The sequence below is a fragment of the Sipha flava genome, unplaced genomic scaffold (assembly GCF_003268045.1).
Source record: "Sipha flava isolate LNK unplaced genomic scaffold, YSA_version1 64_pilon_pilon, whole genome shotgun sequence".
Classification (NCBI taxonomy): Eukaryota; Metazoa; Arthropoda; class Insecta; order Hemiptera; family Aphididae; genus Sipha; species Sipha flava.
In genome coordinates this window covers 522763-631863 of record NW_020273604.1, presented here as the reverse complement: position 1 = coordinate 631863, position 109101 = coordinate 522763, and the positions used below count along the sequence as shown (strand labels likewise).

The following is a 109101-nucleotide window of genomic DNA, read 5'->3' as shown; positions in this document are numbered from 1 at the left end:
TAGTATGATTTTCTTATCATACTCGAAACAGTTTAATACAGTGGTTTTCAAACTATTTTGTTTGCGGATCTCTTACGTTTTCAAAAAAATTTACAGAGCCCCGAAAATCAGGAATTTATATTCTATACAATAATTATTAATATTTCATATTAAGTAAAACACACAGTTCAAAATTTCATTTTTTTTAAAGTTTGGGTTTTGTCATTTACTGTGAAAACTTTGGTCATGTTACGTTGTATTGATAAATTTACTTCATTTAATTTTGTGAAAATGTCAGCTAAGTTATGAAGTCAAAATAACCAAATTTTATCAGAAGTCTTACTTGTAAATAAAATTGATGTTACTTAAACGTATAACTCGTTGCGCAATTCAGGTAATCATACCAGTGTTTTTCCTCAATAACTAAGAAATATAATAATATTTAAATTTAGATAGTTAATATATGCCCACGGAGCCTCTAAACTTCTTACGCGGAACCCTAGGGCTCTGCAGAGCACAGTTTGAGAACCGCTGCCTTAATAGATATACTTAATGCTAGATTTAAGGGGATGGTTAATGGATATGCTTGCCCTAAGTGCTGTTGGTATAAGGGCATTCTTAAGCTTGTGAAAAATAAAAAAAGTCATGAAAATACTCCTTACTTCCATATCTAAAGGTGTTATATTTTAATTAGCTCCAAGTGTCAAATTTTCTGTGATTTGTATAATTAGTCTGACAATGATTATACTAACCACATTCCCACGTCTAATGTACTTGTCAAGTATACCAATAGTTTTACATTTAATCAGGAAATAATTATTTTGAATATACAACTTGACAATCTTGACTTGGCAATCTTGACAAGTGCACCAATATTCGAGTTTATGTACTAGTAGCCAAGTACACCGTTTCTACAGTTGTTTATCATTAAAGACCGGAAATAATTGCATTAAAAATATCTTAAAATTGCACTAAAAAAAAATGCCAAAATTGCAATGAAATACGTTAATATTACATAGTAAAATCATATCAAATATATAATCATTAATTACTTACTTAAATAATATTATGAACATGAATATAATATTTAAAAAATATATAATTTTTCTGAATTAAAATTTATAATTATATACATCTCTAAATTATGTTCTTGAAAATTATACATTTGTTTCTTAAAATATGTTTATGTAATAAAAAAGTACGTTCAACGTCGACACTTGTTATAGATGCACTTTTAAAATAGTTTAAAAAATTGGGTTTTATATCTAAATAAACATTTTGATTTTCTGTTATAGTCTCAGAGTAAGTTTTAATAGTTTTATATCCTTCATTTTTTTCTAAGATATATTTTAATTTATCTTTTACTATTTTCCCATTGGGACCGGGAATATTAATAGAAATATTTATACTTAATATTTTTATTTAGTTAGTATTTATTTATTTAGTATTTATACTAAATATGTATAAACTATTAAGTAATTGAATATCTGATTATTCTAAACTTATGAGTTATGTGGATAACTCAAATATAATTTTAAAAATTCTAAACTACATATAACTACATGTAAAAATGTACATTGTAGTTATATTTTTTTTGTAGAATCACTTTGGAAATAATAATTTGGATATTTTATCACGTGAAGTATACAAAAATTGCAATAATTGCAAAAAAATTGTATTATTAAATTAAATAGGAATTAATCTAATTCGTGTACATATTTGATCAAATTTGATTTACTGGGTATTAATAAAAAGTTGCAATATCAATTATATCCACTCTTTAGTTATCATAGTCAATATTGTTCATGGGGTATAATCTTAAATAATAACTTTATATGTTCCCATTTTTGTTTGTGTGAAACTTAAAATAAGAACTAATGTAGTCCTTACATTACTATTTATTATTATTATTACTTTTATTATATTATTACCTCATAGAATGTATATAGTGAATTGTCCTTTTAAAAGTAATAGTATATATATATATATATTTTAGAAATATGGATGATTATAGTTTGAACAGTAATACTTATAAGGATAACTCAAGGTTGCATAGTACAAAAAAGAAAAAAAAAAAATTGTTCTAGTTTTAAAGATACTTCTAAACTAAAAGGAAATAATTCTGATATCGCCAGCACATCAAAAGGTATGAATGTTATAATAAAGTAAATATTTAGGTTAGGAAAATAATATTCAAACTCAAAATTACCATAACTTATTTATTTCACTGCAAACTTAGGGAATGTTATATATTTATTAACTAAGTCATTTGGAAGGGGTAATTGAGTTGATATTTAATAGGAAATATGTATAGAGGAGTAAGATGAAGAAGAGAATTGAAAATGTATGAAAGTTGTATAAAATCTTCAGAGATAAAATCATTCTAAATAATATTTTGATAGTTATTATTTAATTGCTTACTAACTTACTATAATTTACTTAATTTTAGTTTTTTTTTTTTTCACACCAGATATTACAATAAATTGTTTTGATTTATTAAAATAATTATCCGTGTGTAAGCAACTAATATTTTTGATCTAATTACATTAAGAAAAAATTAATGTTTTAAAAATACTTCTTATTCTTATGTTATAAGATATATATTATACGAAAAAATTAAAATGTAATAACATTTAATTAAATATAATGTTTTCTGTAACAGATATGTTAAGATCAACCAAAAAATTAAAGAAAAAATTTAATCGGTCTAAAAGCCAATGTTCAACGCCATTACAGAGTTCTACATTCAATACACATCAAAATAAACTAAATAATAGAAAAAAAAGTAAAATTCAAAAAAAATTGGTAAATGTCTTTGATGCTCAATTATCTTCAAACAACTATAAAAAATCAAATTTACAATTAAATAGTTCTTCATCAATTGGAATAAACGATAGATGGAACCAATTTGAACAATCCATTCAAATAGCTGGTTCTCGTGGTTTACCATCATCAAACAAACAAAAAAGTAAAAAATACACTTATGCATTAAATTCAATTGTTAATAATGGTAAAAAAAATCGCAAAGTTGTTTTAAATAAATCAAAGAGACATTGTATAAAAAAAAAAAAGTCCAGTTCAAAAGAGAAACATTCAGATTGGTACCAGAAAGTAATGGATATTATTGGTATTAAAAAGAACTATTCTTTCAACAATTTACATAATAAAGATCATAAGAATGAAGAAATTAAAACTGATAAAAGTTTAGAAAATCACTGTTCTAAATCAGCTACACCTTTGAAAAGTATGAATAATAAGCCATTGGAACAACAAATATTATCAACATCATCATCTCCCAAACTAAATAATAAATCATTTCAACTTCTAAAACACATTGAAGATATTGAAGATATAAATGAAGTTATTAATAAGTCACAACAATCCTATGAGTTACATGATGATGATGATACATCTGATTCATACTGCAATTCTTTATATGACACATACTATGAAGTTAATGAAAATAAAATAATTGAAAGCATTAGATCTTCAAGTGATGTTTGTACAAGTGATAGTATTGTTAGTGATGAACCATTTTATGGTAAAATAAAAACTATAGATAATAAATCACCTCAACAAAATACATCTCCATTAAACAGCATAAATATTTCATGTAATTTAAACTTAAATTGTTCTATTGATTCTTGTGCAGATTCCCTTGATATTAAATTGGTAAACATCTTAGAACGATGTGAAGTTCCAAATGTTGATCATAAATTTAATAATCAACAATCTGTTTGTAGTGAATCTAATTCAAAATCTTTCATTTTACAAGATGTTATGAACAGATTTTCTGACATTTCAATAAAAAATGAAATCACAAACCATGATCATTCATTAGATAAATCTATACCCAATATTTTAAGTAATAGCTCTGCTTTACAAAGTTCATATTTTTCGGAACAAGATACTGTTATTTATAAACAAAATTGTACAAATGATCTTTCAATAGAAAATCCAAGTAACTCAAATTGGTTTTTTGATGAAAGTGTGCCCCTCATAACCCCCAGTAAACATTCTTCGAAAGAAAATAGTTTGAAAAATGATATTATGTATGATAGTATAAGTTTATCTAAAAGTAAAGATATCACTTCAGATTTCATATTAAACGATCATATCCAAAAAACTCAAATTCAAGAGAATTCTCTTATAGATATATCTCCTATTAAATATGAACAAAACACTACCATTGAAGATTGGACGAATACTTCTTGTAATTCATTTAATGACTTGAAAGAAATTAACACGATGAATGCATTTCGGCGAAAAAGATATGGCACCCGATTTCAGAATAATTTTAATGTAATTGAAGAGTCATTTGATGAAAATGAAATTGAGATTAAAAACTCCACTCAAAAATACATTGACTTATCACAATCCACACAATACCAGCAAAATATACAAGGTTTTCGATTAGAACCTGGTAAAAAGTGGCGTCGTTCTATAATAATTGTACGTAATTTTATTGATGGTAATTTGGATCAGACTGTGAACTTTTCTCAAAACATTACCAGAGGTCGAAAATGGATTTCTACAGTTGATGAAGTATTACGTCAACAAGCTATTGGTAATTTTAGACAAGCTTGATTGATGCCAATTTGATTGTAATTTATTTTATATTTTCATGTTTGCAGATACTACTATTCATCAAAGGTTAAATCAAAACAATAATTTCAGAAATTCAATAAATAATACCAGCCAACAATTTGCTAAGAGGAATTCTACTGGTAATTTAAATATATATTAATTTTTGATTTCTATAAATTATTTTTGATAGTGAATTATTTTTATTCAATTTATTCTAATAATATTTCTTGAAAAATGTAGAGTCTAGTGGGGGTGTTATGGCCGTATAAATAAGGCGGCTGTGTTTAAATCCATGATTTGCAGTTTGAACCTGACCATTGGCAGTTTCACTTTATGAGTGGGATGACTATTTCTATTGATGAAATCTCCCCCAAACAAAAAGGAGTTCACACATTCCATAGCCCGACTGTAAAAAACCTATCATATCAAAAATAAACTAATAACCATTGCAATTGATGCTTTAAACAATAATAAAAGCAAATAAATTTTAAAAAATTATTTTTTAATTAATATTTTGCAGTAATATTCAACAAACTCTAATTAAAAACTTACTTTGAAACATTCAGCTAACTATTATTTTCATAATTGCTTGGTCATATGTAAATTGTATTTAAAATGGTAACAATATTGTTTTAATTATTATAGATTTACAAAATGAAATAGCTAGAGAGTATATTTTCAACATATGTAATCAACAATATCCTATTTCATTTGAATCTTGGTTAAAACCAAAGTATGTATTACAATGCTTTATTATTTTTTTATTTATTTATTTTTGTTAATGTATTTTATTTATATTTTAAGGAAAAGAAAAAAATGGGGTAAAGTTGGAGAAGGTGTATTTGGAGAGGTATTTAGCTATTCAGATAAAAAAAGTAATACAGTAGTTAAAATTATCCCCATTGAAGGGAAAGATTATATTAACAGTGAAAAACAAAAAATGTTTTATGAAGTTTATACTGAAATTTTAATTGCATCCGAGTTAAATAAATTGTTTAACAAAAATGGCTGGAATCAATCTGATTCATTTTGTAGACTCAAAAATATTTCATGTGTTCAAGGAAAGTATCCAACACATTTGATTGACCTCTGGGAACAGTATAATAATGAAAAAGGTAAGTGTAATTAAAAATTATAGTTTGTTAATCTTAAATTTTAATGGCCCATGCATGTTTTACATTAATTAATCATTGTACATTTATAAATTAAGCAACTATACACACAATTTTTGTATACAAATAGGTTCAGATAATGATAATCCTCACATACTCCCTGATAACCAAGTATATATAGTATTAGAAATGGTAAACGGTGGCATTGATGTTGAAAGTTATATATTCAATTCAGCCTACCAATCGTTATTTGCATTTTTACAAGTAAGTTGCAAATAAATAATTTAGGAAGTTTATTTAATTTTTTTATTGGAGATTTTTATGTTTATTGATCTTAATCAAAATTATAGATATGTTAACATTTATAAATTAAAATATTTCAGATTGTGTTTGGATTAGCTGTAGCAGAGCAGCAATATAATTTTGAGCATAGAGATTTGCACATAGGTAATATTCTTGTTAAAAGAATTGCTGTTAGTCAACGAATTTCATTCAAATTGGATGGTGATATATTCACCATACCTTCTCATGGTGTTAAGGTATTTGTTAAATAAACAATAACGTATCTAAATTTTAAAATTCACAATTGTCTATTTTATTATTTTTAGTACTTAATATTAAATATTTTATAATCAATGATAATATTATATTTGTACTATAAATATATATGAAGTTAGTTTCATTCTAACATCTAACTATATTTTAATTTTATAAGTTTCTTATGTTTTTTTTATAATATCTTTAAACTATGAATTTTAACTTTTTTATTATCATCAGGATTTTATAGTCTTAATGAACTATTACCTACAAAGTAATTAGTATTTTGATTTACTCAAAGATATTTTATAACTATAATATTGAAATTATTGGTACTACTATTTTTAAAAATTTATAAATGTATTTGTTTATTATTCAAACACATGAATTATTGTAATTCATTTAAAATTATATCACTAGATTTTAGTATCATTTCCACATAAAAAAACTAAATGTCTTGATAATGTTCTTTTTTTTAAAGGTTACAATAATTGATTTTACTTTAAGTAGAATAACTCATTACAATAAATCTGTTTACAATGATCTCGCTGAAGATACTGAATTGTTTACTTCTGATGGTGACTATCAATTTGAAATATATCGTTTGATGCAAAAAGAAACTAAGTAAGTAACTATGAGCAGCAGCTGATTGGTTAAAAATTACTGTATGACCAGCCCACCATCCAATAATAATAATACTCCATAAAAGTCTCCTTTATTCATTGATTAAATGCTCATAACTGTTTACATCACATTTACACTAGATTTTTATCACAATCTTACAATTAAATACAATATACTTAAATACATTATTTATAAAAAATAATTTTTAATCCAAGTACATCGGCCCAGTGTTATAATACAACTACCGGCCCACCGGGAATTTTTCTGGTATCCCAGTGGGCCAATCTGCTGCTGGCTATAAGTATATGTTTAATAAGAGCAACCTATCGAATTTGTTATTAGTTTTTAATGTTAATTAAATTACTTTTGTTTAGTGATCAATGGGCATTATATAAACCAAAAACGAATATCTATTGGTTACATTACGTGTTGGATAAAATGCTAGAAACCGTGCATTATAAAAGAACAACAACAGCTGTACATAACTCTGGATTAAAACATTTGCAAAAATTGAAAAATTCAATATTATTGTATGATAGTGCAAAAACTTTTGCTAAAAGTGATTTGGTATCAGATTTAATTGCATAATAAATTTTTATTGTTACATCTTTTAAATATTTATTTAAACCAAGTTTTATGTTATAAATATGTTGGTAGATATGCCATAAATTTAAATAGATTAGTGTAAGAAATTTTTGTGCTTTTAATTTTATATTTTTTGCTTAAATTTGAATTGATATATTTTATTATATTTACTTACATACCTTTTTGAAGACTGAAAATTATAAATAATTATTTTATTAATATATTCAATTATTTTCTTGTAATTTTTTTGTCTTTGTGTACTTGTTTTTTTTTATTTCTTATTATTTATAGTGTGTAACAGGCGCAAATGTGGAGGTGGGGATTTAGGGGTGACTGATTACTAATGATCTGGAGTTTACAGACGTGTTTAAACATTGTATACTGATTTTGATCTAAAATGAAATCGTCCAGCAGTTCAGTTCAAACATGAAATACTGAACTATATGTCTTGGTGTCAATGCCTCAATGTTGCAAATCTGCAAAATTTTCAGAGGGGCTCAGAACATTTGGGTAAAATGCACATTGTTATCAATATATCTGATCAAGGAAGGTTTTATTTCCGTCATGGGCAGCTAAAATCAAGCCCTTCATCCTATTTTAACAAGGCGTCATTGCGCAACAGTGTTGAGCTATCTTGTCACCGTCGTGTGAGTATACGAATTTTAATAGTAACAACCAGGGCGTGATGATTGATTTCAATATAAAATGCATTTTCTTTTCTAAATCCTTACGCAATGCTCAGTTTGGCAAAAATATGTTTCAAGTGGTGTAGATTCATACAATTCAATTTTTATTTTGCATTTTTTTTTTTTTTTTACTTTATAGCGTTTAGAAACGATATAAAATAAAATTCGCATCGCCTTACCGACCTAGTGGACGTTAAACTTTAGGTTAGTCTAACGTGGCAGAGCTGCTGCGAATTTGACGATCACCTACAGCAGCGGTTCCAAGAACCTTCTTCGTGCGTTGACGAGACGTTATCCAAATTTTTCATGCGACTTTTTCGAAAACAACGTTCGGCGCGGGGGAACGAGCCACCGACTCGATTTTAGTCCACACGATGATAGAAAAACGCGATAGTTGCTATCGTGAAAGCTGCTATCATGTGAGTGTCATCTTGTAAACTGGTCGATAGTGACTATCGGACTATGGAGAAAGCTACTCTCGCACTATCATGCATGCATGATAGTTGAGAGTTACTATCATCGTGTGGACCCAGTTTAAGTTGTGTTGATTACATTTAATTTAATAATCAACCGTTTCTTTTTACCGTAACATCGTAGGCGCAACTAGGGTAAAAAATTTGGGGGGGGATGGTACAGCCCTCCTACCAAAACTTAAAATAACCTGTTGATTACTCCTACTCTTATATACCATGCTAATATATTTTAAATTCTGAGCCAAGTTGGATTTACTGCAATGTGTCTTTTTTTTTTTTTTTTGTAAGTGACACTATTGTATGCTGTATGCAGTTCGCCATGTATAACATGGAATAACTAGGGGGGGGGGGGGAGGCTGAATCTTGGTCCGGCGGAGGGGCCATAGTTGCGCCTATGCGTAACATCAATACAACCGTATTGAGCTGCAAAGTCGTGCGCAGTATTGACGGGGAAAATCCGCAAGTAGGTAATCCGCGTCGACTTTCTAAAACCTGTACCACGCGCGATAACCCCGACGTCAATCGAACGGCCTGCACGGTCGCAAAACATAGCAGCGCAGGTGATAATCTATCGGAGTACTAGATCGGTCTTTTCACTAGTCGTGTACAAGTTGATTCCGTTTGTCCGACTGCGGTGAATTATGATGCGTGAAATTACTTATATTATCACATTACCAGTGTGCTTTTTTATTATTATTATTTTTTTTTTTATATATGAATATTTTAATTTGATTAGGTATTGAAAACGTTTTGAACATTAACGTGCGATGATGTTTACAGACAAACTTTTATTCATGATCACTGGTACCTACACGGTTTGATCGTATAGTCGCGTTGACATAGGCGTAGGATGGTCAAATATATTGGGGGGGGGGACTGCAAAAACAACAATAATAATAATAATAAAAAAAAAAAAAAAACACTAAACTAAATGAAAATAAGGCTACTCGACGAAATGAGCAAAAATAATGTAAATAATTCTACGCCTATGCGCGTTGATAAATCCCATTTAGCCGTTGTTTTATCGGTTGCCGAAAGGCTGCATCCAATTTTACGAGATCAAAAAACGCGCGAATCCTTTACTATTTGAAATATTTTGTTCAGTAAATTATTAATATAAACTCTATTATATTTGATTTCAACCATATATAATATATAATTAAGGACGCCCATATGGTGGGGCATGGGAGGGACGTTGCCCCCCTTGGAAAATGTCAAAAATTTTGTAAAATTGTTAACTATGATAAGAATATATTTATTTAAATAGAATTTAAAAATTTAATTTAATATATGAAAATCTATAATTTGTTTATGAAAAATCTATTTATTTAGTTTGGAAAATCAGGTTATCAGCTATAAATAACAATACCCTTTTTCGTTTCTATTCTATGGATAATTATCAATTCTTAAAATATTGTGTATTTTCAGAAATACGATATGTATATATGCGTGCGTGCGTGTGTGTGTGTGTGTACACCACCTTAATATTTATATAATATTTGTAAATTAATATTTTAATAAATGTTTCAAGTGTCCAATTTACATTACTAATTAAATGAAAATGTCAATAAATCACTTTTATGGTAAATTGGTTTAATAATTATTATTTTATAGTCTTCCAGTTTGATATATATAATGTAATCGTATAATGTAAAATTGTAAGCCCCTTCCTATATCATAAGTCATTCTTATTTATGAATAGATTGATAAATTAAAATGTTGTTTCCCCTTGAGAATTTTCCTATGGGCGCCCTTGTATATAATATATTATATTATTGAATGAATATATATATATATATATGTAAGCCACAAAACAGTGCAGTTCATTATTCTTTCGTCGTGTGTTTACCCTGACACTTAAGTGTTGGTATGAACTATAAATACTTGATTATAATAACTCGATATTTTTGAGTCCCTACCACTGTACTCTATGGAAATGGTAACTTTAAAGACAGGATTGGTTTTGTAATTTTAAGACTCATTTTTCGGCGTAAAACATATTTATAAAAATATTATATAATGTGTAAAATTAAAAGAAATATACAACTCTGTAACCAGACTTGCATTCGAGGACGCTGCTCTAGTTCCTATCAAAAAATATTACAATTGTGCTTGTGTAATTTCACATGTTATTCGTATTCTTTATTATTTAGTTGAATTATATTCTATTTATTAATTATACTATTATTTTTTTTTAATTGTTAAAATAAGAATGCATGCAAATACCTGGACATGCACAATAGTCAAATGTGATGAAATGCAATGCAGGAAAAGCAACAAAATAACTGAGAAAGGATTCCATCAAGTGATGTAAACCTCTCATATAATTATTTTCCTGCATTTGATTATTCGATTATCAATAAAATTAATATGACGAACTACAGGAACAAAAATTATGATTAGAGATGTTATATTGCTGTGTAGAACAGAGATAATAAAATAAAAATTGCCCTGTACCTACGGATTAAAATAAGAGAATATTCTTATGACAATATGCATCAGGTCACGCAACCACGAGTGAAAATTCAAAATACCAGTCTAAAATTGGATCGAAATCAAAAAGGTTGATAAGGATGTGCGTCGCCGGCCGTCATCATTCGTAATTCGTATCGCAGTTACTACTTACTATTGTACCTACTTGGTACTTATGCGTTATGATCGTATTATTCGTCAATCGTATCTCGTTTTAGCTTCGTACTTGCTTTGTCGAAAATTAATCAATAAGAAACGCATAGTTTTTGATTTATAATTTGTTAATTACAAACATTGTGCGTATCATATTATTACACATTTACGTAGTGAAAATTATTGATCTATTAAAAAAAAAACATCTTTAGATCTCAAAAGTTCTTTAGAATGAATAAAGAAAACAGCCAAGGTGAGTTTATGATTTTTGATTTTCTAACGGTAATCCATAATTTGTTTATGTTGTTCGTTTTACTGCTAATTTTTCAACGAATTTTATTTACCATAATAATTATTTTTTTTAACACTTATTGTGTTAAATATTAACTCCGTAGTCCGAACACTAATAACTGAAATACTTGTGTTTTTTTTTTGAAATAATTTTTATTGTTTTATAGTAAAAATGTTAACGTATCCAATTTTTGATTATGTATCTAAATTTATTTGAATACTCAACCCCACATTAGTGTATAATATAATAATAATGCATAATAATATGTTCCATTGTTCAGAAAATAATGAGTTATGGTCGCGTAGGAAATTTCATATTTATGTTTCTTTTCGTGAAGAACTTATGGTATATTTCTGTTCGTGTATTTAGGTCATAAAAACGTACAATTTAGCAAATCTGCGTTCAGTAAAATCGATGTTGTGACATTAACTTTAATATCAGATTAAACCGACCAATCATCACATTTTAAGGAAATAATGGTATCTGTGCGATGATTTGGATTTCTTACGATATTTTACGCCGTGTCTTAAGGTGCGTTTACATTACGGCCGCGAACGCGAATGAACGCCAACGAATGCGAATGAACATGAACGAACGCGAATTCGGTAAAGATTCGGCCCCGCCGTGCAGACTATTCGTGAACGCGATTTTGCGAGCTTGCGCATTATTTCACGTGATCGGGGGGCATATTAGCATTCTGGGGTCGGTCTCGGTACCGGTTATCATTTTAGCTTTCTGATTGGTCGTTTGATTTTGCCACGCTTTTTAAAAACTGTTATCTGGTATTATGTGTTATTTAATATTATCACATTGCAATGCATATTTACTATTTTTTTTTTTTTTATAATGTGTGAATAAAATTAATCTTTAGTTTTTTAAGTAAAATATAATGAGTCGAAAAGTTTCTTAAAATGTTTAAATTAGTGGAATTTGATGATGATTCATTTCATTCTAAAATTTTTTCACACACCAGCTTGTAATAGTATTTTTACCATGAATACTAATCCAGTTACAAATATCTTGTTCGGAAAACATATTAGAATAAAATGAATTATTATCAAATTCCATTAATTTAAACATTTTAAAATACTTTTTGACTTTTAATATTTTATTTAAAAAGCTATCTAAAACAATTCAAAAGTAAAAACCCTTTTGAAGATTATTTATATTCATACTTTATAATAGTATCATAAATAATAAATAGGCATTGCAATTTGATAATATTAAATAACACATAATCCTAGATAACGAGGTTATAGGTAACAGTTTTTAAAAAGCGCGGCCAAACCAAACGACCAATCAGAAAGCTAAAATGATAACCGGTGCCGAGACCGACCCCAGAATGCTAATATGCGATCGGGAGGTGTCATGGTTGCTTGCGATAGGCAAACGTATTTCATCCTTTGAGGGCACCGTTTCCCACGCTTTACCTAATAAAAGTCGATTTCGATGATTTGAATGTTTCATGTTGTACATGGTGCAGCAGAAAAACCTCCCAGAACTGTGAAACTTATAAATACGAAACCAAGGTCAATTATAAAAAGTGTTGAAAACGATGTTAATACATCTGGCTTTTGAGGTAGCCTCAGAGGAATGAATCGCATGGGCTCAATTCTGGTGAACTCAATGTCACCACGTTAAAGAGACAATGCTGGTACGTCAATGTATTACAAATAAGGACTACCGCTTAAGTAACGTAATTTTTAAAAATAGTTAAAATAAAATGGTGTATGTGGAGTTCATAAACAAAACATTTCTTTTTATATTTGATTTGGTTTGGTATTTATAAGTTTCACAAATCGGGGAAGTTTTTCGGGGGCATTATGTACAACATGAAAGATTCAAATTATCGAAATTGACTTCTATTAGATAAAGTGTGAGAATCACCTTGGACACGGCATTAATTTCTAAGTGAATAATGAGCATTATTAAGTTGTAATATTATACATCATCGTAACTCGCTTAAAAATAAAAATATCGTAAAAGCTATGTCATCGCACTGATGATGTTTTCCCCATTAAGTTTACTCTAATAAAAAAGCTAACTATACAAAATTGGTACTACTGAATACAAATTTGCCATATTGTACATTTGCTACGGGGAAAACACATGCGGATGTCATCCGCTAATGATAAATCCATTGATATGATACATATGCAGTTAAAAAATGATTTAAAATAAAATAATAGTTAATACAATAGTAGACGCATAGGTATTATAGATTAGAATCATGTACCGTAGCCCTTACTAATCGGCGTTTGTGGATGAAAATGTTTCACGCGATCGGATGAAATGAATTGATAAAAAAGATGTGTACAAATGCGACATAGAGCTAATACCTTAGATCGGATAGATCTGTTGAAGTATTTAATACGTCGCATGCTGAAAGGGATTGTTTCTTTGACATATTCTATGAATGACATAAACGAATTAAACGTACTAAACCGATTAGCGAAGAATAGCGGCGGGACGAGTAAATATCTCATTTTTACACGGTTTCGGACTTTATGTGTCTGTTGACCTTCCGTTGGTCCTACCTAGCAAAAAGTCCTGTTGCGTCCTCCGCTTTATATTTCGTCCTTGTTGAATGCTTTCGTACAGCTTGCGCAGCGGGTCATCCTTTCCGTACATCTTTTCTGCCCCGCTTTTTTCAATCTGACTGTTGTGAACCCGCTGAAACAAACGGTCTCATTACTACTAGATACGGTGCGTGCCAGTGACGTAACTTGTAATAAATATTGTTGGGACGGTGGAGGAGGAGACATTGATTTTTATAAACCAAACATGTAAATTTACAGTACTCGAGATCCTGTGCTAAATAAGGTCTAAAACTGCCTGAATCATCTTTATTTTGCGAAACTGATAAATTTTCTTCTTTGTCTATTACAAATGCGACACGTGCGACTTACACTTGAAGAAAGATACTAAAAATATATGACCAGAAATTAAATGGTGAGGAGGAGCAGGAGACAAGGGAAATATGGCATGATTTATTGTTAGCAGTAATGTCTTAAATATTGAAACTGAGAAGAAAAATAAATTAATGAGTAATATGACTATAGTATAACACGTATTTTGGCAACACATTATTATTTTACCATTAGATCAGTGTTCAACATTTTAAATTATCGCTGATGTGATTTTTAAAAATATTTTAAAATTAAAAATTAAAATCAAAACTTATAACAGAGGGTTAATCTCCTATGAACATATTAAGAAAATAAAAAAAACGGGACAGTTGTTACTTTCCCAAAAAAAAAAACCCTCATCTATTTATATTCACACATATGGACACAAATCTCGAGAGTTAAAGTCCAAATTTCTATCATATAATAACTATTTGTTTTTGTTGTACCCTATTTAGTAAAATAATTTAAATAATAAAATACTTTCTTTTAATTATTCATCAAACAACACAACGTAGCATTTCAAAACTATTATAGTTTTTAAATAATACGGAAATAACGGGATTAAAACAGGATAAAAATCGTCTAATCCGAAGTTTGTCGGGACAACGGGACGTGATGATCAAAAATTTTAAATGGGACGTTTGATCACCCTGACAACCCCACATAGTTAACCTCGGATTATGAATACGGTGTACGAAGTAATAATATTATTAAAATCGCAATTTTCTCATACTTTGTTCGTGCATGTCGAGTGCACTGCATTCAGTGTCTCGATCTTATATTTTTGATTCTTCAATTGACACGAACTATATTTCGTTGTACTTTTCTTTAAAATCGGAGTTTTCGATTTTACTTCAATATCGGAGTAGATGACTGATTTCGATGTTTTCGTGAACTCCTTTGGTTTGTCGGTCTTTATCTGTTTCGCTTTGAGCTCTTGAATATAATTCGTCAATTCGTCCACCTTTTTACTTTGAATATCAATTTTTTCGCTGTAAAAAAACAATCCACTCGATATTACACCCGTGGGAAATAACCAAACGCATTTACAGTATTATCTAATCGTTAAAACTCACACTAGAATTTTTATTTGATCTTTATACTTCATCTGTTCGTCGCACGTGTTATGTTTTTGTAATTCCAACAACGCTTTTTGGTCGTCTAATTGTTTTTTAATTTCTATGCAATTGTTACGTTCGGAATTGATTATGTCGTTCTTCTGTCGTATCACGCTTTTAAACTCTTCCGACAAGTCCACGAACTGACGATCTACAACACGGTGCATACAAATTACGTTACAAGAATACTTTTACAATTTATCGGACGGATATTATTTCGACGCGCGTAAAACAATAATACAACACCTTTCATCTTGATGTTTAACTTGTATTCGTTCACTTTGTTTTTCTCGTGCGTTTTATTCTTGGCCATCTTCTTTTCCAGCGCCGCTATTATCTGTTGATAATCTTGTTCTTTGTCCCTGTAGCGCTCCTTCGTCTCATCCAATTCGCTTTGCAGTTCTTGTATTTTCTCTCTCTTCGAGTAGTTCAATATGCAGTCGTGATCCGTCGATCCCACCGAGCAAGAGCACACGGATACGTCGTCGGACGGACCCGCGTCAGCCTGACCTAAATGGAATTGCGTCGAAGTCAAGTCCGTCTGCAGTGCCACGTCGACCGATTCCGCTTTGCTCAATTTTTCCAAGCGCAAGTTCAACTCGGCGTTTTCGCTTTTCAAGCTTTTGAGTTTTTTCGCCACGTTGAACACGCAATTCGTAGTGTCCTGTTGCTGTTTTTCCACGCGTTGCTGCAGCTTTTTCCGTTCCGTCGACGACTGGTCCAGCTCGTGTTCGAGCCGGGCGACCGTGTACTTCAAATCTTCCATGACGATCTTGTCCTCGATGGACTTTTCCATGGATAGCTGATAGTCGCGTCGCAACAGCTCCAGCTGCCTGTTGGTGGCGTCCAAGTCGCACGTCAGACGGTCCCCGGCCTCGCTCCGAGCGTCCAGAAGTTCTCGCGACCGAACCAGCTCCGCCCTGGCGTGTTCCAGTTCGGCCGTCAAAGCGTTCGTCTGGTCGCTGGTCCGGCTCACCTTATCCTCCAGCTCACGTTTGTCTGCCGTGATCCGGCACAGCTGTCTCAGCGCGACCGTCAGGTCGTTCGTCCGCTTGCGGAGCTCCGCCGTGACGGCGTTCACTTTCGACTTCAGACCAACGATGCACCTCCGTTGGTTGTGCACCTCGTCCGTCTGGTAGGCTAGTTCGCTTTTCAGCGCAGACACCTGTGACGTGTGGTTCAGATACTTCTCCTTGTCGTCTTCGATTCGCGCACGGTACTCGTCCACTATCTGCCGACGACGGATCGCCGACGCGGTCCCGACCGAAAGCCTATCCTTCGGGCCGTCGTATTCGTCGTCGTACCCGTTCATGTCGGTTTCGTACCCGTGAAAATGTGTGCTGCTCGACACCGCTGCCGAGTCCATGCTCTCGGAATCGCTGCAGAACACATGTCCCCTTGCGCCGATCGGTCCGTCCTCCTGCATAACAAACACACGGTACACATCACAACATTACCGGTTTGAACGATATTTCGACGGAACGCGAACGGTTCACTCCTCATTTTTAAACGAATCACGTGTGCTCGGTGCAGTCAAATACGATGCTTTTGAAAATTGATTTGAACGTGAAATAGAAACGACATTCAACCTCCCCCCCGTTTTTTCCCTGAGCATGATCCTACGGTATTCGTTTGTGCGTTATTTAATTTTATTACAGACATTTTCGTAGTAAACACAATGATAAACCTCTTTATATATTATCTATAAGAACCTGAAATGTGCCGTCGTCGTACTCTTCGTTCCTTTTAGGCTCTTTGTCCATTTTAGATTCCTCGTCTAGTCCATTGTTGCAAACGTTTTCCGTCATTCTGTTCCCATTAGCGAACAATACATTTTTGATCAAATCCATTTTACTAATAGAAAAACAAGCGCATTAATTTATTATATTAATTTATTATGGTTCGTCATGTAAATTACCCGAATGTTATTGCTTTTGAAATTTTAATATTTAAAACTAGTTAATTTTTTTTAACGATATTTCGTTTCTAAATGAATTGAAAGATATTGTAAATGGTGGTATTGAAAACATAAATCGTTGCTATGTTATAACAATATTTGTTCACTTTATTTTATCAGTATTTTATTTAAGCCAGCATATGAACAAGGGATACAAGTCTATATTATAATTGGTAGATAATTTGGGTGTTTGAATACTATTTGCGCTGTACAATTTTACCATAAACTGTTGGATACGTAATAATACGTATTTTAGTGGAAATATTTCGATAATAATACGTATACGTAAAGCATATTCTTTCATAGGTGAATAAATAGTCAATTTATATTTATATAATTTATTAAATCGAGTAAGTCGTGATGGAGCAGAATAAAACGTACTGTTTGAATCCGATCACCTACTGTTTAGCTTACCGGACGGATGTCCGTCTCGAGAGAAGAAATCCCCTTTCCTCAACCAATCGTAAACATTTTCACATGCCTCACTACTCAACCGTTCCGAAAATAAGCTATGATTCATTGTAGTTGACGATAAAAAAAAAAATAATAAAAATATTTGTATAATTTCGATGTCGTTGTGGATGAACGGGAAAGGTGGCTGTGTTTCGCCGATTTTATTTTTCTAATGGAACGAAATTCTTTCAACTATTATACATAACATCCAAGAGTATAATATAAATTAATTGGTTTCAGTAATAAACCTTGTTCAGGTGATGCAAAAAAAAAAAAAAGAAATGTAAATAAAAAAACGCACTTGAAACAAATTTAAATATATAAAAACATGATATATATATATATATATATATATATATATATATATATATATATATAATTTTACCGCGTAAAACTGGGTCTCTTCTGATAATGATACTGGAATAATATATTACACGAAAATTATATGATGATCGTTATATATTTTTTACCATAGAATATCGATACCTGTATAATAGATATCGTGGGTCTAGAGCATTGGTTCCCAAACTGTGAGGCGTAAGGCAAATATTTATATCGTATATTACACTATCCTATATTTATTTTTAGATCGATAGTAATTTGCTTTTATTAAAATAATAAAAAAATTTGGTTTTATTTATTCATGAGATGCGCGATTACATTTTTGTATTTGATCCAAAAAAGTTTGGGAGCTGCTGGTCTAGAGGATTTACAATCGTTTATTCATTTCCAGGGATGCTGTGCCATGTTTTGTTTTCGATCGTCGTATGTTTTTGTTCGGCTGGAGAGCCAGTGGAGACAACTTATGAATACACCTTGCAGCGCGTGTACTGCCCAACGGTCGGTGTAGGTTGGTACCTCAGGTAGAAGGATGACGATGTCCTTTTCAGTACGGATCGCTCGGGAAGAAAAAGGCCAATGTTCAGACATCTCGAACACATGTGCTTGAAGACTAACCTAACCTTATCCGCTTGTGTCTTTTAGCTATTACTGTCCCGCTTACACGTAAAACGAATGACCGCTGTATTCCGTAATCTAACCACTAATATTCGTATTCAACTGTTATAGGGAAATGGAAGAAAAAACAGAAATTGAGAAAGAGTTCGCTCATTACGTTTCTGAATGTTTGAATCCGTTTGAAGAAATCGACGCGAAAAAAATTCTTAAAGAAAGATGCATGCAAAACCTGGAAAGCTCTGAACCACTTGATGGAGATGAAGATGTTGCTATTAAGACTGTTACTATGGACATAGCTAAACCAATTCCTTTGCTAGAGGATATAAATTATACCAAACCGGATTCTACGCGCAATACGGAGATGCTATGTGTTAAAGAATATTACAGAATTAGGAGAAACGAATATATTAGACTGCAATCGTTGTATTCATACGAATTCAGGTAAAAATTTATAAATTACAAATATTTAATCTCAAACCAAAAATAACGATAAAATAATTATTGTTTTTAGATATTTATTATGTTCGTATAAATTTCGTAAACGGGAATATTTATTAAATAAAAAGTCTGATCATGATTCGTATGGACCAATAAAAAATTCAAAATGGAAAAGTAAAGAAGAATATGAAAAATATCGTGAGCTCAAGCTATTAAACTACTATAATAAAGTTACTACAGGACAAGAGGCGGTGTTATTTAAAAACGCTATGGAAAAAAGACAAAAAGCAACTTTATTATTGAACAAAAAAAAAAAGTCGCGTTTTTCATCGCGTTGTAAATTTTCAGAAATGGGTGTAAGGTGCACAGAAAAACTTTTATCTCCTAGTAGATTCTGCTTCAAACATATACTCAGCGATACCGAACAATGTTTGTTCAGAGCTTGCAGTGTTGTTCAAAGCAATAATATTTGTCATGAGCCAATTGTTAATTTGGGTTCCAATTGTACATGTGTTTTACATGAAAAAATTCCGATGCTCCGAGACTAATAATACATTTATTTAAAATCATTAAGAAATAAGTTCTATTTCAGGTAATTTTACAATTTACATTTTTATTACATTTACATAATTTCTCTATTTAATATTATATTTTTAAAATGCTGATTTTCATTGTTCCAACTAAAATTTATAATTTTTATTCATATTTAAATAACAAATTGTTTAAAGGTTATGATACTTATATTAATTGACAGAGTTAATGTTTATTTATACTATATATTAAATTAGTTTATAATATTAATTATTTACTTATTATTTTTATTTACATTTTTAATAATTTAGAAATTTCGATTGTTCGATATGATACTAGTATCCATTGCATATTAAATAAATATTATTATAGTTTTATTCTCAAATAGATATTTCTGATTTGCTATAAAATAAAAATTTTAAAACAAATTTAACAAATATTAATAAACATACATTACTTAGTTTAGAATATAATATAATATAATAATTTTATTTAAAAAGAAAATCTGTTTTGCTTTAAATTATTATCAATATTTTAGTAATTAAAATTATAAAATTGATAACCATTTAATATCACTTAATAACAAATTGTTATTTATTTTAGATATCGGTAATATAAATTTTTTTAACTTAAATTTTAAACTTCAATCAAGTTTAAACTAGAATCCTACAGAAAATATTAAAATATGTATTCATATAAATCTTGAGCGGATATTAAATAGATGTAATTCATTGTATTTGAAATAGCATTAAGTATGATGCCTGTTCTGAGGGTTAGTTAAAAATTGTAATTAATGTTATATTATCTGTTCTATTTGTATGCAATGACTTATAATTAGATTTAAAGGAACATTTTTAGTGAACATTTGTTTATTTTATATATTATTACTTGTTGCATAATGTCAGAATATTAGTTCTAATTATCTTAAAATAAAATTCGACAAAGATAAAATAATAGTGACATAATTAAGATTAAAAAAAAAAAATTATTCATTGTAGATATTGGTTAAAATAATTAATGTTTCTACTTCTAAACTTCAATTATCTTTAACGTTAAATTTTGCAATTTTGTAAATCAATGAAAATGGAAACAATTTTATTTCAATTAACGTTGAGCTCAAATAATTTAATTTTAATTTTGTAGTTTTATTAAAAAAAAAGAATAATTGAAAACAATGGATACTTAAAGTATTTATATTAATAAATATTTTTATTTAATAATATTATATAAATTTACTATCAATATTATTATCAAATAAACCATATGACTACTCTTGTATTTTCGTGCTACCAATGTTATGACGCAGAACACAGAAGAGGATTGGCAATATTTTTCATACAGATTATATATTTAAGGAAAGGATTCTGTACTACAGTTTGTATCTACATTTCATGCAAGTATAAAATAATAAATTACATTTGTATTTGAAATATTGTAAAATATTGCGAATCATTAATAACAACATATTTAATGCAAATTAGTTTTTGTTTTTATTATGAAGCTAATACTTGTCTTAATATATATCTACCTACTATATAGTATAAATACCAAAAAATATATAATGCTAAAGGATTTTACCATTAATTACAATCTTGTATTATACAATTTTAAAAAATTAATAAGTCCCAATGAAAGTTATATAATAATTTATTTTCATTATTTATCTAATTAAACATTTTTGCAATTATTAAAAAAAAAAAGTCTAAATATTTGTATTAAATTGTTTTTATAAACATTAAGTTTATTTATTTTCCACACTAAACAAACAAAGTACATACAATTGAATCGCTTATTACAGAAACCCCTTAAGTCCAGAAATTTAAACTTTTGAGAAATTAATAAAAACTTCTCATTTCCATAAAAGCTGATAAATGTATATAAATTTGTCATTCCTGAAAGTAGAGGAAGGTTTTATATATAACCCTGAATTGTAATATACTCACCAAGGTTGAAGGTTAGAGTTAATATAATATATGGGATAATTTAAACCGTTAACTTCTGCAGTTATGGTGTTTCTGCAATAAAATATATTTACAACACTAGTTTTCTAGTTTTAGTTTCTGATTTTTTTCTATACAATCAATTATGATGATATATTTAGTTAATTTGTGTAAGGGTTTTCTGATATTTATGAAATTGTATTTTTTTTGCATTAATAATGTTAAAGCTAACCGAAATACAAATTTGATTCATGTCATATTATTAATTGATAACGGAATCCCTATTGTTTTTCGTTTGTAAAATTAAGCAGATTTCATCTTTAGACTTATATAAGTAATTGTGAAGTAAAAATAATAACAATTTACAAATTATTGCAAAAGAAACATTATTCTTCTGAAGATCCCTTATGATATAAAATGTATAATATATGACCATAAACAAATAATTTTAATTTCAAATGATTTTCAATGGCAATGGTTTATTTTAATAGTTTTAACTATAATAACTTATAGAGTTGTTTAATTAATTGTTACCTGTTCTTTTAAAATCGACCAAACGATAAATATTAGTTATAGGTGTCATAAATGTATTAAATGTTTTTTGTTTTTTTATCTGATTATTGCAATAATCATTATACAGTAAAACGCATGCAGATTAGAGGTTAATGCGTTCATGTATACACACGATCATACATATTTATGTAAGCTAGAATAGTGCCGGATTAATTCCTTCCCGGGCTTTAAGCATATAAGTGAGACAGGCCTAATTGGCCATAATGAGTTTTACTCTTTAAAAAGTATACGCCTTTCCTAACCGTGCTTCTGAACTCCAAATTGAATAATAATTTTTATTTTTCGTAATTTTATATTTGAATATAAATAATATTAAATACATAACCGTATCAAAAACATTTTTAAATCATGGGTTATTTGTATTTCAGCTAATACTCTTATTGTAAACACGAGGTACAGATTGTGTATACAAGGCCGTAACTGGAAAAAAATTTCGAGGGGGGGGGCGTCTAACATTATTATTTAATACAGTTTATAGTTAATAAACTATATTCACCCCTAAAATGTTTCTACTTTTGAAAATTTCGGGGGGTCCGGACCCCTGGACCCTCCCTCCAATTACGGTCTTGTGTGTATTAATAATAAAGGAAAAAAAATCATGGGTTAATACTAAAATATGTGTATACTCGTTATAAAATGAATCACTATCATAAAATCTGGATGTCGTCTGATCATTTTTGTCGGCCGAGTTTTGTTGCGATACACGGTCGAATCGGGTCTAGTCGGACCGTCGACTTGGTACGCCAATTAGCAAATTTTAAATTTTCTCAATAAAAAAAAAAAAAAAACATTTCTATGGACCGAATTTCGTTAATATTGGCTTATAGGACAACCGGCACTGCCGACGGGCTATAACACGCCGATTCGCATACAAGTAAAAACTTCACGATCGCATTCTAATCGGAAAAAACATTGAAAATAATACTGCTGATGATGGTTTTTCCGGTACTTATTTTATCCGAAACCGTTTGGCGGTTCAACGGGTACAGACGTTTACATAACGCTAATCATTAGTAACACTAACCACTTACCACTATACGTTAACGACCAGGTTAGTTGGTAGCCGGTCCGACGATTGCGAACACGGCGTTACGGGCAGGCAATTTAACCGTCGCACGCGGCCACGGGTTGTGCCAATGAGACTTGGATAAGTCGACGAACGATCGGTGTTCCGGCTTTTCTTTGGTTTTGAATTGGCCGCCCTCTACGACTGGGTGCGAAACTGATTAACCGACCGCCTGCACAGGTGAGGTTGGTCACACTAGCTGCTGCGTCGACGTCGCCTGCACACGCGATGTTGGTCACACTAGCTACAGCGTCGACGTCCGTTACCGGCAGCGGCACGCGGGCACCGTTCGCTCCCTTGCTCATCGTCTTCCCGACCGTACGTCCGTCGCGTCACGCACGTTCTTTGTGCTGTTATCCGCCATTGTTCGGCGTACGAAATCGCCGGATCCGACCAACGTCGTACACGTTGATTGTACGCGCCGATCCGCCGTACCCGTTCGACCAAACGAGGTGTACTCGGCCAACGCTCCGACCGATCCGTCGAACCACCAGGTCTGATCAGAACATATTTCAATTAATTTTTACTTGGTGGCACTGAAATAAAATTGTGCTACCCACCGTAGTTCGTAGACGTGGTGTCCTTCGGCAGAGGAACCGTACAGGGAAAATCAACTCGTGTCACTACGGTCGTTATGAGAATGTGTTGGTTAGATCACTCACCACTGGGTAGCTTTCGATTATAACTGTGGGGGGGGGGCGGCACTATTGCCACGTACTTATTACGTTAAAATACGCTTTGGGTCCGATCCAACCTCGACCGCGGCGAGCTACGATCGGTCACATTATTATTATAGTTTTGTATTTGAAACATACGTATTGTTCCGTAATGTTAAAGAGTTGTTGTTTTGTTTAGTATAAGCCCTGACCGGTAGCCGGAGTGCAGCGAGTCGAACGGCATTGACAAGAGCGTTGTTCGCCAACAATCGGTAACCGGTGTGTTTTTGTGAAATCCTATCGTTTGAATTTTTTTCGCTTTTTTATATTTTGTATTTGACGGTTTTCAATTGATTTAATTTCACGTTGCGCAGTGCCGATTAAAAGTTGCAAACGTTTCACCGGGTGGCACTTCACCAAAACTGTCTATCGGAGGAACGTATAGGGAAAAATCAACCGCTCGGTCGTCGCGAGAATGTGTTGGTTAAGCCTCGATTACACTGAGCGAGTTTACACGCTAGGCACCGGCGAATTAACTCGATGCGACCAAAGTCGCTTAATATAATCAGCTTAGTCGCTACTAAGCCGCTTACTAAGCAGCTTACTCGCCGCGTGTTGAATACTCGCTACTCGCTCGCGATTAATGTTAACGGCCGGGCTACTTTAGTCGCTAGTCACTGACGTTTTTACACTCCAACGAGTGAAATCGCTAGTGTGCCAGCGATTAGTGACTGGTTAAAATGTCGGAAGCTGTAGTTAGCGCGGGGTTTATTGTGATTTCTCATTTATTGCGACAGGAGTTGGAGAAGAAAAGGTTATGGATCAGAAGTTGGATTTCAAGGCGAGAGAAATATGGTGCATCCAATACATTATTAAAACAACTAAAACACGAAGACTGCAGCCTATCAAAATATTCTAAGGATGAACGGGGCCCAGTTAAATAAATAATACGATTTAAAATATAAACGAAAACGAATGAGTTATCTATATCAATGACAACTTTCTTTTACGTGTATATCACATGAATGCGTGTACGCGACTAGCGAACGAGCGAGTTTAATCGCTCAATATAATCGAGGCTTTAGTGGCACGATCACCCGCCACTGATTAACATTCGATTTTACACTGGGCGAGGGGGGGGGGTGCATTAGCGCCACTCACTTTGTACGTTAAAATACGTTCCCACGTGTTCCTACGCGGACGGTACGGGGCCAGATACGGTCCTGGCGCCGGGGGTCGTTGTCTCGGAACGTTAACGCGCGGAACGGAATTCCGCCGTTGCTGTTGTCATTTTTTATTGTTGTTGTAATCCGACCGGGTGCACAAAAGACGCGACACGCAGCGCACGTAAGTCGCGGTCGCGTTGCGCAAACGATTTATTACCGTGAAACGCGTCGCGGGTATAATATACGTGTACGTATATTTTATGTACAAGCGTCCGCGCGTGATGTATAATAATATCAGGTTGTGGCGGAGAAAGAAAAAATAAATAAATTATTATTAATAATCCCGGAGAGAAATTTCGTAAACCACTTTCACCGGAGTGGCGCGTGTTTTACGCGTACACGTGGTGCGCTTGTTGCGGCGCGACGGGTTAGGAAAGCGTGGGGACGTTTTACGGACGTTTTACGATTCCTCCGGTCGTATCAGGTTCAGTGCGCCTCTTCCGCCCACACCGAGAACCATGCAGATCGCAGACTTATCGGTGAGTACCACATTATTTCGGCTGTTCCGCGGATGTATGGTAATAAATGCTTTGCGCGGTAATAGTGGCCAGCGATGGGCGACAGAGTCGATCTATCTTCTTTGTCACGCGCGATGAGTCCATCTCCACGAACAGATGTTTTGAAAGATCGATTCGAACCATTTGTTCTTATCCAATAATTTTTCGTTTTCCCGTTTAAATCGATTCACTAGCAGGTAACAGAGCAATAGCTGTGTAACGGTCACGTATCGTTGTGTTTTTCTCAAACAGTAGCGCACGTTTATTAATCGATTTCTATCCCATCGCGATTCAGACGTTTAGAACATTAAAGAGATTTTCGTTTTATTTTCATCCGGCAGCTCAACAATCATTGCGCGTAGCTATACTTGCGTCTGCCCGGTATCATGTGAGTTTGTGTGTCAGGCATGGTGTTGATCTTTAACTTTGTTGCGCTTAGCGAAATAACCGCTCTACGGTTTGTATATCGCTTAGAATAGTTGCATTGAACCACATATTTCGCGACGAATGTTATTCGTAGTACGTTTTCTAGACGAAACAATCGCGAAAACGATTTACTTTAGCTATTTTGTCTAAACGTCGATAGATGAAAACAACAATTACGGGTGTTTTCAAATTATATATTTATAAACAGAGTATGATTATACGTAATCGAGGAAACGAAAAAAAAAGAAAAAAACGACGTAACGTAATAAGTAAAACATTACAGAAATCTATTAATGATAATTAAAATTTCATGGTATACTCGAGGGGGGGGGGATCTGTGAATTATGATCTTGATCGGAAACGAAAACTGCAAGAGTATGATATTATAGCAATGTAATATATATTAATGATTAGAATTGTTTCCAGACAATCAAGTGTTTAAAGCGACGCGACACTGAATTACTCAAATATACGCGTAATATATTTTAATTGCTTCGATAGAAATCTGATTTGAATGAAATCGGTTTATGTTTAACACGTATCCGCGATAACCGATCCATGCCCCAGAGAGAGAGAGAGAGCAGCTGTGCCGGACCGGACGTGATGTTGTAATAATACAAGAAAGACTAGCAGTACCTACCTAAAGCAATAGTTGTCGTGTATATAAACGACATGTATACGTAATGATAATACTCGTTTGAAAATCATTTTTGGTGTAACGGACTTGATCGTCAAAACGTAATACATAATAATATTATTCATTAAAGTATAAATGACTTCCGTATTTTCGGCAAGGATCGTAGTGCGTGTTGAGAGATGGAAGGATTGCGTATAACTCCGAAAATCCGCTTTTTCTAGTCATGACTCGTAAGAAAATGTATAAGCCTTGGAGTGTACGCCAGGATGTATCCGAGTGCACTGTCTGACTGCGACGGCAACTGATTTAAGGAATCACGTTCCCGAGAATTAGCGAAGTACTTATATACCAGACTTATAGTAATGTAACTAATGAAAATTATTCATTCGTCGAAATCGTTTTATTCTGAGGAGTCGGCTCCAGCCGTTTACTACTCCGTCGCGCGGTATATTTATTTATGTTCTTTTTTTTTTTCGAATTTGTTCGTTTTGTTTTTTTATGCCCGGGGAAAATGTAACAATTACGCCCTATCGTAGACCAATAATCTCTTTCAAATACAATACTCTTCTCGCGAATTTTTTTCTAATAATTAATATATAATCATACTTATTGAGTTTTAATCTAATAACAGTATTTAACAAAGTTAAAAATACCAAATTAGTTGCTAATAATTATAATGACTACACCCTCTAAAATTTTCCGCCCTGGGATGAATATCGGTCTTCCACTAGTTCCGCCCCTGGACAGGAATGACTAATTGTTAACGACTTAGTCGGTAGTATCGCGTGACGAATAATTATTTATTATATAATTAGTTACTCTGTTTCGAAATTATTGTTTGACTAATATTTACTATCAACTAACTCTATTCGAGATGGGTAGAAATGACTAATTATTACTGCACTGCAGATGCTGTCGGCCGTGGTGCTGGTCGTTCTCGCAGGACTGTCGCAGCCGCGGATCGGCACGGATGCGGCGCCGTCCGAAGGGCTGACCCCTTTCGGTTTCCTCATGGCCAGGGCGTACGGCGAACCGGCCGAGCACCAGGTTATGCGGTTCATCGCGTTCAAGCCCAGCGATGGAGCCAAGTTCCGGGAAACGTTCGAGAAGAAACACGGGCCCCGCGGACGCGATCTGATCGACAGCTTGGGACGGGGCTTGTACAGGACGCCGACGGACCAGGATCCGGGAGCCCCAGTGGTGAGTCGTTTACCGTTCGTTTTTGATAACGTTTCTTCACGGTTGACGGGCCAATATTGTTTGTATTCGAGTCGCATTCGGTCCGTTCGTGACGCGCGCAGACCGCCCTAGGGCTGGACAATTTTTTTACCATCGCCATGATCAATCACGATCATCTCGGGAAAATCGATTTTTATCCAAATGATTAAATGGATTAATCGTTTAATGATTAGATCAACTACAGATTTATATTTAATAACCTGTTAAATTAATGAGTAGACTCTTTAAGGAGTAAAAATTAATTTATTAATCGTATTATTTTGATTAACGATTTCAAGTTCCAACGATTATTATTTTTTGAATTAGAGCAAAATATGGAAGAAATAGGGCCCGGATTTAAACGCGCTTAAAATCATACAAATATGCTCTAAAAAATATCCAAAAATGTCCTTATAAAATGCATTATATTACAAAAATGACCTTAAAAATGAAAAATTACATAATTTTTTTTTATTTTGGGTATTATTTAACACACTATTTAATACATTAAAATCACATTCATACGTAATCCGAGCAATGTCTACGAAATAATAAGAACTAGCTGATTATTTGTTATTTTACCGAATACTGGTGACGTTCCATAGTAAATAATAAAGATAAGATAAAAACTGAATCGAAAAATAAAGATTGACAATGTCTATGGGAAAACCCGATAAACCTACTTAAATATCAAGAAAATAATTTGTCTTTTGATATTATTTTGAATAGGTTAAATTTGTTTAGTATATCGAACAAATATGCATTAAAAACCAACTAAATGATCCAATAATACTAAAAATGCTCTAAAAAATGAAAAAAATGTAAAATATAATTTGTAGTTTTGAAACCCTCGTTACATGAAACGAATTATGTTCTTAGAGAGCATTGTGTATGATCAACTAACTTTGCATTGAATTCCGGGCCCTAGTAATAACTAACAACGTTTTATTGAATAATCATTTTAATAAACCGATTAATCGATTTTTATAAAAAAAGTAAAAATGTTATGATGGTTTTACATAGAAGTATTACGCCGTTCAACATTTCAAATACGCCAGGAATGCTATTTATCCATATGTATTAAATATAATCCAACAGTCGAACATGCGATTTTCTAATAAAATTGATTACGATCACAAGGTACGACAATGCGGAAATCTATGTGTGGTGCGTTAGGGGTTTCGCCACACTTGTTCTCAAACACATCTTGAGTAAACAAGTGACGAAAAACGATACCTACTTGTGGAGTGTATCAACCACAGCCTGTTATATTTGTATGGAAAATGTTGAATGTGTATTATTAATTTTAATGATATTGGTAATATTTTCGTGCACTGTCAAATTATAATCGAACCACTCTCACGTTTTCAATTGGTCGGTAATTGTGATAACGAAAAACGAAATCGACTGCCTAGGACATCGATCACTGATGTTGTACTCGTAACTGTGAATTGTAGAAACATATTTATACATCCTCGTACATATGCATAATTATTATATATCGCACATGATCAGTATGAACTCGTATAAGTTTTACCGAGTATCAAAACTTTTATGCATTACAGTTTTCCACATAGAATGGTTTGGAACACTTCACCGGACAAACAATGAACATATCGGATCAACATATTGTCAGAACCGACGGTTTCGATACCTATTGATCGAAACCATTATACGAGTCGGGCTAGCCTAGCCTTCGTGCGACGACAGTACAATACAATACCGTTAACGTTTATAATGATTGAATATTTACCGAGCTCAAATGGTAGTTGTATATTTTATGTACATAACATCGCCGTCGGAACCTGTGCATAGTACGGTGCAGAATAGCCAAGTCAGCGATTACTGTGTAATATGCAACCAAATATTCAAATGCATAATTCTAGAGCACATAATTCATTAAAGAGGCGCTTAGCGCAATAGTTCTCTCCTTCCCCATCGACATTCGAATAATGAACTCGCCATACGTTGCTGTTGCAAAAATAATGCACGTATCAGTGGCGTAGACGTACACTCGAGATCGTGAAAAATAATTAATATTGCATTAACTAATACTATTTTTTATCGAATTAAATTATTTTATTACTTTATATTACGGCCTACGCTAGGCGTTTTCAATTCCAAAAATATTAATAACCATACTATTACTTTCACGATTTCCGATAGTCGCAATAGTGATGGGTTTTGAGTAATAGTTGTAGAAATGATTTTCAAGTCTTTTTACATATAATTTTATACATAAAATAAAAAATTAAAATTTTTTTTTTTGTAGATATGTCACATAAAAATAGGCAGAGGGGCTAAGTTAAAATAAGTGCTCAATATTTTTTTTAGAGGTGGCAAAGTTTGATTTTGCCTAGTGCACTATTTTTGCTTGAGTCGGCCCTGCTTAAATTCTATTTTCTTTCCATTTCTATTTCCTTCGTTCCGAGTCGTAGATGCCATCGTCGTCAGTGGGTCACCGCGCAGCTCGTTTGAGTATAGATTGCCTATCTCGTACAGAAACGAGGCGTTTTAAATGGTGGCCTATTCAGACAGATTTTGGGCGCAATTGTTAGTCTTATTATTTTCAGTCTAAATATCGTGTCACTCTTGTTCCTTTCTTTGTCCTCGTCGTACCCCCGTCAATAAAATTATTTGAAAAACTCTAAAGGTATTAAGTTTCGTTAAAATAATGTCTGGTAATTTAAACACACCATCTCTCTTAAATATTTAAGTCTTAAATCTTAAATTGTGCACTTGTGCGATCGATCGTTCAATATGGCTCACTCGAATGGGATCCTCAAACAGCTGATGCCTGTATACAACTCGGACGGGTCAGCGCAAATTCCTATGATTTATAAGACACGTCTTGAATTTAAACTGCGCTTCTCATAACTATACTCCCCTATACAATAAATAACAACATATTGTGTGTAATATGATTTCCGGCTGGATTCCGGAGGTACTTCCGTTTAGTTATCAGCGGCGGTTTGCAAAGCGTTTTTTATTTTCATATCCGGATCTCTCATTAAAGTATGCGATAAATAATTAATGTTTAGAAAACGCGAGTTAGTGACCACATATCTTTTCCCTTAAAATAAACTAAACTCTCTGGCCTTGTAGCCGACAGCTCAAATGTATCTGTTGAAACGGACGCGTTAAAAGCGTTTACTTATTTTGCAATATAGATCTCCTCGCGCAGTGCATTTGATATTGTCACAATTTTGTCATTATTTTTATTCGATATTTTTATAATAATAAATATAATATAATAACGCGTGTTTGTCTTTGGTACATACGCGTATTACTTCTACCGTGATGATCACTGTATCTTTTCTATGTAATCATGAAATATCTAACAACTCTTGTCTAACACTATCACTTTATGATCACTATAGTTTTAAAACCATTTTATGTCGTGCCGTTATATTATTATTATTATAAATTATATTCTTATAAATATTATAAAAACCTGAAATAAGTTTGTTAACCTAGTGGTGAGGGAGGAGTGAAGGATGAAACTTAAATCCTCTCATATCTAACCCGTACTAAAAATTGCTTAGCCCCTTCTATTTAACAATTTTGGCTACTCCAAGTTCGAACTCTTAAAAAGGATTGGATTTTTTTTTTCTTTTCATTTGAATCCATGAAACATTATTCTTATACAGCTTTGTATTCGTTTTATTATTCAAATGCAACTCAATTTCGGTTTTTTTTGAACTTCAAAGTGTATTAAAAAATTTCTTCTCATTTTACTATAAAAGTTTAAGTATTTGATGATGTAACAATTTTTTTTTCTTTCCGTTGACAAGTGCGGTAACATGAAAATATGATATTGATCGGTCGCAAAATGTATTTATGTACTCATGAACAACCAACTTGTGTGTGTGGGGTTTTTAAACGTAGGCATTGTCATTTTCCGCACAGTAGTTATCGACAAGAACTAACAAAATCATGATGTGATGGATTAATGATTTCTCAACGGACGATATCCTTAAACTTTTACAGAAGCTTTTTAGAACGGTTTTCATTTTCAACCGAGACGCGCACGTTTGTTCTCGGTGCCCAGACTTAAACTTATGACATTTAATTAATTTAATGTTCATGTACAGTTATGGTTACTACGAGTTGGGCGGCCGAAGAGCGCTCGACGACGGTTCACTTCGCGGCACATAACGTTTCGAGCGAAACATTACGACGATGAACGATGTTTAAAAACCGAAATAACGAAGAAAAATAATAATAATAAAAACGGGTGAACAGGTGGGATGCGTACGTGAATGGTGTGCGCAACAGGTGCGAAGGGTAGGTGCAGTAACAGCTCGTCACGAATATACCGTTATTATTACGATAAAACTTTGTTGGGATATTTCTTGTCGGCACGGTCGACGGGTACACGGTTTTGTACCAGCCAAAAATGCAGCGAAGTGCGCGCACGCGGTTCGCCATGCCACGCACGTTTCGGTGAAAATCGTTGCGCGCGAATTAGGCGTGGCTCCAAGGAGGGAGGCACTGAGGCCATGATCCTTCAGGTTTTTCAAAAATTTTAAATGTTTAATACATTTTTGTCCTTGTGAACTGTAAAATTCTGATTATTTCATTAGATACCTGCCCTATAATTTTATTTTGCCTATAAAAAGCCATATTATGACATTAATATGAGGTGTGTATCATAATATAGGAACGTAGTCGGACTCTGCGTCTCAGTACTAATTTGGGGGAAACAACTATTATCAGTTAGTACTCGAAACGCTCCCCTCCCCTTGGTAAGTATCCGAAGCCGCGCCTGATTGCGATACTGTACGAAAATAATAATAATAATAACAATAACAGTGCAACGGGACAGAATGCTTTTTTCGGGTGCGCGCGAAAAATGCGGTTTATAATGGGAGAGCCGTAGCAAACGCTTGACAGAAATCCAGTGACCGGTCCGCATTATTTCGAAAGCTCGGCATGGTCAAAAAACGATATCACTTGTAATAATGAAAATGTTTTGTCCGTTACAGATTGCTGATGGGGCATCAGGCAAAGCGTCGGTCAAGAATCCCGTTTCAGGTGCCGAACGAGCGAAGCAACAATAATTTTTTTTGTTGATTTTTCTCCGTTCGGCCAGCCGGATCGGTGTTACTGTCGACGTCCGCAAAAGCGTTCAACGTTGTTCACAAACGCAACGTGCGTACATCCAAATTTTCTACGTATAATACAACGACGCTGCCACTCGGGTCTCGTCGAAACATTAATTTTGCCAAAATCGTCAACGATGACCGGTGACTGTATGTAAATATTAGATTAAACTCACGCGATTGTATCGATATAAATATTATATACTTGTAAATAATTGTATTCGTGTTATATTGATTTAGAAAAACGTAAATACACGATTCGAAGGTATTATGTATTATAATTTACTTATACGTATTGTTGTGTAACACCGCAATGAAAAAAAAAAAAAAAAAAAAACATTCAATCGAAAAATAAAGTATAAACTGATGTATTTTATGTACAATACACCTATACGTCGTAAATGTCGTAACGTTTGAATGATTGCGCTGTATAATTGGAAACAACATTTTTTGACGAATTTCTATGAATTCCTTGTGATTCATTCGAAGAATATGTTCACGCTAATATAATCAGTATGTTTTGGAACTTTTACACGAGACGCATTTTGTAAAAATCTCATTTTAAGCTATAATTCTATACATTTAACTTAATATAGAAATAAAAAAATAAACGCTAGCCTAGAATGTTATTGTATTTGTAAAATACGACCGGTTTCGAATTGATAATGCAGGTACATACAAAGTTAATAAAATTACGATTGAATATGAAATAATAAAATCATAACTTAATCAACCAGGGGCGTTATTTCAACTTTTGAAAGGGCGGGGGAACTGATTAAATTTACCGACTTCATAATATTTAAAAAATTATGGTTACCTATATATTTAAATATTTAATACTTATTGGACGATAGACTATCAATAAAATATTTTTTCGGAATAAAACAGGTAAGAATTAGTAATGAATAATGATGTCATGATGATAAACGAAAAACATGAAACGTTTTAATTTACCCAATTAAATAATAACATTAAAGATAGTAATTTATTTATTTACTTATCCTATAGGCTATAAGTTACTTATCAATAGGTTTAATGGAATAATAATATAAATCTAACTAAATAAATACTAATAATTTTATTATTTGTACATTTGATACTTTACAGAACTTATTTATAAAAACATAAAATTGTATCTCAAATATAATGTACCGTAGTTTGGGGTGAAAAGGAAAGATTTTAACGGTTTTTTTATAGATTATGAGCTCAGGTGAATACTGGGTTCATTTTCGCCACCGGGAACTGGATATAATTAGGACCCACTTAATACAAATACCAATAAAAATGAGTCTATAACAATAGCCAGGTTAAATCTGATGCAACTCATTCAATTAATGCAAGTATGTGGTATAAATTTTAGTTTTATTTTATGATTTTATCACAAAGTAATTTAAAAACGGTTATAAATCCATGAATACTCATTTTCTTATTGCTAGTTGTAGTTTTTAATTACCTACTAGGTAGTAAAATATAGGTACAAAATTATCATTTATCCGTGAATTTCAAACCTTCTTAACGTCACTTTACATATAGTAATCATGATCATACATGGGGACTAGATATCCAGATATTTAATGTAATAATTATTTATGGAAAATAGAGTAGGTACCTACTACCTATATGCTAGGTATATATAGTAAGTATTTATTATTTACATTAATTATTTATCAACTCTTATTGTTTTTGAAACTTAACATAATGAAATTTCATAGTGTTAAATCTTACTGTATTTAAATCTTAACATGTAACTTTTTTGACAAACAAAATTTAAATAATAATAAACTTTAAAAATTAAAAATAAAACAAAATAAAATTAATTTAATGACGAATGGGTCTCATTAATTTGTTCTACATAAAAAAGGAGAAATATACATAAAAATTAAACATACATAAAAGAAAAACTATTTTATTTTTTAACACTGAAATATTTCATGCATTTTAAATATTTCATGAAATGTTCAAACACTAATTATATTACGTTTCAAATCAAAATCAATTAAAATCCTATGTGTTAAATGTTGACGACCATTGAAATGTAAATTTTTTCATATGCAAAAGCACTAATAATAAACTTAAAAGTCTTACTTTTAATAATAATTATGATACTCAAAATAATTTAGATGTATCAAAAACGATGACACAAGTTCAATTTATTTGTTTTCGTGATGGTGTGTTATTATGGTGATGGTACATAATTGTTATTTTAAGAAAGAACGGAAATGTTTGACGAGATCGGAAGAATCTTCCAAGATTATTATTTCAACTTATATATATGTATAATTTCCTTACAACTTTATTTTTGGGTGTTATTGTAGGCGTTGAAAACGTCTGCAGAGCATTCAATCTTCCACGAAATTCTTGAAAAATTCCAAAACCTTCTCCCTTCTTATAGGATCGTCCGCTGTTGAATTACTTTCATTCCAAAAGATGATTTCATCAGCCATTCAAAATTCTCGTTACACTTGTAAGTGTTATACAACAAAAAAAATCGAAATGATAAATACAAAGATAAACGGTAATCAAAATTAAAACATTGCTCTCTAGGTATAACAGTTTTGTCACACTTGTACCGAAAGTTTGGTTTGAGACCACGGTCAAAGCGTGGGAATGAACATTTATCCGTCCTGCGGGCGGTAAGATGGGAATTCCACAGGGACGGGCGGTGAAGTGGAAATCCCTGTAACACCGTGTAGTAAAGTGGAAATTTCCAAGAGCGCTGGCCACATATTATCAGCACAACCAGAAACTTAAATGTATACCACGGTCCGTACAAAACATAAACTATCGGTTAATTCTTGTACACATATCACAACCTCTTTGCACGACGCATAAACATTTATACGTATTTTGTTTTCACTGTTCCCACACAAGTGCGTTGGACGTTACGGATAGATTTGTTTTGCGCGATTTACATAATAATTCGAATTAGAAAATGAGATCGTTCGCGCAAGTGTCACGTCGCCGTTCAATTTATCGCATTTCGTGTTAACCGGAACACCCGATACCGGTGTCGGCGTGTGATGTTTGAGGATTTTCGATCGGCGTGTTATCGCGGTACGATTTTCACCGGTCCGTGGACGCCATTACTGCCGGGACTTTTTTTCGCCGACATTTTTTCTGCGAACGTCCTACTCGTCGTTTTTCCCGTGCCACCGGCCGTGTGCTTTTGTGGTTGCAGCATAGCGTAGTGGAGTCGCCATCTCCGGGGACAACTTTTATAAAAGTATTAAACGTGTAGTTTATGTATATATATATATTAATTTAGAGTAAACTATAAGCAATTTCCACCGGGTTATTTTCATGAAAACTAATTTAAACCAATGGCTACCTGGTATATTTTAACTGAAAAAATTAAATAGTTGAATGTTGCAGTGTATTCTATTCTTATGTACACATATACGATTCTAAATTGTGTAGGAACTAATTGCTCAGCTGTGAAACCTTCATTATTTAATCAAGTCACATTATATTCATGCGAGCATAATTTATACTTAATATGGATGACGTATATGGTAAATAATAAAAAATCAAAACTGGGAATTAGGTCACCGCAGTATATTTACGTAAAGATACGTAATGAATATATTATTTATGTCGTAGTCATGAACATAGTTAAGCTATTGACTAATCGACTATAGTACAATAATAATTGCCTTATACGGTTGGACTCATAATAAGAGTAACAATTAATTTTAGGCAAATGCTAAATTTATTGGGTTAGATAACAAGAGTTTTTTTTATTTTTTTTTTATCGTTCTTAAATACATCAGTATTATTTTTATATAACTTTGAATTATATTTGTATAAAAGTGTTATCGTTACACGCAGTAATCGAGTTATCATGTCGAGAGAGGTTATTTCACGATACCCCGGTGAATATAATAAAAACAATAATAAAAAAGAAGAATGATCGTTCATAAACAATTTTATAATATATGTGACATAGGGCGTAAAATCGAGCGGACTCCGAAAGGTTGCAAAGGACCCGAGTGTTTGCTCTAAAAACGGCATGGTGACTGCAGGTAGGATAGGTTTCCGTTTACATTACACTTGATTTTAATTAAAAACGTGAAATTAATATGTTTGAAAATTTAATATCGCTTAATACTCGACGAGAATAATTCGTACGAACATAAAGAATAAAAGTATAATATCTTTGTTAAATAGGTTTGGTGTTACATGATACTTTTTCCAAACGAACAGCGATGTGTTAAAGTCGAAATTTTAGTTACTCTATAATCGTACGAGCAGCTGCGTTTGCTTCAACAATCGATCGAACATTTTACTACTAAAACACATTCGACCCGAAAACTGTTCCAAAATATTTCTAGACCGATATGTTATGAATGTACTGTTATTGAGATTTTATACGTATCGTACAAAAATATATTTTAAAACAAAGATTTTCGAGAAAATAAACAATCATCATTTTTAAAAAATGTGCATACATTTAAAAAATCAGATGACTTTTGTATATATACGTACATCATAAAAAATAGTATCTCCTTATGATTGCACTCAAAATACTGTCAATCGATATGAAATAATAACACAAGTTCAAAAAAAAAAAGGCATTCGTGTAGCAGGTGATCTATCGAATTATACAAGGTGTAGTTGGTAATCTACAATTATTATTACCTATTATTATATTATACTATTATTATACGCACATTATCGTAGACGGCAGTGGGACAGTATTGCGATAACGATTATTGACATTTACAATACAACTACGAGTCATTAGCAATGTTGGTGGATAGGTTAGATTCATATAGTCTATGGTCGGAGTTTGTCTATAATGCGTGCGTCTGAATTTTATAAAATGTTTACTGTAATTGAAATTATAATTATATTTGTCTAATAATTTTTTATTTTTATATTTGACGAATATTTGTATGATACTCGTAGTAAAAAATATAATGTGTTTTTATACTATTAAAACGTAGATCTCTCGTCCTGAATTCGCAGATCACCCACCCCCCGGAATATCCCCTACAAGATGAATTCCAAAAAAAAAATAATATCTTATATCAATACATTTTAGATAATAATAAATAACAAAAACCAATTTATATTTCTTAACAAATCCATGACTAATAAGAATTCATTTTAAATAAGTAGGAATGTTTGTGGGCTTTTACAACTTCCGCCACCACCACGAAATCATCGTTGATCTAGGAGTCTTCAAATTTAAGTTTGCTTAAGTGTGATCAAACATTTGAGCCGGGCTCCTGTTAGTTTCTGTTCGTAGTTCGTACTTCTTTCACTTTTTGTACTCTTGTTCTGAAATCTGAAACAATCATCGTCGTTCAGCTTTATAGACTTGTGAATTTCACCGTGAACAAGTGTTAACATTCGAGTTCGTGTGCGGGATCAATTTTATACCTTTTTGTTGTATTCATTCTTAAGTAATTACGGCGTTCAATGTTTCGATTAAATATCGTAAAAAAAATGTCTAGATTAATTACGGTAAATAACTAAAGATTTCTGTGATAGCCTTAGGATTTTTATTTAAATAAAATAATAGATACTTATCTATTTTTAATTTTTATTATTTGTATCTGGTTAAATCTAAGCACTTTTAATAATAGTAAAAATTGTTAAACACCTGTGCGTCTGAGCTGTCTCGTTCGGGCGCCGTATAACATAGGTGACGTGTCGAATTAATAAGTTGGTGAAGTGTGTACAATGTACACTGTACATATTAAAATAACGCATGCATTAATTGAGGCCCCAGTAGTAAAGAATATGAAACTTCGAAAGGTTAGATAAGGAGTCATTTTTTTTTTTATTTTGGTTAAGGAGTCATCTTTTTTCTGTTTCACACAAGTATTCTTCAAAATAGTCTGTGATCGATTGAAATTCGAGAGAAGATTCGGTTCGATTCTCGGTCAGGTTTTTGTGATTTTTCTTATTTTTTTTTTTTTTTTTTGTCACACCCATTTATATTTATTTTTATTATAAATTATTATATACAATTTGGTATTATTATATACAATTATTTGGTCTCAGCGTAACGTTCAACCGCAACATTATCACCGTCCCGCGTTGTTTGACGTCCGATAAGGTTTGCAGTGAAACACAACGCGTTAACCATCCGATAATCTTTTGGAATAAAACAAATGCATATTTTATCTTCTTATTTTTACTAAGCCCATTTCGTTCTAATCGCAGCCAACTGATTTAAAACGTTGCTTTTGTACCCGACAGTGTATCTAGGATTTAATTACTGTGGGTCAGATTGTTTCAAAATGGCCATGTCGCGTAACGTTAACCACCTATATCTATGCATTACAAATTTACTCGCTTTGCTAGCAAGTAACGATTTACTTTATCTGTTTAATATATTCATACCTAAAATCATTTTTCGCAATAACATAAATGACTATTAACTATCTCATTACTAATTGTTGAATTTATTTATTGCATTTCGATTGCTCTTCGATTAACAATAATTTAGGTAGGTTTGTAAACGTTTGGACAAACTAATTGTATTATTTTTTTTTTTGTTTCAACAATTAAGATCGTTTAAATTGTGAACAGAGCATACATGATTACTATTAAAATTATAAATATTTTGATGAGTTTTAATATTTTCCACAAATGTGTTTGGTTTGTTTTTCGAACGAACACTTTCGTGTCCATAATAGATAATATAGGTATATATCAAATATTCTAATTCAAAAATAAACATTTATACAATTAATAATTTTACACCTTATATTTTTATTACTTCTTACATTATGAAATAATTATTATATATTTTATACAGATGGAAAAAATTATAAAATACAGTAATAAATAAATACCTATAGTTACAATAAGAGGTATTTCAATAATTTTCTTGAATTTTTCATTAGGGGAAAACGGACGGTTACAACCCTGTATAGGGCGTCAGTCGTTTTCGCCAAAAAAACTTGATTTTAGTTTCCGCCAAGTATCGTTTCTGCCAAAACGTAAATGTTCGATTTTCATTTCCGCCAAATCTATTTCTACACAACTGTCTAAAATATAGTTTGAGAACCGTTTAGAGTTACCCAGGGGCCACCACGGAAAGGCGGTTCTTATTGACCCTCCAAAAAATTGTTTGACTTAATTTTCAGATTCATATTTTTGAACTTCAATTGAATTTTATAATTAAATTTGTATATATATATATACATTTAAAGTCAAATATTTCTAATAATTCTATAATTCTATTAATTATTTATTATTTCAAATAATTGTTGCATACTTTTTTTTAAAAACGTCATTCTTAAAATTTTTTTATTCTTATATTCTTCTACTTCGTTTATTGTATTTATTAATTTTTTTTTTTTACATCTTACAGAATAATTTATAAAATATATACACATATATATATATATATATATATAAAAATTCTAATATACTCAATAAATACGTATATTATTCAGTGAAGTAACATTTACAAATAACTCGATTGATAATTATTAAAATCAGCTAATCATACGAAATAAAATATTTTCTAGGCAAACGAAAAGTTGATGAAATGTACACGTCGTGACCGGAGCTTAACGATTTTACGATTCTCAAAAGTTACGGTTTTCGAAAAATGTCCTCTTAGCGTACTGATACACAGTAGGTAATAAGTTACATTCCTTAAAAATGTCAAACGAAACGGTAACGATAGTTTTGGCTGTACGCCGATCAGTAAGTGATTGAGAGTGGTATTTGAATTTCAAATACATAGATTATTGTGTCAGCGACATGTTCTTAACGAAGTGGAAGGAAACGATATGGGTTTTTGTGCACGTATTATCGACATGTTTGGTTTTTGTCTTTTTTTTTTTTTCTTCAACAGTTTTCTTTAAACTAAAAGTATACGTTGAGACTAATAAACGCATTGAATTCCGAAAATGTTCTTAGATAGACAAAAAAAAAAAAAAGAAAAGAATCCACAATTTTGTCGTTTTCTACGCGAACCTTTTTGGGTGAATATACCTCTAACGATTTGAGATCAAATGATATTGACTTTGTTTTGGTTTTTACGACCGTTGTACTAATACGTGTTTTAAACAAAATGCGATATTAAGATTACCTACATATATACGTTACGGGCAATGTGGAATTGCATAACAATAATGTGTACGCATAGACACGGTATCCTGGGAAATGTAATGCTGACCGGACTTTACATATATTTTTCCTCACGAACGGTTAAACAAAAAAATAAAAATAAAAAAAAACACGTCAAGTTCCTATCTGTCTTTTTATGGTAAGGAATAAATATCATAAAAGTCACCTTTTTTTTCTTCTCATTATGCGTCATCATCGCGTTGTATATCTTTAAACGTATCACGACGTGTGCGTAGAAAAGTAATCGGTTATCTCGTAAGATTAGAAATGTTTACGCGGTTTATCGTTGGGCGCGTGCACGAAACGCAGGAACGTGTAAAAAAACTATATGCGGCGCTCAGCAGCTCGTAAACGATCGTTAGCGTAATATACATTTCAATTGATAAATTTTTATCGGACGCGTTGTTGACGCCCACTGTTTGTCTACGCGTGCCCGAGTCATACGTAAAACGGTGAAGGGTCGGCAGTGTTGGTTTCTGAGGAGGCGCGGAAGAAATGTCATCCATCGGTACTCGCGGTGGGAAGGGGAATGGTTAATGCTTTTGTTAATCATATTTGAAAAACGCAATTTAAACGTCGCAATTATTAGTGATGAACAACGATATCGATAATTCGATACGATATCGATATCGTGACACATTTTCGACACCGATATCGTTCTATAGTTGTACGATATATGGCAATATGAAATTTAATAATTTTTCTAAAAATACATTTTATTTTTAGATTCTAAGCTTAAGTAAATTTTATTGTGTGTGCTGTGTAATAAATTATTAACCAATAATTAATAAGTAATAATATTTATCTAATGATATAACTGATAAAGTTTGTACACGTGTCCTCGGGGAAATGTGAATTATTATATTATTTATATTTAATTTTACATTTCTACATTATTGTTACATTTGATATTACTCATACTGTTATCCATATCGATAAGCATTATGTACTAGATAAAAGTTAACGATTTTGGTGTACCAATAATAAATATCATATACTAAATTTTAGTATATTATTTTACTAAATTTATAAAAATATAATTCGATACGATATCAATATCGATCAAATTCCGATATCGCGATACAATATCGAGAAAATTAGAACGATATCGATACACAATAATATATCGTTGCCCAACACTAGCAATTATGTATAATTAAATGTCGGACGCAAATGTTTGTACGCTCAAAAAAAAAAAAAAAAAATACAAAAATACAAAAAATAAAAAAGTTTGTTCAATCGTTGTGTTGAAATCATGACGCTACAAGGGACCAATACACCTTTGTCCCTAGAATTTATCATTTTAGAATACAGGATATACGACCACAAAGCGGTAAATCACATTTATATCATATATTAATTTTGAACCACTGAAACATTAATGTAGGCTTAAATAATATTCGCGGTTCAAAAAGGAAAAGTGAACGTAAAATATTGTATAATTTTCTTATATCGGCCATTTGTTAAATAGTTAAATAAATGTCAGCTTGTTGAAACCACGAAAACGTATGTTTACTCTGATTGCCTATTGAATCTCGTTCGAAGATTTCTATGTTAATTGCACACGTGTTCACGGTTTAAAACGGTCGTCCTGAAATCGTTTGCTATTTTTGTTCATGATATACTCGAGACAACTATATTTTACTCCTACGATGGATATAAACAAGAAAATGGTCAAATGTATACCACATTATATTATATACGAAACACGATTCTTTAAACTAGATTTTGATTTTGGATATTTATAAGTAAAGCGAAAGCTATAATGCACCATAAAACAGGAGTTGTCAAACTTAAAGATTATTTTGCGTACTGAGATCGTTGACTAAATGATTAGATTTTATCTCAGTCTCAAGCACAACATACTGAAACTCATCATTTTTAATCTGGGAGGGCTACGAACATTTTTAGAGGGGCCAAGTTCCCTTTTAGTTTCGGCAGTGTAAATACGCCGAGTTCGTTATGTCACTGCTAGCGTAATGACACGTGATCGGTGTTCTATCATCGCGTCATCGTAACGGCGGACTGCGAAATATACAAAACGGTTGTGTGCTGTTCGCGAGAAGAAAATCGTTCACCCAAGTCGTACAGTCGAGTGAAATGCACAACGAGATTTTAATATTAACTAGTATTTACATTGCACTAGTTGAATTACCCTTCCTAACTTTGGCCGGCAGATATTTAACTACTATGAACAGTAACACAAATAATAAATACAAATTAATATAAATGTAAATATATACTCAAATATGTAAAAGAATATTTACGTTACGTTGAAGAGCACAATCATCATTTATATTCTAATAATTATTTTCTTATCATTATATTCATATGTATGCATATAAATTTGTTTTAATTTATTTACACTACAATAACATTTACATATAACTCGATTGTTTTTTTTTTCTTATACTAGAAACTAGTATAAAAACTATGATAGCTCAACAATTATTGTACATAATGTACGAGATATGATCATACAATTCGTGAATTAAAATATGTAGACAGATAAGACAGTTATAATCAGCGAAGGTCATAAAAACAATAATTACGAATATGTTATGATCCCGTGGCAATAATAATTATTAGTTTTAATTATTAAAACTTTATAATATCAATCGGTAATTATTAAAATCAACGAAATAAAATATTTCCTAGGCAATCAAAAAGTGAAAAAAACGTTCATTCAGCCGGGAGCTCGAAACGCGTTCGATCCTTGAAAATATGATTTTCCAAAAATAGGTACTTTATTAGTGCATCTATACGTAGTAACAAGTACATTTCTTCGAAATTTGAAATTATCGGTATTTGAATATAGATTTATATATACACATGAGTTTATAATTACTAATATATAATGATCAAAATCACGTAAGGCGTTATTGTCTTAAATGTACCCAAGTACATTCGTAATGATATTTGGCAGTGATTTAGAAAACATTTTTAAACAATTGAATAAACATTTAATTTAACAAACAATGCGGTCGGTTGCAACAGGCGCCAGTGTTATTTGAGTAAATTATATTTGTACGAGGGGATTTCAGCGCACTCGACACGTCACTTGATCTTGATAAATGTGCCGACATGAAAACATGGAAACATCGATATCGTTGTACGCGCAAGCGAATAACCGGCGAACGCGAAGATGTCCCATTTTACACGCGGAAAATTGTTTGCAAAGAGACATTCCGCCGGTTATACGTATAATTGGAATTACCGATAACGAAAGGATTTATCCATCCGTCCGCTATTTGCTCTTCGAATAAATATTTGAGTTTTTTGAAAATTATTTCTGTGCGCTCGTTAATTAAACTTGGCCTACGGAACAGTGCAAAGACGTTGTAAATTCGGGCAAGGCTTTTTGTTATAGTTACAAAACCGATACCTATCATATTTTTTTTTCTTTAAATATTTCTTAAATTTGAAATGTAATTCGTACAATGAGCTGGACACGTAATTTCCGTTTATTCACATTGTGCAATGTTACATTTTTTTTTTTTTTTTAATCAATTTTCATCAAGATTCCAACACATTTTCGAAATAAAATAAAAATCATGAGATTTTATTGTCATCATTTACCTACTCATAACTAGGGCACGGATTTATATGTAATAAAAATACAGAAATATGTACATATGTATGTAAGTATAATTTATAAAATATGTGCTAAAAAACATCCAAATATGTGGGGAAAAAAAATTTAAAAAAAAAGTGATTATTATTATTATTAAATTATCAAAAAGATTTGTTGCATTGAATTATTGCAATATCTTGTAAATTATCAAATGATAAATGTCGCCTATTAGGTATCAAAATATTTTTAAAGGGGCTAAATTATCGTTTCACATCAACCGATGTATTAAAAGCATATTTGAAGTGTATACTATCAGAAGGCGATAATTCCAATTTTTTAAAAGGTTGTCTGCCATTCATTATGTCATTGATTGTTTTAAAATCAATATTGCCTGGAATTTTTTTCTGTAACAGCATGAATTTTCTTTTTTACGACATCTATTGGTCCGCTTACGAGTTTTAATCGCTGATTTAACAATTTGCATACTATCATTTGAGGACATATTTTTTATTAATAATTTTGTTAAATTATTTTGAATTAAAATTAAATAATTTTCAATGTTTCATTTTGCATAATATTTTGAACTTTTCCAATAGCGATAAAAGTTTCTGGATCTAATTTTGAAATAATTTCTAGTATTTTCGTATAAAGAAGACGTATGAATGATGAAATGATAAAAATATGTTTAAAAATATTTAAAAATTAGTGAAATATGTAAAAATATGTAAAATAAAAGTATCATAATTTTAATAGGAATGATTTAAATCATAAACATTTCTTATCGAATCTTAAATATCTCGTTTTAATAAAAATATGCATTTACATACAAATCCGTTCCCTACTCATAACCAATCAATAATATATTTACGCGAACCGCAGCTCTGTCGGGAAAGACTCTATTACCTTTATTACTAGAGCTTCCTATTTCACGTGTACACGTTTTTACATATTCACGTCAAGTTAACATTCGAAAATATAAAAACGTGTACACATGTAATTATTCAAGTAGTCGTGTATTTACGTATTTTAGTGTTGATATTTTTTTTTAAATCCGTGATATTGTTAAACCGATAAGTAACGTTCGTTACAGGGATCGCGCATAGACGTGCACAGGGATGGGGTGCCGGATATGTCTGGGTACCCTTCGTAATATTATGAACGAAGCCCAACAATTCGAGTCTAAGAATAAGGAGCCCGTACTTTAAACTGATGTTGCTCAAATCGAGTGTAATTTAGGGTGACCATACGTCCTGTTTTTTACAGGATTGTCCTTTATTTCAGTATTGTGTCCTATTGTCCTGACAAACTTCTTTCAGGACACTTTTTGTCCTGTTTTTTTGATCAAACGAAATTAATTTGAAAACGAAACTTACGAAAGTAATGAATAATGATTATAATTATAATCTTGTGATTGTTTGAATTTATCAGTACGAGAAGAATGTTTACGAGTTATCGGAACTTATCTGAGTTATCGAAATGACCATTTTGGAAAAATGGGGATATCAATTTGAACCACTAAAAGTTTTTCGTTGGATTCAAGTACTAGATTTTCCAATTTGGATTGACATTTAAGAGAGTTTGAAATATATTATTAAGAATAATCCAACATTGAAATTCGATGAAGATAAACTTTTTGACGAATTTAATCATGTGATAAATGTAATGAAGGTTAATTTTAAAAACTAGTAATGGTTTAAAAGCCGAAGATAGGTGTTGTGAAATATTTAAAATTCTAGAAAAAAATTACATTCCAATTAAATATTTTACGGTTATTTTAGAGCATTCAATGGCTATTCCCGGAACTAACGCGTCGGTAGAAAGAGTATTTTAAATTACAAATGTTTTATGGACAGATGAGAAAAGTCGATTTCTCGTGGACACAATTAGATCGATAATGATCGTAAAACAACATTTTAAAAAATGTTTCTTGTACAGAATTTCATATATTTCTTTAAGAAAATCCACAATTATTAAAGCTAATTACTTCTTCAGAAAAATATGAAAGATCAAATAGTGAAAACATGTCTGAACAATCGTCATCAAAATGAATTAAGAAGTTTTATAAAAAAGTAAAGTACATGAATTTAATGTTATACAGTGTTATTAAAAATTGTGTTTTTTCACAATTAAAAATTAATAAATATATATATATATATATATATATATATATGTCCTGTATTTTTTTTTTTTACATATGGTCACCCTAGTGTAATTTATTCTAAAATATTTGGTAAAGAATAAACGATGTTTCGTAATAGGAAAAATAAAAACTAAATTCTGTATATGTGCGCGCAAAAACCCATCACGATAATATAATAGCAGCAGACGACCGCAAAAGTACAAATCATATATATTATCGTGTATAATAATTGAAGCTGTCCGAGAAAAACGTACGAGATTCAAGGAAAACATATTCATCGTGATTAACATACTACGATGTTAAATAAAAAATGTAAATTATGTTTATTTTTAATCATTAATACATTATGATTCTACGACGAAACACGTTTTGTCGAGATAAATCCAAAATCGCATAAAACGGAATCGTTACGTACGAACGGTTACTAGTTTTCTACCGCATGTCATTACCATAAAATTCGCGGCGTGCGCGCGCAACAGTGCTCCGCGCTTGTACTGCACGAGCGTTTCGGCCGTAATTGTTATGTAATATCTTTTGAAAAGCATACGCTCGAGTCGCTTTCGTCGAACAATAGGTGAAACAACGCGGAAAATATATTTACAACGAACGACGGGCGGGCGGTAACGTAACAGTGCCGATGATAACAATAAACGATGTACATCAGCAGTTCTTAACCTGTGGTCCGCGACCCTTTAGGAGGGGTCCACGATACTCATTTCGGTGGTCTGCGACAACCCTAACATATAAAATACGTCAATACGTGACATGAGTGCATTATTATAATATTGTTGAATTATTGTTATTATTAACTTTTTTTTCGTATACTTTTTATTATACAATAGACAGATCTTATTATCTTCATACGATTTTCAAAAACTTGTATCTTAAGTATAACATCAAACATCACATTAATTTAATAAAAATTAAATTTTAAGAATACTAAAAAAAAAAAAAAAAAAAAAAAATAAAATGAAAATAATTAAATTTGAATTAACTGAAAAATTAAGTGTAATAAAAATAATTATAAATATATATGTTCTGTTATGTCTAATAATATCATTTGTTATAATTTTGGTTTTAATAACATGAGATGTTTTGTAAAAAAAAAAAAAATGCATTCGAAAAAGAAATTGGTAAGGAGGTCTGCAATTTCTAAAAATCTTCCATCAGGGGTCCGTGATCAACAAAATATAAAGAACCGCTGATGTTCACAGTTCGTATACGACGACATAACGCAGAAACCACGGTGACGTAGCTAAGGGGTTCGGAGGAAAGGACCCCACAACTGTCGTCCCCGGTTGACCGTACGTTTCTCTTCACTCTGCTGCAAATGACGTTTGTAAACGCGTGGATGTTTAAAAACGTAACGTTACTTCTGAACGGTAAAACTTTGATGCGCCGCCTGTGTTGTGCGAAGACGACTTATATATCATAATAAAAACGATATGGTTATAGGTTTATATCTATACTGCGGTCGGCGTGAGTACTTGGAATTTGAATAGAAACAATTTAATAAACGAACATTAATAAAGATAAATATGCGATTTTGATGGTAACGTGTTCGTTATTTATCGCTTTACTCCTTCGTACCTTTTAGAAATCCTGTAGGCACGTAATTGCGTAGGCAGGTTTTCGTCAAATCCGTGAAGCAATTGGGTTAGGTTAGTGAAACATTGGATTTTATGATTTCGGTTTAAACCAGAATAGTAGGTACATCATATTTTTAACCGTAAGGTTTTACATATACCTATTCATTAGTCTTATCTGTTTTTCAAACACAAGAAAAAACACCATCGAGTTTGACAATTACTTTATTTCCATTGCTGTTAGGTATACATGCATATATTTATATATATAATATGTATTACATATCGCATACACACGTAGCAATCAATTTAAATAAACAATCCTCTTTTTCTTTTATAAATTGCAACACTTTTTATTATATATATTATTATTATAATAATAATATGTATATATTAATATATTATAGATTATTTTTACATAAAATAATTCTGTGATAGTTTCAATAACACCAAATGCAATATTGTAGTATATTCGTAGAATAAGTTGATAATAATAATTTATGTTTATAACAAAAAATATTTTATTCCGTTTGATCACGAGAAAACAGAAAAAATTGAACAAAAAAAAAAACAATTTTTCAATTTTATACATAATATTTAACAATTGACATTTTACCACGTACATACAGATAATATTATAGTTATTTATGTTATATCATTGTAGTTATATATTTATAGGATAATATGTATATTATATTTGTGTGTGTGAGGCGGTTTTTTTTATTTCAAAGCCGTTAAGACGTCTCTTAGTGTATACTAATACGATTTTTTATTGCTATATACCTAAATAATATAGGTATTGAATACCACTTAAACTAATTCATCGACATTATAATTTTTAAAATACTTATAGACGCGTAATATAATATAATATAATCGTGTTTAATTTATAAAACGTTTTAAACAAACAAAACAAAAAAAAATTTACAATTAAGTTTAAAAATTATACGTATTACATAGAGAGTTCATAGAAAACGACAATAAACGATCATTTATAGACCGAGTCGTCGTTTTTTCTATCAATTTTGCTTAAAATTTAACATACGATTCTACTTATTAAGATATAACCGGACAGCAGACCGTTATTTTTTCATTAGGCTATTCCTTTACGAATTTGGAAATCGATGTCGGCGGTTTTTTTTTTAGGCCCATCGTATTTCAGTTTGTACAATTTTTTTACAACTCGTAAAGGAATGCAAACGCGTCCGCTGCCAGTTTTTGGTAACATTCGAACCACCAACGACCCTCAACGGAGGATTTCTCTTAGTTATTATAATATTCTAATTTTATATAAACCATTATCATTATATTATATTTAGAAGGGGGGTTTTTTTTTTTCAAACAAATTTTCAAGAAAACTCGCACTATAGTATTTATACATAGTCTAGGTATACATATATTTTAAAACAGTGTAATAATAGTTATGTTAAAACCGTCGAAAACACTACTGGGATACGTCTGAACGGCGGGAGAAACGAAAAGACCGCCATCACGGAGCCAAGGCGGTTCGGTGACGGTTACGGAGTTTTGGTGTGGCGGTTGTTGTCGTAATCAATGGATGCCCTCCAAGGGTGAGTACGACTTGTACTGGTACAAGTCCGGACCACCGTAGCCGTACAAAAGTCGACCGCGCCCTTGTTCATCGTAATACGGGTACCTGTACTTGGGCCTGAAAAAATAAACAGATGTTAACATCACGTACGGCCACAAGCAGGTGGCTCGTGTTCAACACCACTCGCTGTGTGCTGGATCGACGACAACGTTTTGACGGACAACGAAGAATATATGTACCTATGTAATACAAATATGTTTAATAAAGTCGTACCTTTCAAAGTATTGGAAGTTCGGCGCTCTGGGCGTCAACGTCGCGCTGACCATGAATACGACCAACGTTAACGTTATGAACGCCAAGAAAATCTGCAAGAGAAATAAAACATATAAATATCGAATGCGCGTGTACGTTGTTTCGCGATGTTATTATTATTGCGATTAGTCCGCGTGTAAGAGTTTTGCAACGAGAACGGTTTAGGACGTACGGCACGGAAGAAACATTCGGTTTTGGATGGTTAAATAATATTATTCGAAATGAAATATTATTCGGGTACCCGTGCAGAACGCCGGATCTCAACGGTGGAAAAATAATGTTGCGCACCGACATAGAAGTGCACGACGAATTACGTTACTGTCGCGGCGAGAATCGGGATTTTCGTTGAACAATTACAGCAATACGCCATCGAGTCCACGCGCGACTTTTATTATTGTTATGCATTATGTACGCACACGTTGAATTATTCACGCGGAAACGTTATAACGTCGATTAACCATGCACAAGCGTTGACGACCAATATTGAATTTAATCGATAATATTATTAACATTTCGTGCGCATAAGGTCATGTAATATTTGTAACATCGATCGGTGGAAACGGCAAATCGCGGTGTGTTCCTTTCCGTGAACAGGTGACGTTTTCGAGCAGTGATATTTGCATACGTTATTATCGTGAAATGAGCGCGAAAATCTTTACGTTCCTTCCAGGGACGTATTTTAGGCGGGGGGGGGCCAAGAAGACGAACGCCCTCCCTGAATCCGTATTTTAGGAATCGATTATACTAGTATGTGTGATACACATGACAATTTTTTTTAATGTGGATCATTTTATAACGAAATCGAATTATGCATGGCTGTGAATACTGAATTAGGCTTTTTGTCGGGTCCATACTTAGTGAAAAATCAATTAAAACACAAGCGTAACATTCAAAACACAGACAGGTGTTAAAAAAGAACTACATAAAAGTCGATTCTAAGTGGATCTGAAATTAAATTAAAAAAAAAAACTACAAATATTCAGGATTCGCCCGATTTAAATATTACTAAAATTTGATTTATACGATTTGAGCCTGAATTAAAGAAAACATTTGAGTGATCCCCCTCCTAGAAGTAAGTCTAAATACGCCCCTGGTTCCTTCACACCAAAACCGGCGTAAGCACGGCAGTTGAACAACGGAAAAGCTATTCTCTCGTGTAGAATATTACGAGCTTGATTTCGTTTTCTGGGAATCACTTGACGACAGCCGCGTCGTATTATTATCAAAACGGCGCATCAGCGGCCATCTAGATGAAATAATAAAACACCAAGTGCACGTAAATCGCGACCGGGCTGCGATGTTTTTTCGTCGACATTTGCTTGTGTCTCTCGTAGCCCGAAAACCGTTTCGCCGCATAAATAAATAAATTATAAACTATAAATGTTGACGAACTCTCGGCACACGGGCTAACTACGGTTTCCACAAACCACCAGTGTTTAAACAGTGCTGCCGAATGTTTCACTGAATCCCTATAGAAAAATTCGTCTTAATCGTGTAACACGGTATAAATACGAATAAAAATTAGATGAAATAAAATATAACGTTTTGGCTGGTACAAAAAATATCGTTGGTATGTACGCGCGTATTGTGTTACATTATTTCTACAAAGACCGCCTATGGATATTTACGTATAGTTTCACTTTGTTTTCCAATAAACCGAAACACACTTCGTTCTCCGGGAATTACGCTATTCTATTCTCGAACTTTGATTATTATTATGAATCTTTAATCCGAAATGGTTCAATGTCAGCGACATAAGGAGGGGAAGTGAGGATCATTACTGCAAGTAGGAAAAATAAATTCTAAAAATGTATTATGAAAAACAGAACAAGATTATACTCTCTTCTAATTTATACTGCAAAAAAGTTTTTATTAGTATATTCTCGCATACGCGCACTTACTCGTCTCTTGCGCGAAAAGATAAAATGCTGTGCAACGTTGACGTTTTTTATCGATACCAAAGAATATTACATAACGTGATCAATATCCGTTATTCAATATTGTGCTATTGACCATTGTGAACATAATGTAATATAATATAGAAAAACTGTAAAAGAGAAACAGCTAGTGCGATTTCCTCGTCGATTATCATCACTGTGAAACGATAATATTATCATTATGCGGATCTCCGTGAACAGAATGTAAATGTCGACGTCGACTTTCGACTGGTTCTCGGGTTTGAGAGCGCAACACCTCTACTACTAGCATGTATTATAAAGCGTAACGTCGGCCTAGAGAAAGTGAAGTAAACAAAGAAAATAGAAACAATAATACGAGAGTCATTACATTGTATTCATTAAATATAAGACTTAAAGGGCTACTAGGGGCGCACATTCAGTGTACGTCCTTTATGCCCAGGACGACAATAGGGTATGAGACGTGGTATAAATGTTTTTAACATAAGCATGTTCAATATGTTATAGAAAATGTCACGTTGTGATAGAAGAGAAAACGGTACACCGTTCGATTAGGAAAAATAATATTTTCTACCGTCATTTCTAAAAGTGTTTTATTTTAGAGTATTTAGTATGTAAAATCCGTCACGTCTCGGTGAATATGATTGATTTTGGCTATGAACTAGGACGAATATTTGTTTAATAAATCGATCACATCGTAAAGTGTAAAAATAATTACACTATTTCTATAAAGTTTTATGTTTTGACTTATATTCTTTGTGTAATTGCATTTTTGTTATAAGTGTATTTTTTGGAATCAGATGTATCCTAAACTACTCTAATATGTCTGTCTTTCGATTTGATCTTGTACTCCTGATGCGCACATAATGTTTACGCATAACTACATAATCAGTTTATTATACAGCGATACCCGCGACAGCGGAAATTGTTTTTTTTTTTTTAGTACACACCAAATGATTTTAATATTATTTTCATCTACTGATATTTGGCACATATATTTTATTACACTTGTGAGCTAATATTTGTAGTTTTGTGTTCCACACAACCTGCGCATCTGCTGCAGTATATAGGTTCGCATATAAAATGTACATTGTAATAATTTAATAATCTTTGTCGTTAAAAACGTATATATTACAGTTCACGCACTCGTACAGTCCAAGAATTGTTTTACATATACTATATTTATGCTAATAGTCATAGATCACTCATGACGGTAATTACGCGAGGAAATAATGTTGTGTACCCGCAGTTATACATGTAGATTATAATTACGGATTGTCATTGAGTATAATCCGCAGCGGAATAGCGGAGAAGAAAGATTAAAAAACATTTGAGGTATATCTTATCAAATACGCTTATATAACCACTGAGTGTAATGGGATTTCTAATAAAATCACATCCATCGGGATATCGTTGTCCGTACGTGTGCATTACTATAGAATCTAATGTATAAAATATACGTTTTATGCACGGTACATTTTGTACATAAAATATATTTACATCAATATATCATTACAATAATAGTATGGGTTTTCGTGATAACCGCGATGAGGATTTGAAAAAGAACGTTTAGCCGTAACTACAATAGGAAAATATAGGTATTTGAACGTACCGTGATAACCCTCAAACTCTTGGAAATTTATCGAATTATAATTAAAAATTACGTAGTTTTTTTTTTAGACATGAAAAAAATCTTAACTATAATGACAGCGGGTGAGTAACGAGTCCTATGCGAAGGAATCATCGTACATAATATCGCTGTAACGTCCGAAATATGTATAACAAAAATACACGAAATGGTTTTTTTTTTTAAATGTTCAGTGAAAAGTTTAGGTGATAATAATTTATTATTAATTGTATTATTGAACTACGTATACTAAATGTAATATGTGATACTTTGCGTATTATTTTTAAGCAACACGAATAATAATTATTCGTATTATTAATAAAATTATATTTGCGTAAACGCGATACAAACTGTATAGGTAGTTGCTTGTACAACGAATAAAGAATGATATCAGTTTGACTATATAGGCAATCTGGGAATGGGTTTTCCGTATACGACACATCTAGTGCAATAACTCACGTATTGAGATATTCCAACGACATGACATAATATACCACGAGTGTAGAGTACATAGAAATATGAATAGATTTGTTTGGAAAAACGTAGCAAACGTATAAATTAGTTTTTATACATCTGCAGAGAAAGAATGAATTTGAAATATTGAATTTGGTTTGTAAACAATTTTCCAGATTTTCGATGCAGTCAAAATAAATAAACTCACAGAGGTGTTGAAAATAATAATAACAATACAATAATATTCTATACGCGAGATATAATACATTGTACTTCGTATACTTCGCACGTATAAACTTAACGACTTGAATTTGAAAAATATATATATTTCGTAATGCTTTTGAGAGCACGTAATTTCAGCTTTAATATTCTTTGGCATTTTACATTTATAAAATAATTTATTTTCAACTTACGTACATAGGACAATATAAAATGGCAGCGAACGAATAAACGTTTAACTAGTACGATTCGTACTGTAATATATGCGAATAATAATAATTATTATACTGTGGCAGTTTTATCGATAATCGTAAAATACTATCAACATGGACATAATATGAATAATTTTTTTTAATGGCACTTCAACAAATGCTTAAAATCCAACAAACACTATTCTATAGGTATGCGACAAAAGTATTAAATGTTTTTCTAGTTATTGTGACCCCATATGTCATTGTATATTATTATCTCTTTTATAATATTTTTATACAAGACAAAAAATACAAAAGACGTGATTTTGAAAGTTTCAACAATACATATCAGAATAATTCCAAATGATTCATTTACAAAGTGATTAATTAAAAATATTAGTTTGGTATATTTTTCAACTTGTATGGTCTGAAATGAAACGCAGAAGTAAAAGAATGTAAAAATATACCAACAATTTGCGTTTCTGAAGACTGTATGTATAATAAATTAGAGGAGATCTCATAAGTATCTATACCATACAAGTATTAAAATGCATAACATAGTAAAATTTAAATTTTTTCTAAAATCGTAAATGTCAAAGGTTATTTTTATCATAATTCAAAATCATTTTTCCACTAGATTTAATTTTAACTATCTTATATACTAAATATATTTTTAGGCAATAAAGTTTGAAACAAAATAATATGAAAATCATCCAGTGAGTCTTTCTCAGCTTGATGGCGTAGTGTTTAATATCTAAGGGATACTACCTCGAACATTAAAATTAGTGCAACATATTTTTATAGAACATATTACGGTTAAGAATCGATACTCCAATAGAAAATATTCGGTATTAATATATTTTGTAGGTTAAAGGTCAGATTGAGTTTCCGAAAATCGATTTATAATTGCAAGGCGATTTCATTAGTATAGTAATTGAATAGTTCGACGGTATAATCTATGGACGAGAAAAAAATGTAATGATCGGCTGCTGAATGAATGTGCTCTGTAAATACTTGGAATGCTTGATAACAACGAAATACGCGCGGTCGGTCGGCAAACCGGTAGAGAGAGGGATAGAGGGACAGAGAGAGATAGAAAGAGTGAGAGAGAGAGTGCGAGAGAGAGAGAGAGAGAGAGAGAGAGAGAGAAAGAAAAAAAGATAGAGAGAAATAGAAAAAACACGTATACAAATGCATAATGTTAATTATGGTCAATTATGTAGCAATGGTTTCCGGCTTCCGAAAATCATTATTAGGACAAATGGACAATACGATAAAATAACACCACTCTCCGCAACTATAGGTAAGTAAAATCATACGTTATATAGAAGGTGAGACACTCGTCTAATCGGGGACAAAGAAATCGAAGTGAAAAAAAAAAAATGGGAAAAACGCCCTGCGCGCGATTCTGACCTACTTAAGCGACGTGCGCGTGTGCCTTGGTTATCGTAATGTATAATTGCGTGAGTGCGCGCGTGCGTATGTCCTTTTCCGCGACCGTTTACGAAGGGACCCGATGACCTTGACGGACGACTTGCTCCTCCGCATCGATGACCTAAATATAACATGTTAACGAGTAGTGGGTAGTGAGGGGGGGGGAGTTATTTTTCGCGTACGGAAACAGAGGGTGAGAAAATCCCTCCAAAAAGTTTTTTCAAGCGGACCATGGACGGACGGAAACGACCCGAAAGACTCGAACGGCATTAAACGATAAAATTCGAACAACAGTAATAATTCACAGCAAGACTTACTTCGGAACGATGTGCAGCAACGGCGACAAGAAGAGACGTCTCACGCGGGCATTTTATTTTTATTGTTTATTAATCGGTTAAAATTTTTTTATTTGTTAGTTATTTTTTTTAAAATTTTTTTTAATCGAAAACCGTTACGCGCGGCCCCGGCCGTAAACGGACCGACACCGACGACCGACCAACCGACGGAGCGCGGCCGGCGGGCGACTTGACAGGCCGACGTCAAGTCGCTCACTCGGCGACGAGCTCGTCGTACGCAACAAAAGTAGGTCATCAGCCGGTCGCGCAGAATACGCACGAGCACGCGTGCGCGCGCGTGACGCCCGCACGAACGCACACAACAGGCAGCGCTTTGACGGCGACGGCGGCCGAACACTTTCACTGAGCCCCGCGGCCGTGCGACGAACGCGTGCGGCGGCTCGGGTACGCGCGAAAAGTCGGCCGGGATACCCGGAGGAGCGGGGGGGGGGGAAAACGGGGAAACCAGTGGGACGGGAAGACGAAAGCGCGAGCTCACGGTGTATACGCATCGGATTTCCCGCGCTCGGTGTATGCACACGTGTCCGCGGCGGCGGCGGTGGCGTCGAAACGGGCGAAGAAACGATACGCGTCCCACCCCCTTCGCGGTTATTATCGTTTGAGCTGTTTTGCGCAACAGGTATCGCGCAATGGTCGGTGGTCGTGTGACGCAAACGATGATCGGATTCTCGTCGAACGCACACGGGAGAGGTTGCACGGTACGTCGACGCCGACGTGTTTGCCGCGTTTGGCGCGCTTACCGAGAGAAAAATTAAATAACCCCTCAAGATCAACGCGGCGGGTCGTGATCGGAAACGAAACGTATTGCTGCAATCGATTTCGAAACGCGTACACGATTCCGTCGGCCGCCCACCGCGCGTGCTCCGGGGGTGCTTCGGAAGTGTACGAAAAACGTGGAACTCGGTCCCGTTGCGTTTCGCCAATATTCAAAACGTGCATTCGCGGTACGATTACCAAACCGCGGTTTTTCGTCGTTACCCGCGCATGGTTCCGATCGTCCGCGGTTTTTCCGCCGTACAACAAATACTAACGGAACGCAATTATTTATTTCATGAACGGTACTCACCAGTCGGTTCGGTGACGGCATCTCGTGGACCGGAGCTGTCAGTGTTGGCGCGACCGTTGTCCGACGGCTACTGAGCGCCGTCGCCGTCCGGGGGCCGGTTCGCGCGGGGGAACCCGAAGAAGACGTGTGAAAGTGACTTTCACTCGGTCTCCGCTCGGTCCGGTTCGAGGGCATCCGAAATCGTTTCCGCGGCCGCGTGCGCGCACGCGCACATCGACACGTCGTCGTCGGAACGCCGCGGGCCGCCCGATCGCGCGTTCGGTGCACTCATCGACCCGCGTGCATCATCCCTCCGCCCTGCCCCACGAAGTCGTGTACGATTCGACCCGATCGCGCGCCCGTAGACTTCGATGCGAATACGATAACGCGAAACCGTTTCGACGGATTCGTGCGATCACCGATTACCCGGGAACGTGAACACGTGACATCGACAACATTCAGCAGCCGATTTCGTCGATTTCCGAACTTGCAAAGTCGACAACGACGACTTCGTGAAGTCGGCAGTGTCACGGATTCTTCGGCGTAACTACGGTTTTTTGACTTGCGGTGTAGGTACACACTTTGTGGGAGGACGAGCAAACGTTTCGGATCACGGCATAATATCGATTACCAATCATTATCGTCGATAAAATCGATGTTCTTGTACTCTATGGTATCTAGACTTCGAGTCATTACCTCGTTTTAAGGCGAGTTATTGATGCTGTGTTTGCAAAACATATTCTTAAACATCGGATATTCGGTGAGGGTAGTAATGTTAAAATTTTGCTTGTAAGTAAATCTGACGCACTGCTCGTGAATGCCTTGCGCTCCCGGTGAGACGTACACGCAGTGGAGGAGAAAGTGCTTTTGCGATATCGAAAGTAAAAGTAGAAAAATAACTAATATAACGGTAAACGCGCTGTTATGTTATGTATGAAGACGGCGGTGATTTGAGTTTTCTATTTCGGCTGGAGAGGAGAAACGGGGGTGGCAGCGGCGGCGGCAATAACTGGTCTTTTTCACTTCACTTCAAACTCTTGCGATAAAAAACGGTATTCCAAGGGAAATCGTTGTCTCGTGATAATTACAGAACATGCATTATGATAATGTGTAATGGTAGTATAACATGTTATTGTACAACAAACTCTTGTAATGCCGGTATCCACGATTAGGATATTTTTTATGCTGTTCTTAATTTTTCTTATTAGAGCATGGTTAATAGTAAGATAAATAAAACTGTCTAGTATCCCATATATTTACACATTTGCAATGGTTATGGTAATTTGTGTCTATAACGCTACCCCGCTTAATAACAATTTATAAAAAATGTATAAAGGTTTTTTCTCTCCTAAACACCACTTTTAGGACCGTTCAAACATAAATAAAATGTAAATTATTCGTGCGTTTTCTAAAGAGTATAATCAATTTTAGACGACGCGGAATATATACTGCGCATATATTTACCGAGAATAAACGTTCGTGGTCAACTATTTACATGACCATTTCTAAAGATATTCATAAATAACGTAGCAATCATATATATTTTAATATAAAGTATAAACGTTGTATTTTCATTTATTTTCTCTAAGTTATTTGGAATATTTCACGCTTTTGCTTTTAGTAAAAATAACCGAATGCATGTGTTTATTATAATTCCTAATTGTTATAACAATTTTTTATTTTCTACCGTCAAGTCTTCGTAATATAGTTATTGTATTGAATACATTATACTAAAACTTCTTTGTGACTGCAAAGACTAAAAATATACATTTATAGTAAGACAATACCTGAATATATATTAATTTAAATTTGAAAGAAAAACTACGTACATTATGATTATATATACTCTTTTCATTTTTTATTTAAATAATTAACACGTATATGCGGTTAATATTTTACTAATACAGTATAGGTATTATATTAAGTATAAAAATCGTGCTCGAAACGTGGTTTTTTATCATAAAATAATATAATAATAGAAATTAGAACGCATAGAAGTAGTTAGAGGCGTAACCGGAAAAATATTTGTGAGTAGGGGTTTAAATTTTCAATTCTCTCCTACATAAGTACCAAATTTTTAATTTTAATAAGTCGATTAAACATAAAGTAACGTATAAAATGTGATATTATTTAGTTTATTGAAAAGTTGAAAATTGTTTATTGATAACGTGATATAACATTATACTTATGTCATACAATTATTTTATATTTTACAAATTTAGAGAGACATTTCTGGGAATGGGTTATTAACATCCCCTGGCTACGCCACTAGTAATAGTTTTTAAACATTTTCAGCTTTTTACACTATATTATTTGTAAAATTATAAATCAATGATATTTAGGATTAATTTCATTTTTAAACGACAAGTAAACTTTAAGATAGTAAATAGAATAATGTGAAAAATGTTGATATCATTATTGCTGATAAAACAAATATTAAAATGTCGTAATACGTCCTCTTACAGGTAGAAAAACTAACACTATTTAACATAAATTCGACTTTGAGACTGTGATTCACTACATGGATGAATGAAGTAACATATTCAAGTCTTATTTAGAATTAAAAATGTTTTAAATAATACATTTTACACATAGAAGCGATATAAATATTAAGCATTATTCATTTTTATTTTTGATCTGAAATTGCGAAGTTTAAAAATCGGACAGTATAGAAAAAGAGGTTCAAAAACTTTTTTGTTCAAGTAAATAATATGTGCATGATTTTTCAAGCTTATTAGATACAATATCTCATTATCTCATCGTTTTCACTAAAAATGTTTTCGTTCTTCATTTTATCTTCATAATATTCATATTATATTGTACGTAGAATAATTTATTATTTAATAAGTTAACTTCAGTTTTCAGTACAATATTATTCACACTTAAATTGATTATAACAAGGTACACATGTACAGTATATGGGTAATAATACAAAAGTGTTCATTCGGTTATTAAAATTACTTTCTTGATTTTTATATAATTCCATTTTATAATATTTGATTGTAACATTTAAAAATTTAAGTAAATTTGATATCATGTGATACTTTTTGATCGCTATCTAATTATTAGAATTTTTCATGATTTTGTAACCACGATCACTGATTAGCAATAAAAATAATTTTTTTTTTAATATTTACTGTATTTATTTATAAACACTAATTTTCTAGTTAATAAAAAAATAACCTTAATCAGCTTTAATTAAATTGTTTGAAATATTTCTGTCAGCCGTAATCGAATAAATTGGTAAAATAGTCTAATTTAGATAATATTAAAAGTATTTATTAATTTTATTTTTATTATCTACATAAAAGCAATTTTCCTTGGGTAATAAAATATAAATTCAGTATACCTGTGATATTATTTTTGACGAGGCTTAAAGTTTTCTAATGTAATTTTAAATAAAGATAAAGTAATATGAAAATAATTTGAACGATCTATAGAAGTATTCAAGGATCAACTCCTCATTCTCTCAATTTTCGTCCATAAAATAGCTTTCATTTTAAAAACAATTATATATGTCTTCGTTGAATTTTTGTAGTTCATAAAGCATGCACGCGAAAGATAACTGAATAAAATAATAATTCGTTATGTGAATATTGGTAAATATTTTTAATTATAAATATAATATCACACTTAAGACTGATCGTATAGTTAAGAATATCAAATGTACAATAAGTATTATAATATTTAGAATTTTAGTCGATTCGTGGAAATTTTTTCTTAAATTAATGTGTGTTGAAGCTATGTTAATAAGCATTTTAGAATATATATCTACACATACAATTGTATATTAGCATTTAATTTGATAGCGATAATTATTCAGAACAACAGTTCGGTTTTCATAATCCTACATGTTCACACGTAAGCATACAAACTTCATTATTTTTGATATATATTATATAATCTGATGACTGCCGATTTAGCAACGATCACGGTAATAAATCGTTCGGTAGCCATTGCAGCGATTTATCATTTTCAAGCCATTATGATACAAATATAGGTGTTTTTAATTACGTGTGCAAATACGACTTAATTACCTTAACAATTATTGCATTCTCGCGATAGCAGTCGCCCGCTTCGCACGCGTTCCATGCGCTCTCGTAAATTTATTAGCTCGTTAATTAATTTTAATTATAACTATATTGTTTTTCTATCACCTCACCAGTATAGTTATGTGAGAACGTACGTAACTTTCAACTCTTTTTCTTTACGAAAAAAATAAATAAATTAAATCTGTTTATTTCGTTCAAGTCAACTAAATGTAAGTGAATACTCAACAAACGAAATTTATATTTCGGTTGTTTCGGTCAAACTTGCACGTTACTGCATACGTTTTTTCCTATCTGCGGCCGCCGCGGCCGTTGAGATAAGCGTAATTACCTGCAAACGCTATCGCCAGCCCATGAGTATAATACTCTCACTTGTCCTTAATTTAATTTCTAATATCAATATCAATAATTGACCATGAATTCCAATAATAATCAAAATAACAAAAACAACAAAAACAACACAATCTCTCCGATTACAATTGCGAGAAATAAAAACGATGTCACACCTGATCAAGGTTGGTCCGTCAAAAACTCCACCAACAACAAAAGAAACCACTCCAGCTCTTCTGCCTCCGATCCGCCATCCCCATCAACGAACAAGCAGACAGATCAAAAAGGTATTAAAAAAAAAATTTTTGTAACTCCAAATCGCTATCTAGTTCTGAGTCAAAATGAAAATCACGATGTAACTCCGCCCTCAAACCCAACCACCCCAATTACCGAACAAATTGTCATTGATGATATCGCACCAAACAAACCACCGCCTCCAGTTTTTGTGAAAGGCGTCGCGGATTTTCCTGAACTTTGCAAAAAGCTTATTGAAATTATCGGAGTAGATAACTTTGTCTGTAAAGCATCTGCCGACAAATTAAAAATCCAAACTCCAAACCCTGATTCATATAGAACTCTAGTTCGTTATCTTAAAGAGGAGAAAGCGCAATTTCATACTTATCAACTCAAAGAGGATAAACCTTTGAGGATAGTCATACGGAACTTACATCCTTCCACACCAACTGAAACTATAAAAGAAGAGTTAGAACTCCTTACTTTCGAAGTCAGACAAGTAATTAACGTCCTCCATAAGGTTAACAAAAACCCTCTCCCGCTATTTTTTGTTGACTTAGAACCCACGTCCAATTCTTCCGAAATTTTTCATCTGTCTTCTCTTCTACACACTAAAATCAAAATTGAAGAACCTTTCAAACCAAAATCAATAAGTCAATGTCATAATTGTCAACAATACGGCCATACAAAAGCATATTGTGGCTATCAACCACGCTGTGTCCGCTGCGGCTTGGATCACCTCTCATCCCTGTGCCCAAACTCACGTGAATCGCCTACAAATTGTGCCCTCTGCTCTCAAAACCACCCTGCTAACTATAAAGGGTGTACTATCTATAAAGACCTTCAACGTCGGAAAAAACCATCTTCAAGTAATTTTATGTATGAAAACTCTAAAACTAAATTTACTAATGTACAAGCTAGCCACCCAATTAACCACTCAATTCCTAGTCAACCCATTTCTCAAACACAGACTTACGCACACGTTACGTCCAACGCTCCGCCCGATAACACAATTCCTCCCCCTCCTGATATTAATAAGATAATGTCAAGTTTCATAGACGACTTTAAGTCTCTCATCAATCCTTTAATTTCCCTTCTCACTAAAGTAATTTCCTGCCTACTTGATAAAAATGCTAAATAACAATTATAACAACAACTCTGTCACTGACAACTCCCTACTTATATTACTATTCAACGCAAATGGCCTAAGAAATCATGCTCATGAACTCGAAACAGTATTAAACAACAAACGAATTGACATTGCTCTCATCTCTGAGACACACTTCACTAATAATTCTAAAATATATATCCCAGGTTATAAATTGATTAATACAAATCATCCTGATAATACGGCACACGGAGGCGTGGCTATATATATTAAGTCATCTATTACTTACCATCCTTTGCCTGGTTTTTCCCAAGACTTCTGTCAATCTTGCTCAATTCAAATTAAATTAAACTTTACTTACTTTACTATTGCGGCAATTTACTCCCCTCCCAAACATAATATAACAACCGCTAGGTTTACAGAATTTTTTAACACAATTAAAAATAATTTCATAGTCGGAGGTGATTTTAATGCTAAACACCAATCGTGGGGCTGTCGCACAGGCAATCCTCGAGGCACTACGCTTCACAATTTTATAAACTTAAAAAAATACAAAGTACTTGCACCTCCTGCTCCTACGTACTGGCCATCTTCTCTCAAAAAAAAACCGGACATACTTGATATTTTCGTTACTAAATTACCCAATTCACTTTATAAAAACACAACAAATATTCTTGATTTAAATTCTGATCACTCCTCTGTACTATTAACTTTAAATACCTCTCCCCCAATGCTACAAACATCGCCTAACCTATTCAATCGTTTCACTGATCGTCTCAAATTTCATGATAATGTAAATGAAAATATTAAATTAAATATCAAACTCAAAACACCTGACGATATTGACTTAGCAGTTAAGGATCTCACTAACATTATACAGAATGCGGCGTGGTCTGCTACAAACGCAAATCCCGCCACTCCTCATATTTCCAACCCACTTCCAGAAGTGATAAGAACGTTGATAACTGAAAAGCGTAAGGCTAGAGCTTGTTATCAACGCACTCGTTTACCCTCACATAAAAAAATTTACAACCAACTGGCAAACTCTTTGAAGAAAACTCTCGCTAAACACAAAAATATAATGCTAGTTAACAATCTTACTAATCTCTCCCCAAAAGACGGCAGTCTGTGGAAAGCCACAAAAAAAATTCTCCGATATAAAACCCCCAACCACCCTTTAATAAAACATAACGGCAGTCTTACGTCATCGGACTCTGAAAAAGCTGAATTATTTAAAATATATCTTTCTGAGATATTCCTGCCTCATCCAGATATATTTGATCCTGATACAATAACACTGGTCAATAGGTCTCTCAATGTCCCTCCTCAATTTTCTCTCCCAATTAAACCCTTCTCTCCTAACGATTTAAAATATCAAATCCTAAAATACCCACAAAAAAAATCTCCAGGCTACGATCTAATCACGGCCGAAGTAGTAAAATGTCTCCCCAAAAGAGCCATTGTTCATATTACTCATATTTTCAACTCAATAATCAGATTATCTTATTTTCCTCTACTATGGAAGTTCTCGACAATTATCATGATCCATAAGCCAAATAAGCCAGCTGATACAACTTCTTCCTACAGACCAATAAGTCTTCTTCCCTTCCTTGCGAAAATTTTAGAAAAACTTATACTTAAACGTATCCTACCAATAATTTCTGACAAAAAAGTTCTACCGGACTACCAGTTTGGTTTTCGTTCTTCGCATTCGACGACCCATCAACTGCATAGGGTAGTAGATGCAATATCTTTCTCTCTGGAAAAAAAATTATTTTGTACAGCAGCTTTCTTAGACATTTCACAAGCTTTTGATAGAGTCTGGCACGATGGTCTCCTGCATAAAATAAAAACATTTCTTCCTTCACCCTTCTATCATCTAATCAAATCATATCTAACTGAACGTACCTTCCAAATACGTTACGGGTCTGACACGTCAAGTATTGGCAGTATAAGTGCTGGGGTTCCACAGGGCGGCATTTTATCCCCCATTCTCTACAATATATTCGCAGCAGATCAACCAATCACACCAAATACATCAGTAGCAGATTATGCCGATGATAAAGTAATTATATCTATGAATGACAACCCATGCATAGCCTCCGCAAACCTTCAAACTCACCTAGACCTTATGGAGAATTGGTATACCAAATGGAGATTTAAATTAAACCATAGCAAGTCTATACACACCACCTTTACGCTTAGACCAGCTCTTACCCCTGAGGTAACTCTGTACGGTGCTCCAATTCCATCCTCTCCTTCAGTTAAATACCTTGGTCTTACATTAGATAAAAGATTAACTTGGGCCCACCATATTAGAGCAAAAAGACTTTCACTGAACAACCGCTTTCGTATCCTCAAACCTCTAGTCTCTAATAAACACACCTCCCTTCATGTCAAACTCCTTATCTACAAAACACTACTGAAACCAATATGGACGTACGGGATACAGCTATGGGGAAGTGCAAAAAAGACAAATTTAAATAAAATTCAATGTTTTCAAAACATTGCGCTAAGAAAATTAATAAATGCTCCCCCATACATATCTAACCATACTCTCCATACAGACCTAAAATTAAAAACTATCCACGAGGAAGCTAAACACTTTTACAAAAGATTCCACAACCGTCTTTCCTCCCACTCAAATCCTTTAATTAAAAACCTTTCCTCCCTCTCAATCCCCGGCAGTCCTCCTAGACGATTAAAACGTGAATGGTGTAGAGACCTGTTACAAATTGTAATATAGAAAAAAAAAAAAAAAAATACTAACTTATTAAATATATTTAATTCATTTACATTTTTCATATAAACTATCAACATTTAAGTGTCATCATTGGGTGGCTTCTTTATTCACTTTTTGTATTTTGTATACTCATGTTATCTGTACCCCTTATCATATATGCTTATTGTGTCGTTTGATATAGATTGTATATTACGTATTAAAATAAAAAAAAAAAAACAATTATTGCGTTTTAATGGTTTTTTTTTCTAATAAACACATATGGAGAAACTTGCAGAAAAGAGTAATATTGCATTTCAAAACTATTGTCTCAGATACTCACTAGTAATTTCTGTGTCGGCAAATGCTCGAACCTGCACGGAAATAATGCCATATTTGATAAACATATAATTGTTATACCCTTGGTACGCACATAGATCGTTGTAAATACGCGATTGGTATAGATGATGTGTAAACTTTTAGGTTAAATCTATAAATATTGATGTATACGACATATACGATACGGTATTAATATACGTAGTTTGATCTTAGACATGATGCAAGATACGTCGTCAGCAGATCGGTTGCAATTTTACCACAAAGACGTGCATATCGTGTGTAATAACAACAACAGTGTAATGTCATGCACTTAAAACCGATGGGTATAAATTATGCGAAACGTTGACGGCCGTCGACTCATCTGCCGACGGTTTCACAACACTGGCGAACACGTCATTACTCAACGCTGGCGAAAATATAACTTGAACATAATTATATTATAACGCGTAATATTATTATGCATAGATAAATAACTCACAATAAAAGTTCTTTTTCGATTTAACATTGCGATGTAGAGCCGAGAACGTCCCATCAGTGTACTGGTGTTGTGTGTGAGGAACATGTTATTTTTTAGTACTTTTTTCATGCAACGCAATTTCACGGGCAGATATTATCACAGCGTTCGGCCTTGCCGAAACAAATCGCCCAAACCCACACTCGACTACCACGGTCCAATATCACGCACGGCCCCAAGTATAAGTATTTGGGATCTCTCTCGATATTTTCGCGTATTTTGCGTATTTGGCACTTTTATTTTCATATCTTTATATCTATATGATAATCCACTTAAGAACATCGGTAATTCTAGTGGCATGATAAAGTCTAAATCTTGATCCAACATCCACTGATTCGCTATTCGTTTTGTACATACAACGACCTACTCTATGTGTTGTATTTCCAGCGGCGGATTTAACTTTTTTCACGGCAATTCAAATTTGCCCTCCCCATTCTTAAATATAACAGTAGGTAACTCAATCCGTTTGAACTGATACACAATTTTTTTTTGCTTTTAGTTATTTGACCTGCTTTGGAAAAATTTCAATGGATGTTCACCAGATTTTAACGAAAACGTACAGCGATAATTTTTATGGCCCACCATAATTAAAACCATTGTTTGGACGGTTATGGAAACATTACATCGTTTTTCGTAAATGTAAAACAGGGAACTTTCTAGTATTTGGTTTTATGCGAATAATGTATTTCAATAAAGCACTAAAAAGTTTACCGTCCCTTAAACGTTTCCACAGCCGGCAGTTCTGCCTGTAGGAAATCCGTTTCTGTTCATGATACCCTCCCCCCACTACCACCACCACCACCGTCACCACTGCCACTATCGACTATAATTATAAACTTTAACGCGTGAAGCGAATAGACCGTAAAAGAGATGGATTTGAATGTGTTGAAAGCGATAAATACGTTTATGTGAAGTTGAATGAAGGCACAGCCGAAATTTTAATCATAATTTAATATTGATCTTTTAATGTGATCACACGGTCATGTTATAACGACGTCGTAACACAGGATAAGACGTCCGAACCGCGTATTTCTTTTAAGTGTAACCGCACGGATACGGCGGAACAGTACCAATTAGTATCCAATAGCTTGCGGAAAAAATAGAAACGAAAAATGTACGAGCGAATAGTCGTTCAGATTTTGTTACGGTTGAGCGTCGCTCTGTTTGTCGAACGAGAGCACAAGCGTTATTCAAAACGACACAGTCACCGAATGGGAGGAGGAGAGGGGACGGAGGAGATGATAAGACAACGATTTATGACGCAACGAGTGTAATAATAATGCACACAATACGTCCTGCGCCGGCGTGAACAGTATACTGTTGTATTGTATGTACAATAATCGCGAGACGCGGAAAGGGATGAAAACGGGGCCACGAGAACGAACGTAAGACTCGAACGCGCGCTGAGAATAAACGATAAGAGCTACGCGCCATATCGTATATTCGTCTCGTGTGGTTACAGCAAAAAACAAATATTTTTACACCGTCGCGTGTACGCCGCCACTGTTCTGCGGTCGTACGTGTACGTACAGCGCGGGTAAAGGCGTTATCCCGCTAACACCGTGTAAACCGTGTAGATTGTGTAGAATTTTACTACGTTACCACAAAGTATGATAATTCGATATTCGATGTTTGATGAGAAAAAAAATGACGTTTGTTTTGTTGATTGTATTTAAGTATTTCGATTTCTTCGATTTCTTTCTATTTTTTATACAGCGAAAATTCAAACTTACCACTTAACCGACCAAACTAAGTAAAAAGTGTTTACGCATATTGGTTTAAATTATTTTTAGTTTAAAAAAAATAAATAACGCAGTTGGACGTGTGTGTTAATTTTTGGATTGAAGCTATCCTGAGTAGGGGCAGATTTCTGGATTTCTGGGTAGGGGGCGATCGCCCCAACCTTTGGGCTTTTTTTTTTATCAAATTTAGATAACGGATGAGACTTGAGATGAGTACAATAAATTGTGGAATAATCATTGGTTTGTGGTAACGTGTTTGAGAGTGTCATAAGGTATGATAGGGAGTAACCCGAGTATGATAAGTTTTCAATGAGGTAGAAACGTTAGTTTTGTATGTGTCATCAGAATTACCTTTGCTGTTTTTTTTTTTCTGAGTCAAGCACCGATAATATTACGAGCCACGCGATATCGCGCGCGCTTTTGTGCAATACTCGCGTACCTATACTATGTTATGTGCTTTCTATAGTTTCTGCAACATTCGGTTAGTACAATCGTTGCATTTATAATAGTTTAAAATTAATGGCACAGCGGAGGCGTCACGTGAATATGCTAACGTAATGAGTTGAAGTGTTGCATTAAACGTCGGTGCGTTTTTTTAAGCTAGTTAACTAGACACGAACGTCGTTCTGTGAAAATATGTTATTGCTTAAGTTCAGTGGTTTCCAAACTGAGAGACGCGCCTCTCTAGGGAGGTGCAAGCACTTATTGTGGGAGGCGCAAGGCGAATATTTATAATGTATTTTACACTATCATATATATTTATTTTTAGATCGACATTAATTTGCTTTTACTAAAATAATAAAAAAAAAAAAAAATGGATTTTATTTATTAATGCATGGGAGGTACGATTAAATTTTTTTTGTTTTAGGGATGCTCGAACCGACTAATTTTGGGAACCGCTGGATGATAGGACATTGAAAGACTGGATGAAACACAGTTAATTGTTAAAAATGTAAAAAAAAAAAAAATAATGCCGACGTTAAGATTTGTTTTCAATAGCATGCGGAGCGAACGTGAAACACTGCCAATCATATAGTTTTATACGTTGACTATTTGGAGAGAAAAAAACGGTTGGTCGCCCGGCGAAAATTAAAAAAAAAAAAAAAGGCGCTGTTAAACGTTAAATACGTTTTGATTCAGTACAGATGTGACCGTGGTTTGCACGCGGTAGTGTGTATCAGGTTCGCGCGTAACAGTGCGCGCAGTATGGAATCGCATACGTGTATCAAAGTTCTAATTGTTTTCGCTAAACGAAACGGTTGTACGCACGCCGCACGTGTCAGTACGCCGATTGGAAACGGAGACGCGGACGCGTTTGTTTGCGTTTATCTTCAGCTTCGTGCCAACGTGATTACAACGCGTGTTATACGCAAAACCAATCGGATCCGTTGCAGTCGGAACCGCAGCACATCAGTGCTGCGCAATAGCGATAATTATAGGAACCAAAAGAAAAAAAAAAAATAACTCCACTTGTTTGGACACCACGCTATATCGCCGTAGACAGTTTGAAGGAACCTAAACTTGTGGAATTCGAGTTATCATTACTGTCCGGCACGAGAACCAATGAACAAAAGTCCGTTTGAAGCCTATATATGAATAATATTTTATATTGTATAATAAGTAGTTATATAAATTTTATTCGCGTATACACTGTATTGCGAAGTATGTATTATTTGTTTTCCGTAAGTAAAATGAAGTCCTTTTAGGCTATAATGAAACAAGTCCGACTGCCGACTGGTGTTTTTGTTGTTGGGGGGGGGGGGGGTGAGACACCCGCCCAAGACCCCTCTTCGGGACGGCCCTGGATAAATTACGTATTGTTAACGTGTAATGTTTGTCGCATGTGTGCTAAACCCCGATGACGCACGAAAAGTAACAAAATATTGCACATTTTAAAATAGATTAACATATGTTAAACAATACATCGCAATCGTTCGTGATGGTAAATCATCATCAGCCATGTTACCATATCAGAATCCGTAGCAAAGATGTTTACACATCGGTAACAATTAAAATAATTAATGACCACTGCAATGAATTTCCAAGACATTTACCGTTGTACTTTTTGCAGTCACAGTCCATGCACTGTTCACATCGTTACACTTTCGGGGTTAGTCCTAATGATGTTTTATTGATTGATTGGCTATACTGATGTGTCTTATAACTGTAGCAACTTATCGAATATGTTTTAACGCGGTAAAAATTCCTCGAAGCTTACGATTCGACGAAGCGAACCACAACCACTGTAGCAGTATATCGATAACGCAATGTGCAACAAAAGAGAATTTTTAATGGTCGACCCGAAAAATCGCTCAGTATTCAAGCAAAAATAATTCAAGTGTAAACATTTTACCGATAACGATTCGATCATTGGATTTGATGAGTTTTCAACAGCGCACGGCCGACCACACGTATTGTAAAGTGTATTCCTTAAGAAAGCCAACTTATGCGATAATAAACGAATCCTATTTGTTTTTCCTAGGCGCATACCGACCACCCGAAACGGACACGTGTCTGATGTGCGACACCGTGTACGTACGATATGGAAAGCACGAGAGCTCCGAAACGTCGGTGAGGATTACGTTTCTGTAGATAATTATAACGCGCGGCGATAAAATATAAGGATAGCTCGAACGACGCTAATAATATGCTCGACTACGGTTTGTATCAACTTAATCGGCAAACGAATTCAATTTGTATTTACCCGTCGCGTGTTATGTTCCGCGTGTAAGTTCCGCGTAAACGAATTTATAATTTCTCATGTTTCTATAGGTGCCGTGCTCGGATCAGACAAGAGCACAAAAATACCATACGGACGTCGATCATAGTTTATGGTGGTGCAAAAGGTTTCTAATTAGTTCAGGTTTGGTTTGATTTAATAAAATAAATAATACCCCGTAGACTCGCCATGAAGCCACTGGATTTAACACGCTTCTCATTTATCAAATTGTTACCGACCAGTATTTATTTCGCTTGAATATTTAGTCGATGGATGCTTTCGTTTCGTCAAATTTGTGTGAAACAATTTTAACCGTGTATTTTAATAAACGGTTGATTTGTTTTCAATATTAATGCGTTTATGAATTATAAACATGTATACACCATACGTATTATATACTTTCGTTTAACCAATTATTATTGCGTGCGATTCATAAATATTGTGCAAGAATAACTAACTTCCTCTTCGTTGTCCAAAGTATATTAAGCGACCGCAATTCATATTATTTCAAAATTATTTTTAAGAGCACTAATTAAGCCGGCTGATTTAAGGGAAAATATTTGAACGTTTAATAAACCAATCAATAATAGATGATTGAGCACCAGATAATCGAGGGAATGTAAAAAAATATATAAATTATATTTAGATTAGTTAATTCGGATCCAGTCTATTTTTATATTTATTTTATTTTATTATTTATAGGAATTTCTCAAAATATTTATCATATTGATAAAAATTTATTTAATTTTATTATATATTAATATTTGGTATTATAATCGATTATTCTAATATTTTTTTTTATTTATAATTGTATTCCATTACCGTGCCCAAATCGCTCACGTTTAATTTTATTTGTGATAAATTGTCTATTTTCTATTGTCCCGATCATAGTTGTTGTAAATCTATTATTTTACTAGGAAAGGGTGTGTAATAATTCGTATAAATTCATTTGATTTAAATCAAATTCGTTAGTTAAAATACTATTGACAAGGTTTTAATTTTCAAATCCATATATTTTTAACTTGAAAATGATCACAATATCGATTTCCTTTTTTAAGATTTCACGGAAATCTTACACTTTCTATTAATCTATAGTAGCATTTCTCCAAAAAAATAACAATCGAATAGATGTATATACGTAGAGCACTAAACTTGAATAAAAATCTATTATATAATTATTATTATATAATTAACCAATAAAAATGTTGTTAGAATAATATAACTATGCCCTTCACATCGGGTAAAAATATGAACCATTGTATGACCTCACCAAGTTCTAGGAAGAAATTATAAAACAAATGTATGTTAAAAACTATAAAGTGATGTGTTACCATTCGAAAATGGAAAGTTAATTCTATTTTAACGAATATTTTTATAATAATTTTAACGATGAAAACTATGCTGTGGTGATCTGTAGACATAAGTCATCGCAATAGTACTTTCTAAAAAAAAAAAAAATAAAACTTAAATCATCAAAATATACATCAGTACACTATTAAACATATGCAATATGATCTTAACCGTTTTCTGTACGCTGATCGATAATATCAAAACTTACGACCAGTTATTAACCTTACGCAGTCATTGAAAATATAGGACACTCGTCGTATACGACCCATAAAACTTATTGATCATTAATTAAAGATTTTATTTATCTCGCGGTTAGAGCATTTGTACATTGTTAAACGAACGTCGACGTGTTTGTCGCTCCCGCGACGTTCTGCAATGTAAACTCGGTTCGTCCGTTAATACGCGGCAAGTCATCCCACCGCGTGCGCACGTACGAGATCGTATGTACGCAGCGACCCGTTGCAATGTAACAATACGAATTATGTAACACGACGCGTCGAGCGTTCCATTAATAACGTACAACAATATTGCCTACTGTACACACCGTAAACGTACCGACGATGGTCAATTCGTTGTGCGGTGAAATTATGCGGAGTCACAACCGCTACAGCTGTCAATCTTCGATTTCACGGACAATTAATACGTCATACAATACGCGTACACTTTACTTGCTAGATGTGTACGCGTACCGCACGTTTTGTGGTGTTCGATATTGTAATATGTACGTGTTTAAAAGTTTTTCGTTTCGACGGTCCCGCGGTCCCCTACGTCCCTGTTGAAAACTTGAACCCGCAACACATCAACGCGTCGGTAATCACTGTCGACCCGTGGCCGTTGCAGCAATCGTTCCGATCGAATGCGGTATTGTAATGTCGTAATCGCGTACGTTGACGATCTGTTTACGGCGGTTTTTACGTTTGCGCTGTACCGGCGCATCGTAATAATTTTACTGTCGTCTGTCGTCGAGTTAGGAACAACAGTCTTAGAACTCGTCAGCCTTTCTTTATCTTGTCCGTCGCGTTAACGCGGCAAATATTTCCAGTGAACTTATGACGCGTACGGACTAATTTGACTAATGGACGGTAATCGGAACCGCGCACGTAGGTACACCGCGGGTGACGATGGGTAACCCAAGAACCATTGGCCGAATAACTACTCCGATCTTGCGCGTTCGGCTTTTGCGTGACCCCTAGTGTAAAGTGTCGACGAAACACGCGTTGTTTTATCATTTCTTTTTTGACGTCGAAATATTTTTCTGGTTTATTCCGTCAACGGGTACTGTGGTCCCTCAACTATCCGACTGTCGTCCCGCCGCTTACGACTCGTACGCATATGGGCTTTTCGTCAAAGACCAAAAGTCCGTAAGACTTTTGCGACTATCGGACGTGCTTGCTTGCGATGTACGCGAAAATATGCAAACGATTCACGTCACAATGTACTGCGTCGGTAAAACAATTATCGATTATATCGGGATTAGCTTATGCGGTCATAACTTTATGTTTGTTCCGTCGGACCATGCGTGTAAAACACGACCAATTGCAATGATACAGCAATGTATACCTTTCTTTAACACCATAAAAACCGAAAACACTCTAATGCACATTAATCGAAATGTACCTAAGCGTCATATTCATATCAACACACGATGGTGTATACAATCAAACGTTCCAACGAGATTAAAAAAATATTCATGTAATCTAAATATTGTATGCGTATAGTACGAATATTAGTGCGACGCAACGATTCTCTGCATTTGTGATTCGTTAGTATCGGTATCGGCGCGCCGTTAACTGTTGTTCGAGTTAAACGATTTGGCCACAAACCTAAGGGTAATATACGAGTAATTTGTATGGTAACGTTTCGCACATTGGATAAATGCATGATGAATACATTACCATATTCGTCTGATGTCCGACGCGTTTTGGTTTTATCGAGGCACAACCGTTCAAGCAGAACGAAATCTTACCGAAGAAGAACTCCGCGAAAGAAAGTGAACGAGACGGACTGTTAATTTTCCATCGAAAAAGAAAAAAAAAGAAGAAAATGAAAATAAAAAGCGAACGAAGCAAAAACGAAATCTATCGAAACTGTAGTTTTTTTTTTAATCTTAAAATCGTGCGACCTATATAAATTTATATATTAGTACATATCGTAAAATATTCAGTGCAGGTTTTTAGTACGACATATGATTTATAAATTTATCTTGCGGACGAAAAACAGAAGCAACACAATATACACGGCGGTGCCAGTGCAGACAAACTATATTTTCTATGCATAACCAAGCTAAGTATACATTAGCGTATTTCTATTTGAACATTATGGTATTTCGACTTTGGTCTGTAAATATAGTTCTGCGATTACTTAGTAGTTTTACATAAAAAAAAAAAAAAAATAAAAAAAATATGTGAATTGTTATTGTTTTATTAGTTAATCATATATATATATATATATATATATATATATATATATATAATTCGAATACCATTGGCTGCGATGATCACAGCGTACAGCCAAAACTACCGATTCATTTGAAATGTTGATGAATTGTAATTATTACCACGTACGACCTGCATACGAACCTAAATCACCTCTCCCTATAACTGGTAACAAATATTATGGTTATACATTTGGCCAACAGTCGCGATACTTTGCTGTTGGGTAAAACTGTGGGCAGTGCTGACGAAACATGAGATGCGATATCCATACGCTCGTCAATCAACGGGACTACTGTTCTCTATTATAAACGCTTCCACACCAAACTGGCAGATAATCCCAACCAACTGATCAACGAATTACCAACTTAATACTAAATACTTAATTATCTTAAGAGACATCGCGAGTGCGTGATTCCTCCTCGTGGTGCGCGTATAAACTCATTCAACTGTCCGTAAATTATAACTATTGTTTACTGCACAAACTGTATGGATTGTAATATATCGAAATAAAATCATTTTTCTGAAGAAATAAAACCCAGCGTTCGTAACGAGTACGCATGAAAACGAGAAAAATATTTAACGATTTTACCAAAGAATATAGCTGTATTATCGACGAGGACGAGCGATTTATTCACATTGATTATTTATTGTCACTCTGATTTAAATGTAAACACTTGTATGATGATACATTCTTAATACAATGATATCGAATAAAACACTCGAACACATGTTTGACCGTTGAAAAGTAAGCTTTGGCATTCGAGACCTTTGTTTAACACCCCGGACGAACGACAATCATATTAATGCAAGACGATAGTAAATAATTAATATAAAAAAATATACTCTAAAACACAGATATTATAAAAGTACTCGATTTTTTTATTTTAATTATTTGCCCGACTCCGTAATGTGTGCGTTCCGTTATGCGCACAGGCTGATGGTAAGATTGCGCCAAAATGTAATTCGTTGAATACTCAACAAAATGTCCCGTTTCGGATATGATACGCCTACGAAGGATATTTCACGTCGTCGTTGTTTATTTACGTACATTGACGCCACCGTTATGGCCCGTTGAATTCCGAGTCGCGACGTTTCGGATTTGTTTTTTTTTTTTTTGCTCGTCCATGCACGTAGCGCGCCAATGATTTCTAGTTTCTGTGCAATGACTCACGAGTACGTGATTTTTTTCAATGTGAGCACACACTTTACTGCATGAACACATCGATCAAAATCGTTTTAGTAGGTCATCGAATGAACGAAGCGAACAGGACGATGCTGAATTTCATCATCAGTATGTGTATCAGACGTGAGCCCGTCGAAATTTTTTCACCGCAAACGTTATTTTACTACTATTCCTGTTTTATATCAGGTCGTGGACACTTATTGGTATCATCATTATCGATTCCGCTGTTTTAAAAAAGGAAAAATCTTATCAATTGACATTTGTTGTTAATTAATTTGTTTTCTTATATTGTACATGGTGATAGTGTAACATAATTTTTTTCGTTTTTTTTTTTAAATAATTACTAAATATTTTATTAAAAATGTATCATATTCTATTATTTTTTATTACACACTAAAGTGATTCAACTATCCGAAACATGATTTTAACTTGTATTTTTCTTATTTTCAAATTAACTGGACAAGTGTAATATATCACTGATTATTTTATTAGTATAGTTATTAAGTTAATTAGAAGACAACTGACTATTTAAGTTAAAAAATGTAGAAAAAGACCTCACTTCTTAATTAGTTAATGCTCAACTTTGAAATTATAGTGTGTCTTTCAGATTTTGTATTCATAATTTAGTGATATATGATAATTGCAAAAAAAATTATTTATATTATCTGAGTACATAAGTATATTAACATTTAATTTTAAGTTGAATTTTCCAAAAAATAAAACTAGTTAACAACTAAAAAATAAATCAATTGAAAATTCACACATAATTTATTATTTAATAAAAAGGTCACACTAATATTTTCTTCTTTTAAATGGCGACTGATTTAAAGGTTGCCCTATTCTGGTCATGTTAATTTTTATCAGTGTCAATTCTAAATATAATATTTCTGTATTATATTTTTACGACTGATGCGACAAGTGCGTTCCATACGAGCATTTGTTTTAAGTTCGACGTCGATATTACCTTTATATTACATACCTGTTTATCGGATTAAACAATTAAATCTCGTCCATTCAACTTTTAATCCTTATTATTAGTACCAAAATGTATTGATTATATTATTTCTTAAATTTTTAATACAAAACATTTATAAAATAAAATAAAAAATAAAATTATGATTATTTAAAATTTCTATTGTTTTCTATTTATAATTAAACAAAATGGTTAAAGGGTAGTTGAAGTATAATGGCAAGTGATAATAACAATGACCACCTGCTTTTATTCTACTTGAAAACAAACTCCTTCATTTAACACAATCCTGTTAAAAAGATACTTAATTAAAAAAAATGACATTTTTCTCGATTCATTGTTATAAAATAACTAGTTAAAAATAAATTTGGGGTAAAGTGTCGTGGTCGGGTGTTATTGTATACTATATATACTGTATATATTCAAATTCGTGAAAAAGTTCTCTTGACAATGAAAACATTTTTGATCGTACACCGTTAAATATTTATTAATACCAATATTATTTACTGTACATTTTTTCTGATTTTTCGCTTTAATAAATATTGCAAAGAAAAATAGCCAGGACAAAAAGCAAACCATCAAAACCACGTACGATTAAGAAAACTAAAACTAAAATTACAATTCGTAGAAAAACTTAATGTTCTGAAATATATGTACACAATATTAAATCGGACGAGAAATATCTCGTGTCGAGATGGCATTCGGACAATCTTTAAACCTCAACAGAATAACACCGTTGACGGACTTGCAAACACACGTCGTACAATACACGTACATCACTGGGCAGGATAACTGCGGAACGTTAATATCGGTACGAGGGCGTAGCGCATACGAACACGACGGACCGAAACGATACGTCGACTTTGCGACGAAATTCGCGAACTCGGGTGTGAGCGACAGTTACGAGGTGGTTTGAGAGGGTGCGATGTTCTGTTACATTCGAACGTTTCCCGGGTACGGTGCGGCAGGACGGACGGTTCCGAAATCCTGGGGAAAAACGTATAAGATTCTCGGTCATCGTCCCGCGAAACCGGACGGGAGTTCAAACGCCTGCGACTGCTGCAATTGGTAGACACCGGCTACGTTTTTCTGCTGCTGCTGCTGCTGGTCGTACAAATAATCCCTGGTCAGCTGCTGCTGCCGGCGCTCCTGTTGCCGTCCGTCCAAGCCCAGCCCGATGCGTTCGATCAGCTTGTCGGATTTGTCGCCGTGCAGCGCTATGAACTCGGGGGCACGACGTGCGCTCACCGCCGGGTCGAACGGCCACGACTGTTGCCTGTGGAACACGGCCGAGCCCAGCACGTTGTTCTGTATGAGCGAGATGATTCCGCCCCGGGCCTGCGTTGCGATCACCTGGTAACGGGACGATAATATTATATACGTGTGGTTGTAAAAAACAATCCAATAATAATAATAAAAGTAACGGGTTGTTTTGTAACAGCCATAACCTATAAAATGTTTCCATCGATAAACGCGATTTGGTGCGAATAAAAATTAAGAATAAAAACCTAACTTAACCGTAAGTTTATGAAATATGTCTTGGGACGAAGGCTAAATATAGATGAAAGTCATCGCGAACTCTACAACTAGAACGTCATCATCGCTTTACAACCGTTGTAACTACTCCAACGCGCAGCAATAATTTGAGAACAATTGACGATAAATCAAATTTTACGATCTAGCGGCGGTAGACGGTTCGTTTTAGTTTTACATTTTGAGAACCGCTTATGTGGAATATTTTTCGAAAGTTCTGAGTGTGGGAGAGGGGGTGGCTACAAAAATTCACACCAGAGTGTATTAATCCCTCTAAATACATCTCGGAACATTCGTTAAACATAATACTGAATATACCAAATAGCTGTGCACTACGTGTTAACCACACGAGAGTGGCCCCTGAACACGACGTGTGCAAACATTATTACACGTGTAAAGTTCTTGGCGGAGACTCGTGAACACGCGGAAAACCAACTTTGGCCAGAGGTAGAACAAATAACTCGATCGGCACGATTATTCGCACCGAACTTTTCAACATATCGCTTCGCATTGAATACATTTCAATACAATAGCGTACACTAAATGTGGACGTCTCGAACTCGTGTTCGTACCACTCGTATTTCCGTCCTATAGTCCTGCGTGTACACACCACGTTCTCTTGTTTTACCTTGGAATCATCGCCTTTCAACACTCGTTCTCTTATTTGCTATTGCGTTTCGATTACGTGACGTCGTGAATTGGTTAGCAATCAAAAACGTATTTTCCCGTGGTTTCATCGTAATCGGAATCGCGTGCGGTTGCTTGGCCGTCGGAACATAAGGGTTTCGCCACGCGCTCAAAATCGCGATTCTATTCACCCCGGTACGAGTTTCGAAGGATTGGTCCCACCCCTCTCCTCACGATAATCAAACGGCAATTCATGTGTTTGTATACGTCAATTAATCAACCGCTGCAGAAAACTAGGCCGTACGTACTGCGTTTTTCCATTCAACCTTAACTTTCCGTGTTTCACCACATCGCCGATCGTCTAACGGTCGTGGCGAGTACTTTTACGTCTACGACCTACGTACGTTACAACATTGTGTCTTACGTTGTTTCGACTAATATTGCACCGAACTGAATCGCGTGCTCGCCGTAAGAACGCGTAATATGAGTATTATCATTCCGTGTCGCGTATGAATACATCTTGTATTATTTAATTTCTCAAACTTCTGGATTTTAACTTTTGTTCAACATTCAAATATATTATCGTTGTTTGCGATGTCAAAGTATCGAAGTAAATTATAAAATCGTCAAGGGAAAAATTGAAATAATTTTTATATATTTTGCGTGGTTAGACTACGTAAAAATAATGTATTTCACCGCCCATAATAATATTTTAGAAATAATCACGTCTTGTTATAAATGTATGGATTACTGTGTTTCTCATAATTTATGACTCATAAATTACAATTAATAATAAGAACAACCGGTTTTTGTATAATTATATAAAACGTAAAATATATGACGAAACTTTATTTTAAAAAATTGGGATCAATTGAAATGTAAATACCTGAATACATATTTGTAACTTTAAATATTTACGATAAACAAAACAGTTTTTAATCAATTCACATTAAAAGTTTATATTTTGTTCTTCATAAGTTGATTTTTCATTATTTTACTTAAGGTTACTTTACATGATTATGATTTTTAAAATTAAAACGTTATAATAATATATTCAAGATTAATATGATAATTTTCGGTACAGAAAAAATCAATTCCACTGAAAGTAAATAATATTTATGGGTAAAATAAAGCTGTTCAATTTAAATTGATTTTGTTTTTGGTAGCTTTAGTTCTATTATTTAAAATATACGTGTTAACAATAATAAATAAAAAAGCTTCCCGCTTTGAATTTCTTCACTTATTTCAATCAAATGAGAAAAGTAAAAAAAATCATTATATTTTTAGGAAGACTTTTAATAAATATTAATTGAGCTTTCATGATATAAGCATACTTAATTCATTATTGATATTAATTTATTTGTATTGACAACTTGTCTAATTCTTTTCGTCGATAACAAATTTGTGACTCGTAAAATTTGTACTTTTTAGTATATGCAGCTTCTCTGTTTGCTTACTGCACAATATTTAATACATTTTTTAAAATCATTTTTCTCCTTTAGAATTCAGGTATATTTTTTTTCAACACACTAATTGATCCCCGAATCGGCTTACTTTTGAGTCAGTGATCAAAGACTACATTATAGTAGAGTATGATATTATCTTAATGTATGCTGTCATTGGATTTCCCATTTCACGCAAGAAATATTGATCACCAAATTCATATTATACACGTGCTTGAACTTATTTCAAGTCTGAGCAGAAACGCAAATGAGCAAACGTTGTTGACCTAAGGCTTTTTGAAAATACCACTAAAAGACGGTAAAAATTATATTGGTTTTAGTGTTTTGAACCTGTTATGGCGTAATAGCATCAATGTATGGCAGAGAATTAAAACCGGTTTTTTCACGTTTTAATTGAACAATGTTCGAGCTCACGGGAATCTCCAAAACCCAAACCTAAAATCAAATGCTATTATACCAGGAACATTTTTTTTTTTTCAGTCGAGAATTACAAAATGTAGTTGTTACCGACAATATAGCAGTCGAAGGTCTGCAGTAGTTGAAATTTGTAATTGTGTGTGTGTTTTTTTTTTTTTAATTTATCACACCGCCAACAAGATCTTTTTCATAAGCGTAACTACGCCGTGGTCGTAATACGTTTTTCGCACGCCATCATAACCGTGATTATATTGCGTATAACTACTAATATTATAATAATTGCTCCGTTCTAATGGAGAATTATTTCTATTCATATGTTCCTGTTACTCATGGCACTAACCTCATCGACAGTATACGTCTAATACACGAGAAAATATATTAACCATTGGTGTATGTACTAACGCTCACAAACTACGAATGTAAATTATAAATATATATTGCGAGATAATGTTTATACGTAAATATAACCATTTAAAAAACCTCTAGGATATTGTTACATTTCGATAAATATTTTATCATCTGCATTACAGTTTATTCAAACAGTTCTGAACACACGTATAATATACATTATATGATATTTTTGAGATTTAAGACGAAAAAAAAAAATCTTAAAAATACATTCCATGCTGGGACGTATTGATTTAACGTATGCATTTTAATCGATGTCAATCCTTGTTGAACAATAACTATTATTATTTACCAATAACGTCGATTTCTCTTTACATATCGTAACAATTAAGATTATTCTCGAATAAAAACGAATAATAATTAACGCATCTAGTATTAAAAGGTCAAATGTAATATGTACTTGCGTATTCATATGACATACTGACGTCATAATAATAATTTCATAATAAATATTAGCACCGTCGTAATGTAAAAGTAACGCGTGTGGTGATTATTAATAACAATGAATTGATAGTTTCAGGTTATTTAGTTGGTAAAGTATGAATTTAATGGTATTTTAAACGAAATTAAATATAGTCATTAATCATTATTATTCACTGTACTTACGATAAAATATAAAAATTTTTATTATCAATTACAGAGAATTCGAACGATGTGAAAGGAATTAAATTGAACAAAAAAAAAAAAACATTAAAATGTTACCTTAGAGAATTCGTCTTTCTGTTTCAAAATGTTGTATCCGAGTAAAAGAAAACGGCAATTAAAAACATCGATGAAATATTTATGTGAGTATCCATTACCCTTATTTTTAGAATTCGAAAGGATTCTAACCCACCCACCTCCATTGAACATAACTGTACAGATTCTCAACCCTTCTCGAATAACGTGATTCGTTTAACGTGAATCATAACTTCATATAAATGTGAAAAAAAAATGAGCATTCTATGATTTTGATAAATCCCGTGTTCCCTTCCAATTCACACGTCCGGATTTCGTGTAAATATCGTCACTAGACTAATATGGTACATCATTTTTGCATGGAAATTGGACTATTTACTTTTTAATTAATATTCGTAAGTGGGAAATGATGAAGGAGATGAAAATTTTTTTAGTGTAAATAATAATATAAATTGTTGATGTCAATTTCCAATAGGCATGAATGGACCACGCGTACTTGTGTTCACAATACGCAGCATATAAACAACGACGAAAACCCGCTCAGTTGTTAAAATTGCAAATTTTAAACGAAACTGTATCAACCGAAGGGTGACATTGGCCCGAAGGCGAAGAAAAGTGTATTTCGGCCAAAAAGAGGACCGACCGTGTCCATACTCGCACAGTTGCACGTCGAGGTACGAACGATATTGAATCTATTACGTCTTTCACGTTTGATAAGACAAAAAAAAAACATTTGTCGAACACGCAAAAACCAAATGTTGGAGTAGCGCATGTATCCATGACAAGGGGATCCATGCAGCGGTAAACTTTGCTGCTATCAGGAGACAATAGACCGATCGAATGTACGGGCCGCGAGACGCAACGATAATGAAAACGTGGTGGATGAAATAACGTAGGCGGGGAAAGGTTCTTTGAATGCGACCCCTGGTACAACAGTGCCGGAACTCGAAACGTTGATGTTTTCGGTTACGAACACGGGTCGACAGCTATGGTTGTGCTCTGCGAAACATTATGCCGACAGGAATAGGAGTAGGTACGATCAACGCGTCCGTAATGCGTTTGTGCCGACATTGAATTCATCGAACTTTGCGGTAAAGGAAAAATAACACGTTCCCGACGTGCGTTCGAACATTTACGAGTCGCGGCACCGTTGCATCGATGGTGTATCGAGGTCTGGGGACTATATAAAACGGTCTAGAACAAACGGTCATAACCGTTCGGACGTAGAGGACGAGCGCGAACGTACACGTAAATACAGAACTATTATCGATTACAACTCATGGGGTGTAAAACGTACACGTTAAATCGTATCAGCCCTGTCGCCCTCTGAAAACAATCACGGACGATCGAATCGATCGTTTAAGGTACGCGCGAGCGACGCGTTCCGCAGCCAACTCGAGGCGGACGCGGACCAACGCGAATGTTAAGGGCGCGCGTAAGTGCGCGGACGACGACGGTATCGCTAAAGTGCACACTCACCGTGATGACGATGGCGGTGGCCAGCAACAGGCTCGGCGCTACGGGAACTGCTGCGGTGCGCATGACGACTGCGGCGGCCGGTGACGACGTGCGAACGACGACTGTTGTCGAGGAGTCTCGTCCGGTGCGCACCGGGTGGACGGCCGCGAACGCGAGACGACGAGCGGCTCGTGCCGGAGGTGCTGTCGCGCGGCCAATGTGAGCCAGTGGGTCATCCGCGTGCGTGCGCGTTTCGTGGTCGGGGTGGAGTGACTGGTGGTTGCGACACGGCGGCGGCAAGAGGTGCACGTGCGATTACATAAGGTTCGACCGGGGACCAATGTCCCCCCCCCCCCCCCCCTACCGGTCCGCTCGCAACGCGCGAACGGACCTCGTGGCCGTTGTTCGCGCGTCCGTTTCCCCACGGCGCCCCGTCCAGAAACGTATGATTTTTGTCGTGTTCGGCGCGCGATTCGTTCGACCGTTTTCGGGATTTCCGCGGAACTCGTTCGCCGTGAAAAATTCATTTTTTCCGGGCAGGGCTGGAATAACGTTATTCCTCTCCCGATTGATATATTTTTTTTTCCTCGTCCCGAACCCTCCCTCCTACGACGCCCCCATCGTTCACTAGCGCGCACGTGTACCGCGAGTGTTCGCCACCGTCGGTTCGCGTTTTCGAAAAATAAAAAATTTAACAAACGTACCACTCGCTAACGAGCGGGTGGGCGATTCGTGTTTCGCGTGTTTCCCACTGCGTACGCGGTTTCGGTTTTCACTTACGTTCTCGGTAAAGATTTATGACGTTCGGACACTTTCGGGTGGATTCGAAGAAACGGGTATTCGAGTTCAAGCTCGAAAAATGAAAATATCTAATCAAACAGAAACGCGTTTAATTAATGTACGTTTTCTACAGTCGCTCGTTCTGTTTTGCGCTAAATAAAAGCTGTGGTTGGATAATAATCGTCCCTACTGCCGGGTTCATGTTTATTGCTTATTATACGTTTCTTTACGATTGTTTCGAATTCGATTTCGAACATCGAAATGGTTACATTTTATAATTTACACAGCACGCGGAATACGTTATATTTAATTGTCTGGATGGTTAATTCAGTGCACATACTCTTAATAGTATTTTGTTCAAATTAATCACAGCGTTAAAAATCAGAACGCTACGACATAGATTTGCGGCGGTAGTCAGTGGTGATTGACTGGCGAATATTTGTTTTTACGTTCATACGGTAGAGTATTTTTTTCTTGATAACAACCCGTCTGTTACGCTTAAACAGAAAAAAATTTACCGTCACGCGTGGTGCAAAGACGGAAAGTACGAGCAATCGAAAATCATTCGAGTTTTCAAATCAAGTCGATCTAAAGCTTTAAAAAATACTCGTGCGCGGATGTATACAGAGTGGAAGGAGAATAAGATTCGAGGGGAGAGGGAAGCGAAAAACTGACCCTCGGGCTCTACCCACTCGTTACCGTCCGTTGCAACGCGTTGTCATTAAAATATTATCGGTTCGGCTTGGTATTACTTTCCGAATAGGTTCCGTTGAATTAAACACCATTATCGTGACCTGCAGAGGCGGTTTCATCGTTTACTTCTAACCCCGGGCAGATCAAAAACACTATTCACATGATCCAAAAATATTGATCTAGATTTATAACGCCGTGCGAGCGTTAAAACGTTTACGGTTTATCATCGTTAAATGTGTTCCATAGAGTAGCTTGTACGTCGAATTGTAATTTATTTAACCATCTTTTACAATGCGATGGCAGCGTGCGGCGGTAGGTAGGTTCCCATTACATGTATTAGCTTTCGGGTAAGCAACGGCTACCGTTGTAATACCAAGTTCGATACAAAACCGGTCGTTTTGAACAAGAGAGCGAAAAAGTGGCGATTGAAAACGATAATAACATAATGTTATACGTGCAGTCCGTGGTAAAGTAAAAAACACGTCCGAACCGAGCGGACTCGTGACGAGTCGTTGTCAACGAGCGTGCACATCAACAGTCGTAGGTTTTATGATAATTGGGCATTCGAACGATGTCCCCCGGGGGATCTTACCCCATTACTACGGTTCGCCGCCCGGTGGCACGACTAGCGTGCGAAAACAACCCCGTCCGACGCACCAGTGTACCGGAATTGCATAACCGGAACGCCGACGTAGTGGGCGACCGGTGGGGCGAAGCGTCATAGGAGACAATGAAACAATGTCGGTTGCCCGCTTTGAATTCTTATTTCATAATAAATGATAAGCATAAACGTCTTGAAACATAAACATAAATATAGGTATATATATATATTTATTTTAAAATTTTTCGAACATTTTTCGTTTTTGTTTGACCTAAATCTTTAAATAAGATTAGATTTCGTAAACGATCACCGTACTTGCGCATTCGCGAACTGTTACGATGCGAGAGCAGACGGAGGAGGTTCGGGTGAGTTTTGTGCGATGCTTCGCACGCGTCGATGTACTCGAAAAAAATGACGACCGAAACAAACGGTCAGCACCGCGTCGATATCGTAACTTTCGGCGTCGACGCTGTCTCGGCGATGATGGGTTTCGACACGAGATACGGCTTACGTGGTCGGTTTCGAGACGAAAGTCGTAACGATTTTTTGCTCAGGTAGTCGGTCGCGCCCGAAAGAGATTGTACGCGCGACACGGTCGGCGCACCCGTTTATAAGCTCCGAGTCGAGTCGCGTTCGACTTTCACACATTTTTTGGTTCATGGAATAAATTTGTTCAGTGGTCACAAGTCGAAACCGACGACGGTTTTCCACCGCGTGCGCGCCACGTGCTTGTTGGACCACGGTGGTTATTTGGACTACACCGCGGTTCCCGTATCAATGTTATGGAATATTCAACAACGGCCGATGTCGATTGATAAATGGCAGTCGGAGCTAAGCGGTGCGTGCGTTACGGGACAACCATTCGATCACACATAAATGTTCTCCCGGAGATATCTATAATTAACGTACACCTCGGTACAGACGAAGTTTACGAGCATAACGGTTGTAAAAAAAAAAAAACATTTCTCGGAGTGCGATACCGATGAAAATGTTGTTCGCTTGGTGACGAACACATGGCTCGGTAACTATTTCTATTTCTCGTCTTTCGAAACGTTGATAATATGAAATACGTTTGATGCGACAGTTGTCGTTACGTTTTATTTCACTCTCAACGCAATATTATTCCGTTCTCAACAATAACGACATTTGATCGATTACATTTTACGAACAGTTTAACGTAGTGAGTATTATCCTAAAAAATCCCATGACAACAGTACGCTGACCAAACTTCATTGTTGCCGGAGAGAAACAAATTGTATTAAAGCGAATTTCCCGACATTCTGATTGTTTACACGACACAGTGTAAATATTAAGATTTAATTTGTTACAAATTTTAAAACAGTATAATTTCGTGACAAAGGTAAAATTATGATTACATTTATATACTAACGGACACGGTGAACTTCGTCTCGACCCAATTTTACGTCTTCAACCGCAGAGTGATAATAAAACGCATACACATTTAGTTCAAATTTCATTGTGATGTGTTTGAATGGAACCGAAATCAATAACGAGCGATATGATAAACAATGTTTTTCGTTTTGTTTTCCGGCGTAAAAACGAATAACGAAGACGGTTTGCTAACGCACACAAACTGACAACGTACAGCTGACCGTCCGGAAAACATGGAAATTCGATAAAGCAGCGATAATATAATTCAACACTACATTTGTGGCTGGTCTTTTCCTAATAACATTTCGTTGAATTTGAAATGGTGATTGATCAGCGCGACCTGTGCAATATGGGCAAGTATCCATTAATTTGCTTTTGCACGCGCCTTTTGCGTTTGATTATCACGGACATTTTAACTAATTATTGCACGACGTGTCCTTCGTCCAAGGTTTGATCGTCTGATAGGAGACATCAGTCAAGTAAATAACTCTGTCTAAAATTATGATTAATCCTATTCAAAATAAAATAATCTCACAAAAAAAAAAAAAAAAAAATGAACGTAATGAATGTTTCGCAATGAATAGAACGAATTTTTTTTGAACAAAATCGGTACAGCCTTTCTCAATCGATGAATTACTATACATTTTTCACACCATTTTCATATACATTAAAGATATTTATTTTATAATAACTGGGCGTCACTGAGAATATTCGTGAAGAGGTCCATAATATACAACGATTATTATCGCATCGAATGCATTTCATATTTTATCAACATTATAAAAGGCGATGGAAGTGTGGACCAATCGCCACATTGTCGTTTGGTGAACACAGTTTTCGTTAGTGTGGACATTTTTAAAACGTATGTCCTGTTACAAAATGTTCGTTTGGGCGATCGAACCGTCGGTTGTCCCGTGATAGCCAACATTTCGCCACTCATCCCCAAAACGTCGCTGGGTTCGATTCGCCTTCTGCCAGTCGACATAAGAACGATATGAAATTACGTTTTTGCTGTTCTGAAAATCAGTGTGACCGCTGCTTACCTAACCGCGTGTTATTACCGGTCGGCGTATTGTTCTAATACAGAAACGCGTGTACGGTCGGTGCACGTTCGGACCGCTGCAACAAAGCTGCCGACGACGGGTTCGCGTTTACTTTTCGCACCAATAACTGTGACCCGTCTTAGTCATCCGGATTGCGCAAATCGATCTCGGGTCGCGCGGTTTATAGTAGGTCGTCCGCGCGCACCGCAAGAAAACGACATAACAACAAATCTGGGTTCCAGTGACCGTACGAGTGTATTGCGTACCGCGTGTGTGCAGCGTACGCAGTCGATCTGTGCCAATACGTGTGCTGTATTATGTAAGGAACCTCAAGGTCTTTGGCGAGAAGACCGCACGTAATGTGGGCAATGTTTACGCCGCTGCGGTCACGTACCGCCGCCGCCGCCGCGAACCTGTCCGTTAGAATTCGAATAGTTATTCGTTTGTTTATTTATTTCGACGAGTAGAAACTCAGCCAAGTGTACGCGTCGAAACTGAGCGGTACGTTCGATGCGTCGCGTCAAACAGATGATCTAAAATGCGCAGTAGAAACGCGACTGCGTAGGGAGTACGTACCCGACACGGTTTGCGGTACGAAAAGATTTAGGGCGAACATGCACAGTTGAACCGCAACGATCCGTGACGATGATAGACAATTAAAGAGCATCGCGCCCGATATTTTACGGACGGACACGTGTTCGCTTGCCGTTCGTGGCGTTTTTCGTTTTGGAAATCTAGTAAAACCGTTTTTACGCACGGTGTTGCAAGCGCGGCGTTGGTCGATGCAAGTTTAATCGATAAACGGAGTACGGTCGAATTGTACGTCGGAACGCGCGAATCCGTCCATCACGGGTCGCGAATACCGCAGCAACGGTTTTAAACGCAATGTTGCGCAACGCAAAACGGTTTATCGTTATCGCACTACGGGCCACAGGCAGGGATGGGCAACTAGAAGGCCGATTTATAGAACTTTGAAATCTGCCGGACCGGAGTGAAGAAAGCAAAAAATAAACATAAATTCATAAAAATGTACGGTTAACATTTATTTTGGATAATTTAATTTTACGACAGAACACCAATGCAACACTTACCCAATACCTATAGCCGTGTTAGATCTATGGCCGTTATGGATATATATTATGTTGCGACGTTTAATAGATTAGTTGCAGTTCTATACCGGAGAGAAGTATAATGTTTATAGATGACCACGGGATAGGGCGCGATCATGACCCGGTGGTCAGCAAGGGCGGACTTAGGCCTCGAAAGCCTGGACGGGTATAAGTTTTACAAATTAGCAAACAAGCGACTAGTGTTACACGAACAATCGTAGCTTGAGGCCGGAACAAAAAATTTCTGGAGAGCCCGAGTGGGTATGGTCACCTACCCACCCTGCCAGTCATCCCCGGGTGATCAGGATCTGTTGGTTTACCGGTGACCGCGCGGGAAAATATGCGCACGACGTGCACGCAGACGAATTTACCGCGATGCGTTTTCTTGCAAGAATCAGGTGCGCATCGCCGGGGGGGGGGGGTTCGCGGATTGTCGCGACCGCGACGGTACAACACGCGTTAAAAGGACGATACACGGTTTTCGTTGTTTTTATTATTATTCTTTTTCTACACCAACGTTTTCGGTTCGTGTGTCCGCGTGCGATTTCTTTCGTTTCGATTTGCAACACCTGTACACACACGACGCGCAAAGTTGATTTTTTTTATTATTAACTGTGCGGTGTACACGTGTCGGAACGGTGCGTTCGAAAGGATATCGGACGTTCGAGGCGCGCTTGCAGACGCGTCGACGCGAAACGGTGCGGAGCGCGCGCGCGTACCGAATCGATAACACTTACGACGAGTAATGCGTCCGGGTAAGAGTGTTGATAAGACGGTACAGGTAATAACGACGTGCGCGTGTTACGGTAGGTACGCACACGTTGCGAAAAGATGAAAAGGTTAAGAAACCGGAGAGTAAAAATATAAAATTATATCATTATAATTATTACGATAACGGTGTTGCGAGGTTATAACACGTTATTTTCGTTGTACGAGATCAATTATTATTGTTATAGTTAACCAACGAATATCGCTACGAGCAGCGTACGCGCGGGTTGGTGTAAACGCGACGAAAAGAAAGCGGCGCGCGTACGGTATGACCGCGAGTATAGAATCCGTTGAGAAATCGCATAGGCGCGAACGTGCGCGCCCGCAGGGGTGGGGGCCAAAGGGGCCATTTCCTCTACTGGGAATTTTTGTTTCAAAACCATTGTTAATTTAATACCACGCATATTGATTGTAACACGATTTTACTGAGGTCCATTTATGAAGTTTAGTAAAATGTATTATACTTTTAGATAATCTAAAATGTTTAATCTTGAACGTATTTATTAGTTTACTATGTTTACACGTGATTGCGTATCGCTTAAAACTATCAGTTCTCCCGAGTACGGATTTCTATGGTATTTGATTTTGTTCTCATCTATTTTTAGGTACATGTTGTTTTGGCCCTTAGAATTTTAATCTTGCCCCGGGTGAGATTTTATCTTGCGGGCGCGCTTGGGTGCGAACGGCATCCGAGGGACGGTAAAATCATGGTTCGTAACAAAACGTTGAATCCAGTGCGGTGTTGCGGACCGACCATGAATGTAAAGAACTACGCGCTGATAATAAGTAATATTTTGCTGATACAAGACGTACAGGTATTACGCATACGTGTGGTGACTGCCAGCAATCGAATACACACGTGGCCCATCCGGAGAAGCAACTTGAGAATTTGTACGCCCGAGGAAAGTGTTAATATCACGCTCTATCTCCATTGGTAATCGGTTAAATATCCTTCCCTACTATTTTTTTTTCTAATAATTAGCATAAAATCATACTTATTGAGTTTTAAACACATTATCAATAACAAAGTTAAAAGTATCTAGCTAGTAGTCACTAATAGGATTACATACTACAAAAATTACAACCTCTAACCGTTAGAGTCTAACGTTTTACACCAGACGATCCATCGTCAACCCTATTATTGCAATACCTGACGAGTGGTTTTAGCGAAATTACAAAAAAAAATTTTGTTATGATTGCATAACCTGGTGTTGCATTGTGTGATGTTAAATGATGTCCAACACACTTATCAGTATAACAGGAGGGTTAGGGAGGATTATTGCTGCATTATTGATTATCGAGATGGCCACCTTGTTGAACACTAAATGCATTAACAACACTAGTTGAAATATATCACTTGCAACAGTTTGAACTGTGATAAAAGTAAAAAATATTGATTACTATTTGCATTTAATAGTCGATTCGATTCGGTAAGGCATCGGTTCCCAACTCAAGGTACGACACCCCAAGGAATACGCGAGATGATCTCAGACGGTACATGAAAAAAAATTGAGTAACCGTGGAAAAAGTTAAATTTGTTTTATTTAAAACGATTTTTTTCGGAAATATGCAATTTGTATTATTAAAAAAACAAATTCATTGTGCATGCGCGAGTGTTATGTACAGATTTAAGTTCAGATACCATAAAAAAGTTTATTGTTAAGTATAAAATCCATTGAAAAAATAGAATTCAAATTGCATTGCTCTAAGCAAAAATATTGGGTGTATCCAATTATCGTTTATACATTGCGTATGTGCAATTTGTCATTTTATTTGTTGATTTGTAAAAAAAAAAAAGCTATCAAGTCAAATTGTACGTGAACATTTTTCAAAATGTGTAAGTGGTACGCACGGATATTAAAAGGTTGGGAACCGCTACAGTATAAGGTAACGAGAAGAAAGTCTGACGTGAAATTTTGTCACATGCATTTCGGCCTTATGCATCCACTCTATGTATAACTATACTACTATGTCCATTAGAAGCTATACCTAAATTACATTTAGGTTTTTCAAAACAAAATCGTTAAGCTTTCTAAAATCACATGTACACGTATTGCTATGTTCATTAGTTGTGAAATGTATCACATTCATGCATTGCATAACAATAGTGTCACATTTTCTGAAATCACACGTCTTCGACAAAATTAAAACTAAAACAATCAAATGGACGATACATGGAGTGGATAATATAGGTCAAGATGGCCGCGGTTTCCGCTATATTCAGATTATATCAACCGGAATTGGGGTGGATCAAGGTGGTGGCATTATAACTTACGATTGTATACCGGTTAAGGCACCTCACTGAGCGGAGGGGTCGTGGCCCTTGTTAAACCATCACAATGGCCCACTTTGCGGAGGGTTTTATATCAGTGATGTATGGCCGGGGGATTTGAGTTAAGTTTAATAAGAGAAGGTAGACAAGCGTACGGTAGGTTAGATTACGATAGGTCAACAGGGAGGCACATGGATAAAAGGGTATTGTATTATTGGGGCGTAGGGAACTTGAGGTAGATTAGAGAGGACATAGTTTTGATCGAGAAAGTTTAACACATAGGGGCGGATCTAGGGGTGAGGTTCAGAGGGTCAGCTGACCCACAGTTAATATTCGTTGACAAAATTGGCCTTTTGGAAATTTTTTTCTCTTTTTAGACCTTGATTTGGGCTCTTGGACAGTTGACCCATCGGAGTTACTAGAAAAAATGAATGCCTTGTTCGTTCAAAATTTAAAATTTTTCAATTCATAATTAATATTTTAAATGATATCGTTTTAATAAAAAGTTAAGTAAATCATATTTCATTCTGTACGTTTGTAGCGCTAATAAAATTAGATTATATTTATTAATCGTAAATAAGTCATTATCGGTGGTATCACTAATTCTAAAATGTAATATAAATATACTTATACACTTTTATGACAATATTGTGTTTTTTTTTTTTTTACAAGGTATTCATTTCTAATTCAGTTTCATCTCTAATAAATGGCCTCTTGAAATGGCTTGATTCACAGTTCCCCGACTCTGGATTCGCCCCTGTTAACACAGCAATGAATTACCCCGGAGTGGTGAGGCACGAGGGCTCTAGAACCGTCCATTTCACACTAATCCCACTTGCGCCCATCTTTTCTATCCTATTCTTCATTCTTTTAACGTTTTTCTTTTCTTTCATTTTGTGTTATTACACAACAACGGCCGATGTGAATATAATGATAGGATATTCTTTGTGACGCATAATATCGAACCGTCTGTACAGTGCGATTGTTCGGTGACCGTTGTTCAGATGAATTAGAAATTCGTGAGCAAATAGAAAACGATGAGAAATCGTTACGTGGTTTAATACTCGTCGCATGTGATATAAAATCCATGTACAAACATTCGTGTGTTCACATAAATTATTATATTTTAAAAACGGTACGCAGTTTTTATTTTTATTTTTTCCTCCAATAAACCGATCAATAATTTCTGTAATCGTATTTTGTTTGGGTTTAGATGTTGTTCACGTATCCAACCGAATATTATGTTTTTTATGTAATTTTCTGTTCGTATGATTTAAATACATAAACGTGTAAAAAGGCAAAACGTGAAAACCATGTAATAATATAATATAGTTATTATAGTGTATTCGACATCGTGGTATAAACCATAGGTGGTTTGACATTTTTCAGCTAGTGGTTCAAGCATAGTTAATACCACCCACCTACCCACCAAAAAGTCATATAAGGTACAAAAACTTACCTAATTATTATTAAATTGCCAATTGTATACAACCTATCGCTAGTGGCGGTTCCTGAGAAGTCACAAGGGGGGGGAGGAGAAAACATTTTGCATACATATTCCATTTATTTTTTCCTTTTGGTTGATACATGAGAAGTAATTTTAAGTTCTATAAACTTTATACCACAATGACATAATATAAAAATATAGGGTATCAATATAAAAATTAAAACAAAAATTAATTTTCTTATTCAAACTTCATTAACAGACAAACATTTTTGTAAACAATTAACAGTTTTGACAAAAAATTATCGGCAAAATTAAAAACGATTTTTAGTAAGCTGTTCATTCATATTTTTAGTTTTTACACGGCTCAAGGAAGGGCGTCCCCCTCCCCATAAACCACCCCTGTCTACCGCTGCCAGATGCCAAGATCAAGTACCCATCTATAAAAATGACACCCATCCCAAAATATTTGGTGGTTCAGTGAACCACAAAATTCATGATCAAGCCGCTTCTGGTATAAACATCAAACATCGAGTTAGGTATGATCCGATTATGTGTATAGATCCCAATAGTGCACATTTTTTCCTCGACGACTGTACCAAACCAATAGTACTGTTAATAACTGTTAACGTTACGTGACTGACATGCCTGTTAAGATGAATAAACTCGATTCGCACGGCGAACGAAAGAGGTACTTTTATGTTCTTGTGTTGTTCATAACGTTTCGAAAAATCAACACGAACGAAAAGAAAAAAATATATCAGTAAAATTGTATATATATTATTTATTCGTCGTATATAAAGCTAATAATTTTTTCATAAAAAACACCGACGTGAAGTAGTCACAAACCGAATAATTTTCGTGTAATCCCGTAGATCAACTCGTTAAAACTGCAAACGACGTCAAATCGTGCGATATCATGACAATTTATGCAACCATTAAGTGACCAAGACGAGACTACGACGAGATAAGTAAACAAAATTAACTCGTGACAAATACCGTGTTTATAAAACGAAACAAATTTGAATCTTCTGAAAATCAATCCACTCGATCTGTTGTACAGCAAAACGTACAATCTTAAACGGATTCATAAAGGATTCAACCTTTAGATTGATTCGATTAATATTTTTCTATTTCAACCGATAAAATGAAATTAACGTTGAGAAGAAATTGAATAGGTAAAAAAAAAAGTGATTTTCAAATCAGCCATCAAATGCAGAAGACATATTTTTCGAAAACTCAATATAAAAATTTGCAAAACGAAGAGTAAATGTTATAGAAAAAATGTCGACAAAAATGTATTTTCAACATTTTTCTTATCAATGGCTCTTAAAGTTGGTTATGGATTATATTTGAAAATAAATACAGACGCTTGTCTGAATAAATCTCACAATAAGTATTTATTCGGTATAGTACGCTAAAGTAAATACTTTTACTCGGGTCGATAATGTTTGCGTCAGTTAATGGTTTCGAACAATGCGAATTCCAAAATTAATCAACAATTACATTTAAATAACAAACGATTTCAGCTATATCTAACTATGTAATCAATTATCTGTACAAATATTGCACGGAAAATATGATATTCTGTTTGCGGTACCAATTTCGTACACAGTTAACATACCGCATTGAATCAATTGTCTAACACACTCATCAGTTTTACAGTTAATCTAAACCATGTCGAACAACAGCAGTGCCAATAATAGTTAATTTATTCATAATTATGTAATACTCGCGATTGTGACCAAAATTTAAACACGAATATAACCTATGCAACACTGATGCTATTGACAATAATCAAACGTCTATGATATAGAATTCTATATTAACGTTTAGTCAATAATCACTGCCGCATTATAATTAATATTTTATTTACAATGTTCCATGAAATTCATATCTACTGCACCTATAATATTAATTAATTTAGTTAATTAATTTAATTTATAAGTTAATTTAATTATATAAGTATCCTATTTGATAATAAGAATTATAATTTATAAGAACTCCGTATACCAGACACGAGTTGAGCTCAGTCGATTTACGTATCAGCTATTGTTAATGTATCCTTAACGAAATAGTTTACATTTTGTTATCGTGTAATTGTAATTAATTTTTTGGATGAAATGAAATAAAATTAAAAAAATCGTATGACCGTATATTTTCGTAATTATAACGTATCGTTTCAAGATCGCTGTAAATCCGGGTCCTCGCGTTTCTACTGTCCATTGGAATTCTCGGCCAGCGACCCATCCGCTCGCATCGACACATTCCGTCTCCGTTCGACGCAGGGACTAAAACTGTGTGCAGTATGACACACTTTGTTTACTATGAAATGTTAAGTGTGTAGTACGAAATTAAAACAATATGTTGTGGTCCTGTTCTTTATATTATGGTGTTTGTTTTTAATTTTACATTTTTTTATTCGATTATTTTACATGTTTTTAAAATTCCAAGATGTGTCAACAACAAAATCAAGAATACCAACTATTTTAACTGTATTTCTCATTACTGTTAACATTTGAAAGGGTAGAATGACAAAATCCTTAAGTGTGCAGTACGAAAAAGTATATATTTTAGCCTCTGGTTCGACGGTGTACAATCGGAAACGGGAACGGCGAACTGCCGTAGTTCGCGCAACTGTAGGCGCTAGCGTTTAGGCCAACAGTCGTGAGCCAACGTAAGAGGAGAAGCCGTCAGGAATCCGACCGGTTTGCAAGATTTATTTTTCGCATTCGTCCCACGAGTTCGTCTCCCTCGCGTGTTAAATGCATAACAAATAATACCGATTGAGAAATTATTTCGATCCTACCCGTATTTCTGTATTAGAAGCATTCATGTTATTATTATTATTCATTTTATTTCATGTCACATGAAATAAGACGTACTAGCCGTAAATCCGAACCGATGAAATTATTAACGATTCAGCTTTGACTAGCGAACATTTGAAACAAAAACCACTTAAAAGATGGTCTTAGATTATAATAAACTAGTTTATGATGGATGTGATCTATCATATCTCTCAATTTGTCATGACGAATTAAGATATGTGTTTTTTTAGTATTATTTTTTTGTACATAAATAATATACGGATGATGGCTGCTCTACAAATCCTGGTGATTCTTTTAGACGCAATTATGATTGTTACAATTCATATACATACATATATATATATATGACATTTTTTAAAGTATAACGTACGTACTAAAAGCCCACGAACGAAATTTGGTTTACTTTGTTTGTACAGTTTTATTCGAAACATGAAATTGCTTTGGACGACGATTACCATGTTACCACTTCGGCTGGTCCACGGGTGGACGCCAACAAGTTTTTTGAATACACCTGTACAAACTTTTTCGAAAAAACAATATTAGTGTAAATGTGTAATCAATCAAAACCATTATATACTTGAACGTGTCTAAACGAAAAAAATCTGGACAATATTTTTTCTGTATTCCGGTTTTACGGCCGGAATAATATACCACTATTGCGGATTGTATTTTAAATTTTCTGAAATTAAAATTGTGAATGGTTTAAAAAAAAAATCTGACGGAAACAATAGGCGTTATTTCGAAAATTATCTCACCGCGCACTTAAAAGTTACCATGAGTGATAAATGTCAATAACCCGGAATTATTTTTCTCCAGATTACAACGAAAATAATCAAATCAGATTTCGTTCGAAACGTAATATTATTTACGAGTGCACGCAGTTTTTTCGCACGTTCGTCGCGATTTTCTAGAAATCGACCTGGGAAGTGTAAAAAAATGAAAATTTTCAAGCACACTTTATTTCGATTTCTTATTTACAGAAGGACATAATGATATGTTATATTTATTGTACTTCGTAGTGGCGCGTTTACATGCAGTCACTACAGGCGCTTGTCTGCAGTGGCGCACATTTTGAGGAACGGAAATTGTTAAAAGGATATTTTATACAAGAACTCTGGGCGCTCATAATATTTCTGTGATAAATTGAACGTGTGACTACATGTCCAACCCGTAACAAGATATTATTTTATCCTTTTATTATCTAGTGATATTATCGACACTCGATGGAAAATGGTCCTGCGAACATTTTGTTGATTGCGTCGTATCATGTACACGGTGTTTCAAAAGTCTTCATCCAATTACGAACTAATATAGTTCGGCAACGGTTAATCACAGGTTAATGACCGATGTATTAATGGAAAGATTAGATAACTAAGTTTATTTTAAGTTATCTAGTTGATAAATTTAGTGCCGCAATGGTTAGTGAACTAGGAACCGTTAGTTTGTTTCATTATGACGACTCCGCAACAAAAAGCGTTTTGCGTCTTACGTTTCAATAAGTGCGAGTCGGCATTAACCGTTCAACGTGATTTTCGAAGAACTTAGGGAACTGAAGCTCCTACTGCACAAAGTATTCGACGTTGGCACCAAACGTTCCAAGAAAGTGGTTGTCTGTGTGCACAGAAACACTCAGGTCGATCTCGTACCTCTGACGAAAACATCGAGCATGTTCGACTGTTTCGTTCGAAGTTCATCACTGGCCAGACGTTCCCTTGACCTCACAAAAGGTGATTTTTTTTTTATGGGACTAAATAAAAGATAAAGTGTATGTACCACCATTACCTACAAACTTGGAAGAGCTTAAAATCAGAATCAAAGATGCTGTCAATGCCGCGACACTAGAAATTATCAGCAACATTTAGGAAGAATTTGATTAACCCATAGATGTATGTCGGGCGGCCGGTGGAGGTTATATTAAACATTTGTAACGAGAGTAAATAAAACTTGACTATTTTAAGAATATATTTTACTTTATTTCACCCTTATATCTTCATTTTTAATATAATTATAAATTTTTGAAATTGGATGAAGACTTTTGATACACCGTGTATTTCAAAAATATACATCAACAACTAAATAATCCAAATCTAACACGTTTATTATGTTTCAGACATTTGGAATTGTCGTGGGCATTGTGTACAAATTATTCGAAAAACCTATCGGACGAGAAAAATGACAGTTGAAAAACACATCGTTACCTACGTTCAGTGAATAACTCCCCCGACGATAAGAAGGTTCACGCGAGCGGACTGGTAAAGTACGAAAACGATATCGGAACTCGCGAAATCATATGTACGATATAACTCCGCAGCCCCGTCGTCTCAAGACCGGGGGATGGTTTCAATGAAATGTACAAGAGTCAACTCGTCCTGAAGTAGAAATAACGATTAGACGGAGAACTCAGATGAGCAGTGCATCTAGCTGGGTGCTAAACGAGTAACTTCCACCGGGTCATAATGAAACATGGCCGGTTTGACGCATACGAAGTAGAAAACGAACGAAAGATAATCTAATAAAACTGCGGTTAGATAAATATCACGGACACCTTGTGCTTATGCGGAGAAAAACAGACAATCATCACATGCACATCTTTCGTCCACAATTGCACTCCAGAAGACATCCGGAATGGCACAAGCCAAGGAATGAACGTGGTTCGTATCTGGGCCAAAACAGTATAAATCCACTAACAGCGTCCACAAAACACTCAACCGTAATATGGTTACTATCATATTATATTTTATTCTGTTTCTTGTCACTTGGTAGAATGATGTTTATACCTTATCCCATCTTATCGTGTATTGTTTATTTATGTTATTAATTAATTTATATTATGTTATAGTATTATTTCCGTTGTCAATATTACTGTTAAACAACGCGCCTGACACGAAAAAAAAAGAAAACATAATTTACTCGCCCGACGCAACGTCGTCCTTCACGCGTGTATATTTGTGCGGCGTAAACGTACGGATATATTATGTAGTAACGACGAAAAGAAGGGAAGAAAAAAACCGTCTGATGTACCTGGACTCGCCCCCGAATGACAACCTTTTGTACACCGTCTGAATACGGCAGTAATTATTTTTCACTGCAGGTCACCACTCGTCCCGAACGTACCGCAAGCTGTTCATGATTAGTTTACATACATACATACATTTTTTTTGTATTTTTTATTTTTTCTCAGAAACAAGAATACTGGGCCCCGCCGATACTCTCGTGTGTATATATACACGCAATATATAGACACACACATTTTGTACCCTGCACGGGGTGGTCCGCACGCACTAAATTTACATTCTAAAATTCAAAATCAAATAGAGTAAATAAAAATAAAATACATATTTTTTTTGTTTCGGTGTAATGATATATGCAATATATTTTATTTATCTTATCCTTGTTTATGTTATCACTCTCTACTTCGATTGAATTCAATAATTATTATAGATTTTCTGTTCTAATAAATTCGATCATTTTTATGAAGTATGAATTGTATGTAACGTTATAATTATAATTAATTAATTTATAAACCTTTATATTTATATGCGGCGCGCAAGACATTTTTATAATTATTATTCGGCCCTTTCCAAAGTCCAATTGGGGATCGCTGATCCATATGATTAGAAAAACAAGGAAAACCGTTGCGGTAGTAAAACACCGTTGCGGGTTTCTTTGGCGAGCGCGCTCACGGTCCGAAATTGAAAACTGCGACGAACCGAAAAAACGATTCATATCGAAGGTCGGTACTGTATGAAAATTAGTGATGGACACTAATCTGGATTTCATGGATCATCCGGATAATTAAATTCAAATTTTCTGTTCAGTGACTCATTTTTATGAGTTCATATAAATTTAATTAAGGTCACGCATTAAGGATACACTAATTGGGCATTCAGTCATGGTATCATCTTATATTCATAAGAATTTGATTCGAATTCGGATTTGAATATCCGGATGCACGGAAAATTCAGATCTTCGGATTTCACGCTTATCCCTAATGAACATTTTGTTTACCGTTGTGAATACTTCATATATTTTAAAATAATTGTAGATCAAACGCAAAACAAGAATGTTGTACTACAAAGCCTGTATTCGAATCGCATAAAAATAAATGTTCCTGAATCGGAAAATCAAATCCAAAGTATTTCGATAACATTGTCAAAAATGTTTTCCGGTGGTTTTTATTTTCGTCAGTTATACGGTATCGTATTCAAAGTACATGATTTGTTAGACAACAGTATCGTTGCAAAAGCGAATTCGTGGTGCGTCTACGGGCGCGGAGGAATTATCACGGTTACGGAGATTTTCACGTGCAACGCGCCGCGAGCTCACAATAATTGTGTGCGAACCAAAAATAAGAGAATAATACAAGAGTAATATAATAAAAGAGAACACCTGGATATGAAACCGTGCAGTGCAGTACGTCAAAACTACATCGGTCGAACTCTCTCGAGGACGAAACGCGCGTACGCGTTGACAGCAGTTCGGTCGAGACGTATTGCGTAAGCGTAAAATATATATTTTACTACCGTCGCCATTCCAAGAAGACATTCGTAAAAGAGACAAAAGTATTATTGTAATCGAAATATGCTGGTCGTGACAAAAAAAAAAAAAAAAAAGCGCAAACGGAGGCGCAAAACCTATCGTGCAACGTTTTGCCTCGTCCGAGCAGTATTCGTCGTAAAATGTTCTACATTTTTTATATTTTTTTTTTAAAATTTTTTCTCGCTCAGGGAAAATCAAACGCAGTAGTTGGTAAGTTATACATAGTTTTATATATGCGTACTATATAATGACGCCGTCGTGTCTTGCGGCCGCATGAACGTGGTCCGTTGGTCCTTTGCGGTGCGCGCGACGTATGGCAGCAACGTGATCGCCGGCGGAAGGGCAAGACAGAAGGGACAGCTGACCAGGGGTCCGGGCCTTTCATATGATCTCATAATTCGTATGCTTATGATTTTGTTATCGAAATAAAATAACGAGTGCCTCCTGTCGTGCGAAAATGTGTACGGTATTTTTTTCATGATACCCCCACCAATGCTTCTCGAAACCGTGCTCGTGAACAGCGGCGGATCCGCAGCGCCAGCGAAACTGTGGGTCGGGCTGCTTCAACAGGCCATTTATTAGGGCTGAAAACGGACTGTAAATGCGTGCCTTAAAATTACACAACGCGATTAGCATGACACGTCGAGTTTGATCGTGATTACCGTTGAAAACATTAACGTTTATCTCATTCTACAAAGGACATTCCGTCTCGCACGGGGTCCGATGCGGAGATGTTTTACCGCACTTTTACGACCAGTGGCGTCGTTCGTGTCCCCCGATCTAACGTTGACTTTGACCACCGACAGTCGACCCACTTGAAGAGCGTATAAGAAGTCTCCGCGAGGCCAAAGGTCGTCGGCAACGACTGTTGACCGCCAGTCGGCCGACCTCCCGAAACCAGCAAGTGCTCGCCGCACGACCGTGTAAACGCACCTTTCTCGGCGGATCCGTCGCGCGCGATATCGTTGCGAAACGTGCGCCCGTCCGCAAACCGCGGGGGCGCCGACCGTGAAACGGTTACGCGCACCGAGACCGGCCGGACACGCACCGGAGTCGCGGCCGGTGCCCAAAGATAATAATAAAAAATAGTAAAAAGATGATGATAATAATAAAATAGACAATGATAGTGTTACGTAACGTGTGTCGCAAATTTAATGATCAACGCTAGCCGGAACAATAGGGGGACGCGCGCAACGAACCGTAGGGGAAAAACGCCGGTGGGGGGAACACAGACGAGCCGAGGCGGTGGCACGGAAATGTCGTCCTCGACGATAAAGCATCGCCGGTCCGGTAGCACACGACTACCACGGAAGAGTTCGTTCATTTTTATTGTCATTGATCGAGTGATCACTGATCACAGCCGCAGGCTTTTGAGCAGACGTTACGATCAACAATGGTTTATTCGCGTTACCCGACCAGGGCACGGAAGTTGTAGGAGCTGAGAAAATCATGATGCGAATGTGCGCGGGAAAATTGTAAGATCTGATTTTGTCAACACATCAATCGTGTACACAGAAATTAATTAAAACTGAAAAAAAAAGTGTAAGCTCATTGTTGGCATTTCGACATCTTTTATTGAATTTAAAATATGTTATTTGCATATTTTAAGTTGAATACGAAAAAAATACATGTTTTATAATGCCGTTCAGTCCAGTGTCGACCGTCGCATCGAACGCACGCGTTACGCTCGTTAGCGCTATCTGTTGCTATCTAACCTAACCACGCTGTTTTTATCTATATAGATAAATCGTGATCGCTCATTAAACATCATGTCTCGTAATCAAAATCGGTCTAAACGTAATTTATCATCGTCCTCGTCACCCTGGTCGTCTCCGACTATTACCGGCAAAAAAACCCAAAACTTTTGTCACTCATAATCGATATGCCTCACTCTTTGAGGATATTGACCATACAATCGATGTATTCTGCCTTCTACCGGTCTCAGTTACATCTCCCTCTACGGGTGAGGTCGTGGTCAATCCGAAATCTATACCGGTGGAAAATTCTTCAGATTGGACAACCCGTAGGTCACCACCAATATTTATATAAAACCCAGCCAACCTTAATCAGCCTAAGAGCGATCTGATCTCCATGGTTGGACCTGATGGTTTTACCTTGTCAACATCTAAGGAGTTCCTTAAAATTACAACTAATGACTGTGGTCACCACACAAAAGTTTTGGGCTATCTCACGGAGTCAGATCATTCTTTTCACACATATGCCCCCCGTCATACCCGCCCTGTCGTTGCGATAATTCGTCACCTCCATCATTCCACTCCCGCAGTGGACATCGATACGGTTCTAACGGATCTAGGTTTCTCTGTCCTAGGCGTTGAAAGCATTTTAAATAGGACCGACAAACGGCCGTTGTCACTTTTTGCTGTACATCTTACCAAAAACGAGTTTAACATGGACGTTTTTAAACTGACTAAACTACTTAATTCCAAAGTCATCATCGAAAGTCAGAGAAAAAAATCGCCACCAGCCACAATGTAAGCGGTCATATGGACACACATTCAGATACTGCTTACACACCCCTCGTTGTGTTAAATGCAGCATGGACCACCTTATTGCAGATTGCAACTAGTCACGCGATTCACCGGCTAAATGCGCCTTATGCTCGGGTGATCATACCGCCAATTATAAAGGCTGCCCGGTGTACAAAAAGACGAAATCATTCCACGATAAGAAATACACATCCGGTCCAAAAAGAAAAAAAACTACAAACATACAACTTATTTTAAGCCTCTCTTGCCTGAGGTCCCAGATGTTCAATCCAAGCCCAGAACGAGATCTTATGCAGAAGCTGTCTCAAACAATAACCCTACTTTTTTAAACAGCCACACTTACGAACAGTAATTTACCAAAATTATTTTTGACCTTTCCACTTAAATCAATCCTCTCATTACTCTCCTTACAGCTATTATAAACAAACTTCTTACCCCGTAGGCTAAACCTATTCCACCTCATTAACTTAATTAATGCTTATTTAAATCAACCTATATTTTATTTGTAACTATATATTTCATGGGCATCGGATCCATATTATCTCTGATACCGTTTTGTTATTATAATTATTTTCATTATTATTATCCATTATCAAATTATGATGTTTCTTTACTGTTATATTGAAATGTATTTGAATCTCTAATTTGCTATGTATTTTGTATAATTGTTGAGCCATAATAGTCTTTAACTGATGGCTAATAAAAAAAAATATATATAATGCCGTTAAGTGTTATTGCGTTGAACCACCAATAATTTCTTAAGAATTTTAATTTCAAATGACCGACGATTATCCGATAAAAGATTTTTGAATTTGAGAAAAACTCCTTTCAACGTCTGATTACAGGTTTTATAAGTTAAGAAAGAAAAAAAATGTATTTTTTTTTACAAATTATTTAATATGCACAATATGCAAATCAACAAAATATAAACTTTTCCCTAAAATTGACCAAATATGCAAAGTATATGATTTTAAAATTGACCCACGCATAACACGAATTTCCAACTTGGTGTGCTATAAAATAAGAGCATATAGAACAACATGCAACTCTTACAACTTCCGAATCTTATAGTGACTATCGTAGCAATAGTAAAAATATCTAAAACAAAACGGTTTTCGTGTTATTTCTCGCGCAGTTAAGCGGTTATTTTCCCCTCGTGTTCTATTGTTTGCACGAAGCGATAACAACTGCTCGAAAAAATCGTACACCTAAATTTCAAGGAGCTTCTCGGCTGCTAATAGAACTGGGAGCTGTTCAGTTTTACCGGAATGAAAATAAAAAGGGTCAACGTTCGTTTCTGCCAAATCTGATACAATCATGCCATTGATAACTACTTAAATTTTGAGTTGGAAAGTGTACCCTAATTTTTTTTTAAATTTTGAGTGTACCACTTGACTAAACATCTTTTTCTATTTTTGTATTTATCAAAAAATAAAATATATACACAATATAATGACCAAGTATACACAAAAGAGGATTTTTAATGTAAAAACTACGTAATTATAAAAACATAAGCGTTTAACACATTAAAATTCAATTAAATATAAGTGCAGTCATTGATTTTATTATTATTCATCATAATGATCAGTTATAATTACAATGACTAATGAGTAGAGTCCGGATTTCAATGCAAAATGCATATTTTTTTGGTTTTCATACACAATGCTCTCTAAGAACATAATTCGTTTCATGTAACGAGGGCTTCAAAACTTCAAATTTTATTTTGCATTTTTTTGCATATTTCGACGTTTTTTCATTTTTAGAGCATTTTTAGTATATTGTGTCGTTTTGTTGGTTTTTAATGCATATTTGTTCGATATACTAAACAAATTTAGCCTATTCAAAATAAAATTAAAAAACAAATTATTTTTTGATATTTAAGTAGGTTTATCGGGTTTTTCCATACACATTGTCAATTGTTGCATTTATTTCATAAATTGTCAATCTATTTTTCGATTCAGTTTTTATCTTACCTGAATTTATTATTGACGATGGAACGTCACCAGTATTCGATCAAATAACAAAAAAATCAGCTAGTTCGTATTACCTCACAGATGTTGCTCGTATTACGTTTGTTTTTGATTTTAATGTATTAAAAAGTGTGTTAAATAATGCCCAAAATAAAAAAAAAATTGTCATTTTTTCATTTTTAAGGTCATTTTTGTGGTAAAATGCATTTTTTAAGGACATTTTTGGATATTTTTTAGAGCATATTTGTATGGTTTTAAGTGCATTTAAATCCGGACCCTACTAATGAGATAAATAACAGTCGTCAGTATTGTATTGAATGGATTAGAACTTACCTTTCAAATAAATCGAATGTTAGACATTGAATAACAATAGTGCAATAAAATTTTCTTCGGAAGATAACTCGGCTAATCATTAACGAACTTTAGGCGTACCAATGGTTGGGTACCGCTCTAAATCAAAGCTCTACCTAGAGACCAGTAAGGAGTGTTCTCAACGATTGTCGATGGTACCCAAAAACTATTTTTTTTCTTTCTATTCTTCTTCTTCTTGTTGGTTTTGGCCTTCAAGACCATCCCTTTATACAGATTTGTCGTCATCTTCCTCTACCTTCTGAAATTTTAAACCATCGTAACCGCGATCTACCTAACGGTCTTTTCCCAATCGGATGTTGTTTGAAAATCGCCTTAATAAATTGTTCTTTCTATTATCCATCCATATCCACTTCTGTATTGAAGTATTGATCTAAATAATTCGTTTGTTCGGGGTAATTTCGATAACCTTAGCAGAGTAAGAAGTAGTAAAGCTGGAGACCTCTTGGACTCATCGCGCGTTTCCCGTTTCGCAGCCCGTAGTTGCGGTCAATCGGACGATGCGTGTGACGAGTTTTAAACCGTGGTTTCCTACAATCATGCGATTGCGACTGCGCGGTTTGGAATCACAAAACTGCCGTCACACAGTGATTTGTATTATAAATTAGCATGTATTAATTAATACCCTTTAAATTTAGTTAAAGTTAAGAAAATATCAATTTAATTCGTTTTGGACATGTTAAGTGCAAATTTTTTTATCGGTTTTGAGATCTGCCCTTAATTAAGGGTAAAAAAAAGCAGTTTTTCAAAAAGTTCATAAAACTTACATATTTTATATACATAAACTAACAGGTTTTATGGGTGTAGAATCCGAATATCATTCCTTTTTATAATAAGCCCCTAGTTATGGTCTTACGAGTAATAGAGGATGTTTTTACATTTTTTTAATTAAATCAAGTACATTTTATTTTTATTTTTTCTTGTTTTATTTAAACATTTATCAATACTAAATATTGTAGCATTAGAGCTAATATCACTATCACTACCGCTATCATTATCACTGTTGAAATTTGCATCGAACATTATATTTAATAATGATATGGCTTTATTTGATAAATCGTGTGAAACTTTTCTTGGCATTAATCTAATGGTCGATATAATAGGTCGGATGATATTAATAACATACGTGTGACGTCTTAGTTGGATTACTGATTTTCAACGGGAAAATTAAATTTTTAATCAAGTATGGTATTGACTCACAACTGATGATTGTAGGTCATCCACCGTAACACTAAAATTACATTTTTCTAATATTCGATATTTTTTTTTTTTTGTTATTCTTCAAATCTTTCTCCGGGAGGAGGGGTCGGGTCAGTCCCTCCGGAGAAGTGCCTGAAACACTGGCCAAGGCTCGTGCGTGGTAAGAAAACTATCGCGTTCGTTTCGTTATCATCCGTGATCCTGCGGTGAGTTATTCACTCAGGCTGAAATTGATCCGACTCGTTAGACAAATTTCCAAATCGACTTTGCAAAACAATAATACCAATTCGGCCCAGGTCGGAGAAAGTCGGACCGTCAACTTCGGTGAAACGCAAACCGCAGTTTTGGAACCGCTGCACAGATAATATTTTTTCCACACGGGGTTAGACGGAAGGGAGGACGTGTGGCTTTCATCTCGTACACCTGTACCATGTACACACGAAAATATTGTGCGCGTATAACTGTTAAACATTTTCGAACGAGTAGAGAGTAACGGTTTTTTTTATTAGGATCGCGTCACAGGACCTGGCGTAAGTCGTAACGATATGCACCCTAGCGTTCCATTGCCAGCACGTACACTTTGACCCGACCCGACGAGGATCTGGTCTTAAACGGACGTCCGCAGGATCCGTCTTTGACCGAATTATCTTATTAAGGGTGTAAAAGCATTCATCGTACTCGTTCGGTTTTCCAGACCACAGTTGTTTTTATTACAAATTCAACCTCCAACCGTCCCCGGATTCCATTTCGCAACTTTTTTGACCGCTTCTACGCCGTCGTCTTATGAACGGCTTATAAACGGCTACGCGTTCATTTAATACCCTACGTCAGAGCCGCGTTTAACGGGGGGCAACTGCCCCGAGGCGGAAAACATTATGATGTTTGATGAGGCGGCAAATGTTTGAAAATCAACATAAAATAAAAAATATTCACTTATAGTTATAATTTTTCTTGTATGACCGTATAACTATAATACATATTATTTCTATTACATGTATTGTTTTTTATTTTGAATTGTAATTTTCTTAAGGGAGGCATATTTTAATCTGTTCCGTGGTGGGTATATAGCTTAACGCGGTACTGCCCTACGTATCCTGCGGTATTACACTCGCCGCGTTAAACGTCGATCCGTATACGTGACGCGCGTACGAGTGCATTGTTATTGTTGTTCACCGATCACCGTGTATAATATTAGAATTGTTTAGAACCGTTTGTTTTCCGTAGCGCACTATCATAGCAAAAAATAATCCTAATAACCATCATGTGTCTCGTCTCGTTTCGATTCACATTCAATGAACCATTATTTTATTTTTCCGTCTACTTCGACACAGTACGGTACTGCGATTTAAATTTTATGAAACCATTACTGCGTATTAATCGTAAAAATTGTAACATCACTGTTCTTGTTATCGTAGCGACAGGATGTTGTTGGTACACAACGTGTGTGTGTATATGCATGGAATATGTTCGAGCAAACGACGTCGGCCGGTACGAAACAATGTCGATTCCCCGCACCTGTTAAGTTTTCCCGGTGCATGGTCTAAAGATACATAATATTACACAACAGTAAACTACATTGTTCTAAGCGAACTTTAGAAAAA

General features: G+C 34.6%; 7 protein-coding genes across 11 annotated transcripts; 4 read left to right on the top strand and 3 right to left on the bottom strand.

Annotated features, from left to right (window-relative positions):
- Window positions 1–2044: 2044 nt before the first annotated feature.
- On the top strand, window positions 2045–7499 carry LOC112691533 (myb-like protein D). The gene is made up of 9 exons (XM_025565808.1): window positions 2045–2125; window positions 2642–4546; window positions 4614–4706; window positions 5212–5299; window positions 5371–5681; window positions 5809–5942; window positions 6062–6217; window positions 6697–6839; window positions 7214–7499. Exons 2-9 carry the CDS (start codon window positions 2644–2646, stop codon window positions 7425–7427), a joined length of 3042 nt encoding a protein of 1013 aa, XP_025421593.1. The 5' UTR covers window positions 2045–2125; window positions 2642–2643; the 3' UTR covers window positions 7428–7499.
- Window positions 7500–11206: 3707 nt separating this feature from the next.
- On the top strand, window positions 11207–19911 carry LOC112691563 (KAT8 regulatory NSL complex subunit 2-like). Its single transcript, XM_025565852.1, has 4 exons — window positions 11207–11461; window positions 18671–18942; window positions 19006–19335; window positions 19406–19911. Exons 3-4 carry the CDS (start codon window positions 19010–19012, stop codon window positions 19878–19880), a joined length of 801 nt encoding a protein of 266 aa, XP_025421637.1. The 5' UTR covers window positions 11207–11461; window positions 18671–18942; window positions 19006–19009; the 3' UTR covers window positions 19881–19911.
- On the bottom strand, window positions 13394–23454 carry LOC112691562 (myosin-1-like). Its single transcript, XM_025565850.1, has 6 exons — window positions 23408–23454; window positions 17240–17381; window positions 15774–16947; window positions 15486–15678; window positions 15143–15401; window positions 13394–14173 (listed from the first exon to the last, which is right to left on the bottom strand). Exons 2-6 carry the CDS (start codon window positions 17375–17377, stop codon window positions 14006–14008), a joined length of 1932 nt encoding a protein of 643 aa, XP_025421635.1. The 5' UTR covers window positions 17378–17381; window positions 23408–23454; the 3' UTR covers window positions 13394–14005.
- Window positions 23455–25295: 1841 nt separating this feature from the next.
- Window positions 25296–33475, top strand: LOC112691564. 3 transcript variants are annotated; one of them, XM_025565853.1, is made up of 3 exons: window positions 25296–25803; window positions 27794–28084; window positions 33091–33475. In XM_025565853.1, exons 1-3 carry the CDS (start codon window positions 25783–25785, stop codon window positions 33163–33165), a joined length of 387 nt encoding a protein of 128 aa, XP_025421638.1. In that variant the 5' UTR covers window positions 25296–25782; the 3' UTR covers window positions 33166–33475. The 3 variants fall into 3 exon arrangements, with proteins under 3 accessions (XP_025421638.1, XP_025421639.1, XP_025421640.1); XM_025565854.1 differs by lacking the exon at window positions 25296–25803 and adding an exon at window positions 25892–27221; XM_025565855.1 differs by lacking the exon at window positions 25296–25803 and adding an exon at window positions 27260–27329.
- A 1984-nt stretch (window positions 33476–35459) lies between these two features.
- Window positions 35460–99372, top strand: LOC112691602. Of its 3 annotated transcripts, none has more exons than XM_025565913.1 (5): window positions 35460–36430; window positions 69613–71160; window positions 71227–71315; window positions 71517–71607; window positions 99026–99372. In XM_025565913.1, exons 2-5 carry the CDS (start codon window positions 71124–71126, stop codon window positions 99124–99126), a joined length of 318 nt encoding a protein of 105 aa, XP_025421698.1. In that variant the 5' UTR covers window positions 35460–36430; window positions 69613–71123; the 3' UTR covers window positions 99127–99372. The 3 variants fall into 3 exon arrangements, with proteins under 3 accessions (XP_025421698.1, XP_025421699.1, XP_025421697.1); XM_025565914.1 differs by lacking the exon at window positions 35460–36430 and adding an exon at window positions 36955–37229; XM_025565912.1 differs by lacking the exon at window positions 35460–36430 and adding an exon at window positions 62333–62375.
- On the bottom strand, window positions 49954–57838 carry LOC112691601. The gene is made up of 3 exons (XM_025565911.1): window positions 57731–57838; window positions 50430–50521; window positions 49954–50273 (listed from the first exon to the last, which is right to left on the bottom strand). The coding sequence occupies exons 1-3, from the start codon at window positions 57749–57751 to the stop codon at window positions 50156–50158; spliced, it is 231 nt and encodes a 76-aa protein (XP_025421696.1). The 5' UTR covers window positions 57752–57838; the 3' UTR covers window positions 49954–50155.
- On the bottom strand, window positions 77608–84210 carry LOC112691600. The gene is made up of 2 exons (XM_025565910.1): window positions 84007–84210; window positions 77608–78754 (listed from the first exon to the last, which is right to left on the bottom strand). The coding sequence occupies exons 1-2, from the start codon at window positions 84067–84069 to the stop codon at window positions 78416–78418; spliced, it is 402 nt and encodes a 133-aa protein (XP_025421695.1). The 5' UTR covers window positions 84070–84210; the 3' UTR covers window positions 77608–78415.
- Window positions 99373–109101: the final 9729 nt, after the last annotated feature.

Bases quoted from the DNA above. Each gene is read 5' to 3' on its own strand.
- LOC112691533 (XM_025565808.1), top strand. From the start codon at position 2,644: ATGTTAAGATCAACCAAAAAATTAAAGAAAAAATTTAATCGGTCTAAA. The intron at 4,707-5,211 runs GTAATTTAAATA...TAATTATTATAG, and splicing joins TGCTAAGAGGAATTCTACTG to ATTTACAAAATGAAATAGCT. The intron at 5,682-5,808 runs GTAAGTGTAATT...GTATACAAATAG, and splicing joins ACAGTATAATAATGAAAAAG to GTTCAGATAATGATAATCCT.
- LOC112691562 (XM_025565850.1), bottom strand. From the start codon at position 17,377: ATGGATTTGATCAAAAATGTATTGTTCGCTAATGGGAACAGAATGACG. The intron at 15,402-15,485 runs GTGAGTTTTAAC...GTTTTTTTACAG, and splicing joins GATCAAATAAAAATTCTAGT to CGAAAAAATTGATATTCAAA. The intron at 14,174-15,142 runs GTATGAGAAAAT...CGTTTGTTTCAG, and splicing joins ACTCGACATGCACGAACAAA to CGGGTTCACAACAGTCAGAT.
- LOC112691563 (XM_025565852.1), top strand. From the start codon at position 19,010: ATGGAAGAAAAAACAGAAATTGAGAAAGAGTTCGCTCATTACGTTTCT. The intron at 19,336-19,405 runs GTAAAAATTTAT...TATTGTTTTTAG, and splicing joins TTGTATTCATACGAATTCAG to ATATTTATTATGTTCGTATA.
- LOC112691564 (XM_025565853.1), top strand. From the start codon at position 25,783: ATGCAGATCGCAGACTTATCG. The intron at 25,804-27,793 runs GTGAGTACCACA...ACTGCACTGCAG, and splicing joins TGCAGATCGCAGACTTATCG to ATGCTGTCGGCCGTGGTGCT. The intron at 28,085-33,090 runs GTGAGTCGTTTA...TGTCCGTTACAG, and splicing joins AGGATCCGGGAGCCCCAGTG to ATTGCTGATGGGGCATCAGG.
- LOC112691601 (XM_025565911.1), bottom strand. From the start codon at position 57,751: ATGCCGTCACCGAACCGACTG. The intron at 50,522-57,730 runs GTGAGTACCGTT...TTTCTCTTGCAG, and splicing joins TGCCGTCACCGAACCGACTG to ATTTTCTTGGCGTTCATAAC. The intron at 50,274-50,429 runs GTACGACTTTAT...TTATTTTTTCAG, and splicing joins AACTTCCAATACTTTGAAAG to GCCCAAGTACAGGTACCCGT.
- LOC112691602 (XM_025565913.1), top strand. From the start codon at position 71,124: ATGAGTTTTCAACAGCGCACGGCCGACCACACGTATT. The intron at 71,161-71,226 runs GTAAAGTGTATT...TGTTTTTCCTAG, and splicing joins CACGGCCGACCACACGTATT to GCGCATACCGACCACCCGAA. The intron at 71,608-99,025 runs GTTTGGTTTGAT...ATTATGTTTCAG, and splicing joins AAGGTTTCTAATTAGTTCAG to ACATTTGGAATTGTCGTGGG.
- LOC112691600 (XM_025565910.1), bottom strand. From the start codon at position 84,069: ATGCGCACCGCAGCAGTTCCCGTAGCGCCGAGCCTGTTGCTGGCCACC. The intron at 78,755-84,006 runs GTGAGTGTGCAC...TCCCGTTACCAG, and splicing joins CCACCGCCATCGTCATCACG to GTGATCGCAACGCAGGCCCG.